At 45.6% G+C, this 125,949-nt stretch overlaps 2 protein-coding genes and 1 pseudogene across 2 annotated transcripts; 1 reads left to right on the forward strand and 2 right to left on the reverse strand.

Annotated features, from left to right (window-relative positions):
- Positions 1-35,210: 35,210 nt before the first annotated feature.
- On the forward strand, positions 35,211-63,222 carry smpdl3b (sphingomyelin phosphodiesterase acid like 3B). The gene is made up of 8 exons (XM_072591161.1): positions 35,211-35,344; positions 38,189-38,399; positions 40,108-40,205; positions 43,207-43,350; positions 47,998-48,167; positions 50,994-51,174; positions 55,967-56,100; positions 61,348-63,222. Exons 1-8 carry the CDS (start codon positions 35,284-35,286, stop codon positions 61,654-61,656), a joined length of 1,308 nt encoding a protein of 435 aa, XP_072447262.1. The 5' UTR covers positions 35,211-35,283; the 3' UTR covers positions 61,657-63,222.
- A 3,525-nt stretch (positions 63,223-66,747) lies between these two features.
- LOC140492246 (transmembrane emp24 domain-containing protein 9-like) lies at positions 66,748-89,582 on the reverse strand. Its single transcript, XM_072591163.1, has 5 exons — positions 89,100-89,582; positions 75,862-75,962; positions 73,937-74,062; positions 72,185-72,331; positions 66,748-71,324 (listed from the first exon to the last, which is right to left on the reverse strand). Exons 1-5 carry the CDS (start codon positions 89,236-89,238, stop codon positions 71,175-71,177), a joined length of 663 nt encoding a protein of 220 aa, XP_072447264.1. The 5' UTR covers positions 89,239-89,582; the 3' UTR covers positions 66,748-71,174.
- Positions 89,583-95,091: 5,509 nt separating this feature from the next.
- LOC140491832 (spondin-2-like) lies at positions 95,092-117,511 on the reverse strand (annotated as a pseudogene).
- Between the last annotated feature and the right edge of the window lie 8,438 nt (positions 117,512-125,949).

Genomic DNA, 125,949 nt, shown 5'->3' on the forward strand with positions numbered 1-125,949 from the left:
TCTTTGTCCTTGGGTTTTTTCCAGAGGGTAATAAAATGCACAGATTAAATGGAATTGAGAGGTCTTTTCGTTTACATGTAAACAAATGAGACTTCAGGCCAAAGTGGCCATGTTTTAGAAGTGACCTGTATAATTAAAGGGGAGTGGTCAGCTCTCTAGATTAGATTAGATTCCCTACAGTGTGGAAACAGGCCCTTCAGCCTAACCAGTCCACACCGACCCTCTGAAGGGTAACCCAACCAGACCCATTTCCCTCTGACTAATGCACCTAACACTATGGACAATTTAGCATGGCCGATTCACTTGGCCTGCACATCTTTGGACTGTGGGAGGAAACCGGAGTACCCGGAGGAAACCCACGCCACCCAGGGAGAATGTGCAAACTCCATACAGGTAGTCGCCCGAGACTGAAATCGAATCTGGGACCCAGCTCAGTTCAGAACTCTCTCGTTCTGCTCTTCTAACTTCAATCTGTAAGCATCAGTTCCATTTTCTAACTGTGTTTTTAAGGGAATTTGCTTATTGGGGCTATTGTGTATATTTGGAACACGGTAGTTAAGTCTAGTTTGGATAGACTGAGATACTCAGGAGTTCTGTATTCTGTTCTTTGTGTTCAATTACATAATTTTGTGAATATATTTCTGTCTGTTTTAAAAGCTAGTAGTGAACCTAGCTAACTTACTCTGGGTAATTTTCACTGAACACTTAATGAAACAAATTGCAAAGTTACGGTCTGGGCTGTGTGCTTAAGAATGTTTTGAGTGGTCTGGCCTAGTCCATAACAGATTAGGGGCTCTTTGCAGGATTTTAAACAGCGAGTGGTCGGTGCTAGTGTCTTTATTTCGGGTGTTGGTTTGATTGGGTAGACAAAGCTTGGGATAGTATTGGCTCTTTCAGTTGCCAAAGGTTTTCTGGAAGTGGATGTGGTGACTTTGGAACGTTTGCAAAAGGTGGAAAGGACCAAGCTGCAGGAATTAGCAAACAAGCTGGAATTGGAGCTGCCTGCTTCTGTGAGGAAAGGAGAGACAATGACAACAATAGCTCAGCATTGAAACTTGCTGGAGAAACCATCAAAATGTGTAGAGATGGCAAGAATTCGATTACAAATGAAGCAGCTTGAGTTAGAGGCAAGAGATACGGAAAGGGCAGCAGAAATGAAACAGTTTGAGTTATGATTAAAAGCAGAAGAGAGAGAAAAAGAGAGCTTTTGAACTTCAGAAACTGACACTTAAAAAGTAAAGTCAGCTTAAAAGGCTGGAGATAAAGGCTGAAGGTAACTTCAGTGAGGAAGTAGTGTGAAGTCATGTGGAAGAGCAGAGAGTTAAAACAGCAACGTTAGACCAAGGAATTCTGGGTAATCCAAGATGGAGGACGGGAAGAATTTCTGGCTGTAACAGGCTGCTCCTTTATTTGAGGTATTTTAGGTGCTGGAGGTGATTTCTTCAATTTCCAGGAGCAGCAATTGCTGTTTTGTATGCTGTTGCATTGTGTTGGAACTTTGGAGAAAAAAAAGTCAAAACAACAGCAGTTTTAAAAGGGACAGGAACAGACAAAGCAAGCACATGGTGAGGTCAGTGCAGGAGAGAGAGAGATAGAAACTGGCACCACAGTGAACCTGCACAGTTACTGCCTTTGCTATTTGAATTCATGTATCGCTGGACATCAGAGTGCAACTAGGAAAATCCACAAACAGTGAAATTCACAACTGATCTTAGAGGAACTGTTGGGTGAAGTTCACAGCACAGAAACAGATAAGTTAATCGTTGTTTTGAGTGTGGCCTACAGAGAATCTGCAGTAGTGAGTAGAATGAGTTCTTTCTTGATTATATGTTTTTTGAGATATGTCTCTTGATTAAACTTAAAATATAAGCCATAACTATTAATTTAACTTAGAGCAGCATTTGTAGAGGAATAAGACGGTATTATTTTCTGGGTCTGTAGATTGTGAAGGAGCAAAAATGGCCTTTAATACAGTGATGTGCACTTCTTGCCAGATGTGGGAGTTTAAGGAGAGTTTATGGTTACTGTGGATTATTATATCAGCAATTAATGTTGTTGTTTGTGAATCCTATCAGATCGAATGGATCGGTTAGAAAGACAGTTAGAAGCAATGAGGAATTTGCAACAGCAACGATATGTGATAGATGGCAGTTGTAGGAAGGGGGGAAAGTCACAGGTACAATCACATAGATGGGTTAACTCCAGGTAAGGTAAGAGAGGTAGCAGTTAGTGCAGGAGTCTTCTGTGGCTATCCCCATTTCAAACAAGAATGCTATTTTGGAAAATGTGGGGGTGTGATCGATTCATAGGGAACGTAGCACGAACAGCCAAGTTTCTGGTATTGAGACTGTCTCTAATGCAATGAGGGGTACGTCGGCTTCCAGGAGATCAATTGTGTTCGGGAACTCTCTAGTCTGAGGTACAGACAGATGTTTCTGTGGCCAGCAGCGAAAAAGCTGAATGGTGTGTTGTTTCCCTGGTGCCAGGATCAAGGATGTTTCCGAGAGGGTGCAGAATGTTCTCACGGGGAGAGGGGCCAGCAAGAGATCATTGTCCACATTGGAACCAACGACATAGGAAGGGAAAAGGTTGAGATTCTGAAGGGAGATTACACAGAGTTAGGCAGAAATTTAAAAAGGAGGTCCTTGAGAGTACTAATATCGGGATTACTCCTGGTGCTATGAGCTAGTGAGGGCAGGAATAGGAGGATAGAGCAGATGAATGCTTGGCTGAGGAGCTGGTGTATGGAAGAAGGATTCACATTTTCAGATCATTGGAATCTCTTTTGGGGTAGAAGTGACCTGTACAAGAAGGACAAATTTCACCTAAATTGGAAGGGAACTAATATACTGGCAGGGAGATTTGCAAGAGCTGCTCGGGAGGATTTAAACTAATAAGGTGGGGTGGGGGACCCAGGGAGATAGTGAGGAAAGAGATCGATCTGAGACTGGCACAGTTGAGAACAGAAGTGAGTCAAACAGTCAGGGCAGGCAGGGACAAGGTAGGACTAATAAATTAAACTGCATTTATTTCAATGCAAGGGGCCTAACAGGGAAGGCAGATGAACTCAGGGCATGGTTAGGAACATGGAACTGGGATATCATAGCAATTACAGAAACATGGCAGCTTAATGTTCCAGGATACAAATGCTACAGGAAGGATAGAAAGGGAGGCAAGAGAGGAGGGGGAGTGGCATTTTTGATAAGGGATAGCACTACAGCTGTGCTGAGGGACGATTTTCCTGGAAATACATCCAGGGAAGTTATTTGGGTGGAACTGAGAAATAAGAAAGGGATGATCACTTTATTGGGATTGTATTATAGACCCCCTAATAGTCAGAGGGAAATTGAGAAACAAACTTCTAAGGAGATCTCAGCTATCTGTAAGAATAATAGGGTGGTTATGGTAGAGGATTTTAACTTTCCAAACATCGACTGGGACTGACATAGTGTTAAAGGTTTAGATGGTGAGGAATTTGTTAAAAGTTTCTGATTCAGTATGTGAATGTACCTACTAGAGAAGGTGCAAGACCTGATCTACTCTTGGGAAATAAGGCAGGGCAGGTGTCAGTGGGGGAGCACTTTGGGGCCAGCGACCATAATTCTATTAGATTTAAAATAGTGATGGAAAAGGATAGACCAGGTTGGAGAAAGGTCAGTTTTGACGGTAATAGGCACGAACTTTCAAAAGCTGATTGGAGGCAGATGTTCGCAGGTAAAGGGACGGCTGGAAAATGGGAAGCCTTCAGAAATGAGATAACAAGAATCCAGAGAAAGTATATTCCTGTCAGGGTGAAAGGGAAGGCTGGTAGGTATAGGGAATGCTGGATGACTAAAAAAATTGAAGGTTTGGTTAAGAAAAAGAAGGAAGCATATGTCAGTTATAGACAGGATAGATCGAGTGAATCCTTAAAAGGGTATAAAGGCAGTAGGAGTACACTTAAGAGGGAAATCAGGGCAAAACGGGGACATGAGATAGCGTTGGCAAATAGAATTAAGGAGAATCCAAAGGGTTTTTACAAATACATTAAGGACTAAAGGGTAACTAGGAAGAGAATAGGGCCCCTCAAAGATCAGCAAGGCGGCCTTTGTGTGGAGCAGCAGAAATTTGGGGAGATACTAAAGGAGTATTTTGCATCAGTATTTACAGTGGAAAAGGATATGGAAGATATAGACTGTAGGGAAATAGATGGTGACATCTTGCAAAATGTTCAGATTACAGAGGAGGAAGTGCTGGATGTCTTGAAATGCATAAAGGTGGATAAATCTCCAGAACCTGATCAGGTGTACCCGAGAACTCTGTGGGAAGCTAGAGAAGTAATTGATGGGCCACTTGCTGAGATATTTGTATCATCCATAGTCACAGGTGAGGTGCTGGAAGACTGGAAGTTGGTTAACGTGGTGTCACTGTTTAAGAAGGGCGGTAAAGACAAGCCAGGGAACTATAGACCAGTGAGCCTGACCTCGGTGGTGGGCAAGGTATTAGAGGGAATCTTGAGGGGTAGGATGCACATGCATTTGGAAAGGCAGGGACTGATTTTGGATAGTCAACATGGCTTTGTGCGTGGGAAATCATGTCTCACAAACTTGATTGAGTTTTTTGAAGAAGTAACAAAGAGGATTGATGAGGGCAGAGCGGTAGATGTGATCTATATGGACTTCAGTAAGGCGTTGACAAGGTTCCCCATGGGAGACTGGTTAGCAAGATTAGATCTCACAGAATACAGGGAGAACTAGCCATTTGGATACAGAACTGGCTCAAAGGTAGAAGACAGAGAGTGGTGGTGGAGGGTTGTTTTTCAGACTGGAGGCCTGTGACCAGTGGAGTGCCACAAGGATCGGTGCTGGGTCCACTACTTTTCAAGATTTATATAAATGATTTGGATGAGAGCATAAGAGGTACAGTTAGTAAGTTTGCAGATGACACCAAAATTGGAGGTGTAGTGGACAGTGAAGGGGGTTACCTCAGATTACAACAGGATCTGGACCAGATGGGCCAATGGGCTGAGAAGTGGCAGATGGAGTTTAATTCAGATAAGTGCAAGGTGCTGCATTTTGGGAAAGCAAATCTTAGCAGGACTTATACACTTAATGGTAAGGTCTTAGGGAGTGTTGCTAAGCAAAGAGATCTTGGAGTGCAGGTTCCTAGCTCCTTGTAAGTGGAGTCGCAGGTAGATAGGATAGTGAAGAAGGCGTTTGGTATGCTTTCCTTTATTGGTCAGAGCATTGAGTACAGGACATTGGTTAGGCCACTGTTGGAATATTGCGTGTAATTCTGGTCTCCTTCCTATTGGAAAGATGTTGTGAAACTTGAAAGGGTTCAGAAAAGATTTACAAGGATGTTGCCAGGGTTGGAGGATCTGAGCTACAGGGAGAGGCTGAACAGGCTGGGGCTGTTTTCCCTGGAGCGTCGGAGGCTGAGGGGTGACCTTATTGAGGTTTACAAAATTATGACGGGCATGGATAGGGTAAATAGACAAAGTCTTTTCCCTGGGGTTGGGTAGTCCAGAACTAGAGGGCATAGGTTTAGGGGGAGAGGGAAAAGATATAAAAGAGACCTAAGGGGCAACTTTTCCACATGGAGGATGGTGCATGTATGGAATGAGCTGCCAGAGGATGTGGTGGAGGCTGGTACAATTACAACATTTAAGAGGCATCTGGATGGGTATATGAATAGGAAGGGTTTGGAGGGATATGGGCCGGGTGCTGGCAGGTGGGACTAGATTGGTTGGGATATCAGATCCGTATGGACGGGTTGGACCGAAGGGTCTGTTTCCATGCTGTACATTTCTATGGCTGTATGACTCTATGAGCAGCTGAAGTGGCTGATGATTATGAGCTGGTCCATAAAACACGGTTTGGCTTCTCGAATCAATTTCAGTCCATGAGGGATAGAAATTAGGGCAAAGAGAAATCATCACATGGAAAGGAAAAGGTAGATCTCAGTGAAGATCATAAGGAAAACTTACCACAGGGTAAAAAAGAAATCCTTGAGGGGGACAAATAAATTACAAAGCTCCAGTGTTTTCATTGTAATAAAGTGGGCCAACGAAATCACAGTGTTGGTGGGCTAGGAGAAAGCGAGATGTTGGAAAACTGGGACAAGCCTAGACATTTTGTTGGACTAGTAACAAAAAGCACGAGGGAAGTTAGACAACTGCCTCAGAGTGTACAAGATGATCAGAGTTTGGTTAAGGAGGAAGTGCCAGATCTGCTTAAAAATATACATGCAAGGGTAAAGTTTATTCACATAGGCCAGGAGCAGGAGGTAAGGAGGTTACAATATTAAGCGACACAGGATCCTCCCAGTCTGTAATGCTAAAGGATGAGGAGATATGTACTCCTGAGGGATTATTGCCAGAGAAGGTACTGGTAACAGGAATTCATGGTGAGACAAAAAGTGCTCAATGATGTGAAGTGAGGCTAGGGAGTCCAGAGAACAGTGGAGAATCTGTGGTAGGAGTATTGGACAAACTCTCAGTTCCAGGAATACAATTTGTCCTTGCAAATGAAACAGCTGATTCACCGATAGGTGTGCTGCTTACTCTAGTTGAAAAGCCAATTAAGACACAGACAACTGAAGAAATGAAGGGTGTTTATCCAGGAATTTTCCCAGATTGTGTGATCACAAGATCACAGAGGCACAAGTTGAAGCAGGGGAGATCAAGAGGCACAGATAAGGAAGCTGACATAGCTTTATCCAAGACTTTTATGATCAGATAAGTGGGACAGAGCAGGAGCAACTAGGTAAACGTGCAAGTTTCTTTAGCTCTGCTACGCTTATTGAGTTACAGCAGAAAGATGAGAACTTAAAACAGTTATACCAAAAGGCATATACAGAGAAGGAGAGTGAATGCCTTCCTGTGTGTTATGATTTAACAAATGATGTCTTAATGAGGAAATGGAGACTATCACACATTCAAGTAGATGAGAAATGGGCAGAAATTCATCAAATTGTTTTGCTAGTACGATATAGAAAGGAGGTGCTGCAAGTGGCGCATTATCTACCACTTGGAGGTCATTTAGGGGTGAGGAAAACACAGGCTAAAATACAAAGACATTTTTACTGGCCTGGACTACACAAAGATGTCATTGAATTTTACCAGGCGTGTCATACATGTCAGCTAATCAGAAAACCCACAGGCAGGAATAAAACCTGCTCCTTTAATACCTATTCCAGCATTTGAGGAACCTTTCACAAGAGTCTTGATTGATTGCGTAGGTCCCCTACCTCAAACAAAAAGTGGGAGTAAGTATTTATTAAAAATAATGGATGGGTCGACCAGATTTCCAGAGGCAATCCCATTACGCAACATCACAGCTAAAAGAGTTGGAGAAGAATTACTTAAAATGTTTACTCAAATTTTAGAGAATGATTAAATAGAGCTGGAGAGTTGGGTAGACAGCATTTAAACGTATCAGAGTATACAATGAAACAGGAAGCAGGTAAGAAATCACAAATTCACAATTTTGCAATTGGGGGTAAGGTATTGGTGTTATTGTTGTGGTTGTGTTCGCCGAGCTGGGAATTTGTGTTGCAGATGTTTCATCCCCTGTGTAGGTGTTACTTCCAGTAACAGGTGAGCCTTTAAAAGCAAGGTTTAGGAACCTTATCGAATTGAGAGGAAATTGATCAGGACTCCAGATCGGAAGAAGTCTCACAGAGTGTGTCATGTGAACCTGCTCAAAAGATAATTTGATCGGGAAGGAAAGCAAGAGGAGAAGGTGTTAATGATTACAGCACAGAAGGAGGAACCAAGTGCAGAGGATTCTGAATTGGACATTCCTCAAGTCAAATTAGACAATGAGGAAGTTGTCAAAAATTGGGATAAATTATTGAGTTACCTTCCACGAGAAAATCGAAATGACCTGAAAGAGTTATTACTGTCACATGGGGAGATGTGCGGAAATAAACTGGGAAGTACTAACCTCATTGTGCATAATGTAGATTTGGAGATGGTGTTCTGATTAAGCAACATCCTTATAGGCATAACCTTCTAAAGTTGGCGCAGGTTCAGAAGGAGATAGAGCGCATGCTCCAAGATGGCATGATCGAAGGTGAGTTACAGTGACTGGAGCTCACCCAGAGTCATGGTGCCAAAACCAAATGGTACCCAATGGTTAAGTGTGGACTATCGCAAAGTCAACACCGTTACAAAGACTAATGCATATCCAATTCCACTGTTGGAGGACTGTGTCAAAAATGTGGGACAAACAACTTACATTTCTAAGTTGGACTTGCTCAGACGTTACTGGAAAGTACCTCGGTCAGACAGAGCAAAGGCAATTTCAGCTTTCGTAACGCCAAATGGACTATATCAGTTCAAAGTCATGCCATTTGGTATGAAAAACACTCCAGCCACATTTCAGAGACTGACTAATAAGGTCATTGCCGGATTACCCAACTGTGTGGTGTATATTGATGACCTGGTGATTTTTAGTCACTCATGGAAGGAACATTTAGTTCATTTATCGGACTTGTTCAATCGACTTCGGAAGGCAGGCTTGGTGGTAAACCCAGCTAAAAGCGAATTTACCAAAGCCCGAGTCACCTTCCTGGGCCATGTTATTAGACATGGATAAATGGCCCCATGGGATATGAAAATGAAAGCAATTGGGGAATTTCCCACACCATTGACGAAAAAAGCAGTGCTACAGTTCCTGGGATTGAGTGGATTTTACCGAAAGTTTGTGCTGAACTTTAGGCCTGTGACTGCTCCACTCACTGAATTGTTTAAAAAAGGCAAGTAGTTTCAGTAGTCAATGGACTGTTAAAAGACTTAAGACCTAAAAACTGTTCATCACTGCCCCAGTATTAGCCACACTGGATTACATGAAGCGTTTCAAGGTGGCTATCGATGCCAGTGATGTGGGTGTCGGTGCGGTGCGGTGCTCCTGCAGGAGGATGACGAAGGGATCGAAAGACCCATCGGGTATTTTTCCAGGAAGTTGAGCGTTCATCAACAGAAATATTCAACAGTGGAGAAAGAGACTTTAAGTTTGGTGCTGGCATTCCAACATTTCCGTGTTTATATTACCAGCAATGCATCTGAGACAAGCGTCTACACTGATCATAACCCACTGATATTTGTGGAAAAATTTAAAGACAAAAACGCCAGACTGTTTAGATGGAGCTTGTTGCTGCAGCCGTTCAATTTGACAATTGCGCATGTGGCAGGTCGGGAAAACGTGATTGCCGATCTGTTATCGAGACTCGAATGAGATACGGAGGCATTCGGTAGAGGGTGTACCATGGCCTGAATTTGCATGTGGTTGTGCGTGTATAGTCAGTGTCGTGTATATGTGTGTTTTAGAGTACTAACAGTTTGTTTTTGAAGACTTTTAAAAATGAAGCCATCTTTTGGTATTGATAGTTCATTTTTTTTAAAGGGGGGAGGTGTCACAAAGCTGGTCCCTTTTTTTCTAAAAGCTGTTCCTTTCCTCAAGGATATTGTATCCTTGATTATTTTCAGAGGGGTATTAAAACACTTCCAGCACCAATCAGACTGGTTTGGTACAGAGATTACAGAGAGGCCTTTTTGTTTATATATAAACAGATGAGACTTCAGCCCAATGTTTTAGAAGTGACCTGTATAATGAAAGGGAAGTGGTCTGCTCTCTAGCTGAGCAGTTCAGTCCAGAACCAGTTAGGAGCTCAGCTGCGTGGAAACAGGCTCTCTCTCTCTTTCTGCCCTTCTAACTTCAACCTGTGAGCATCAGTTCCATTTTATAACTGTTCTTTTAAGGTGGTTTGCTTATTGGGACTATTGTGTAATTTGGAACAGCATAATTAAGTCTAGCTTGGATAGGCTGAGTTTTGTAGAGGTTCTCTATTCTGTTCTTTATGTTCCATTGTGTAATTTTGTGAATAAATTTCCATCTGTTTTAAAAGCTAGTAGTCAACCTAGCTAACTTACTCTGGGTAATTTTCACTGTACACTTAGATTAGATTCCTTACAGTATGGAAAAAGGCCCTTTGGCCCAACAAGTCCACGCTGTCCGAAGATTAACCCACCCAGACCCATTCCCCTACCCTGTATTTACCCCTGACTAAAGCACCTAACACTTTGGGCAATTTAGTCTGGCCAATCCACTCTAACCTGCACATCTTTGGACTGTGGGAGGAAACGGGAGCGCCCAGAGGAAACCCACACAGACATGGGGAGAATGTGCAAACTTCACACAGACAGTCACCCGAGGCTGGAATCAAACCCGGGTCCTTGGAGCCGTGAGGCAGCAGTGCTGACCACCGAGCCACTGTGCTGCCCCTACTGAAACAAATTGCAAAGTTATGGTCTGGAATGCCTGATCAAGAAGGTTTTGAGTGGTCTGGCCTAGTCCATAACAAAATGACCACCTAATCTGTTGTTAGTGGCAGATTTAAGCATAGGACATCTGGAGAATTCTCCTACATTCGGATTGGATGTAAGGTTAACTCTTACACAACAAAGAATGCAGCAAAGCTTCACTATGATGATCCAAGACACCAGGACTGTTGTAGGAGGAGAGATAGATCAACTGGGCCTGTATTCACTAAGGTTTGGAAGAATGGAAGGGGATTGGATATATAACACTCCAACAGGACTGGACAGACTCAATGCAGGACAATGTTTCCCTGGATGAAGGTGTACAGAACCAGTAGACCAGTCTCAGGATACAGGCTCAGCCACATAGGGCTAAGATGAGGAAACATTTCTTCACTCAGAGGATGGTCAGCCCATGGATTCTCTGCCACAGAAGGCACTGGAGGTCATGTCACCGAGTATATTCAAAAAAGAGATTGATAACTTGTTCTGTCTTAAAGGCAATATGGAGGGCTCTGGAGAGAAAGTTGGAACACAAATGATAAAGTGAGGATCTCTTACAATCACAGAGTCACAAAGCTGGACAGCATAGAAACAGACCCTTCAGTCCAACTTATCCATGCCGACCAGATATCCTAACCTAATCAAGTCCTACTTGCCAGCATTTGGCCCATATCCCTCTAAGCCCTTCCTATTCATATACCCATCCAGGTGCCTTTACAAAGTTGTCATTATACCAGCCTCCACCACTTCCTCTGGCAGCTCATTCCATACACGTACCACCCTCTGCGTGAAAAAGTTGCCCCTTAAGTCTCTTTTATATCTTTCCCCTCTCACCTTAAACCTACGCCCCGTAGTTCTGGACTCCCCAACCCCAGGGAAACGACTTTGTCTATTTACCCTATCCATGCCCTTCATGATTGTGTAAACCTCTATAAGGTCACCCCTTAGCATCCGACGCTCCAGGGAAAACAGCCCCAGCCTGTTCAGACTCTCCCTGTAGCCCAAATCCTCCAACCCTGGCAACATCCTTGTAAATCTTTTCTGAACCCTTTCAAGTTTCTTTTAGCAGGGAGACCAGAACGGAATGCAGTATTCCAAAAATGGCCTGACCGATGTCCTGTACAGCCGCGACATGACCTCCCAACGTCATTGAATGGTGGAGCAGGCTCTAAGGGCCGAACAGCCTCGTCTCTAAAATTGTATCATGTGACCTATTTAGCCTATCAAACTGGGGTGTGGACTCAAGTGGTTGGAACCAGCTCTTCCCACTTAGAGACAGTAACAAAGCCATCTCTGTCCTCGGGCTGACTGCCCACGTGGCTTCGATTCCAGAGAGCAGCTGCAGACCCCTGGAGAAGGCCCCCAGGCTGACCCAGGGGTTTCAGGCAGGAAGGAGTGGGAGATCTGAAGCTGCCCAATAACGGAATGTCGACTCAGTTAAACAAAGAGGGGAGGCTCTCGCAAATACACAGCTGTTGTGGACTACATTACCAAAACCCTTGCACCTTTACTCACCCCTCCCTGGGCTTTATTATCCAATCCCAGCCTCTGAGAGTTCCCACTTTGAGAGTGGATTCAGTACCTTGGCTGACTCGAGCCCAGGATTTTGGAGTCCCTGAATATGTTTCCTTTCTGGTGTCTCTCCCTATCAGACTAGTGGCTTCACCTTCTCCCCCCACCCATCTTTGATGTGCCAAGACAGGGAAGGACTCTGTCAGAATTCCAAAACTTTCTCACATCGTCTGGCAGCAGCAGAGATAAAAGGTGACCTCCGACAAAAGTCACAAGCCTTTAATCATACGGAATTGACACAACATGTGACAAAGGTATTGCCTTCAGGCTATTGTTAGTGATGAAGACATGACCGGATAAATGGTTGAGCTGTGTTTCCATACGGACAATCCCCACAGCTTACTGATTTGATGGGGAAATGCATAATGTGGAACAAACTGCCTGGTTCACCTTACCTTAACAGAACATAAGCAGGCTAAGAGCAGTCAAAGAAGGTTCACTTGACTCATTCATGAAATGAAGGGTTTATCTCTTCAGCAAGTGTTAAACACGTTGCAATTCTGGTCTCCTTCCTATCGGAAAGATGTTGTGAAACTTGAAAGGGTTCAGAAAAGATTTACAAGGATGTTGCCAGGGTTGGAGGATTTGAGCTATAGGGAGAGGCTGAACAGGCTGGGGCTGTTTTCCCTGGTGTGTCGGAGGCTGAGGGGTGACCTTATAGAAGTTTACAAAATTATCAGAGGAATGGATAGGATAAATAGACAAAGTCTTTCCCCTGGGGTCAGGGAGTCCAGAAATAGAGGGCATAGATTTAGGGTGAGAGGGGAGAGATATAAAAGGGACCTAAGGAGCAACTTTTTCACACAGAGGGTGGTACGTGTATGGAATGAGCTGCCAGAGGAAGTGGTGGAGGCTGGTACAATTACAACATTTAAGAGGCATTTGGATGGGTATATGAATAGGAAGGGTTTGGAGGGATATGGGCCGGGTGCTGGCAGGTGGGACTAGATTGGGTTGGGATATCTGGTCGGCATGGATGGGTTGGACCGAAGGGTCTGTTTCCATGTTGTACATCTCTATGACTCTATGACTCTAGGTTGGATGTGTACCTCATGAGGTGTTACTTTAGCTCAGTTGCCTGGATGGCAGTACAGAGTGATGCCAACAGTGTGGGCTCAATCTCATGAGCTGAGGTTAACATGAAGGACTCTCGTTCTCAACCTTTCCCCTCAGGAGAGGGGTATGGTGACCCTCAGGTTAAACCCCCACCAGTCATCTCTCTCATGAGAGAGTATCCTTCTGGTCTGATAACACTGTGGTGACTTTACTTTTATACCCAATGGAATTGGGAAGAATGATAGGTGATCTTACCGAGACATATACACTCATGGTTTAACATGGAGAGGATTGAAACGGAGATTAAAACTATTGATCAGAACATTGAGTACAGGAGTTGGGAGGTCATGTTGTGGCTGTACAGGATGTTAGTTAGGCAACTTTTGGAATATTGCTTGCAATTTTGGTCTCCTTCCAATCCGAAGGATGTTGTGAAACTTGAAAGGGTTCAGAAAAGATTTACAAGGATGTTGCCAGGGTTGGAGGATCTGAGCTCAGGGAGAGGCTGCACAGGCTGGGGCTGTTTTCCCTGGTGTGTCGGAGGCTGAGGGGGGACCTTATAGAGGTTTATAAAATCATGAGGGGCATGGATAGGATAACTAGAGAAAGTCTTTTCCCTGGAATGGGAGAGTCCAGAACTAGAGGGCATAGGTTTAGGGTGAGAGGGGAAAAATATAAGAGGGACCTAAGGGGCAACGTTTTCACACAGAGGGTGGTACGTGTATGGAATGAGCTGCCAGAGGCAGTGGTGGAGGCTGGTACAATTACAACATTTAAAAGGCATCTGGATAGGTATATGAATAGGAAGGGTTTAGAGGGATATGGGCTAAATGCTGGCAAATGGGACTGGATTAGGTTAGGATATCTGGTTGGCATGGACTAGTTGGACTGAAGGATCAGTTTCCGCACTGTACATCTCTATGACTTTAGAGGATAAATAGACAAAGTTTAAAAAGGAACAGTGTTTAAGACTGAGACAAGAGATTTCCTTTCACTGTTGGGGTGGTTAGTCTGTGGAATGCATTTCTCCAGAAAATAATGGAGTCTTGGTCATTGAAATTATTCAAGGCAGGGATAGATGGATTTGGGATGGTGAAGGTGATCAAGGAGACAGACAGGGAAGTGAGGTTGAGACCATAATCAGATTGGTCATGACATTCCTGAATGGTGGGATAGGTCATGCTCTTCCTTCAAAGTCTGATGTTTTCATGTTGTCTTTGCCTATCGCAGTTATTTGATCTCAGTCAGGGAGTGCTGGAGAGCAGCTATGATGGGCTATAATGAGGGCAGCTATAATGAGCTCCTGGGTCTATATAGAGTGTATCTACAGTCAAGCAGTGTCCCCTTGTTTAGTGCCCTAGCGATTCTCCTCACTGTGGGTTTGGTACGGGCACTGACCCGCTGAATCTATGCTGGGCAGTTTCAAGACATTGCCCGGGTGGTTCTCCCCAAGGGTTGCCATGGCGATTACTGCCCCTCGGAATTTTCTCTGCTGCCCAGGAAAGAATGTTGCTGGCTCCCAATGCCAAGGGTCTGCGCTTTGATTCAGTGTCTGAGAAGAACACTGCCTCTCGGTCTTCCTTCTCAGCCACACTGTCGGAAATGTACTGGTCCAATTCTCACCACACAAAGGGTGACATTTTCTCCCGCCTCCTGGCTTAAAGCAGAATATAATCTCTCCTGTTCCACCCTTTAGTTTCTCCTTGTTCTGCTCCTTATCTGAATTAATAATCTCCCAATGAACTCCGTTCAACAGGGCATGGTCTTTTGACCAAATGTCAATTGTCTCTGTGTGACTCTACACGACTGTTACAATTAGGTTCTACTTTCATATGTGCTCAAGTGCACAAGGACAGGGAAAAGTGTTCAGAGCCACCATTCTCCGGCACCATCTTAGACTCATAAAAAAAACAGAATTTTAAAAAAACAAGAGCAGAAGTACAAGGATTCCTCTACACAGACGCTGCCAGACCTGCTGAGCTTTTCCAGCAACTTCTGTTTTTGTTCCAGGAATATAAGGAACAGAGCTAAGAAGAAAGGCAAATTACTGTATCACAAAGTCTTATCTCCGTGAGGTAAGTGCTTCTCAATCCTCGAAGCCAGGAATCCCTGCTAAACTGCTGTCAGCCCCCTGAATTTGCTTGTCATTATTGCTGGGCTGTTTAATTGCCTTATCTTCCTTGGCATCCATCCAGCCAGAATGGGGATTCACTGGAGAGCCATCAGGAGTCAGAACTCATCTCTCTTCGGAAGAAAGTGAGGACCGCAGATGCTGGAGAGTCAGAGTCGAAAAGTGTGGCACAGCCGGTCAGGCAGCGTCCGAGGGGCAAGAGACTCGACGTTTTGAGCATAAGCTCATCATCAGGAATGTTCAGAACGTTGACTCTCCTGCTCCTTGGAAGCTGCCTGGGCTGGCTCTGCTTTTCCAGAACCACACTGTCTGACCCCCTTCCCGCGTCAGTCTTATTCAGGCACATAGAGCCTAACGCTGGGGAGGTCAATCTGGTAACTCTCCAGCTTGTAGACCCACTCTGCACTCAGAAATTCATCAATCCACACAGCACAGAAAAGGCCCTTTGGCCCATCGAATCTGCTCCAACATTGATACCACTTAAGGTCCATTAACCCCAATTCCCTGCACTTGTCCCACATCCTGGAACGTTATGATATTTGAAGTAGTCATGCACGGTGGCTCAGTGCTCAGCACTGCAGACTCATGGGACCCGGGTTCAATTCCAGCCTCAAGCGTTTGTCATAGAGTCATAGAGATGTACAGCATGGAAACAGACCCTTCGGTCCAACCCGTCCATGCTGACCAGATATCCCAACCCAATCTAGTCCCACCTGCCAGCACCCGGCCCATATCCCTCCAAACCCTTCCTATTCATATACCTATCCTAATGCCTCTTAAATGTTGCAATTGTACCAGCCTCTAGCAGCTCATTCCATACACATACATACTCTGCGTGAAAAAGTTGCCCCTTAGGTCTCTTTTATATCTTTCCCCTCTCACCATAAACCTATGCCCTCTAGTTCTGGACTCCCCTGACCCCAGGGAAAAGACTTTGTCTATTTATCCTATTCATGCCCTTCATAATTTTGTAAACCTCTATAAGGTTGTCTGCTTGGAGTTTGGACATTCTCCCCGTGGGTTTCCTCCGAGCGCTCCAGGTTCCTCCCGCAGCCCAAGAATGTGCAGAGTAGGTGGACTGGCCATGGGAAATTATCCCATAGTGTTTCGGGATGTGCATTGGTGTGAGGGATGTGTCAAGATGGAACGGTCTTTGGAGGTTCAGGATGGACTCAATGGGCTGACTGGCCCGTTTCCACACTGTAGGGATCCAATGTTGATTTTTTTTTGAGGAGAGGGGCTTTCCCACCTCCACTACCTTCCCAGGCAGTGCATTCCAGATTCCCACCACCCACTGAGTGGAAACGTTTTCTCCCAAATCCCCTTGGAATCTTCTGCCTCAAGCACTTGAAGATCTACAGTCTCTATTGCAGACTCCTCATTGGAATAAAGACTGGTTGTATTGTACAAGAAGATGAAGTTCAGGTTTAACATTACCACTTTAACATCACCATGCTGGGTGGCACGGTGGCTCAGTGGTTAGCACTGCTGCCTCACAGCACCAGGGACCCGGGTTTGATTCCAGTTTTGGGCGACTGCCTGTGTGGAGTTTGCTCATTGTTTGCATGGGTTTCCTCCAAAGGTTAGGTGAATTGGCTGTACTAGATTGCCCAGAGTGTTCAGGGATGTGTAGCTTAGGTGCATTAGTCAGGGGTAAATCTAGAGCAATAGGGAATGGGTCTGGGTGGGTTACTCTTTGGAGGGTCAGTGTGGTCTTGCTGGGCTGAAGGGACTGTTTCTGCACTGTACGGATTCCAACTGACCTCAGTATCCTTTTGGGGAAAGAGATGAGATTGGATTAAGTTTTCCTCAATTTCACCTCTGGAAGAGCCTGGTTCTAATTTTAGCAATGGTCTGGAGTCCCCCAACAGAGGAACTATTTTCCCAGCAATAGCCTGCAAATCATGTGAAACTCCTCCGCAATGCTCACTGACTTTGCGTGGAATGACAGGAACTGAAGTTAGCTGGGGAAGTGCCTATACTTAATATCCTCCTTCACAAATAGCTCAGCTGCAATACTCCAGCTTTCAGACAGGGCGAGAAGGTTGAGTTATGCTCACAGCTGAATCCCCACGGGGGTGGGGAATAGAGATACATTTTGTCCGGGCTCTCAATCCTGGGGGTCCCTTCAAACTGAGAGGGCTTTCTGCTGCTGAAGAGTGAATAGGACTAAGCAAGTCCTACAGATGCTAGAAATCTGAAATAATGTTAAAGAGAAACACAGGGAGTGGCTGGAGAAACCCAGCTGGCATTTGTGGGAGAGAAACAGCGTTCCATATCATTTCACCTTTGGAAGAAGGATCACGCTCAGCTCAGTGCTGGATCACAGTTCGGTTCACTATTAATCCTGGCTGGGGCAGTCTGCATCATAGAACATAGAACATAGAACAATACAGCGCAGAACAGGCCCTTCAGCCCTCGATGTTGCGCTGACCTGTGAACTATTCTCAGCTCGTTATCCCAAAATCATCCATGCGCTTATTCAAGGATTGTTTAAATCTCCCTAATGTGGCTGAGTTGACTACCTTAGCAGGTAGGACATTCCATGCCCTTACCACTCTCTGCTTAAAGGAATTGCCTCTGACATCTCTCTTAAATCTATCACCTGTCAATTTGTAGTTATGCCCCCTCATACAAGCTGTTGCCATCATCCTAGGAAAAAGTCTTTCACTGTCTACCCTATCTAATCCTCTGATCATCTCATATGTTTCTATCAAATCCCCTCTTAGCCGCCTTCTTTCCAATGAGAACAGACCCAAGTCCCTCAGCCTTTCCTCATAAGACCTTCCCTCCAGACCAGGCAACATCCTGGTAAATCTCTTCTGTACCTTTTCCAATGCTTCCACATCCTTTCTGTAATGGGGCAACCATCCATGGTGGTTCCTGTGCTCAGACCCAGGCCTGGCCTGTCTGTCTCCTTTGGCCCTCGCAGATGCCAGGATGAAGAGAATCAAACTCCATCAGTGATGCCCCATGCAGTCGAACAGACTAACAATACCTGATGAAGGGTCCCAACCTTAAACAATGACTCTCCTGCTCCCTGGATGCTGCCTGGCCTGCTGTGCTTTCTCCAGCTCCTCTCTGACTCTCCAGCATCTGCAGTCCTCACTATCTCCAGACTGACAAAGCCCCTGGTCTGGGCTCCATGAGCCATTAGTTGTATTGGCTGAGGGTCAGTGTGATCCTGCAGTGTTTGTGGACCTGTCCTCAACAGGCAGCTTTGGGAAGACTGAGAGAGAACATCCATATTGCTGTTTTCGTAGACATGGGGGGGAGTGCAGTCTTTACAGTCATAAAGATATACAGATGTACAGCACAGAAACAGACCCTTCAGTCCAACTCATCCATGCCGACCAGATATCCCAACCCAATCTAGTCCCCCCCTGCCAGCACCCGGCCCATATCCCTCCAAACCCTTCCTATTCATATACCCATCCAAATGCCTCTTAAATGTTGCAATTGTACCAGCCTCCACCACATCCTCTGGCAGCTCATTCCATGCACATACCACCCTCTGCGTGAAAAAGTTGCCCCTTAGGTCTCTTTTATATCTTTCCCCTCTCACTCTAAACCCAAGTCCTCTAATTCTGGACTCCCCTACTCCAGAGAAAAGACCTTGCCTATTCACCCTATCCATGCCCCTCATGATTTTGTAAACCTCTATAAGGTCACCCCTCAGCCTCAGACGCTCCAGGGAAAACAGCCCCAGCCCATTCAGCCTCTCCAGTTTGTTTTTAACCATTCAAAAGGGGACAATTCTCAACAGAAAGAAGGAGGTGTGCGGGGAGGGGAGGGTTTACTGTGGGAGGGAGGGAGCAGTAAGAAATTAATTAATCAATGCTGACAGAACCCAGTTAGTTTGTTGCCACTTGGTGGGAAGCAGTTTGGTGAATGTTAACCCAACAGATGCAGTGGGACTAGACGATGAGATAGGGACTCATTAGGTCCGGGGCCTTCCTTGTTACTTAGTCCTTTCTATGGCCTTTCTTTTTGTGAAGCTCAATCGAGGATGGCCTTCCCCAATCACTCCCCCTCAGGGTTTAAATAAAAAGTCAAATTCTGCGTGCAATCTGGTTCAGGGACTTCAGCGAGATATTCGGAGGCTGCTGGTAAGGTCAGAGGCGGCAATTATTTTGGCAGATGTGGAAACTAGGAGTCTCGACCAACTACACTGCTCAGAGAACAGCCAGGCATATGTTTCACGGCTTGTGTTTGACAGACTAGCAGATGGATACTGCAGGAAATGGAGTCTATTAATAATAGCAGAGTACACAGACTCCATTGTACCCAATAAAGTCATTCAGAAGGTGCTCAGCACAGGAAAGAGTGAAATAACTGAATTTCCTGCTCCCCGCTAGCTGGAAAGTGAGCTTTTATGTATAAAAATAAAACCATCCGTGTGATTGGCACTTGAGCCCTGTCAGGAGAAAGCTCCCACAGTCATGTGATTAGTACCGACTCTCAGTTTGCCACCTATCTGCATCTGTTTCTAAAAATCCCCCAGTAAGTCAGTCAGCTAAGTGGCTTTACCCAGCAGCCACTGAAGCGCTGACAGAGTTAAATTTGCATTCCTCCCTGTGTTTAAACAGTGAAGTCCTGCATTGTTAATGTGTTTTACACTATATTCTCAAACCACTTTACAGCCAGATGACATATTTTCGAAGCGTAGGAGACCACCATTGCTGAATCACTGACCATCAACGTGTTGAGGGTTACCACTGACAGCCCTTGGACCAGCCACGTAAATACCAGCGTGGGTTAGAAGGTCGAGATTTTATGGTCACCAACTCACCTCTTGAGTCCCCAAAGCCTATCCATCATCTGCATGGCACCAGTCGGGAGTGTGATGGAATACTCCCCAGTTGCCCTGGATGGGGGCAGCTCCAACCACACTCAAGAAGCTTGACACCATTCAGGACAAAGCAACCCGCTTGATGGGCACCACATCCACAAGCATCCACTCCCTCCTCTACCAACACACTGTTACAGCGCTGTGCACCATCTACCCAAGATGCACTGCAGAAATCCACCAAGACACCAGCAATAGCATCTTCTAAAGCTGCAAGGTCTACCATCGAGGAGGGCATGGGCAGCAGATGCACAGCAACATCACCTCCTCCAATCCCCTCTCCAATATACGATCCTATAGCACTGCTCCTTCAGTGTCACTGGCTCCAAATCCTGGAACTCTCTCCCTCCCTACACTGTGGGTGTGTATGTACACCATGTAGACTGTGGTAGTTCAAGAAGACGATTAGAAATTGGCAATAAGTACTGACATTGCCAACAGATCCTACGATCATGTGAATGGATATGAAAATACTCCCACATAGAGCAAAAAGCTGGGTTCCAGATAATCAGTTTGAGTGAAGTATTGGCTAACAGAGGGGAGCTCTCCTGTTGTTCACCACATACTGCCATGGGATCCACTCAAGAGGGAAAATGGGATCTTGGTTGAACACCTCATTCCCACTTCATTCATAAGATGTCACCTCTGACAGTTCAGCACTCCTTCAATAGTGCACTGCAGTACTAACCTGCCCCAGCTGAGGGAAAATTTAACAACTGACCTACCGTCAATTGACATTTGTGGAAGAGAGTTCCAAAGTTGTACAACTACTTCCTTGTGAAGCTATATGTTTTTTAACTTCAATCCTGGTGTGAGGTGACATATGTGCTCTGCTGAGTCAACAGCAGCAGGTTTTAGTGAATGTAACGATGTAAACAGCATGGGAAAAGAGGAAATCTAATTTTTGGAGCCCTTACAGACCCAGCGTCCAGTTCCACCTGACACCCAGAGTAAAATACAATTTCTCCCTACACAACAACTTCTTTTACGGGTTCCTCTTTTTACTATTAACATGTAACCGTCATCATTTTCCTCCACTTCCTCCCCTCACTTTCAGAGAACAAGTTAAACCAAGACCTCAATACCCTCCTAGCTGGATGTAAGAACATCTGATGCTATTATTGGAAAGAAAAGCAGGAGAGTTTACCTCAGTTTCTGACCAATGTTTATCTTTGACTCAAAGTCACTTTCCTGTTACTTTCTCCTCTTACCCCTGAGGGACTAATTTCAGATGGTACTCTCTGGTCTATTGAAGAAATGGAAGACAAATGCACTCTCTCACAGAACCCCTACAATGTGGAAGCAGGCCATTCAGCCCACTCCAACCCTCCACAGACCATCCCACCCTGACCCACACCCTGACCCTAACCCTGCATTTCCCATGGCTGACCCATCCTGACCTCCACATCCCTGATGCTATGGGCCAATTTAGCACGGCCAATCCACCCTAACCTGCATAAACAATCAGTCAGCATGGAAACAGACCCTTCGGCCCAACCAGTCCATGCCGACCATAATCCCACATAAACTAGTCCCACCTGCCTGCTCCTGGCCCATATCCCTCCAACCCTTTCCTATTCATGTACTTATCCAAATGTCTTTTAAATATTGTAACTGTACTCACACCCACCACTTCCTCAGGAAGTTCATTCCACACATGAATCACCTTCTATTCCTGATGAAGGGTTTATGCCCGAAACGTCGATCTTCCTGCTCTTCGGATGCTGCCTGACCTGCTGTGCTTTTCCAGCACCACTCTAATCCAGAATCTGTTTTCCAGCATCTGCAGACATTGTTTTTACCTAAAACATTTAACTCCATGACTTTTTAAATCTTTCTCCTCTCACCTTAAAAATGTGCTCCCTGGTCTTGAAATGTCCCATCCTAGGAAAAAGACAACTGCTATTAACTCTATCTAATCCCCTCATAATTTTATAGACTTCTATCAGGTCACCTCTCAAATTCCTACACTCCAGTGAAACAAATCCCCAGCCTTCCTTTATAACCTAAACCTTCCATTCCCAGCAACATCCTGGTAAACCTCTTCTGAACCCTCTCCAGCTTAATAATATCCTTCCTATAACTGGGCAACCAGAACTGGACACAATATTCCAGAACAGGCCTCACCAATGTTGTTTGAAGTGTGGGAGGAAACCCATTGCAGACCCAGGGAGAACGTGCACACTCCACACAGTCACCTGAGAGTGGAACCGAACCCAGGTCCCGGGTACTGTGAGGCACCACTGCCAACCACTGAGCCACCGTGCCACCCAACTGAGCTAAGTTTCGAAAGGCTAACACGTTCGTGAAGCTTCCAATGACGGCTGGTCTTTGGGCTGTGACCTCACAAGACAACCCGAACGTCACAACAGTAAGGACCCGCTGAAGAAATGTGGACGCACAGGAGGAGATTCTGACAATTGAGTGATCATAGCCTCCTGGAGATGAGGACACAGCAGAGAAATCCCCACCCTCCTTCTGACCCGCTGTGTTCGCTGATCATCGGGAGGGTGGGATAATCCAAAGATTACACTGGAGGCAAGCAGATAAAAATCGAGGGTGGGAGTTTCTCTTTCTCTGGGTAGTGATGTCGTCGCTGTGGGGTGAGGCAGCTGAGGTCGAGAGAATAATCTAAAAACCTGCTGAGCTTTTCCAGCACCTCCTGTTTTTGTTTCTGATTTACAGCACCCGCAATTCTTCCGGTTTTTATAATCTACAGAGATGGACTGACAATCACAGAGCACGTGAGATCGAATCCCATGAGGGGATTTTCAGAATTTAGACTCAATTTTTTGATAACATCACGGCAAGCAATATAGTAAATGTGACCCAGAAAGCTGTTAGATTGTTGTAAAACTCACACCCCCTCTTTAATGAAGGAAGCAGACCGTGCATGCCCACTCTGGCCTATATGTGACTCTTGTCCCACACAAACAGTGAGGCCTCTGAACTGGCCTTCCATTTTTGCAAGTGACCAGAAAAAGTGACATTAGATTGAAGGGGTTCAAGAAAGCAAATCACCAGGAGCTCCTCAAGGGCAATTAATGGTGGGTAATAATTGCTAGTCTTCCCTGTGATACCACATTCTGACGTTGTACAATATATGATGGGAGATAATCCAGTCCCAGGTAACTTCTTAATCCTTAGGAGGATTCACTTACTTCGCTTTAATGTATATCATAAAATCCCTACAGGTAAGCAGGCCATTCAGCCCATTATGACCCTCTGAAGATAATCCCACACCTCATCACTGTAACTGCATTTCCCATGACTAAATCCACCTAACCTGTACACACCTAGTCACTATGAGCAATTTCCCATGGCCAATTCACCCTAACCCGCACACCTTTGGACTGTGGGAGGAAACCGGAGCACACCCACACAGACGCGGGGAGAATGTGCAAACTCCACACAGACGGTCACCCGAGGCTGGAACTGAACCTGGGTCCCTGGCACTGTGAGGCAGCAGTGCTAACGAGTGAGCCACCATGCCACCCCCTGCCTGTCCGCACAAGCTTTCTCGTTGGGCAGATATGAGAACTCAGTAACATTCAAAGACAATGTCCTCTCCAGTAGTTGGTTTACTTTGGGAATCCCTATACCAATAGAAAAAAAAACTGCTGGCAATGATACAGACAGAATTTTCAGAATGTGGTAAAAAGGCCTGGGGAGAAGGAAATAATCAGGGAGAGAAACTTGATCTCAGCAATTCAGCGCTGGGCAAGGGAGTTCTTGGGGTGACTTTCTTGAACTGCCAGGCATCAACTAACGGCTACTTAATGGCCTCACCTCAGCACCTCTCCAGTCACCTACATCCCTGACCAGGGAAAGGTGGTTGGCTGCCCAACTGGGAAACTATGGGGAAAGTGAGGATTGCGGATGCTGAAGAGTCAGAGTCGAGAATGTTGTGCTGGAAAAGCACAGCAGTTCGGGCAACGTCCTCAGGAATGCGGAAGGGCTTATGCCCAAAACGTCGATTCTCCTGCTCCTCAGATGCTGCCTGACTTGCTGTGGTTTTCCAGGGCCACACTTTTCGACTCCAACTGGGAAACCATGGAAACGTACCTGCTGAATTTCAGGAAGGTGCCTCCAATTGCCCGATCAAGCCATTCATAATGAATACAATTTAAAAGATTTCAAAACATGTGGCAAAACAAAATCCTATCTATCGCAACTTTAAAATACTTAAATAAGAGCTTCCTTCTGTATTACAGATTTGACTTCACTACTTTTGCCCACTGAGGAGGTGATACCTTCTGGTATTATCACTGGGCTGTTAATTCACGGACCCAGTTAATGCTCTGAGACCCAGGTTCAAATCCTACCACAGCAGATGGTGGAATCCGAGTCCAATAAGAATCAGGAATTAAGAGGCTAATGATGACTGTGAATCAATTACCAGAAAACCCCTCTGGTTCACTAATGCCCTTTAGGGAAAGCTAACTATCATCCTTACCTGGTCTAAGCCTATACATGTCTCCAGACACACAGCAATGTGGTTGTTCTTAACGGCCTCCTGGGGAATAAATGCTGGCCTGGCCAGTGACACCCTCATCCCATGAATGAATGGTTTTGAGAGTTTAATAGTCTTTTCCTTGGTTATTCAAGTAACTGAGCTTAAACGTTCTTAGCTTCAAGCTGGTGAAAAATCATGGCTCTAGAAATACAGACAAGTTAATTATTAAACCCCTTCATTCACAAAGCTGCGAGTTCAAAATCCAAAATCTCAAATAAAATATATTAATGTATATAAATCACACACCATACATCATGGTTTGCTCTGTTCTGGATGAGAGAGATGACCTTCCAAAGAGCAAAAACTTAAGAAGTGTCAGACTGGGCTATATGGTGATGTTCTGCTCAGCTGTGGGCTGTTCTTTAAAATAAACATTGCCACAGCATTCAACCACCCAGATTTATAATGTATACGCAATACGTTCAGCCCTGAATGCTCTGCCAAGGTAGCACTCTGTCCTCTGAGTGAAAAGGCCCGTGAGTTCCAGTCCCACTCCAAAGAGCTGAGCACCACGTTGAGCCTGACGCAGTAGTGAGGGAGTGCAGCGCTGCCAGGGGTTCCATCCTGGCAGGTCATGGCCCAGGCTGCCCTCTCAGGTAGATGTTAAAGATCCAATGGTGCTATTTTTGAAGAGGAATAGGGAACCTTGGTTGGACAAATGAGTTAGCCAGTGGCACGAAATCATATTGGGCCATTATTGCCCAGTGACCCAACTTTAGAACGAGAAGTCAACTTGAACAGTTAACTGTGCTTCTTCTCTCCTCAGAGATGCCGCCAAATCTGATGACTTTCTCCAGCAAGTTTTGTTTCCATGTGTCTCAAATCTCCAGCATCCAAGGTTCTTTGTTTTTCTTTCTTCGTTGGGATGTGGATGTCGCTGGCTGGGCCCAGCATTTATTGCCCGTCCCTAGTTGCCCCTTGAGAAGATGGGGGTGAGCTGCCTTCTTGAACCACTGCAGTCCATGTGCTGTAGGTTGACCCACAATGCCCCAGGGGGAGGGAATTCCAGGATTCTGACCCAGCAACACTGAAGGATATGACTATTATCATATTGCTCTTTGGTGTCTTTGCGATGCATATATTGGCTGCTGCATTCCTTACACTACAAATAGTTGACTTCAAAAGTAATTTGTTGACTTTGGGAAGTCCAGATGTCATGCAAGTTGCTAATAAAACTCTTTCTTTCAATGTGAGAAATTACAGGATTTAACAATATTGTCCAGTAGGTGGCAGAATACATCCACCATGTGAAAAACCCCTGATCTCAGTGTGATTTAAGCTACTGTACTAACCCATTCCACTGTAAATAACACCATTTAAAAACAGCTTTAAAACCTAATGAACTTGAAAGTGCTGCCTGCGTGCAAATTCATAAATTATAAAATATTGATTCCAAGTTGAATTGATTGTCACGTGTACTGAGGTACAGTGAAAAGCTTTGTTTTGTGAGCAATACAGGCAGATCACAGAGTTAAGTAGCATCGATAAGTAATTATAGGTAAACAGCAGCAAAAATAAAAACACAGGGACAGGCGAATGTTAAGAGTTTGTGAGTCCATTTAGTATTCTAACAACAGTCGGGTAGAAACTGTTTTGAAACCGGCTGGTGAGTGTGTTCAGGTTTCTGTACCTTCTCCCCGATGGTAGTGGTTGTAGAAAAACATTGCCAGGGTGGGATGGATCTTTGAGAATGTTGGCGGCCTTTCCTTGACAGCGGGCCTGGTAGATGGATTCTATAGATGGGAGGTTGGCCTTTATGATTGTCTGGGCCGAGTTCACCACTCTCTGTAACCGACTCCGATCTTGAATGGTACAGTTGCCATACCAGGGTGGTGATACATCCAGCCAAATGCTCTCGATGGCGCACCTATAAAAGTTGGCGAGGGTATTCGCCGTCATGCCAAATTTCCTCAGCTGTGTGAGGAAGAAGAGACATTGTTGGGCCTACGTATCCCAGTGCGTCCACATGAAGAGTCCAAGAAAGCTTGTTGGGGATGACTACTCCCAGGAGCTTAACACTCTCCACTCATCCCACCTCTGTGCTGTTAATGTGTAGGGGGGACATGTGTAATGTGTAGACGTAAGTCAATAATGAGTTCCTTGGTTTTGCCGGCTTTGAGAGCTAGGTTGTTCTCAGTGCACCATTTTTCCAGGTCTTCCACCTCCCGTCTGTAGTCTGGTTTATCGCCATCCGAGATTGGACCAACTATGGTGGTGTCATCAGCCGACTTGTAAATGGCATGAGGCTAGTATTTGGTGACACAGTCATGGGTATACAGTGAGTACAGTCGGGGGCTGAGTATCCACCCCTGGGGGGCTCTAGCATTGAGTGTGAGTGAGGATAAGATATTGTCTCCAATCTTCACTGATCGTGGTCTGTGGGTCAGGAAACTAAGGGTCCAGTTGCAGAGAGTGGGGCTTAGTCCGAGATCACTTAGTTTAGCAATATAAAGTTTAGTAATATCACTAAGTTTATAATAAGGTAGGATCCATTCCACCTTTGTTATTCCTCTGTCAGCCTGAAACGTACTCAAGATATGGCTCCATTATAAAACATGTTGATAGCTCTAGAACAGAGTGAACCTGGAGTAACCTAGAAACATAGAAAATAGGAGCAGACCGAGGCCATTCAGCCCTTTGAGCCTGCCCCACCATTCAATACAATCATGGCTGACCATGCAATCTCAGTCTCCCATTCCCACCCTCTCCCCATCCCCTTTGATCCCTTTAGCTGCAACTGCCCTTTAGCAGTTCCCTCTTGAATCTATCTAATGAACTGGCCCCAACAGCTTCCTGTGTGGGAGAGAATTCCACAGGTTCACAACTCTCTGAGGGAAGACATTCTTCATCTCAGTCCTGAATGATTACCCCTTATTCTTACACTCTGACCCCTAGTTCTGGACTTCCCCAACATCGGGAACATTCTTCCCACATCTAGCCTGTCCAGTCCCGTCAGGATTTTATATGTTTCTGTGAGATCTCCCCTCATTCTTCTCAATTCCAATCAGTACACGCTGAGTTGATCCAGCCTTTCCTCATGTGTCAGTCCCACCATCCCGGGAATCAGTCTGGTGAACCTTCACTGGACTCCCTCAATAACAGGAATATATGTGGTCCCCTTGTTCAAGAAGGGGAGCAGGGATAGCCCGAGTAACTATAGGCCAGTCAGTCTCACTTCTGTTGTGGGTAAAGTCTTAGAGAGAATTGTAAGGGATAGGATTTTTGAACATCTGGATAGGAATAATGTGATCAAGGATAGTCAGCATGGTTTTGTGAAGGGCAGGTCGTGCCTCACAAACCTTATTTAATTCTTTGAGAAGGTGACCAAGGAAGTGGACGAGGGTAAAGCAGTAGATGTGGTGTATATGGATTTTAGCAAGGCGTTCGATAAGGTACCCCATGGCAGGCTAATGCAAAAACTATGGAGGTATGGCATTGAGGGTGCATTAGAGGTTTGGATTAGGAATTGGCTGGCTGGAAGGAGACAGAGGGTAGTAGTTGATGGTATAGGTTCATCTTGGAGCGCAGTTACTAGCGGTGTTCCACAAGGATCTGTTTTGGGACCATTGCTGTTTGTCATTTTTATAAATGACCTGGAGGAGGGGCTTGAAGGCTGGGTGAGCAAGTTTGCGGATGACACGAAAGTCGGTGGAGTTGTGGACAGCGAAGAAGGATGTGGCAGGTTACAGCACGATATAGGTAAGTTGCAGAGCTGGGCAGTAAGGTGGCAAATGGAATTCAATGTAGCTAAGTGTGAAGTCATTCACTTTGGTAGGAGTAACAAGAAGATGGATTACTGGGCTAATGGTAGACTACTTGGTAGTGTGGATGAGCAGAGGGATCTTGGTGTCCATATACACAGATTTTTGAAAGTTGCCACCCAGGTAAATAGTGCTGTGAAGAAGGCATATGGTGTACAGGGCTTTATTGGTAGAGGAGTTGAGTTCCGGAGTCCTGAGGTCATGTTGCAGTTGTATAAGACTCTGTGCGGCCTCATCTGGAGTATTGTGTGCAGTTTTGGTCGCCATACTACAGGAAGGATGTGGAGGCATTGGAACGAGTGCAGAGGAGGTTTACCAGGATGTTGCCTGGCATGGTAGGAAGATCGTATGAGGAAAGGCTGAGGCACTTGGGACTTTTCTCATTGGAGAAAAGGAGGTTTAGGGGAGATTTGATAGAGGTGTACAAGATGATTAGGGGTTTAGATAGGGTTGACAGTGAGAACCTTTTTCCGCGTATGGAGTCAGCTGTTACTAGGGGACACAGCTTTAAATTAAGGGGTGGTAGGTATAGGACAGATGTTAGGGGTAGATTTTTTACTCAGCGGGTTGTGAGTTCATGGAATGCCCTGCCAGTATCAGTGGTGGACTCTCCCTCTTTATGGTCATTTAAGCAGGCATTGGACAAGCATATGGAGGTTATTGGGCTAGTGTAGGTTAGGTCGGCTTTGGTCGGCGCAACATCGAGGGCTGAAGGGCCTGTACTGCGCTGTATTTTTCTATGTTCTATGTTCTATGTTCTATGTTCTATGTTCTATCCTCCCTCAGACTGGGAGACCAAAACTGTTCACAATACTCAATGTGTGGCCTCACCAAGACCCTGTATAATTGCAGCAAGCCATCCTTACTCCAATCCTCTCACGATGAAGGCCAGCATGCCGTTAGCTTTCCTCACCGCCTGCTGCAGCTGCATGCCAACCTTCAGAGACTGTTCCACCATGACACCCAGGTCTCATTGCACCTCACTTTTCCCCAAACTGTCACCGTTCAGATAATAATCTGCCTTCCTGCTTGTGTGACCGATGTGGATAACCTCATATTTATCCACATCCTATTGCGTTTGCCAAGTATCTCAGCCAGTCTGCCCAAGCCACAATGCAGCCTCCTAGCATCTTCCTCACAGCACACACTGCCACCCAGCTCCGTGTCAGGTGCAAATTTGGAGATATTGCATTCCACACCTTTGTCCAAATTGTAAATGCATATTGAGAACAGCAGGGGTCCCAGCACTGAACTCAGTGGTACCCCACTTGGCACTGCCTACCACTCTGAAAAGGACCTGTTTATTCCAACCCTCTGCTTCCCAGATCTGTCAGCCAGGTCTCTATCTGGGTGCAGAGGTCGATCACTTGGCAACTCGATGCTGCTCTAACCCTTAATAAGATCTTGGCTGATTTAGTTGTGGCCTGATCTGCATAGTCCCATCCAGCCCAGATGGACTCTCACTCCCTTGCAGATCAAGACTTTATCTGCCTGTGCCTTACAAAATATTCAGTGCCCCAGCTTCTGTCACCGTCTAGAGAAGCGACTGCCAAAGACTCGTGACTCTCCGTGAGAGAAGTTTCCAATTCCATTTCAATTTGGAGACCTCCCTTACTTTTAAACTGTGTCCGGGTCTCCAAAACCAAGGGGGGGGATTCATAACGTTCCCTTCAGCAACAGTATCAGCTCTGGTTCAATACTCTCACCTCTCAGTCAGAAGGTCAAGACCCCTCCACAAACCTAAGCACAAGATCTAAGCTGATACTGAATTCTGAGGAACTGTCACATTGTCATAGACAGCGTCAATGTTAGATCAAAGTCTATTCGCCCCTTGTGGGGTAGTTAAAAGAGTTCCCAGCACATTGGCGAACAGGAGCTAACAGAACGATGAATTAAAGTTGAAACCAAGGAATAAAAATTGGGAAAGAGAGAGTGGATTAATGGAGGGTAATAGAGACCAAATTGAAAAGTAAGAACGATTTATTTAAAATTGAACATTTTTAAAATTCAAAGCCTGAAGAAATTAGACTGCACAGGTGTGGCACAGTGGCTCAGTGGTTAGCACTGCTGCCTCATAGTACTAGGGTCCCAGGTTCAATTCCAGTCTTGGGTGACTGTCTGTGTGGAGTTTGCACATTCTCCTTGCGTCTGTGTAGGTTTGCTCCCACAGCACACAAAGATGTGCTGATCAGGGTGAATTGGCCATGTTAAGTTGCCCATACTGCTAGGTGCATTAGCCAGAAGTCTGGGTGGATTACTCTTTAGAGGATCGGTGTTGGGTGGAAGGGCCTGTTTCTGCACTGTAGGGAATGTAATCTAATTTAGACTGGCTCATTTTCAGTGCTAAAGAGTTGGATTGGCAATTATTAACACATGGTTAAAAATGTACTTAGCTGGTTCGTGCAACTGCTTAATACTTGCCATTTGAATTAACTGCTGGTCCTCCTCCTGCACCATTACCTCTCCTGTCCCTCAACGGATTCACCTTCTATTTGTCATTTACTTACTCCAACTGAGAGTTAGTTTTTATGTGGGCCACACACTGAGGACACTCAGCTCTACCTCACCACCTCCTCTTTTCATTGAATCACGACAGTGCAGACAGAGGGAGTTCGGCCCATCAAGTCTACACCGACACTCCAAAGAATATCCCACCAGACCCAGCACCCCCACCCTATCCCTGTCATTCTGCATCTCCCATGGCTAATGCACCTCGCCTGCACATCCCGAGACACCACGGTACGATTTAGCATGGCCAATCCACCCTAACCTGCACATCCCTGAGCACTATGGGTAATTTAGCATGGCCAATCCACCCGAACCTGCACATCCCTGAGCACTATGGGTAATTTAGCATGGACAATCCACCCGAACCTGCACATTCTTGAGCACTATGGGTAATTTAGCATGGACAATCCACCCGAACCTGCACATCACTAAGCACTATGGGTAATTTAGCATGGACAATCCACCTGAACCTGCACATCCCTGAGCACAATGGGTAATTTAGCATGGACAATCCACCCTAACCTGCACACCCCTGAGCACTATGGGTAATTTAGCATGGACAATCCACCCGAACCTGCACATCCCTGAGCACTATGGGTAATTTAGCATGGACAATCCACCCTAACCTGCACATCCCTGAGCACTATGGGTAATTTAGCATGGACAATCCACCCGAACCTGCACATTCTTGAGCACTATGGGTAATTTAGCATGGACAGTCCACCCTAACCTGCACATACCTGAGCACTATGGGTAATTTAGCATGGACAATCCACCCGAACCTGCACATTCTTGAGCACTATGGGTAATTTAGCATGGACAATCCACCCTAACCTGCACATACCTGAGCACTATGGGTAATTTAGCATGGACAATCCACCCGAACCTGCACATTCTTGAGCACTATGGGTAATTTAGCATGGACAATCCACCCTAACCTGCACATCCCTGAGCACTATGGGTAATTTAGCATGGACAATCCACCCGAACCTGCACATTCTTGAGCACTATGGGTAATTTAGCACGGCCAATCCACCCTAAACTGTACATCCCTGAGCACTATGGGTAATTTAGCATGGACAATCCACCTGAACCTGCACATCCCTGAGCACTATGGGTAATTTAGCATGGACAATCCACCCTAACCTGCACATCCCTGAGCACTATGGGTAATTTAGCATGGACAATCCACCCTAACCTGCACATCCCTGAGCACTATGGGTAATTTAGCATGGACAATCCACCCGAACCTGCACACCCCTGAGCACTATGGGTAATTTAGCATGGACAATCCACCCGAACCTGCACACCCCTGAGCACTATGGGTAATTTAGCATGGACAATCCACCTGAACCTGCACACCCCTGAGCACTATGGGTAATTTAGAATGGCCAATCCACCCGAACCTGCACACCTTTTCCACTGTTGGTAAATTATGACATTACTTATCTGACATGTGTTTAATATTGTGAAGCCCAAAACTTTTGCTTTTTGACCCTTTGCTCTTAATTCCCGGTTCCTTAATGACTGACTCCACCCCCTCTTGAAACATTCTGAGGTTAAATTAATTTGCAGGCAATCTTGGTGTTAGACTTAATCCTGACACATTTCCAACCTCATATTCTTGCCATGACAAAGACTATTTCCACCTCCATAATACTGTCCAACATCATCCCTCTCTTAGCTCATTGGCTGCTGAAACCCGCACCATAATCTACAATATGAACGGCCTCACAATTCTCCCAGAGACCTGAGTTCCTCCAATACTGGCCTTTCGAATATCCCCCAGCTCCCCACCCCCTCCACCCCATAACCCCCCAATTTTAATCACTCCACCATTGGTGACTGTGCCTTGAGTTGCCAAGGTATCCAAGTAAAGTCGCCATAGTCCCAGACAGCTACTCTGTCATTAGAGAGAGACAACTGGTGGTGGTTTAACCTGAGGGTGACTGGGCAAGACTGGGACTAATGACTCGGGTGGGGGTGGGGATAGTATTTGTGAAAATTACCTTTTTTTTAATTCATTCACGGGATAAGGGTGTCACTGGCCAGGCCAGCATTTATTGCCCATCCCTAATTGCTCAGAGGGCAGTTGAGAGTCAACCACGTTGCTGTGGGTCTGGAGTCACATGTAGGCCGAGACCAGATAAGGATTGCAGTTTCCTTCCCCAAAGGGCATTTGGGGATCAGATGGGCTTTTCCAACAATAGATGCTTGGTCATCATTAGATTCTTAATTTCAGATTCTTTATTGAAAACAAATTGAACCATCTGCCATTGCGGGATTCGAACCTGGAGCCCCAGAACATTAGTTGGGACCCCTCCTACTCTGCCGAGGACATGCAGGTCCTGGGCCTCCTCCATCACCACTCCCTAACTACCTGCCCCCTGGAGGAAGAACGCCTCATCTTCCACCTCAGGACTCTCCAACCCCAGGGCATCAATGTGGATTTCACCAGTTTCCTTATTTCCCCTCCCCCCCACCTCACCCCAGCTCCAACCTTCCAACTCGGCACCGCCCTCATGACCTGTCCATCTTCCTTCCCACCAATCCGCTCCACCCCCCTCTCCGACCAATCACCATTACCCCCACCTCCATCCACCTATTGCACTTTCAGCTGCCTTCCCCCCAGCCCCACCCCCTCCCATTTAATCTCACCACGCACCCCTCCCCTCCCTTCCACCCCCTCGGCTCACAGCCTCATTCCTGATGAAGGGCTTTTGCCCGAAACGTCGATTCTCCTGCTCCTCTGATGCTGCCTGACCTGCTGTGCTTTTCCAGCACCACATTCTTGACTCTGATCTCCAGCATCTGCAGTCCTCACTGTCTCCTCTGTGGACTGACAGGCCAGTGATAATCCTACTAGACCATCACCTCCCCTCTCTAGGGAGGGATTAAACTAGATTGGTGGGGGGAATAGGGACCTGTGCAAGGAGTCAGAGGATGGGAAGTCAAGAGCAAGAACACAAGGCAGAAAGGGGAATATGAGAAGTGATAGAGGAATCAAAGACCAGACTCAAACAAGGCCACAATAAAAACAAAGGACATGGAATATTAAAAAGACAAGCCTTTATGGTTTTGAGCCTGAACACATGGAAAATTTGAAATAAAGTGGATGAATTAATTATGCAAATGGTTGTCAAAGGACATGATATAGCTGGGCCTATGAAGATAGGCTGCAGGGTGACCAGAGATGGGAATTCAATATTCAAACCTTTCAGGATGTAGTAAGGACAGACAAAAGGTGGTAGGGCATTATTGAGGAAAGATATTAGCTCAGACAATGTCGAATCTGTGAATTGAGAAATAACAAGGGGCAGAAAACATTCGTGGGGTAGTATAGAGACCACCAAACTGTAGTAGTGAAGTTGGAAAAGGCATTAAACAGGAAATCAGAGATGTACGAGGTAATTATGGGTGACTTTATTCTACATATAGATTGGTCCAATTAAATTAGTCAAAATACTGAAGCGGAGGAATTTCTAGAGTGTACACAGGGTGGCTTTCTTGATTGATACGTTGAGAAACAAACAGAGAACAGGCCATGTGAGACTGGCTATTGATTAATGAGAAAGGATTAACCCAGATCATGGAATGTGTGTGTGTGTGTGTGTGTGTGAAGCCAAAACATTGAATGCTTTTAAGAAGGCGTTAGGTATAGTTAAAGGGCATGGGGGGGAAAGTGGGAACAGGGGACAGAGTTGAGTAGTCAGCCAGGACCATACTGAATGCAGGCTCGAGGGGCCAGATGGCCTATTCCTGTTCCTACCTCCTGTGTCTCCCTGCCTCAGGTAAGGGGCAAGGTTGTGAAGATACATCGAAGATAGTTTGCTAAGTGGGTAACCTGATCACTTCCTGACTTGCATACAGCATAGCATTATCACATTGACAGCAAATTCTGGCCTGATGGATCAATAATTAGGATGTTTATATCTGACAGTATCTGTTTTGTACACACTAACCTCCACGGTCAAACTCCAAATACACGCCTCACTTAAATTTAAACTGACTGTCAGTACATCCTGGTAACTGCACCTCCCTCTCTGTCAGAGCCTCTCCCTGACCTAATGTATTGTCAGTATGTTTTCCCCTGCAGTGTAGAGATTTCCCTAGATTTGTGTATTTCATACCTTTCTGGTTTGTTTCAGCCTTTCCAATCCCACTGTCTCTCTCTTCCTTCCAGTGTGTTAGTATCTATCCCAGTGTTCCCGTGTGTGTGTGTGTTTTGATGACCAGCTGGGGATTGTCCCGGATTCAATCCCACGACAACCCACAAACAGAAATTTCATTTCCTTAAAAATCACGTCCTTTGCAACCCCTGAACCTGGATGGAGACTGGTGCTGGGGAGTGATGAAAACTACCCCTCAGAAAGCTCAGATCCACCCAGACTTGTACACACCCCTCTGGGTTTAACAGACTCTCGGGGTGGGAAGACGAGGTGGGGAAACCTTGCTGTACATTTCAGCTGCTCTCTCTCTCTCTCTCTCTCTCGCTCTCTGTACAACGTCAGACTCCCCTTTCAGCCGCAGGGCAGAGTCCAGGGAGTAAGGGTGAACTTCAGAAATCCCTGGCTGCTGTCTGCCATGCCTGTCTTCAGTTTGTTGCTGTTGTTGGTGAATTCTGCCGTCGCTCTGTCTTCCACAGGTGAGAATGGAACCTGAGAGAAGGTGTGTCACTCCCTGGGCAACTTGGAGTGTGGGCAACCAGTAGCATTGAGAAGGACCAGAGGAATAGTCTTTCAGGGAGGGAATCTGCCTGGTTTGGCCTACACCTGGCTCCTGACCCACAGCAATGTGGTTGGCTCTTAACTACCTTCTGAAGTGAACTAGGAGACAGTGAGGTCTGCAGATGCTAGAGGTCAGAGTTAAGAGTGTGCTGCTGGAAAAGCACAGCAGGTCCGGAGCATCCGAGGAGCAGGAATTCCTGATGAAGGGCTCCGGCCTGATTCCCCTGCTCCTCGGATGCTGCCTGACCTGCTGTGCTTTTCCAGCACCACACTCGCAACATTGTCCTCTGAAATGGCCCATTTGAGGAGCAATTGCAGGAACAGGCCATTCAGCCCACCAATGACTGCACAGACCCTCTGAAGGGTATGGCACCCAGACTCCTTTACCCTAAAACCCTGCATTTCCCATGGACTAATCCACCAAGCCTACCCAACCCTGGGCACTATGGGGTAATTCAGCACGGGCCATTCCACCCTCACGTGCACATCCTTGGACTGCGGGAGGAAACCCACACAGACACGGGGAGAATGTGCAAACTCCACACAGACAGCCACCCGAGGCTGGAATCAAACCCGGGTCCCTGGAGCTGTGAGGCAGCAGTGCTAACCACTGCGCCACCGTGCCGCCCCGATTATAATGCAAAATGAGGTCATTTGGCCCATTGTGCCCAGTGCTGTATCAATTGTCAAACCCCATCTCCATTACCCCGTGCCAATCTCCTGCCTTTCCTCCATCTCTCTGCACACTGTTATTACCCAAAAACATCATCCAATACCCCTCTTGAATGGCTCAGTTGACTCACCCTCGACCACATTTCCAGGCAATGCTTAACTTTTTGCAGTAGTGAGCCCAGTACACGGTGGATTGTGTCCACCTCCTGGGTTCACCATGAAGTGTAAATGTGTGCATTTGTTTTAAAGGGAACTTAAGTTATGAGGGGTTGAGTTGTGAAGAGAGGTGATACAAATTTGGCCTGCTTTCTCTCGAGTTGAGAAAGTTAAGGGGTGATCTGATCAAAGTCTTCAAGATAATAACAGGAAAAGACAGAGTAGATGAAGATAAACTATTCCCACCAGGTTAGAGAGTGTGGTACTGGAAAAGCACGGCAGGTCAGGCAGCATCCGAGGAGCAGGACAGTCAACATTTCCTGATGAAGGGCTTATGCCCAAAACGTCAATTCGCCCGCTCCTCGGAGTGCTACACTCCCTTAGTACAGCACCATGCCAGTGCTACACTCCCTCAGTACTGCACTGTGCCAGTGCTACACTCGCTCAGTACAGCACCGTGCCAGTGCTACACTCCCTTAGTACAGCACCATGCCAGTGCTACACTCCCTCAGTACTGCACTGTGCCAGTGCTACACTCGCTCAGTACAGCACTGTGCCAGTGCTACACTCCCTTAGTACAGCACCGTGCCAGTGCTACACTCCCTCAGTACTGCACCGTGCCAGTGCTACACTCCCTCAGTACAGCACCGTGCCAGTGCTACACTCCCTCAGTACTGCACCGTGCCAGTGCTACACTCCCTCAGTACTGCACCGTGCCAGTGCTACACTCCCTCAGTACTGCACTGTGCCAGTGCTATACTCCCTCAGTACTGCACTGTGCCAGTGCTATACTCCCTCAGTACTGCACCGTGCCAGTGCTACACTCCCTCAGTACAGCACCGTGCCAGTGCTACACTCCTCAGTACTGCACTGTGCCAGTGCTATACTCCCTCAGTACTGCACCATGCCAGTGCTACACTCCCTCAGTACTGCACTGTGCCAGTGCTATACTCCCTCAGTACTGCACCGTGCCAGTGCTACACTCCCTCAGTACTGCACTGTGCCAGTGCTACACTCCCTCAGTACTGCACTGTGCCAGTGCTACACTCACTCAGTACAGCATCGTGCCAGTGCTACACTCTCTCAGTACTGCACTGTGCCAGTGCTACACTCCCTCATTACTGCACTGTGCCAGGGCTAGACTCCCTCAGTACTGCACCGTGCCAGTGCTACACTCCCTCAGTACTGCACCGTGCCAGTGCTATACTCCCTCAGTACTGCACCGTGCCAGTGCTACACTCCCTCAGTACTGCACCGTGCCAGTGCTACACTCCCTCAGTACTGCACCGTGCCAGTGCTACACTCCCTCAGTACTGCACCGTGCCAGTGCTACACTCCCTCAGTACTGCACTGTGCCAGTGCTACACTCCCTCAGTACTGCACCGTGCCAGTGCTACACTCCCTCAGTACAGCACCGTGCCAGTGCTACACTCCCTCAGTACAGCATCGTGCCAGTGCTACACTCCCTCAGTACTGCACCGTGCCAGTGCTACACTCCCTCAGTACAGCACCGTGCCAGTGCTACACTCCCTCAGTACAGCACCGTGCCAGTGCTACACTCCCTCAGTACTGCACCGTGCCAGTGCTACACTCCCTCAGTACTGCATCGTGCCAGTGCTACACTCCCTCAGTACTGCACCGTGCCAGTGCTACACTCCCTCAGTACTGCATCGTGCCAGTGCTACACTCCCTCAGTACTGCACCGTGCCAGTGCTACACTCCCTCAGTACTGCAGTGGGAGTGTCAGGCTTTTGATTGCCTTCAAGTTTCTGCCTCAGAATGCGACCGTCATGTTGGTCGGAGACTGCGAGCGAATTGAATTCATGTAACTGTATTCATTACTTTAAACTGGGCTCAAACATCAGGTACTGGGCCAGCAACTCAGAGGAGCATTGGTCCCTTTATTGACGAGATGTTCATTTGTTTGCTTTCAGGTTATTTCTGGCACATCACCGATGTGCACTGGGATCCGGATTACCGTGTTACTGACAACCCATCGGCTGTGTGTCCTTCTTCATCAGAGCCCGTGAACAATCCGGGGATTTGGGGGGATTATCTTTGTGACTCTCCCTGGACTCTGATCAATTCGTCGATCCATTCCATGAAGGCTATCTTCCCACGTCCTAACTTCATCATTTGGACAGGGTAAATACACAGGGATGACTGTGTGTGAGTATGTGACCCTTGTAGGAAGAGAGGAGTTCCTGAATTAATAGAGAATAAGGTGGATACGGCTCACCTTGTACCATTCTCGAAGCTTTATCTGCTGTTGCTTCTTGAGTTGTATTTCTGATGCCACGTCTAATCCACTGCACCATGACCGCCACCATTGAAATGCCAAGGAGGCACCACAACCAGAGTGGGCGTCAAATCCCATTGTTGACACCAATCTGTTCCACATTCATCAGCTGCCCTTCCCCCACACTGAGTGCAAGTCACCAACAGTGACAATGATTTCCTGTCCAGGTTTCTTGAAGTTCAGGGCTAGGAATAGCTTCTCACAGATTCCCTCCAGTGCACAAGCATAATATGGGATAACCTTCTAAATCTTTCCACTACAAGCCAATGCTAATACTAAGAGGCATTCTTGGAGATGGAAGGAAAATTGAGACTTTGACCACGTTGGCACAGTGGTTAGCACTGCTGCCTCACAGCGCCAGGGACCCAGGTTCAATCCCAGCCTCAAGTGACTGTCTGTGTGGAGTTTGCACATTCTCCTGGTATGGGTTTCCTCCGGGTGCTCCGGTTTCCTCCCACAGTCCAAAGATGTGCAGGTTAGGGTGGATTAGCCATGCTAAATTGCCCCATAGTGCTCAGGGATGTGCAGGTTGGGTGGTTAACCATGGGAAATGCTGTTGTGGTTGTGATCGCCGAGCTGGGAATTTGTGTTGCAGACGTTTCGTCCCCTGTCTAGGTGACATCCTCAGTGCTTGGGAGCCTCCTGTGAAGCGCTTCTGTGATCTTTCCTCCGGCATTTATAGTGATTTGACCTGCCACTTCCGGTTGTCAGTTCCAGCTGTCCGCTGCAGTGGCCGGAATATTGGGTCCAGGTCGATGTGCTTATTGATTGAATCTGTGGATGAGTGCCATGCCTCTAGGAATTCCCTGGCTGTTCTCTGTTTGGCTTGTCCTATAATAGTAGTGTTGTCCCAGTCGAAATGCTGGGTTACAGGGATGGGGATTGGAGGCTCTGGGTGGGCTGCTCTTCAGAGGGATGGTGTGGACTTGTTGGGCCAAATGGCCTGCTTCTACATGATTCTATACAATGGTGACAACATCTAATTATCTCCTCCAGTCTGGTGTAGTGAAATGACTCACCCTTCCTGGCAAATTGTGGCAGCTGTAGATCTCTGGAGAAGACTACCTCCTGGTACCTGTCCTCGGCTGGTCCTTTATAACCCTGAGAGTGTCTCACTGCCTAGGGCCCTATGACAGTATTGTTCTGGGTTTACCTTCTCCATCCTGATTGGTTGTATTGTAAGAAATACAGCAGGACCATAGAGCCAGAGTCATAGGGCACGGAAACAGACCCTTTGGTCCAACACATCTATGTTGACCAGGTTTCCTAAATTAATCTAATCCCATTTGCCAGTATTTGCTGCACATCCCTCTAAGCCCTTTCTATTTATACACCCATCCAGATGCCTTTTAAATGTTGTAATTGTACCAGCTTCCACCACTTTCTCATTCCATACATGCACCACTCTCTGTGTGAAAAGGTTGTCGTGTTAACTTTCCAAAATGGGGACGCACTCTGTCCAGATTAGAATGTTTATTTAATTAGAAGACTAACTGAATCTTCCTTCGATCCAGTGTGTGATTAATGTCCAAGATCTATTCCCTTCTTGTGCAGAGATGACACTCCACACATCCCTAATGAACAACTCAGTGAGGAAGCAGTGCTGAGGATAATTGGGAATGTCTCACAGCTCATACAGCAAGTCTTCCCAGGTGAGTGCTCACGTTGTCAAGGTCTCTGATGGACAGGAGCTGAAATGACAGGCAATGTCCCAAAGTTCTGCTCCTCTGCTAGCCACCAACAGGCAGGAGAGATCATTGCTCAGAAAGTACACAAATGAACCCAGCAAAAAAAGCAATGGACAACAAAATGCCAAGGGCTCCCAAGTGTTAATGCCAACAAATAGAAAGCACAATGTCAATGGGGCCACAATTATTGACAATGAGGAAAGTGAGTATATGTCAGAGGTTGAGAGGTGACCTTATAGAGGTTTACTGGTGGTTTTTCTTTAGCGCGATGGTTGTGTTCTTGTGCAACCTCACATTATTGAAAATGCCCGCTTTAGAAACAGTGCTTTAAATGTTACAACCAACACACGTTTTAACACGCGTTAGAAACAGTGTCCCCAATTCATCAATCGCATTCCAGCGATTATACCTGCATAAAATAATGCGAGGTATAGATGAGGTGAATGGCAGGTGTCATTTCCCCAGGGTGGGGTTTTTTCAGGACTGGGGGGGCACATTTTTAAAGTGAGAGGAGAAAGATTAAAATAAAGACATGAGGGGCAATTTTTTTTTACACAGAGGGTGGTTTGTGGGTGGAATGAACTAAAAACTAGTGAAAAACCGTGGGTGAAAAAAACTAGTGGACAAATGCAGTAGGAAACAGGAATGGCAAATGGAATGGTGGTCTTTATTTCAAAGAGAATGGAGTATAAAAATAGGGAGGTTTTGCTGAAATTATTGAAGCCGCTATTCAGACCACAGCTGGAATATTATGAATATTACCCCTTATCTCAAGAAAATCATACTGACATTGGAGGCTGTTATTAGGCTGGTCCGAGGTATGGAGAGGCTGCCTTACGAGGAGAGATTGGGTCTGCAGTCATTGGAGTTTAGGAGAATCATAGATCATAGAATCCCTGCAGTGTGGAAACAGGCCCTTCGTCCCAACAAGTCCACACTGGCCCTCCGAAGAGTTTCCCACCCAAACCCATTCCCTTATTCTATTACTCTACATTTACCCCTAACACATTGGGCAATTTAGCATGGCTAATGCACCTAACCTGCACATCTTTGGACAGTGGGAGGAAACTGAAGCACCCAGAGGAAACCCACGCAGACAAGGGGAGAATGTGCAAACTCCACACAGACAGTCGCCCGAGGCTGGAATTGAACCCAGCTCCCTGTGAGGCAGCAGTGCTAACCACCATGCTGCCTGAGAATAAGAGGAGGCTTTATTAAAGCATACAAGGGGACTTGACAGCGGAGATGGAGAAAGTTGATTCCTCTTGTGGGAGATTTTCAGACCTGAGGGCATGACCTCAGAGTAAGGGATTGCCTATTTAAAACAGAGATAAGAAAGATTCTTTTTCTTTGAGGTTAGAAAATCTGTGGAAATCTTTGCCAGCGAGGGCTGTAGAGGCTGGGACATTAAGTGTACTCAAGGCTAAGAAAGACAGATCTTAAATCTCCAAGGAAATGCAGAGTTTTGTGAATAGGACAACGAATTGGAGTTGAGGATTATCAGATCAGCTGTCATCTCGTTGAATGGTGAAGTTGACTTGATGGGCGGAATGGCCTACATCTGCTCCTATGTCTGACTACAACAGGGAGAGAGGTTCCCAATGCTGGCCAAAGCAAACTGTGGTGGATATCGCAAAGAAAGCCTGATTTTACTTTGACTTGAAGAGTGTAAAATCCCAGAGAACAATAAAGAGTAAAACCGCTGAATCCATTTCTTGCTCTTTGGGGCAGGCCCAGGGAAATTACGGTCAACTCTACTGTCACCGTGTGAGTCTGCTTGGTGTTCCTGGCTCAGCTACTCACTGTACAGGACACAAGAGTGAAGGGCAAATCTCCATTCTATATTCCGTCTAATGACTTTTTAAAAATGGAGACCAAACAAAACGCTGGAGAGAGTGGTAGAAATTTCCTTGCTGTCGCCAATTGGACTAACATCCCCACTGCTACCATGTGGCTTGTGCAGTGTGCATTCCTGTAGGTGTTGAAACGAAGCCAGAACAAGGCTTAAGGGTGACTGTCCCATCCCAATCATAGAAACCCTACAGCAGGCCATTCAGCCCACACCAACCCTCTGATGAATACCTCACACAGACCCACCTCCCCTATAACCCTGCATTCCCTCATGGCTAACCCCACTAGCCTGCTATCCCTGGACACTACGAGCAATTTAGCATAGCCAATTCCCCCTAACCTGCACATAGAACATAGAACAGTACAGGCCCTTTGGCCCTCAATGTTGTACTGGCCTTTTATCCTACTCTAAGGTCAGACTAATCTACATACCCTTCATTGTACTATCTTCCATGTTCCAATCCAAGAATCGCTTAAATGTCTCTAATGTATCTGACTCTACTACCACCGCTGGCAGTGCATTCCACACACACACACACACACCCCCCTCCCCCCACTCACTGTGTAAAGAACCTACCTCTGACATCTCCCCTAAACCTCCCTCCAATCACTTTAAAATTATGCTCCCTCATGATAGCCATTTCCGCCATGGGAAAAAAAAATCTGACTATCCACGTCATATCTTTGGACTGTGGAAGGAGACCCACACAGACACAGGGAGAACATGCAAACTCCACACAGGCAGTCACCTGAGGCTAGAATGAACCTGGGTGCGGTGAGGCAGCAGTGCTAACCACTGAGCCATCCATGCCCTTTGTTTGCTTTTACCATTGTGCTGTCTGGGCCTATTCATAAAGACAACCACCTGGATGAGGGATTGAAGGGCACACCTCCCTATGATGCTGCATGCTATAATAGACAGTAATAAACGCTTCGGCGGGGCGGTGTGGACTTGTTGGGCCGAAGGGCCTGTTTCCACACTGTAAGTAATCTAAAAAAAAAAATTGTAATATATTAGAACTCGGTCAAGAGAAATCAGTCCAAATCTGGAAATCGGTTTGGCTGATTGTCCAAATTAGAGATGTTCATGATTTATTTATTATTCCTCACTCAGACACCAAGGTTTATGCGGCAATGGGGAACCATGATATTCATCCAAAGAGCCAGTTTCCTGCGAATGGCCATGTGCTCTACAATCAAACTGCAGAGCTGTGGACCCAGTGGTTGGAAGCAGCATCAGTCCCCACTTTCCAGAAAGGTATCGGGTTTTCACGTCTGGAGTTCTGACGTGAATGCTTTCAATTTTAACCTCTGCATAAAACATCCCAGGTGTTACGCCCCTGCCCCGACACCCTGACAAACAAGCCAAGACGTCACGTTGGTTAAGCTACTTGTGAAGCATTTTGCCTCAAGTGCTGCATCTTCTCCCTGCCCCCTACCTTGAAAAGGTTCAGAAAAGATTTACAAGGATATTGCCAGGGTTGGAGGTTTGACCTATAGGGAGAGGCTGAACAGGCTGGGGCTGTTTTCCCTGGAGCGTCAGAGGCTGAGGGGCGACTTTATAGAGGTTTAGGAGAAAGTGAGGACTGCAGATGCTGGAGATCAGAGCTGAAAATGTGTTGCTGGAAAAGCGCAGCAGGTCAGGCAGCATCCAAGGAGCAGGAGAATCGACGTTTCGGGCATAAGCCCTTCTTCAGGAATGAGGAAGATGTGCCAAGCAGGCTTAGATAAAAAGGAGGGAGAAGGGACACTGGGAATGCGATAGGTGGAAGGAGGTTAGGGTGAGAGTGATAGGCCGGTGAGGGGTTGGGGGTGGAGAGGTCAGGAAGAAGATTGCAGGTCAAGAAGGCGGTGCTGAGTCTGAGGGTTGGGACTGAGATAAGGTGGGGGGAGGGGAAATGAGGAAGGTGAAGAAATCTGCATTCATCCCTTGTGGTTTGAGGGTTCCTAGGTGGAAGATGAGGCGCTCTTCCTCCAGGCGTCATGTTGCCATGGTCTGGCGATGAAGGAGGCCAAGGACCAGTATGTCGTTGGTGGAGTGGGAGGGGACGATGCGGTGGAGAGCATCGTCGACCACATCGGAGGAGAATTTGTGGAGGCCTTTTGGGTTAGATTAGATTAGATTACAGTGTGGAAACAGGCCCTTCGGCCCAACAAGTCCACACCGACCCGCCGAAGCGCAACCCACCCATAACCCTACATTTACCACTTACCTAACACTATGGGGAATTTAGAATGGGCAATTCACCTAACGTGCACATCTTTGGACTGTGGGAGGAAACCGGAGCACCCGGAGGAAACCCACGCAGACACGGGAGAACGTGCAAACTCCACACAGTCAGTCACCTGAGGCGGGAATTGAACCCAGGTTACCGGCGCTGTAAGGCAGCAGTGCTAACCACTGTGCCACCGTGCCGCCCAAATTCCATACACACCGGTTGTTCGGTGTGTATGGAATGAGCTGCCAGAGGAAGTGATGGAGGCTGGTACAATTACAACATTTAAAAGGCATCTGGATGGGTTTTTAATAGAAAGGGTTGAGAGGGATAAGGGCCAAGTGCTGGCAAATGGGACTAGATTAATTTAGGATATCTGGTCAGCATGGACGAGTTGGACTGAAGGGTCTGTTTCCGTGCTGTACAACTCTATTTCTCTATCCACAGGTTACAACCACCCAATGAAGGAGCAGCACTCCAAAAGCTGGTGCTATGATGGTGTGGCCATAACTGAGACAGGGGTTTCTCAGGGGCAGGAATGGTTGCTGGATGTTCCAGGGTTTAGAGCATTTAAAAAGAATAGGGAGGGGGGGGGAAAGAGGAGGGGGTGTAGCACTACTAATCAGAGAGGGTATCACAGCTACAGAAGCTTCCATTGTCGAGGAAGATCTGCCTACTGAGTCAGTATGGGTGGAAATTAGGAACAGCAAGGGAGCAGTCACCTCGTTAGGGGTTTACTACAGGCCCCACAATAGCAGCAGGGAGATGGAAGAAAGGATAGGTCGGCAGATTTTGGAAAAGTGTGGACGTAGTAGGATTGTTGTAATGGGTGACTTTAACTTTCCCAATATTGATTGGAACCTCCTTCAAGCAGAAGATTTGAATGGAGCCGTTTTTGTAAGGTATGTTCAGGAGGGTTTCCTAACTCAGTACGTTGACAGGCCAACGAGGGGAGAGGCCATTCTAGACTTGGTGCTCGGAAACGAGCCGGGACAGATATCAGATCTTGTGGTGGGAGAGCATTTTGGTGATAGTGACCACAACTGCCTCACATTCTACATAGCTATGGAGAAGGAGAGGATTAGGCAAAATGGGAGGATATTTAATTGGGGAAGAGGAAACTATGATGCGGTTAGACATGAGTTAGGAAGCATGGATTGGGAGCAATTGTTCCATGGTAAAGGTATTATAGACATGTGGAGACTGTTTAAGGAACAGTTGTTGTGAGTGATGAATAACTATGCCCCTCTGAGACAGGCAAGAAGGGGTAAGATAAAGGAACCTTGGATGACGGGAGTGGTGGAGCTTCTCGTCAAAAGGAAGAAGGTAGCTTACATAAGGTGGAGGAAGCTAGGGTCAAGCCCAGCTCTACAGGATTACAGACAGGCGAGGAAGGAGCTTAAAAATGGTCTGAGGAGAGCCAGGAAGGGGCACGAGAAAGGTTTGGCAGAATGGATTAGGGAGAACACAAAGGCATTTTACACTTATGTGAGGAATAAGAGAATGGTCAAAGAGAGAGTAGGGCCGATCAGGGATAGCATAGGGAATTTGTGTGTGGAGTCTGAGGAGGTAGGGGAAGCCCTAAATGAGTTTTTTGCTTCTGTCTTTACGAAAGAAATAACTTTGTAGTGAATGAAACCTTTGAAGAGCAGGTGTGCATGCTGGAATGGATAGAGATAGAGGAAGCTGACGTGCTGAAAATTTTGTCAAACATTAAGATTGAGAAATCGCCAGGCCCGGACCAGATTTCACCTCGGCTGCTTTGGGAAACTAGAAAATCAATTGCTTCGCCACTTGCGAAGATCTTTGCATCCTCACTCTCCACTGGAGTCGTACCTGAGGACTGGAGAGAGGCAAATGCAATTCCTCTCTTCAAGAAAGGAAATAGGGAAATCCCCGGCAATTACAGACCAGTAAGTCTCACATCTGTCGTCTGCAAGGTGTTAGAAAGGATTCTGAGGAATAGGATTTATGACCATCTGGAAGAGCATGGCTTGATTAAATGCAGTCAGCACAGCTTTGTGAGGCACAGGTCATGCCTCACAAACCTTATCGAGTTCTTTGAGGATGTGACTAGAAAAGTTGATGAGGGTCGAGCTGTGGATGTGGTGTATATGGACTTCAGCAAGGCATTTGATAAGGTTCCCCATGGTAGGCTCATTCAGAAGGTCAGGAGGAATGGGATACAGGGGAACTTAGGTGTTTGGATACAGAATTGGCTGGCCAACAGAAGAGAACGAGTGGTAGTAGAAGGAAAGTATTCTGCCTGGAAGTCAGTGGTGAATGGTGTTCCACAGGGCTCTGTCCTTGGGCCTCTACTGATTGTAATTTTTATTAATGACTTGGATGAGGAGATTGAAGGATGGGTCAGCAAATTTGCAGACGACACAAAGGTTGGAGGTGTCATTGACAGTATAGAAGGCTGTTGTAGGCTGCAGCAGGACATTGACAGGATGCAGAGATGGGCTGAGAGGTGGCAGATGGAGTCCAACCTGGATAAATGCAAGGTGATGCATCTTGGAAGGTCGAATTTGAAAGTTGAGTACAGAATTAAGGATAGGATTCTTGGCAGTGTGGAGGAACAGAGGGATCTTGGTGTGCAGGTACATAGTTCCCTTAAAATGGCCACCCAAGTGGACAGGGTTGTTAAGAAAGCATATGGTATTTTCGCTTTCATTAACAGGGGGATTGAGTTTAAGAGTCGTGAGATCTTGTTGCAGCTCTATAAAACTTTGGTTAGACCACACTTGGAATACTGCATCCAGTTCTGGTCGCCCTATTATAGGAAAGATGTGGATGCTTTGGAAAGGGTTCAGAGGAGGTTTACCAGGATGCTGCCTGGACTGGAGGGCTTATCTTATGAAGAGAGGTTGACTGAGCTCGGACTTTTTTCATTGGAGAAAAGGAGCAGGAGAGGGGACCTGATTGAGGTATACAAGATAATGAGAGGCATAGATAGAGTCGATAGCTAGAGACTATTTCCCAGGGCAGAAATGGCTAACACGAGGGGTCATAGTTTTAAGCTGGTTGGAGGAAAGTATAGAGGAGATGTCAGAGGCGGGTTCTTTACACAGAGAGTTGTGAGAGCATGGAATGCATTGCCAGCAGCAGTTGTGGAAGTGAGGTCATTGGGGACATTTAAGAGTCTGCTGGACATGCATATGGTCACAGAAATTTGAGGGTGCATACATGAGGATCAGTGGTCGGCACAACATCGTGGGCTGAAGGGCCTATTCTGTGCTGTACTGTTCTCTGTTCTAGGTTCTATAAACCTGGTGTTGTGTGATTTTTAACTTTATAGGTTAATGAATAGATAACCCCATTGTCCAGGTGAGATGGCAGAGTTCAAAATACAACTTCCAGAGAGAAGAACCTGATGAGAAACAGCCATTTCTAAATCTTAGGTTTTAAAAAGGTCTCCTCTCATTTGTTGAAATTCCGTTGGGAAGGTGGCTATGCAGTGAACGAAACCTGCTGAAGGAAATTTAGGGATGGGCAAATGCCAGCAACGCTCAAATCCCAATAACAAATAAAAGGAAAAAAAGGTGGCAATTTACTGCCCACTGTCTTCCAGTGTTTATCACCTATCCATCTGAAGCCTTGCCTGCCCTCATGCCAAACCTTGCCTGGTCTTTTCCCACCGTACGTGCATGCTGATTGCAATCACCTCCTGCCGCATTCACTTGCAGGTGCTTTCTACACGGAGAAGCTGCTCAATCAGGAAGGACAGCGAATGATCGTCCTGAACACAAACTTCTACTACAACAAGAATGCACTGACGGTGGATCTCAGTGACCCTGCTGGGCAGCTCCAGTGGTTTGATGAAAACCTTACAAGAGCCTCCAAAGCGGGAGAGAAAGTAAGAGATGATGTTTGATGCTTGATTTAGAGATTTAGAGTCATAGAGATGGACAGCACGGAAACAGACTCCTTCGATCTAACTCATCCCTGCTGACTAGATATCCTAAACTAATCTAAGCCCATTTGCCAGCACTTGGCCCATATCCGTCTAAACCCTTCCTATTCATGTACCCATCCAGATGCCTTTTAATCCCAGAACTAGAGGGCATAGCTTTAGGGTGAGAGGGGAAAGATATAAAAGAGACCTAAGGAGCAACATTTTCACGCAGAGGGTGGTACGTGTATGGAATGAGCTGTCAGAGGACGTGATGGAGGCTGGTACAATTACAACATTGAAAAGGCATCTGGATGGGTGTATGAATAGGAAGGGTTTGGAGAGATATGGGCCAGGTGCTGGCAAGTGGGACTAGCTGGGTTGGGATATCAACAGTTCAACACCCCCTCCTCCATCGCCGCTTCCTCACCACCAGACGCCTGGAGGAAGAACGCTTCATCTTCTGCCTCGGAACACTTCAACCCCAGGGCATCAATGTGGACTTCACCAGTTTCATCATTTCCCCTCCCCCCACCTTACCCCAGTTCCAAACTTCCAGCTCAGCACTGTCCCCATGACTTGTCCTACCTGCCTATCTTCCTTCCCACCTATCCACTCCACCCTCCTCTCTGACCTATCACCTCCATCCCCACCCCCATTCACCTATTGTACTCTTTGCTACCTTCTCCCCAGCCCCAACCACCAACCCCTCCCCCCTCCTCCCCACCCACATTTTTCTCTCCACCCTGGAGGCACCCTGCATCTATTCCTGATGAAGGGCTTTTGCCTGAAACATCGATTTTCCTGCTCCTCGGATGCTGCCTGATCTGTTGTGCTTTTCCAGCACCACTCTGATCTAAACGCTGGTTTAGGATATTTGGTCGGTATGGACGAGTTGGACCGAAGGGTCTGTTTCTTTGCTGTACATCTCTATGACTCTATGACTCGATAAATGTCCCACCTGCCAGCACCCGGCCCATATCCCTCCAAACCCTTCCTATTCATATACCCATTCAAATGCCTCTTAAATGTTGCAATTGTACCAGCCTCACCACTTCCTCTGGCAGCTCATTCCATACACGCACCACCCTCTGTGTGAAAAAGTTGGCCCTTTTATATCTTTCCCCTCTCACCTTAAACCTTTGCCCTCTAGTTCTGGACTCCCCCACCCCAGAGAAAAGAACTTGTCTGCTCACCCTATTCATGCCCCCTCATAATTTTGTAAACCTCTATAAGGTCACCCCTCAGCCTCTGACGCTCCAGGGAAAACAGCCCCGGCCTATTCAGCCTCTCCCTATTGGAAGCTCAGATCCTCCAACCCCAGCAACATCCTTGTTAACCTTTTCTGAACCCTTTCAAGTTTCACAATATCCTTCTGAAAGCAAGGAGTACTCTATGACCAGAATTGAACGCAATATTCTAAAAATGGCCAAACCAATATATTGTGCAGCTGCAACATGACCTCCCAACTCCTGTATTCAATGCCTGATAAATAAAGGCAAGCGTACCAAACACCTTCTTCACTACCCTCTCCACATAGTAATACATGGAAGCCAGCACTGTTTAAAATAAAAAGAAACACACATTTAAATGGTGCTAAGCATAACATTATCAAGTCCCACACTGCTTTATAGATAGCGGAATATTTCTTGAAGTGTCATCTGTGTGCTAATGTAGGAAATGCAGCAGCCAGTTAAATGCACCACACACCCACACGTAGTAATGCGAACAGACATTCCCCAGAGTTCACATTTGCCATTTTCTAGCATCTGCAGATTCTGCAGAATGACCCAAACATTGGAAGGCAGATTTTGTTAAAATGGCATTCTGTACAGTCAGATTGCCAAGATACAAACCACTGTCCTGCAGCTCTGTGCACAGTAGATGTGACAACAGTGTGAGTTCCATACAGTCGACAGACTAATACAACATTCCAACTGGGACAATACCATGACTTTAAGAGGCATATTTTGTCTTTTGTTTATAAGGAAAGGTTGTGAGAGAGGTGCTGATCAGTCTACACATGGCCCATAAACAGTCCTTGAGGCCTTGGGGTTATTTTTAAAGTTGGAACAATAGAAGCAGCCTGAATGGGTGGGGGTAAGCTCCCAGAGAAACAGGAGTTTTAGTTTTATTCTTTTCAGTAGCAGTTGCTGGGGTCTTGAAGCTGGGTTTGGGAGCTGCAGTACATCCCTCCCTGCTACACTCTCTCTCTCTGAGTTTTCTCTTGATGTTCTTCCTCCTGGACTGGAGAATTACCTTTGAGACAACCTATGTTACAGAATTTGCCTTTGCCAAGGGTGTGTTTATGGGATGTTACTATATTTGAACACTTACTATTTAGTCATTAAATAATGTATTATTCTGTTAAGTTTTTCAATCGAGTTAAGTTATTCCAATTTCTTCTTTATTTTGTTGCATTTTAACCATAGGGTATGAATAAAGTGTGTTTTGCTTCAAATCTGGGAGTTTGACCAATCAAAATGCAGCACCTGGCACTTATCTTTAAAATAAGAAAGGACTAGGGACTGGGCTGTCTTCTGAATATATCTTGAGGGGGTTCAATCTGGTCCATAACAAACTCACGGTCACTATCGAGTGAAAATGTTTGCAAAAGGTTATAGGTCAGGAATGTCGAGTGATGGTCCTGTCATTAAATCATTAATCAACAGTTAGCAACACTAGGCTGGTGCATATGGGTTGCCACTGGAGCGAGTTAGGTGAGATCTATGGGAATGTTCTGAACCTTTGAGAATGGATGAGAATTAATATTTGAAACCCTATTGTCAGGTTTACATCATTGGGCATGTACCTCCTGGATTCTTTGAGAAGAAAAGGGGAACACACTGGTTCCAGGAAAAATTCAACAAAAGGTATATCGAAATCATTCAAAAACACAGCCAAGTGATAGCAGGACAGTTTTTTGGACATCAACACCGTGACAGCTTTAAAATCTTCTACTCCAATGACGGTACAGTATGGACAGTTCTCTTCCTATTAAGTTCTGATTACTACAGAATTCAATCATTGTATGGATCAAGTTAAAGAGACATGGCAAGTGTATAATCTTAAGCAGGGAGTGTCAAGTGAGCTCAGGTGAAACGGCCCTGTCTGTGTGATTCTCCCACTTAGCTTTCAGGATCAACAATTCACCTCATTGATTTGATTTGATTTGATTCATTTATTTTCGAATGTACCTAAGTACAGTGAAAACCGGTGTTTTGCGAGCAGTACAGGCAGATCGTAGCAAACAAGTTCAGATAGATCATAGGGCCTTAGACAGAGCGAGGTACACAAGGTTACACTGCACAGGAGGGGCACAAAGTAAGATCAACAGCGTTTGAAGTTAGAAAGTCCATTCATCAGCCTAACAATGACAGGGAACATGCTGTTCTTGAGCTTCAATCTTGAAGCAACAACCACAAATCACATAAAGGATGCAACACTTCACTGTTATAAGTGTAGTACTGACTTAAAGACCTTGCAGAGGGGCTGCTAGATTTCTTGTATAGTTCAAGGCTTCCCAGTACACATCACGATACTGCTTTGCCATGGTTTTGTGCTATTAAGGAGAACACAATGTGAATACACAGAAGCAGAACACATCCATCTTTATTAAAACCGAAAGAACTGCGGATGCTGTAAATCAGAAGTAAAGACAGAAGTTGCTGGAAAAGCTCAGCAGGTCTGGCAGCAACTGTGGAGAGAAGTCAGAGTTAATGTTTTGGATCCAGGGACCCTTCCTCAGAACTGCTCTGAGGAAGGGTCACTGTGAAGATCTAGACCCCGGGAGAGGCCTCTCGGTTCTGCAATCGGTCAACTAAACACTTGGTCTGATTTCAGCAAGATTTAACAATTTATTACGACGCCAGGCATGGGTTATCCAGCAACACAGGGGTTAAGCACCTCTGTGTACTCAGGAAAAGCTGCTGTGCTTTAGCTTAAACACAGGCACCTTTTATAGGTCTCTTAACAAACAGAACTGCCTTAATTGCAAAATTAATCCAATAAAATGTAATAAAACGACAAATAGACATAAAACTAAACCAATGATATTTCCTGGGAACTGACTTGTTTTGCGCTTCTTTATGTCCGGGACACCTGGTTTCCAAGGTCAATTTAGGATACTTTAATAATGTCATATCTTACTTAGTTAATTCATACTATGAACAGGGCATTGTTTACTGATCTCTTTCAATTAGTTCAGGAATGTAGTTTTCAGCTGTTAGATGCCATTACAAACAAAATTGTTAATTTGCTTCTAGAAGCCATTTTGTTATGTTATTTTATGTTACTTGCATTAAGAAGCCATTTTGTAGTTAGTAAAAACATACATTAAATGGTTGCTCCTGACAACAGCCTAAACCTAGACTTTAGATCAACTGGACCAAAACAGTGACATCCATTATTATTGCCCAATGTCAGCAGCAAGCTCTCTCAAATATGCTCAGAGGATGCAGAGTGAAGTCCCCATCCACGTTATACCATCATCACATTCGCATTTAATATTGCCCTCTCTCAGCTAAGATTGATGAGTGAATGACAACTTAGAGTTATGAAATCTAGTTATGAGTTAGTATTTGATTTGATATATTGTTGTTAAATGTACCAAGGTACAGTGAGAAGTATTGTTTTGCATGCTAGTGAGACAAATCATACCTTACATAAGTACATCAGGGTAACAACAGAATGCAGAATATAGTGTTACAGCTACAGAGAACGGGCAGAGAAAGATCAACTCTGATATATGAGAGTCAAAAAGTGTAGTGCTGGAAACGCATAGCTGGTCAGGCAGCATCCGTGGAGCGGGAGAGTTGATGTTTTGAGCTTATTCTTCTCAGATGCTGCCTGACCTGCTGTGTGTTTCCAGAGCCACACTTTCTGACTCTGATCTCCAGCATCTGCCGTCCTCCATTTCTCCTAGTCTAGTATATGAGAGGTCCGTTAGGGGAGAGGCTGAATTAAATCTGTTATCAAATTTACTTTTTTATCGTCTGCCCATTGGAAGAGATTTTAAATCGGCATGGGAGGGGTCTTTGATTATGTTGGCTACTTTCCCAAGGCAGCAAGAAGTGTGGATGGAGTCAGTGAATGGGGGGGCTGGTTTGTATAATGAACTGGGCTGCGTTCACAGCTGTCTGTAATTTCTTGCAGTCTTGGGCAGAGCAGTGCCATACCAAGCCGTGGAGCATCCAGATGGGATGCTTTCTATTGTGCACCTATAAAAATTGGTAAGAATCATTGTGGGCATGCCGAATTTCCTCAGTAAGTAGAGGTATTGGGGTGCTTTCTTGACTGTAGCCTTCACGTGGATGGACCAGGATGGATTGTTGGAGATAATTACTCCCAGGACCATGAAACTCGCAACCACCTCCACCTCAGCCTCATTGATACAGACAGGGGGTGTGTCCTCCACTCTGCTTCCTGACGTCCATGACCAGTTCCTTCATTTTTCTGACATTGAGGGAGAGATTGTTAAGTTTACACCACGCCACTAAGCTGCCTATCTCTTTCCTGTATTCTGTCTTGTTATTTTTTTTAAACCTGACCCCTCAGGTGGCATCATCAGCAAGTTTGTAACTAAGAGTTGGAGCTGAATTTGGCCACACAGTGGTGAGTGTATAAGGAGGATAATAAAGGGCTGAGTTCACAACCTTGCAGGGCACCAGTGCTGAGGATTATTGTGGAGGAGGTGTTGATGCCTATCCTTACTGATAATGCATCAGGAAGACAAGGATCCAGTTGCAGAGGGGAGGGGCAGAGTCCTAGGTCTTAGAGTTTGGAGATGGATTTTTTGGAATTGTGATGTTGAAGGCAGAGTTAAAGTCAATGAATAGGAGCCTGATGTAGGTATCCAGATGTTCCAGGGATGAGTGTAGGGCCAGGGAGTTGGCATCTGCCAACGACCTATTGCAATGGCAGGCAAATTGTGGGTTTCCTCCCACAGTCCAAAAATGTGCAGGTTAGGGTGGACTCAATTGTCCACAGTGACCAGGATGTGCAGGCTAGGTGGGTTAGCCATGATGAAGGGCTTATTTCCAAAACATCAACTTTCCCGCTCCTCGGATGCTGCCTGACCGCCTGTGCTTTTCCAGCGCCACACCTTTTCATCTCTGATCTCCAGTATCTGCAGTACTGAGTTTCTCCTAGCCATGGGAAACACAGAGTTACAGAGATGTGATTGGAACTTTGGCGGATCCGTGAGAACTCGATGGGCCGAAGGGCCTGCTTCCACACTACAGGGATTCTATGATTAACAGCAGTGAGAGATATCTGAGGTTTGTACCATCTGTGAAGCTCAGGTTGTTCATAGAGTGCCAATATCCTTGGCATAATTATCCACATATCAACTTTGGTTCAGGAGAAGTAAGTCTGGGAAGAAAGTCCCCAACAGGGTCAAAGACATAATCTATTTGATCATTATTCTGCATCTTAATCAGGGGTTTGACCTCTGAAGTATGTAGTAGAGGACATCAATTCTAATTGTAGGTCATTTATATTAGCCTCACTTTCACACCTTAGTGCACCATTCCTGATTTATAAAACAGGCTTGTGACAATAGTGTAGCTTCAACAGGTATATTTTTGTCCTTTTTTTTAAAAGAAGAAAGAAGTTTTAAGACAGAGGTGATGAACTGTCTACTTGATAAACCAGTAAACAGCTGGTGAAACCTTTGGTATTTTTTAAAAGTTAGAACAATAGAAGCAGCCTGGCTGGATGTCATCAGTTCCCACAGACCAGGATTTCTAGTTTTTCTTTAGTTTGTAGGTTTAGCATTAAGTAGTTGTTGTTGGCGACTCAATAGGGCAGAAGATGTTGAGGCTTGAAGAAGTATAAGTTAACTTTTCCCTCTCTCAGTTACAGCTAGAAGTTGAGATTTCTCTTTGCTGCTGCGTTACCTGGGAGACCAATCTATTTCTCGTAATTTGCTTTTTTGCCAAGGGGTGTGTTTATGGGATGTTGCTATATTGGAAGTTAGTTAGTAATAGTTACTGTATCTATTCTGTTACGTTTTCCAAAGAGTTGTTCTTCTTTCTATTGTTGTATTTTAACTACAGTATTTTGCATAAAGTTGAGTAGATTGACCAATCAAATTGCTTCTGGAACACATTACCTTTGCCTTTAAAATAAGAAAACGTTAGGGTTCAGGCTATCTTCTTAACATATATTGATGGGGTCTGGTCTGGTCTGATCCATAACAAGCTCCATCTTTGTTTCTTGAATCCCTACAATGTGGAAAAAGGCCATTTGGCCCAACAAGTCCACACTGACCTACCTAAGAGCATCCCATATAGAGGTTTATAAAATCATGAGGGGCACGGATAGGGTGAATAGACAAGGTCTTTTCCCCAGGGTAGGGGAGTTCAGAATTAGAGGGCACAGATTTAAGGTGAGAGGGGAAAAATTTAAAAGAGACTTAAGGGGCAACTCTTTCACGCAAAGGATGGTATGTGTGTGTATGCAATGAGTTGCCAGAGAATGTGGTGGAGGCTGGTACAATAACAACATTTAAAAGGTATCTGGATGGGTATATGAATAGGAAGTGCTGAAAGGGATATAGGCCAAATGCTGGTAAGTGGGACTAGATTAGGGATATCTGGTCAGCATGGACGGTTGGACAGAAGGGTCCGTTTGATGCTGTACAGCTCTCTGACTCTATTGCCTCTTTATTTTTCTCCCGTCGATCTCCATACTAAATTGCTTTTGAGTGAAGTTGATGATTGGCATTCGAACTAAAAAATGACAGAAGTATTTCATTGCAGGTTCTCCCGTCAGTGCCATGTTTATTGCTCCGGCAGTAACCCCTTGGAAAACCACATTACCCGGCTTACAGAAGGGATCACAAAACCCCGGGATTCGCCTCTTTCAATATGATGTAGACACTCTGCAGATCTTGGTAAGAATCCATACACACCACACTGGCTGACTTAGCATATGTAATCTTGATGTTTGTTGAAACGATGCTATCTGGAAATTGATCTCCTCACCTCTGCCTGGAATGTATAGACGAGGGAGAGTTCCTCTTAACTCCTGCCATAACTTTAATAGTTCAGAAGAATTCACAGTGGCTACTTCTACTGTTTTATAAGTGCATCAACTGAACCCTGTGACAATTCCTTCCCCATAATCGCTGGTTCCCAAGTTGCATCGTTTTATTTCTTCTAAGATATACCCCGCTCTTTGTTCCTGACCTGGTGCTTTACGTTAGGTTGGCATCAAGGCACAATCATTGTCCTGTAAGGAATTTAATGTGACTGGGTAGGTTCAGATTAAGAGGCAGCTCCCTATAAATTCAGCATAACGTTGCTGTTTTCATGCAGCTAATGTCTACTAAAAGAAAATTCGAGAACAATCACTGGTACTATTGGGTGGCACTTGTAACCTGTAAGCCCTTGGTTTTCTTTGTGCACTGATCTTCTGCCCTGAGCCAAGAACAGGAAAAGTTTGGCTGTGTTTTCACTCTTTAATGGATGTTCCTGGCTACACCAACATTTGATGCCCATCCCTAATTGTCTCTGAAAACATGGAGGTAAGTAGGATATTCTTGCCTCTCTCTGCCCTTTACCACTATCCCAGTCAAGTTCAGATCATTAAAGTCCTCCATAACTACTCTCTAACTGCTGCAATTTTTCAAACTTGTCCCTCTGATCCTTCCCACTGGTTGCTGACCTACAGAATACAGCAAGCACCCTGCTCCTTACTCCCAGCCAAATAATTCCATCCTTGAGCCTTCTGGGACATCCAATTTCTCCATTACTGCAATACTCCTTAATTAACACCACCAGCCCTCCCCACTTTTGTCTTTTTCTATCTTTGTTGAACACCTTGTATCCTGGAATATTTAACACCCAGTCCTGCCCACATCATATTTTCACTTGACTAACCAATCTTATTTAGCACAATCTATGCATTCACAAATGTACACAACGATGCTAATTTAGATCTCTAAGGCTAATTACCTCTCCCAGTATTTGCTAGAATCATAGAATCCCTGCAGCATGGAAGCAGGCCATTCAGCCCATCAAGATTACACCTCCCCTCTGAACAGCATCATTGGAGATATTGAGGTGGCTCAGTGGTTCGCACTGCCGCATCACAGCACCAGGATCCCAGGTTTGATTTCAGCCTCAGGCGACTGCCTGTGTGGAGTTTGCACATTCTCCCCGTATCTGTGCGGGTTTCCTCCAGGTGCTCCGGTTTCCTCCCACAGTCCAAAGATGTGTAGGTCAGGTCAATTGGCCATGCTAAATTGCCCATAGTGTTAGATGCGTTAGTCACAGGGAAATGGATCTGGGAGGGTTACTCTTCGGAGGGACGGTGTGGACTGGTTGGGCCGAAGGGTCTGTTTCCACACTGTAGGGAATCTAATCTAACCTAATCATAGACCTACCTGCTACCCTATCCCTGTAACCCCTGCATTTCCCATGGCTAGCCCACCCACCTAGCCTGCACATCCTTGGACGCTACGAGCAATTCCCCACAGCCAATCCACCCACCCGCACATCCTTGGACTTTGGAAGGAAACTGGAGCAAACCCATGCAGACATGGGGAGAACATGCAATCTAGTCACCTGAGGACTAGAATTGTACCTGGGGTCCCTAGTGCTGGGAGGCATTGGTTCTAATCACTGAACCACCACAATATCTCCGATACCTCTGGGTTCCCACATCCCTGCTAAATTACTCAAAATCCTTTCCAGGAATAATAACACAACGCCCACAAGGAACACAGCCCTGACTCTGACCAGGGCAATCATCTGCATGGTCCCACCAACCCAGTCCCAGCGTGCCAAAAATCAAAAACTCTCCATCATCAACTTTTCAGCTGCACATTTACATGTCTTATCCCATTATTTCCATGCTTGTTTACACGTCACGAGGAATAGACCAAAGATAACTCCTCAGTTCCTGATCTTCTACCTACCTCCTGAAATTCTGCCTGCAGGATTGCATCCATTATTCCACATATGTTGTCAGAGTCAACATGGACGTTGCCGCTGGATATCCACCCACCCTCCCTTCTCTCAACTGCTGAGTGACGTCCTTGATCCTGCCCCCAGAGAGGCAACCTACCATTCTGGTTTCACATAACAGTCACAGAAATATGTATATGTTCCCTGACTGAACCATCTATCACTATGTCTTTTCCAAGCTTCCTTGTACCTTGAATTGAATTAGCTTTACTGTCACATGTACCCACCTGAGTACAGTGAAAAGTTAGGAGAAAGTGAGGACTGCAGATGCTGGAGATCAGAGCTGAAAAATGTGTTGCTGGAAAAGCGCAGCAGGTCAGGCAGCATCCAAGGAACAGGAGAATCGACGTTTCGGGCATAAGCCTTTGCCCGAAACGTCGATTCTCCTGCTGCTTGGATGCTGCCTGACCTGCTGCGCTTTTCCAGCAACACATTTTTCAGCTACAGTGGAAAGTTTACAATCTTAGGTACAAGGTACCTAGGCACAGATTAAGTACAAATTCTTAGGGCAAAAAAATTAGAAAAATAAAGAAATAAAGTTCAAAATGACAGTCGTTCCAGAATATAATAAAGAAAAAAATAAGAGAATTTAAGACAGCTGATTTCATGGCCCTGGATTCAAGGACTCGACTCCCACCCTATCCCCCACTGGAATTGCGGGCCAGATGCTACACGTGCTGGTAAAAATGCTGCATTGAGTCACAGACTGACAGAAGCCATCGCAAGGAGACCCAGACCGACGGCATCAAAAACAGGCCACCGAGAAAGGTGCCAGGTGCTCACAACTCAACCAGCCACAGACTTTGGCTCTGACTGCACTCCCCAGATGAACTATCAATACTGAGAAGCCGAATACAGACTGGGACGATAATCGTGGGGGACCCATGCACTGCCTGTCAGGTGGTCTCCCATTCTTCCTCTCCAGCATGCTCTTTAAGCTGTGGACTGATCGCAAACAGAACCATGCAGTCCAGACAACAAAAGGTGATTGCAACTACAAACAAAAGGATATGTCTAGTTGAGCTGCAAATGCGATTAGCAGATTCAACAAGTCAACAATTCGATATCACAACGTCTGCCTCTCTTTTTATTGGACAGCAACTATTGGTGCTAATTCTTCTCCCTGATCTTGCACTACCTCTAGACCTATATTATTTCTTCACATACTTCGTTACTGTTTCCTTTAGAAATCGGAAATTAGTCCCATTTATTCCATAATAGCATTGAACATTGTTAGTTTCACCATTATTATGAATGGAAGATCAGGAGCATTGTGTTCGGATGTGTTTGTCATGACAGACATTGCTATTCCTTCCACAAGAAAGGGTCAGAAGTCACATGACACCAGGTTATAGTCCAATAGGTTTATGTGAAATCACAAGCATTTGGAGCACTGTTCCTCCATCAGCTGAAGTGATTTTAAATAAACCTGTTGGACCATAACCCAGTGTTGTGTGACTTCTGACTCTGCCCACCCCAGTCCAACACTGGCACCTCCACATCATGAATACCACAAGAAAAGGCAGGGGAAGAAGAGAGAGATCAATAAATCAACTTCCAGATAAAAAATGAGTTTAACATTTCCAAAGCATTCTCACAAATGTTTTCCTGACGCTGTCGGATGTCTTTGGATGGAAGGAATCGCCTGGTAATTTAAAAACGCTTGATTCACACAGTGACAATTGCATAACATCAGAGCAGCGACCAAAGAAAATAATGAACTTCATTATACAACTTATTCAAAATACATATGAAAAATGTATGGCACTTGGTCAGGTTTCATTCGCTCAGGGACAAGAGAAACATTAAAACCTCCTGGGAAATTTGGGATGCTGATTGGTTGAGACACAGCCATGGAGAATGCAGCATGCTTTGGGCATTCTGAGAGTCTGTGGTGTTTTCTCCACAGTAATACTTTTTTAAATTCACTCCCAGGATGGGGGAGTTGTTGGCTGGCATTTATTACCCATTCCCAACCACCCAGTTAATGGTGAATCACATTGCTATGGCTATGAAGTCACACGTAGACCAGACACGACTTTCTTCAGCTCTTGATAGAGAGTCATCTAGATTCTAAACATTAGCTTGCTTTCTCTTCATGGATACTGCTGACCCACTGTGGTCTCCAGCATCTTTCTTCGTTTTTACTAGATTTTCCTAATGATCAAGAATGGTCTCTTGGTCATCATCAGACTTTTCATCCCAGATTTTTTTTATTGAATTCAAATTCCATCATTTGCCATGACAGGATTCAAGCTAGAGTTCCCAGAACAGGATATTCTTACTACATTATTAGGCTGGTGAGGGTTCAGAAGAGATTTACCAAAATGTTGCCAGGAATGAGGGGTTTGAGTTATAAGGAGAGGCTGGGACTTTTTTCACTGGAGCACAGGAGGTTGCAGGGTGACCTTATAGAGGTTTATAAAATCATGAGGGACATAGATAACGATTGGCAGATGTATTTTGCCTAGGGGTTGGAATTTCAAAACCAGGGGGCATATTTTTTAAGGTTGAGAGGAGAAACATTTAAAAAATGAATGAGAGGCAATTTTATTTACAAAGAGCATTTGTGTGTGAAATAAACTTCCAGAGGAAGTGGCGGATGCAGGTACAATTACAAGACATTTGGGTAAGTACATGAATAAGAAATGATTGGAGATATGGGTTAAGCACAGGCAGATGGGGCTAGCTTAGTTTGGGATTATGGACTGGTTGGACCGAAGGGTCTGTCCCCATGCTGCATGACTCTGTAAGCTTACTGGATGTCTGGGTTACTAATCCAATTACAATACCACTAGACCATCACCTCCCCAAAAACCAGTTATATAAATCAATATGAACTGCCAAGCTGTCAACACCCAAATTTCCACACATTACAAAATGTCGCCTTATTTGAAATTTGGTATGCTTACCGTTGTCCCAATGAGTGCAAGATGGCAAGCTTCAACAGTACGTCTCTTTCTTCAGCACTATTGAAGTAATTTTAACCTTACAGTGGCTGTCTCAAGTAGGCACAGAAAAGGGAATGGAAACCTGCAGCTTCACTGAACACAGCACATTTTGCATTGACACATTACAGCAGCTGTAGCGTATCCGTGCTACAAATGGAACATATTTTTCCACACTCAAAATTTACAGACAACTTGTTTCTCTGCTTTTTCCCATCTTAGGATATGGTGACCTATTATTTGAATTTAACTTTGGCCAATACCCAGGCTCTACTTTGGGAAAAAGAATACCGTTTAACAGAAGCCTTCCAAGTACACGATGGAACAGCTGGATCCATGCAAGCTGTGCTGGATAAATTGAGCCAGGACAAAGATTATTTGCAGAAATATTACGAATACAATTCAGTTAGTTACGACTTGGGTGATTGTGATGACTGGTGCCGGACTGATCACATTTGCGCAATTCGAAATGTCGATTACGCAAGGTACCAAAATTGTATCAAATCTGAAGGATCATCCACAATTAATTAAATGCATTTGCTGTTATGACTTTTTGTGCTGTTATGCAGCATGTTCTTTCCTTGCAACTTCACTTAAATGGTATTTTACCTCCTAGCATGCAAATTACTTCTTTTGATTTTACTGTTGATTTAATGGCAAAATAGTGGGATAAAGGTCACATGGAGCTTTAACACAGGATAGACCTTTTGGGTCAAAAGTCTTCTTTAACTGGTTCAAATTCTGTACTCACATACAAGCTCCCCATACGCAGTGCATTAAGGCATCGCCAACTTTAATATTCGAACAGAGACGGTTTTCAGCCTCAGCTCTTGAACCGATGGATGTTTTGTCCACCTCAAACATCAAGTGAAAACTGAAGATTATCTTCTCAAAAGATGCAACTGCAGGATTCCAAATATAAGCAGTGAGCTTCATTTTAACACCTAGAACTCAAGTCATTTTCCATTTATAGATCTACACATAGATTCAGCCACTGCTCTTGATGATATAAAATGTACCTGCAAATGTTCAAGTATTTCTCTCAGGGGAGCTGTTGACTCAGTATTGTACATCAGCTATTTTAATCCAGACTAAGCCAGATGGCAGCTGTCACTTTGTCAAACATTACGGGACTAATGCTCAATTTTCTTGATGATTTGAACTAGAATTAAAGCCTTTTTTTTGCAAAGAACCACAATTCCAGTTGGCATCTTCTTTGAAGAACATTCTCAGATGCTGAAGGTGGTGGACTCAACTCCACCCAAATCCAATGAATAATCAAGTGATAGAGAGCTATTAAAAAACTCCAATCTTATGCAGAACACATCTGTTAAGATTCTCAGAAGATACGGGGGTGGCCCCAACAGACCCAGCGCTATATTATGAGCACTACCAGGTTAAAACCACTTTGATTTGTGCAATTCATCCAGCAATATAACCATTGCTCCAGGCTGAAGTCAAACCCCACCATCAGAGTTTGTCAATTGAATTCAATAAATAGTACACATCCTTCATAAGCTATGATCAGTATTGATGACCATGAACCAATAGCATTGTAATATCCTGTCATGTTCACAAAATACTTTCAGGGAAGGAAATTTTCCATCCACATTCAGTCTGTGTGCAATCTCAGACTCATGTTGCTGCTTCTCAAATGTCCTGTGGAGTATCTGGTGAGCTACCAAGGCAGTCTGGTGGTGGTTGAGGGGGTGCATGGGGGAGAAGAAATTAGGGATGGCTCCGACAGTGATGTCTATACTCCAAAAAATGCTCAATATTTTTAACCCTCTTTTGATTCCAAGGTGCTGAGGAATGAAAGCAATTCCAGTTTCAGTCCCAGTGCTAGCACCGGTCACACATCGATTATTTATGCTTACATTTATGGTCAGTTGTATGTATGTCATACAGGCTTAAGGATATACCATGACGACTGCTCTGATTTGTAAATGACAAACGTGACAAGTGACTCCCTCGCCTGAGGCTTGGGTTAAATTTCAGCTCAATCATGGCAATCATGTAGAAATCAAGAAAAAATATTCCACCAGCATGACAAACAAAAAGACTCGGAGAAAGTGAGGACTGCAGATGCTGGAGATCAGAGCTGAAAAATGTGTTACTGGAAAAGCACAGCAGGTCAGGCAGCATCCAAGGAACAGGAGAATCGACGTTTCGGCATAAGCCCTTCTTCAGGAATGAGGAGGGTGTGCCAAGCAGGTTAAGATAAAAGGCAGGGAGGAGGGACATGGAGGAGGGGCGTTGGGAATGCGATAGGTGGAAGGAGGTTAAGGTGAGGGTGATAGGCCGGAGAGGGGGTGGGGGCGGAGAGATCGGATTGCAGGTCAGGAAGGTGGTGCCGAGTCCGAGGGTTGGGACTGAGATAAGGTAGGGGAGAGGAAATGAGGAAGCTAGAGAAATCTGCATTCATCCCTTGTGGTTAGAGGGTTCCTAGGCAGAAGATGAGGCGCTCTTCCTCCAACCGTCGTGTTGCCATGGTCTGGTGATGGAGGAGGGCAAGGACCTGCATGTCCTTGGCGGAGTGGGAGGGGGAGTTAAAGTGTTCAGCCACAGGGCGGTTGGGTTGGTTGGTGCAGGTGTCCCTGAGGTGTTCTCTGAAACATTCCGCAAGTAGGCGGCCTGTCTCCCCAATATAGAGGCCACATCGGGTGCAGTGGATGCAGTAAATGATGTGTGGGGAGGTGCAGGTGAATTTGTGATGGATATGGAAGGATCCCTTGGGGCCTTGGAGGGAAGTGAGGGCGCAAGTTTTGCATTTCTTGCAGTTGCAGGGGAAGGTGCCAGGAGTGGAGGTTGAGTTGGTGGGGGGTGTGGACCTGACGAGGGAGTCACGGAGGGAGTGGTCTTTCTGGAACGCTGATAGGGGAGGGGAGGGAAATATACCCCTGGTGGTGGGGTCCGTTTGGAGGTGGCGGAAACGACGAAGGATGATACGATGTATCTGGAGGTTGGTGGGGTGGTAGGTGAGGACAAGTGGGGTTCTGTCCTGGTGGTGATTGGAGGGGCGGGGCTCAAGGGCGGAGGAGCGGGAAGTGGAGGAGATGCGGTGGAGAGCATCGTCAACCACGTCTGGGGGGAAATTGTGGTCTTTGAAGAAGGAGGCCATCTGGGTTGTTCGGTATTGGAATTGGTCCTCCTGGGAGCAGATGTGGCGGAGGCAAAGGAATTGGGAATATGGGATGGCGTTTTTACAGGGGGCAGGGTGGGAGGATGTGTAATCTAGGTAGCTGTGGGAGTCGGTCGGTTTATAGTAAATGTCCGTGTTGAGTCCAACCTCAGTCCCACAACCCCGCACCGCCCGTTTCTACCTCCTACCCAAAATCCACAAACCTGACTGCCCCGGCCGACCCATTGTCTCAGCCTGCTCCTGCCCCATCGAACTCATCTCTGCATACCTCGACACGGTCCTGTCCCCCTTAGTCCAAGAACTCTCCACCTATGTTCGGGACACCACCCACGCCCTCCACCTCCTCCATGATTTTCGCTTCGCCAGCCCCCGCCTTATCTTCACCATGGACATCCAGTCCCTGTACACCTCCATCCCCCATCACGAAGGATTCAAAGCCCTCTGCTTCTTCCTTTCCCGCCGAACCAACCAGTACCTTTCCACTGACACCCTCCTTCAACTGACTGAACTGGTCCTCACCCTGAACAACTTCTCTTTCCAATCCTCCCACTTCCTCCAAACCAAAGGAGTAGCCATGGGCACCTGCATGGGCCCCAGCTATGCCTGCCTCTTCGTCGGTCCATCTTCCGCAGCTACACTGGCACCAGCCCCCACCTTTTCCTCCGCTACATCGATGACTGTATCGGCGCTGCCTCGTGCCCCCACAAGGAGGTTGAACAGTTCATCCACTTTACTAACACCTTCCACCCCGACCTCAAATTTACCTGGCCTGTCTCAGACTCCTCCCTCCCCTTCCTAGACCTCTCCATTTCTATCTCAGGCGACCGAATCAACATGGACTTTTACTATAAACTGACCGACTCCCACACCTTCCTGGATTACACCTCCTCCCACCCTGCCCCCTGTAAAAACACCATCCCATATTCCCAATTACTTTGCCTCCGCCACATCTGCTCCCAGGAGGACCAATTCCAATACCGAACAACCCAGATGGCCTCCTTCTTCAAAGACCGCAATTTCCCCTCAGACATGGTTGACGATGTTCTCCACCGCATCTCCTCCACTTCCTGCTCCTCCGCCCTTGAACCCCGCCCCTCCAATCGGCACCAGGACAGAACCCCTCTGGTCCTCACCTACCACCCCACTAACCTCCAGATACATCATATCATCCTTTGTCATTTCCGCCACCTCCAAACAGATCCCACCACCAAGGATATATTTCCCTCCCCTCCCCTACCAGCATTCCAGAAAGACCACTCCTTCCACGACTCCGTCAGGTCCACACCCCCCACCAACCCAATCTCCACTCCCAGCACCTTCCCCTGCAACCGCAAGAAATGCAAAGCTTGCGCCCACACCTCCCCCCTCACTTCCCTCAAGGCCCCCAGGGATCCTTCCATATCCGCCACAATTCACTGCACCTCCACACACATCATTTACTGCATCCACTGCACCCGATGAGGCCTTCTCTACATTGGGGAGACAGGCCGCCTACTTGCTGAAAGTTTCAGAGAACACCTCTGGGATACCCGCACCAACCAACCCAACCGCCCCATGGCTGAACACTTTAACTCCCCCTCCCACTCTGCCAAGGACATGCAGGTCCTTGGCCGCCTCCATCACCAAACAATGGTAACATGACGGTTGGAGGAAGAGCGCCTCATCTTCCGCCTCGGAACCCTCTAACCACAAGGGATGAATGCAGATTTCTCCTGCTTCCTCATTTCCCCTCCCCCCACCTTATCTCAGTCCCAAACCTCTGACTCAACACCACCTTCCTGACCTGCAATCCGACCTCTCCGGCCTATCACCCTCACCCTAACCTCCTTCCACCTATCGCATTCCCAACGCCCCTCCCCCAAGTCCCTCCTCCCTACCTTTTATCTTAGCCTGCTTGGCATACCCTCCTCATTCCTGAAGAAGGGCTTATGCCCGAAACGTCGATTCTCCTGCTCCTTGGATGCTGCCTGACCTGCTGCGCTTTTCCAGCAACACATTTTTCAGCTCAAACAAAAAGACTCAGCAACAACAAGATAACGGGTGGCACGGCGGCACAGTGGTCAGCACTGCTGCTTCACAGCGCCAGAGACCCGGGTTCAATTCCAGCCTCAGGTGACTGACTGTGTGGAGTTTGCACATTCTCCCCGTCTACGTGGGTTTCCTCCGGATGATCCCAGTTTCATCCCACAGTCCAAAAATGTGCAGGTTACGTGAATTGGCCATGCTAAATTGTCCGTAGTGTTAGGTGTAGGAGAATGGGTCTGGGTGGGTTGCAGGTCGGTGTGGACTTGTTGGGCCGAAGGGCCTGTTTCCACACTGTAAGTAATCTAATCGTTTCCTAATGGGAACAATGTTGATGCTAAAATTAATGCATCTTGCATTAATTTTTGAACACCGTTCTAGACTGCTCTAGTAAGCTAACATGCTGGATCACAGTAAAAAAAAACTGGACTCAACAGGAACAAAGAGAACAATAAAGAATGGTTATATGAACACGTTTATTAAAGCTTTGAAGTGAAAAATAAAACCAATTTAAAAATGATTTACAAATCCATCTTCTTGCTTTTTTTTTAAAGAGAAAATAATCAGATACAGCAATTCAGACTATGGAATTTAAATACTGAACAGACATCTAAATCAAGAGTTCAGTCAGCTCCAGAAGTCCTGACAATTTTCACACGTTCATCTAGGTCTGACTGTTGTAGAAAATCTCTCAGCCAAACATAAATGAAAGCAGAACATTATCCACATCGAACCAAATTGTTCAAATCCAGTGTATTGAAATCAAATAATTTATTGCTTTAAATTAGACAGTCACAGCTTTTCATTCCTCCCAGTTTTCTACTCAGCACCGCCCCAAGGTTCCACAGGTCCTCAATGCTCCCCACAACATCAAATGAATTGACTTTCCTCATGAATCAATTGGAACAGCAAATCTTAGAAAGCTATTTACTTGAGAAGCTTAAGGCTGACACAAATCCTGTCGCAACATCCAGCTGCAGAGATCGATTGCTGGCCAAGTTGAAAATTGTAATGTTCCCTCCTTTCCTCTCCTGCACATTTACCCCCACTTCCTTGTCCAAAGCCTCACTCCACATCCCAGTTTGGTCAGTGAGCTCCCCTCAGATGAGAGCTCTGATCTAGAGTGCATGGTTCATATGATTCGGTATCTCAGCATTTTTATGCAGAGTGTGCTGAGGGGATGCTGCCTGTGTATGCAAGCTTTGAGTTAGGAAGGAAGACTGGATAGAACTGGGATATTTTTCACTGGAGCATAGGGGGTTGATAGGCAATCTTGCAGAAGTTTAGAAAATCATGAGAGGTATAGATAGAGTTAATGGTAATTGTCGTTTCCCCAGGATGGGGGATTTCAAAGACCAGGGGGCACATTTTTAAGGTGAGGAGAAGAAAGATTCCCGCCTCAGGCGACTGACTGTGTGGAGTATGCACATTCTCCCCGTGTCTGTGTGGGTTTCCTCCCACAGTCCAAAGATGTGCAGGTCAGGTGAATTGGCCACGCTAAATTGCCCGTAGTGTAAGGTAAGGGGTAAATGTAGGGGTATGGGTGGGTTGCGCTTCGGCGGGGCAGTGGACTTGTTGGGCCGAAGGGCCTGTTTCCACACTGTAAGTAATCTAATCTAATTTAATTTAATTTAATAATGATATAAAAGACACATTTTTATGCAGAGGTTGGAATGAACTTCCTGAGGAAGTGGTAGATGCAAGCACAATGGCAAAATTTAAAAGACATTTGGATAGATACATGAATAAGGGTTTGGAGGGATATGGGCCAGGAGCAGGCAGGAGGGGCTAGTTTAGTTTGGGATTATGTTGGGCATGGATTGCTGTATGATGCTATAACAACTGACAGTGTAGTTTAACCGAATCATTCAGCTACAATGTAATTTTGATTTACCACACGTAAATATTTATCAAACCAAACACTTTGTTTTCTGAAATGCAAATCATGCCTATTTCAGAGGCAGCCAGCATGAGAAATAAGAAACTTTTTTTTAAAAAAAGGTGGAAATAGTTTATTTCAAAAATGAGAACTTCTGAAAAATGGTCCAGGAACTTGTACATGACAATTACTGCAAAATACAAGAAAACAAATCTCATTAAGCAACATAATCTCTACATAAAATGCACCAAGATCCAAAAGAAAGAAATTAAGAGGATGGAAGAAAAGAAGGGAGAATGTTAATGTGAAGAAAACAGGCAGAAATTTACATTGAGGCACTATTTATTTTTTCAACAATGATAGAAATCAGTGAATTGGTTCTGGGGCAATCATACAACATATACAAGTCTTCACCTTCGTATCCAAGGCCAATTACCTATTTGCAACAGTTATCTTCAACCACATTCAAAAATGGACAGATTAACATACTCAACAGTTTAAACTGATGGGTTAGTGAGCATCACACACTCACTCCCCGTGCACTTCAGCTTTGTGTGCACTATGTCCAGAACAGCACAAAATGTGTGCTGTTATTTTTAAGGAAATCTCTCACAAAAAACGGTATCAGTGGTACAGGTAATGGATTAAAGAACCTTTGTCCTTGTCCTTTAGTGTAACAGTGCCCATTTAGTATGCACTCCACAATCCACACAACTCCTCTACACATCCTTTCGAAAAGAACATGTGTGAAATGTCAAAGCACAAAAACATCTTCTCTGGGAGATTAGTTAGCATAAAGACTGCTACATAACAACCCACTTTCCAATCAGATGGCTTGGTCAAAGTCGTCAGTAAACCAATCAGGTTTTCAGACCGAGCCAGATATCTGAAATGAAGCCTTTTCATCACGCAACTCTGATTCCTGCCTCACGTTGAGAAAACTAGGACTGTTAATCTTAACAACATGAACTGGAGAAGTGTAGAGAAATGGTGCCTCTGAATTGGTGCATATCGACACAGTAGGAGGCATAAAAATCCCGGGGAGAGTAGGCCTTAGTTGACTGAATTAATAGGAATCAATTTGCCCAGCTTGTGTGTTATTTTTACAGAAAGAGGGATTCCCAAACAAGGTAATTGACTTCCAGGGGAAAGAATGTGTGACAGGTTATTGCCTTGAAAGAGAAGGAATCACATCTAATTATCATTCAAGCTTTTCCAACATCAGTACTCTTGATGACAAGGTTCAAACAGTGGGGAACAGTTCAATCAAAAGCAGAGAGCAGAAGTAGTCAGCTGTAATTAGATTAGCATGATTTAGCACACAATAAGCATAGCATGTGTTTTGGAAGCAGCAAATGGAGAAACTGCCTGTTGAAGACGGGACAATGGCCTCAGCTTTTACAGCAGTTTCCACATGGAGAGCCATTATTCTGCCTTGAACAACCCACCGACAAGTCACCAAGTTGCTGGCAGCAGTGAATCATAAATGTCCAAACTTCCAATATCGATGACTGAACAGACAAGGCAGGATCTCTGAATAAAGCAATCAACTTGGCTCTCCCTTCCAGCAGTTCAAGAATGAGGTGTCCTAAAGTTTATAACTCTCAAACTCAGAAGGATGGCCTACATTATAAGTAGTACTTTGGTCTACTAGATTAATATGAACAGACCTGGACTCTGGTATCACAGCAGTTTCTTCAACTGCAAAACTTAGTGAATGCAACCCTATCGGGTCAAGCTCAAACTGTACTGTTGCCAACAGTGGAACATAGCAATGGTCACACTCATTTTCCTACGCGAATAGAAATGAGGAGAGAGAGAAACAGAAAGCCCTGATTAATGTAATTAAATTTCCACCCAGTATCTGTCCATCCACAAAAAGCAGCAAAGTTCAAAACTTTAAAAATAATAACAATTCGGATGTAGTCAATGCGCCAGTCAAGAACAAGAGACAGAATCATGGTACAAATATTTACAACTGCCTCCAAACATTCAAGGATCAGGAGCAGCTGCACAAATGGAACACCAACCTTTTTATAACCAAATCAAAACAGGACACCATCCTGGCCCAAACCCTACAGTAACATGTAAATCTCATCCTGCTCCTGCAATGACTGATATGACCAAACCCAATGCTTCTGATCACAACAAATGGTGGCCAATAAATTATAGTGCCGAGAACATTACAAGAAAATCAGAGCACTTAGTTGCTCTGCAGTGTTGCCCTCCCAGAGTCAGAGTCACTCAGTTACAACCAGAGATGTATAAATAATTAACTCTTGCTTCGCCCATCCTTACGACCAAGTCTGAAAACACAGTAAAGCATTACTCATACCTCCATGATCACAGCCAGCCATGTCAAGGCTGCCCTGCACACTTAAGGATGGCTCAAATCAAAAAGGTCACACAAAAGCTGGACTAATTAAACCTTGGAGAGAAGTTCACAGGACATTGTTGGGTACTTCGTTTCAAAAACATCAATATTAGAGAATGGATTTTTAAACAGCTCAACTACAGATCAGGCAAGGAATACAGACCTTAGCGTGCTTAAATACTGCCTAACTCCACTTTGAATACTCTAGTACTGAAGCTTTCAGAGCTTTGGTGTGATGAAAAGAGAATTGATTGACAATGGCTTTAACAAGATACTGGGGTCAAAGAGGCAACAAAGCAGTCAACTCAAATTGGAAAGAGTTGCCTTTTTATCAGTCAGGGCACCTTTCCAAAAACACACCTGGCAAACAGACTATCCATTACTTTATAATCTCCATTTGGAAAGAAAAACTTGCATTCATATAGGATCTTTCAAAATCTCAGGATACCCGAAAGCACTTTACAGCCACTGTTTTGTAGGAAGCACTGCAGATCACAGAAGTTGGGGAAGGGGAAGAAATTGGATAAAATCCGACGAGCCAGGGCTTGAAATGCGGAATTGAAAACGTGCTTTTGGCTAATCAGCCTCCTCTGTTTTTAAACCAATTGAACCCAGGTCATTGTGATCACGGCCTATACCAGTTTCTTGGCCTCAAAGAAGCTTTTCAGGTGCCTCATCTGCCAGATGCCAGTCAGAATGAGGATCAGTGTTTGCACGATGGACCACCACAGGACTCGCTGATTGGTGCTCTCACTGGTTACTCGGAAGCGCTCCTCACGATACTGGAACAGAAAAAATGTTGAGGATACTCATGTACCTTGCAGCAGTCTTGCATTGTACCAAGTTGCATAATTGACTTGCTCTGCTTTCTTTCCACAGACCCTGCCAGACCTGCTGAGTTTGTTTTTGTTAGATATTTTGATTATTTTGTTAAACAAAACAGCACGGTGGCTCAGTGGTTAGCACCATGCCAGGGGCCTGGGTTCAATTCCACCCTCTGACGACTGTCTGCGTGGAGTTTGCACATTCTCCCCAGGTCCGCATGGGTTTCCTCCATGTGCTCCGGTTTCTTCCCACAGTCCAAAAATGGGCACGTTAGCTGGACTGACCATGCTCAGTGTCCGTTGATGTGTATGCTAGGTGGATTAGCCAGGGGAAATTCAGGGTTACTGGGATAGGGTAGAGGGGTTGGGTCTGGGTGGGATGCTCTTCAGTGGGCTCAATTATGGCCTGCTTCCACACCTTAGGGATTCTATGATGATCAAAAGCAGTTAATAGTAATCAAATGCTTCTGAGCCCCGTATGAACAATTTCTTGGCCTCAAAGAAGCTTTTCAGGTGCCTCATCTGCCAAATGCCAGATAGTGTAGTACTAGGCTAAACCTATTGACACTCTACTTTTCCAATGAGTTTTACTGCTGCATTTAACCCACGTACACCTGCTTGGTTTCTTACTTACTTACTAACCCTTATGTTCCCACCCTCTTCCTCACAGTAATTTATCTCACTTTCTATTTTGGTCATTCCTTTCCTTCCCTTCAGTAATTACATTCCCACCATCATTTATCCAAAAAGCTATGTCCTTACCACCCACCTAAACAAACAGGTAAGCCCTAGTCATCCTCCTCTCTCTCCTCACTCACCCGCTGGTAGTTCTGCTCTTTCTGGATTTGTTCCACCTGTTCAATGAGTTGTCTGACACGAAGTTGGAGCTCTGACAGTTTGTCCTTCGCTGCAATCTCAACGTAATCATTGGCATGTTCACCAACTTGGATGTCCAAGTGAACCCGCTGCAGAGAGAAAATTAATTACTCGGTGCGCAATAACTTATGTACTCAACTAAAACTGGCAGCATCCTGATTAACTTGAGTTAACATCATTAAAATAAAGGTATTAAGACAGACATTTAGGACCACAAGGCTACATTTCAATGCTCCTTTACTTACTAAACAATGGATTGGGATTAAAAAGGGGTGTGCTAGAAGGCTAGAGTTACACTGACAAAAAAAAAGGACGGGCTCTTAAACCTACAGCTGAAATATAACATAAAAAGACTTAGAAACATTCAATACTAATATGAAGTTCTGGTCAAACAAACCCAGGTCCATTTAAGATCATCAGCCTGATTTATTTTCCTTTTCCTTTCTCCTCTCACTTTAAGTTAAAAACAAAACCATAAGAAACATTTCATATCTTGGGCAAACATCTTAAAACAAAGAACTTTAATTTTTTTTCAATAGCTAAATTGTGAATTGCAGGAAGCATGGAGCTGTTGGACAACATTTCAAAGTAGCTTATCTGGCAATCAAATATGGTCACCAAAATACTTCCATATTTTCATACCCAGAGGGTTCAACAGCCTCTCTATCCTCCCTGTGGAAGACTTTTGAATGCAATGCATCTGAAGTAAAAACATATTATCCAACCCCAGCCCACTTCAGGAAATCCAAATATTGAGGATGAGGTGAATGACACAGAACTAAAATTAAAGTTAGCAGTAACATATTCGTTGGATCTTAGAAATAAGAACTAGGAGCAGGAGTAGGCGATCTGGCCCCTCGAGCCTGCTTCCCCATTCAATAAGGTCATGGCTGAACTTTTCGTGGCCGCAGCTCCATTCACCTGCCCTCTCACTGTAGCCTTGAATTCCTTCTTTGTTCTAGCATAGCTTTAAAAACATTTACTGAAGTAGGGTCAACTACTTCACTGAGCAAAGAATTCCGCAGATTCACAACCTTCTGGGTGAATAAATTCCTTCTCAATTCAGTCCTAAATCTGTTCCCCCTGATTTTGAGGCTATTCCCTCTTGCCCTAGTTTCAACTGCCAGTAGAAACATCCTCTCTACATCTATCTTATCGATTCCCTTCATAATTTTATATGTTTCCATAAAATCCTCCCTCAATCTTCTAAGTTACAATGAATATAATCCCAGTTTACTCAGTCTCTCTTCATAAACCAACCCCCTCATCTCCAGAATCAACCTAGTGAACCTCCTGTCCACCCCCCTCCAGTGCCAGTACATCCTTTCTCAGGTAAGGAGATCAAAACTGCACACAGTACTCCAGGTGTAGCCTCACCAGCACCCTACACAACCTCCCTCCTTTTAAACTCAACCCCTTTGGCAATGAAGGATAAAATTCCCAAGCATGCTGCAACTTTTTACCATTCAAGTAATACTCCTTATCACTGTATTTCCTACCAAAATGGATGACTTCACATTTATTAACATCTTCTCAAAACTCATGAGAGGGAGGCTCAGCATAGACCAGTTGGGTCAAAATGAGTACCTGCTGCATTGTAAATTCAATGCAAAGTTTTCACAATCAATAGTCATGACTAATTTTATGCTTCGTTCGCAAAGATACTGCTTTACACTAATAAATTATTTCCTTACCAGCATTCCTGATGCAAAGAGTGAGAGTTTGGTGGAATTGGAGTGTAGGCAAATCTGATGCTCTCCAGGAATATGGGAGGTAAATGTAAATCTTCCCTCAGAAGCATACTGCCTTGATAGAATGACCTACACAACAAAAGGGAGACATGAAAGCATTAGTTATGTATTTGATGTTACCTATACTCTTCTCTTTTTATATCTCTAATCCGTACATTATTCTAATCTTGACATATCTACAAACTTTTGACGGCTTGCAGAATAATTTCTGGGCAAATGCATTATAATTGCAAAATGTTCTGAGAACTCCAGACAGTCAGGTTTATAGAAACAGTTTCACAACCCTATCATTAAAAGGCAGTGCTGAGGAGGGCTTGCAGATTGAGTGGCCCATTTCGGAGGGTTGCTATGAGACCAGCTCTTATTGCCCTTGAGGTGACGGTTAGATCAATTTCTTTAATTGCTGCCATCCATGCATTTTTGGTGTAGTCCTAGTGCATTTAGAAGAGGGAGTCCCAGGGGTTTACCCTAGCAGGGAAGGAACAACTATACAAAGCTAAGTCAGGATGGTGTGCAATTTGAAAGGCAGCGTTCTTCCCATGAGCTTTCTGCCCTTGTTCTTCTAGATAGTAGCATTTGCAGGTTTGGAATGTGCTAAGGGATCATTAAAAAAAAGTAGGCCACTACCCTTTCAAGTCTGTTACACCATTCAGTAAGGTCATAGAGTACTCCACATTCTTGCCTATCCATGATAACCTGTCACCTTCCTTATCAAGGATTAATCTAGTGCTATCTTAAAAACATTCAAAGACACACATCCTTGGAGAAAGCATGCTCCAAAGACTCGCGACAGAGACACAGCTTCATCTCATCTATGTTTAGATTAGATTAGATTACTTACAGTATGGAAACGGCCCTTCTGCCCAACAAGTCCATACCGACCTGCCGAAGCGCAACCCACCCAGACCCATACCCCTACATTTTATCCCTTCACCTAACACTACGGGCAATTTAGCATGGCCAATTCACCTAACCTGCACATTTTTGGACTGTGGGAGGAAACCGGAGCACCCAGAGGAAACCCACGCAGACACGGGGAGAGTGTGCAAACTCCACACAGTCAGTTGCCTGAGGCGGGAACTGAACCCGGGTCTCTGGCGCTGTGAGGCAACAGTGCTAACCACTGTGCCGCTCATGTTTTAAACGGACATGTTATTTTTTAAGCTGCGACCATGACTGCCAGCTCTGGGACTTAAGGCATTGATGAATTGCTACAAGGCCTTTCCTATATGCTGCACATGGCTGCCATTGTGGTAATGGAATGTTTATAAAGTGGTGGATCAAGTACCAAAACAGCCTTGGATAGCGTTGAACTTGTGTTGCTGAAGTTGCACATGTATGGGCAAGTGAGGAGCATTCCATCTCTCTTCCGTTTTCTGCCTTTAGTTAGTGGACACGCTCTGCAGAGCTCCCAGACTCTGTCCTTCTCTTATAAAGCGTTTACGCATTGAATGCGGTTACATTTCTGATCACTGGTATGATATTGACATTTGGGAGTTCAGTAAAGGTAATGCTCACACAGGTATTCTTTTCAACAATTTCACCTGTAGTATGCCAGTATGAAAATTATACCATACTATCCATAGGAACAATAACCATCACGGGGATATTAAGGCAGTTGGTTATGCTTCTACTTACAGAAGTAATATAGCAAACAGAAACCTTCCTCCAGTTTTATGCTGAATCAAACATAACTTTGAATTAAATTAGGTACAAAATACATAATTTCCCAACATTATTGTTTACACAAGCAAAATATTAATTTAAAAAGTGACTTAGCTTAGAAATAAAGTCTTAAAATAATTAGATAGTGCACTTGAAGCAAGCAAATAAACAGGCTTGGTTTTCTGATCTTGAATATGTCATACCTTTTCATCAGGATCCTTCACCTCTACAAACATTCCTAGTCCTGGAGGAGAAGGCAGGTACTCCTCCCTCTGTTTGTCATACATCAGAGTTTTATAATTACCTACAAACAACAGAAACTGATTAGTTCCATTCACTTCTAGGTTACCATTGGTCAATGGGCAGCAGCTTGTCAGATAGAACAGGAGAAGAAACCAAGATCCAAAACAGTGTACCTTGCTTAAACAAGCCCTGACTCAAACAGAAATGGCAAGTGCAGGAGAAACTCAGCAGGTCTGGTAGCACTATGAAGTGAGAAACAGAGTTTCAAGTCATGACCTTACTGGCGTGGGGCCTGATGAAGGGTTTATGGCCGAAACGCCGATTCTCCTGCTCCTCGGATGCTGCCTGACCTGCTGTGCTTTCCCAGCATCACACTCTGGACTCTGATCTCCAGCATCTGCAGTCCTCACTTTCTCTTTACTGGTGTAAACAGTTAAAAAGCTGGAGTAACAGCAAAATAGATTATTACTTGAATGGTAAAAAGTTGCAGCATGCTGCTGTGCAGAGGGACCTTGGAGCCCTTGTGCATGAATCACAGACGGTTGGTCTGCAGGTACAACAGGTAATTAGGAAGGCAAATGGAATTTTGCCCTTCATTGCCAAAGAGATTGAATTTAAACGCAGAGAGGTTATGTTAGAGCAGTCCAAGGTGCTGGTGAGGCCACACCTGGAGTACTGTGTACAGATTTGGTCTCCTTACTTAAGAAAGGACATAAAGGTATACAATCATTTATCCAAAATGCTCGAGACCAGCTGGCTTTCGGAATTCAGAATTTCGGAATTAGTGACAGCTCAACGGTGAAATTTTTTTAAAAATCTTACCGAACAGTAGACTCACTGAGTAACAGGCCTTGAGACAGAATTGAGGCCTGCCAGTGCTGGGCCACACCCTCCTCCACATCCCATCTGAGTGACATGCATCGTGTGGGTGTGGAGTTGGGTGCCAAACAACCTTGTTAAGGAGATATAAACTTCACAAAAAAACCTCTGGATTTTGGAGCTTTTCGGATTTCAGATGAAGGATTGTCTACCTGTACTGGCACTGGAGGGGGTGCAGAGGAGGTTCACTAGGTTGATTCCTGAGTTGAGGGAGTTGGCTTATGAGGAGAGGCTGAATAGATTGGGATTATATTCTTTGAAATTTAGAAGAATGAGGGGGGATCTTATAGAAACATATAAAACGATGAAGGGATTAGATAAAATAGAAATAGAGACGATGTTTCCACTGCTAGGTGAGACTAGGACAAGAGGGCATGGCCTCAAGATTAGAGGAAGCAGGTTTAGAACTGAACTAAGAAGGTTGTTAAATCTGTGGAATTCCTTCCACAGGGAAGTAGTTGATACTACTTCAGTAATCGCTTTAAAGCCAAGATACGTACTTTTTTAGAAAAATAAAGGAATTAAGCAATATGGTGAAAACGTGGGTAAGTGGAGCTGAGTCCACAAAAAGATCTTATTCAGTAGCAGACGGCCTACCCCTGCTCCTAGTTCTTATGATTGGGGGAGGCTGTTTGCAGGTAAAGGGACATCTGGCAAGTGGACGCTTTCAAAAGCAAGATAACGAGTGTTCAGGAACAATATGTTCTTTACTAGTGTGAAGAGCAAGGCTGGCAGGAGTAGAAAACACTAAATGACTGGAGGCATTGAGGCTCTGGTGAACAGAAAGAAGGAAACATACGTCAGATATAGATAACTGGGATTGAGTAAATCCTTTGAGTTTAGAGGGTGTAGGAGCACACTTAAAAGAGAATTCAAGGGGGCAAAGTGGATGGAGGTGTAAGATAGCTTTGGCAGATAAGGTTAAGGAGAATCCAAAGAGCTGTGCATATATTAAGGGAAAAAGAGTAAGTTGTTATGAAGATCTGGGTATACTTTAACAGAAGTTAAAGCAGCAGAACTACCGGACACAGCACCAAGTGCTCTCAATGAGGCAACAATGTAACACTTGGTCAAACAACTCGATTAGCTCGTTGCCTGCAGACAAAAACAAATTCGAATTCGGCCAATCAGTTTAAATTATACCCCAAAAATATCAAACTCCAATCCAGTTTGAATTGAGCATGTTGACAATCTTAAAAGCCAATGACACAATCCGATGCTCTGTGGTAAAAGACCGGGAAAATTGGAATATTGCGTGCAATTCTGGTCTCCTTCCTATCGGAAAGATGTTGTGAAACTTGAAAGGGTTCAGAAAAGACTTACAAGGATGTTGCCAGGGTTGGACGATCTGAGCTATAGGGAGAGGCTGAACAGGCTGGGGCTGTTTTCCTTGGGACGTCGGAGGCTGAGGGGTGACCTTATAGAGGTTTACAAAATCATGAGGGGCATGGATAAAATAAATAGACAAAGTCTTTTCCCTGGGGTGGGAGTCCAGAACTAGAGGGCATAGGTTTAGGGTGAAAGATATAAGAGACACCTCAGGGGCAACTTTTCACGCAGAGGGTAGCGTGTGTATGGAATGAGCTGCCAGAGGAAGTGGTGGAGGCTGGTACAATTACAACATTTAAAAGTCATTTGGATGGGTATATGAATAGGAAGGGTTTGGAGGGATATGGGCCAGGTGCTGGCAGGTGGGACTAGATTGGGTTGGGATATCTGGTCGGTATGGACAGGCTGGACTGAATGTTTTGTTTCCGTGCTGTACATCTCTATGACTGTAACAGTGAGGAGGAGAACTGCCAAGCTCAGCATGTAAACAGGCCACCTAAAAAATAGCTCTCTTAAAAAGGTACCTTTTCGATCAGTAACCTGTGACTCAGAAATTCCTAAGGAAAAGAAAAGACAACATAGGAAGATCCGAACAGAAGAACAAAAACTGCCTGGTTTTGAGATAAGAAGGGTGGTTTTGTAAATCTTAATTGGAAGTTTTATCAGACTAGTATCATAGAAGGGAAAGTAAAAGTTGGGTAAGAGGAAGAAATTGTAAATAGTGGTTAGTTAATTATTCTCTGTTATACTTTAAGAAATAAAGTTATTAATTTTTACTTTAAATTGTTCTTGGCCACTCGCATTTTTACAGATTACTGCGCGGGATAAATCTTTTTAGTGTTGCTGGTTTTAAATGAAGCAGGAGAATTTATCCCATGTCGTAACAAACGAGAGAGAGGGTCCCTTGAAGGCTAACGAGATTATTTATGTGTGGAAATACAGGAGATGTGTGAGATCCTAAATGAATATTTCGTGTCAGTGTCTCTTAATGGTAGATAAATCTCTGGGACCTGATTGATCAAGGGCTGAAGGGCCTGTACTGCACTGTTATGTTCTATGATGAAGTGTATCCAGGACACTGTGGGAAGCTAGGGAAGAAACTGTAGGGCCCCAAGTGGAGATATTGGTATCATTAACAGCCACTGGTGAGGTGCTGGAAAACTGGGGTGTGGCATTATTTAAGAAAAGCTGCAGAGAAAAGCAGGGAAATACAGACAGATGAACCTGACATCAGTCGTGGGTAAATTGGAGGGATTCTGAAAGAGGAGGCAAGGACTGATTAGGGATAGTTAACATGGCCTTGTGCAAGGGAAATTATGTCTCACTAACTTGATTGAGTTTTTTTTTGAAGAGATGACCAAGATGTTTGATGAAGGCAGAGTGGTAGACATGGTCTACATGGATTTTAGCAAGGCCTTTAACAAGGTTCCACATGGTAGGCTGGTCATTAAGATTAGGTTACATGGGATCCAAAAAGAGCTAGCCAATTGGATACAAAATTGACTGGATGGTAGGAGACAAAGTGGTAGAACAGGGTTATTGTTCAGACTGGAGGCCTGTGACACAAAGATTGATGCTGGGTCCACTGCTGTTTGTCATTCGTATAAGCAGTTAGTGTGAGAATATAGGAGGTATGGTTAGTAAGTTTGCAGATGACACTAAAATTGGTATTTTAGTGGATAATGAAGAAGGTGATCTAAGAGTACAATGGGATCTTGATGAATGGGGCCAGTGGGCTGAGGAATGGCAGATGGAGTTTAATTTATTTAAAAGCGAAGTGTTGCATTTTGGTAAGACAAACCAAGGCAGGACTTACACAGTTAATGGTAAGGTCCTGGGAAATATTGTCAAACAGGGAGACCCAGGGTACAGATACATAGTTCTTTAAAAGTGGAGTCACTGGTGTACAGTGTAGTGAAGCTGGTGTTTGGCATGCTTGCCTCTGTCAGTCAGAGCACTAAGTACAGGAGTTGAGTTGTCATGTTACGACTGTGAGACATTGGTAAGGCCACATTTGGGGTACTGTGTACAATTCTGGTTGCCCTGCTATAGGAAGGGTGTTACTAAACTGGAAAGGATAAAAAAAAGATTTACAAGGATGTTACCAAGACTGGAGGGTTTGAGTAATAAGGAGAGGCTGGGACATTTTGTCCCTGGAGCATAGAAGACTGAGGAGTGACCTAATAGAGATTTAGAAACTTATGAGGGGCACAGATAACTCCCTGTATAACTCTGCAGGACCTTATCCATTTTTTTAACCTATGTCATTGGTACCAATGTGTTACTTGGTCCTTTATTCATTCAAAGGATGAGGGTGCCCCTGGCGAGGCAATTTATTGCCTAGCCCTAATTGCCTGGGAGGTGGTTAAGAGTCAGTCACATTTAGAGTTACATGCAGGCAGTGGTTAGGATGGCAGTTTCCTTCCCTAAAGGACATTAGTGAATCAGATGTTTTTTTTTCCCAACAATCAACAATGGATTCATGATCATGATTAGACTCTTAGTTCCAGAATTTTTAAAACTGAATTCAAATCCCACTATTCGAGCTGGGGTGCCCAGAACATTATCTGGGTCTCTGGGTTAACAGCCCAGGGATGCTATCACTAGGCTATCACCTCCTCCAGTGTTTTGAAAATTTGCTGCAACTGTTCAGAAACATCCTTGACCCTGGCACCAGGGAGGCAACATGCCATCTTGGAAACTCGCTCATAGCTACAGAAATGTCTGTCTGTGTTCCCGCGTAGAAAGCCCCCTATCACAACTGCTCACTTGGACTTTGCCATACCCTGCTTTACAACAGAGCCAGTCGTGTCTAAGACCTGGCTGCTGCTGCCTATTCACGTGTTATTCACCTAGACTCACTCAGATCTAACCAGCAGCACCTTGATCACAAAGTAGCCCCTTGCAGAAGTGGCCAGAACAAGACACAGCACCGCCTCCTCCCACACTTAGCTCAACTCCCAGCATTTGCACTCTCTTGCCTATTGCACTTTTTCACAGCCCATAAACCGGATATCCATAAGACAGAATGGGTCATCAGCAGAAGGGCAGCAGATGCACGTGAGCACCAACACCTTCAAGTTTATTTATAAGCAATGCATCATCCAAACTTGGAACTGCAGTACCGTCTTCACCAAAATAAGACCAAAATCCTGGCACTCACTTACCAGCAGCATTGTCAATGTACCTGCACCTGATGGACTGCAGCGATTAAAGGCAGCCCACCACCACTTTCACAAGGGCAGTTCATTGTTCAGGAGATCACTACGCACAGACATGAAACAAAACCGAAAACTTCCTGTTCTGGATACAGCAGGCGGTGGTTTCATCTGCCACAAACCTGAAGAGCTGAGTATCTGATTTTTCCTTCTGATAAGTCCTGCATCTCTGCTGAGGGGTGTGCGGAGGTCTTCTACAAGCATAACTACTTTCTTTAGTACTGGGCTAAAAGAGCACAATGCTTTTAGAAATACTGTATGCAAAAATGGGATGTGCACCCAGAGTTGATAAGGAGCCAGAAAGGAATTCATTTATAATTTTGATGCAGTTACTGCAAACTATAACACTTTGCAAGACTTAGTGCCAAACATGCTGTTTATCGAGGAGATCTACAACTCTCACAAACAGCACAACCTAAAGATGTTTTTTTTAGAAAAGAGTTCTACAAACATTGGAAATTCTTACCCTTGCGAGAAGATTTCCCCACACTTGCAAGATTTCATCGACTGCATTGAGAACAAATGTACTCTCAGGAACATTCAGCCTGCACAGCACAGAAGTGCCAAATCAACAAATTACAGAACCATGATAGAAGTGATGAAAGGAAGTGGCTCACTGAAAGAGAAAAGTAGATGGCCACCCCTAGTAACAGATGTATCACCTGGTTGAGATTCTCACTAAACCAAAATAAATATCTGACTAAAGGATTTGGTTGTTATCACACTATGGGTGCTTGCTGCTCTCCCCTGGAAAACTACATTGATTACACTTTAATATCTCACACTGAGGATTTTTATTGAAGAGTTAATTTACTCCGCTGACCTGCAGGAAATTGGATGTCCGGAGGCTAGAGTGGGATGCCTCTGACTTACAGGTAGATTGTAAGGAAATCACATTCCCATCTCTTTGGCATTAAAAGCCATCTCCTAGTTATTCAGAAGCCATTTACATTGTCATCTCTTACTATTTACATTTTCATCCCCTATTCAGAAATCAATAAGAAATCAATAATCAATAGGAATTTGACTACTCCCCTATAGTTACAAAAAAAAAAACGAGTTGCAATAGATTTGACCATGAAGGGATGATGTGCATTACACTGTTTGAGGATGAAGTGGACACTGCACTGTGCCTTGAGTGGCATGTGACTGTGGGTTGTCTTGTAGGCATCACTAACTGTGATGTAAAGATTTTATATAAAGGAAGTACCGGGTTTCCTTTGTTCAGAGAGAGCTTTGACACAACTCCGCAAGTCCTGCGAGGTGTATGTTAAAAGTTCCTCCAGAAAGTTTGTACCGTACTGTGCTTAATAAAATTTTGCTTGTTCACAGAAGTTGGTGTGTAAGTGTTGCTTCAAGTGTGTAAGGACCTCAGGAAATGAGAACTTAACAAATGGATGAAAGCCTACTTGTTCCAAGATGCCAAGAAAATTTACCAGTCTCTCTTTTTAATGCATTGTAAATTTGCAAAATGCAAAGTGATGTGCAAAATGAAGCACCATCAGCACTACCACACAAGTATGTTTCATACACACAATGTAATCTCCAGGTGACCAATAAAATGGCTGGTTAAAGGAGTGCCAAAACTCATGGTAAAGACTTCCATTCCCCTCTTACAAATGCTTTTTTCAAGAGTTTTGATTTTTCCCTTCACCATCTTACAAAGAGAATTTTATCGATAAAACATTAAAGCAAACTTTAAAGCTTTGCTGAGGTATCTTTTTGTCCACCTAACTCTAATGAATATTTGAAAGCAAAACAAACCCCAGAGTCGATATTTTCAATGCAAACAGGATAAAAGGGTTATTTTTTCCAGTTTATCCAAACTCAAACACTGAAGATTGATAAAGTCAATTTACAGCTCTAAAATATGGAAAAAGAGGCACATTGACCAATGGATGAGTAATATGGTCTTATTCATATCTCCCAATGCAAGTGCCATGGACAAATCTACAGCAGGGGTTAAGGTAGCTTATTAATGAACATCTAACAGTGCAGCTTTGCTAAATGGCACAGGGTGAAGTACCCATCAATGAATTTCACTATCCTTAAAAATTATTTCTTAGGATGTAGACATCAGTGACAAGCTCAGAATCTGCTGCTCATTCCGAGCTGAGTGGTTGGACAGGCCATCTGTCAAAAGCCAACCACGATGCAGGTTCCGAAAACACATATGGGCCAGACCTGATAAGAATGGCAGATTTCCATCCCTAAAAGGACATCAGTGAACCAGATAAATTTTAACAGAAGGAAAATTGGAGCAGCCAGCCATAAACAGGCTTCAAACTGTGAATTCTGAAGCTTTTCAGAGCAAGGTGGAGAGGCAAAAGGCAAAATTGTCATAAAAAAGAACCTTGATGGGTAGAAGTTCAGGTCAATAGTCGAGTAAGGAGAGGGACAAAAAAACGACAGAGTTTGAGTAACATAGGTTAGAACTAATGGTACAAGTACAGTGAGATTTCAAAACAGGGACAAACTTAACCCTGCCACTCTGCAGAAACAAATCTTGGTATTTTAAAATAAGAGTATATAGTAGGGTTATGGATGAGTTAAGAGCAAACGGGGGAAGAGGGCAGAAGTTTAGCAAAGACAGTACTGGAGTCATGTCTGCAGTTGACAAAACCATGTGGGTGATGGGAATGAGGTACAGAAAAGGGTAGGCAGTACAACACAGATAAATGCAGGCAGTCCTTGAGGTGGAAAGGATACATTCTGAAAGATCAGCTTAAATGCAAAATGTACATAATTTCTGGAAGTATTCTGGTTAGGTTTGTGTCATACCATGATTGGCTTGGAAACAGTTTGTGGCAGAAGCTAAAGTGTACAGCTACAAAGGACTAGGCAGGAAGAAACCACAGACAAGATTCTGAACAATTAGCAACACAAAGGCAATCAAAGGATCAAGAGAACTGGGGAAAAAAAAGAGAGTTGGCTGCCATCACAGGACTTTTGGAAGCGGAGGTAAAAATAATGACTGCAGATGCTGGAAACCAGATTCTGGATTAGTGGCGCTGGAAGAGCACAACAGGTCAGGCAGCATCCGAGAAGCAGTAAAATAGACGTTTCGGGGAAAAGCCCTTCATCAGGAATAAAGGCAGAGAGCCTGAAGCGTGGAGAGATAAGCTAGAGGAGGATTGACCATGCTAAATTGCCCACAGCATTCAGGGATGTGTAACGCTAGGTGCAGGGGTTTTGGAAGCTGATCCCATTTAAAGTGGATGTCATCAAGGGTCATCACACAAACAAACACAAAAGGGTCAAGACAACTGAACTGTATTCAATACATCAAGGTCCTCAGGAGACCTCAAATGACAATGGAGGGGATGGAAGCAGTATTTGCTGCAGATGTTTAAAGTGATTCATGCAAGGCAGGCCAGCTGAATCAGAGGATGATGCCAAGCTGAACAAATAAAAAGTAGTTGGTGGCGGGGGGGGGGGATATCAGATTTGTTATAGGACTTCATTCAAATCTATTTAAGTGGTGCAAGGTGAGCAGAAGGTGGACTGGAATGACAGAGATACAAGCAAAGTTACATATTCAAGTCCTTAAATTGAAAAGGGTTATGATTAACACATTTGAGTCAATGGAGTAAAATGAGAAGTTTTGATGCAAAGAGGGAAAAACATTTGCAACGTTAATAGCATGAAAACCTACAAGGAGAGTCAGAATTGTGGAGGAAGGAAGCAAGGGGGGGGGAAAAAACATACAGACAAGAGAGAGGAGGAGGAGGAGTTAGTTCTGAAGTTGATGACTCAAATAGATGAGCCATCACTTCAAGATTTTCCTGGAGTCTGCAAAAATTAAATATTGATCTCTGTGATCAACCAAGGGAAAATTAAATCAAAAGTTTTCTCTCTCATTTCTTCTGTTCGATTCAATTTACTTGTCAGAGAATTACTGAAGATGGGGGACCTGGCTCTTTTATCGAGCATGGCAGTTGGAGACAAGAAATCACAGAAGGAAACTTGCAGGGAAACATCCAGAGTTAGCAATCCCAGACTGGAGTAGGTAGGAGATTAGAGGTACCCAAGTTACCCTAAATACCCAAGTTACTGTCCTTTGAATCTGAGTACTTTTCCCCTCATTCTAGTTCTCATATGACAGCAATAAAACGCACGATTTTTCCCTTTCAACTCCAGGAGTCAATCCTTTATGATTTGGAGACCAAAGCTGATTTTGCACTCTTTCCCATAGTTTAAAGGATAACCATAATTACACGGTGATACTTCATAAGATTAACCTTCACCAAAGAACTGGAGGACTGTGACCAGTGGTGTGCCACAAGGATCGGTGCTGGATCCACTGCTTTTCATCATTTATATAAATGATTTGGATGTGAGCATAGGAGGTGTAGTTAATAAGTTTGCAGATGACACCAAAATTGGAGATGCAGTGGATAGCAAAGAAGGTTACCTCATGGTACAATGGGATCTTGACCATATGGGCCAATGGGCTTAGGAGTGGTAGATGAGAGTTTAATTTAGATAAATGGGAGGTGCTGCATTTTGCAAAGGCAAATCAGGGCAGGACTTATACACTTAATGGTAAGGTCCTAGGGGTGTTGCTGAACAAAGAGACCTTGGAGTGCAGATTCACAGCTCCTTAAAAGTGGAGTTGCAGGTAGATAGGATAGTAAAGGCGACATTTGGTATGCTTTCCTTTACTGCACACAGTATTGAGGAAAGGAGTTGGGAGGTCACATTATGGCTGTATAGGACATTGGTTGGGCCACTTTTCGAATATTGCATGCAATTCTGGTCTCCCTCCTATCGGAAAAATGTTGTGAAGCTTGAATGGGTTCAGAAAATATCTACAAGAATGTTGCCAGAGTTGGGAGGATTTTAGTTACAGGGAGAGACTGAATAGGCTAGAACTGTTTTGCCTGGAGTGTCAAAGGCTGAGAGGTTTATAAAATCATGAGGAGCATAGGTAGGGTAAATAGGCAAAGTCTTTTTCCTGGGGTGGGGGAAATCCAGAAGTAGAGGGCATAAGTTTCGGATGAGAGAGACTTAAAAGATTTAAAAAGGACTTAAGGGACAACACTTTCATGCACTGGGTGGCGTGTGTATGGAATGAGGTGCAAGAGGAAGTGGTGGAGGCTGGTACAATTACAGCATTTAAAAGGCATCTGGATAGGTATATGAATATGATGGGTTTAAAGGGATATGGGCCAAGTGCTGGCAAATGGGACTAGATTAAGTTAGGATATCTGGTCGGAATGGACAAATTAAACCGAAAGGTCTGTTTCAGTGCTGTACATCTCAGTGACTCTACGACTGTGTAGGAGTTTTAGTGAATGATTTGAGCGGACCTCAAAGACTCAGTGTCACCCAGCAGAGAAAGGATAGTGACTCCCCAATAAAAAGGTTTCAGTGGTGAGCACTGCTGCCTCACAGAACCAGGGACCTGGTTCTATTTCAACTTCTGACAACTGTTGTTGTAGAGTTTGCACATTCACCCCGTGTCTGTGTGGGTTTCCTCCCACCATCCAAAGATGTTCAGGTTAGGTGAATTGACCATGCTAAATTGCCCATAGCATTCAGGGATGTGTAACACTAGGTGCATTAGTCAGGGGTAAATATAGGACAATAAGGTAGGGGAACAGTCTGGGCAGGTTACTCTTCAGAGGGTCGGTGTGGACTTGTTGAGCCAACGGGCCTGTTCCCACTCTGTAGCGATTCAATAAAAAAACTGTACATTTTGATTGCTGTAAACAAACCCATTCCACTCCTTTGGTTACCAGAACCACACCAGAACCTCCTCTCACGTTGACTTGCCCAATTGCTTCCTCCCATGACAATTCCACAATTCAAAAACACTCCCAGCCAGCATCCCAGGCCCACGCAAAGTGTCTTGTTTTATTTAAGAGTGGTTTACTTTTCCCAAAACATTCATGCATTTAAAAAAAGGGAACAACGCAGATACTGTCAATATAATACCAGTCCCTCAAAGTACAAACTGAACTATTACAGGAAACTTATTTTAAAAATATTAATACACTGCAACTCATTCAGGGAAGTTCAATGCAGAAACCTAATGACCTCACCAATCCTTATGATCAAATTACAGAAAGAACTGCAGATGCTCGAAATCAGAATCTTGTCTGAACCAGGGGCAATGGATTCGAAACATTAACTCTGCTGTCAGACCTGCTGAGTATTCCCCTCCCTGATTACAGATCCTGGTTTGGTTCAGAACATCACTGTACAATGAATAAAAGCTAATCTCCCCCTTCCTCAACCTGACCTGGAAAGCTCAACCTGTCACCTGGCATTAACAAGCATCCACTGTTCCATGCAAGTGGAGTCAGGGCAGGAACAGGAGTCATAGAGAGGCACAGGAGGGTAACAGACCCTTCGGTCGAGCTCGCCCATGCCAACCAGATATTCTAAATTAATTTAGTCCCATTTGCCATATCTCTCTATCCTTTCCTATTCATGTACCCATTTGGATGCCTTTTAGATGCTGTAATGTACCAGCTGCCACCACATCCTCTGACAGCTCATTCCATACACCCACCAACCTCTGCATGAAAAAGTTCCCCCATAGGTCTCTTTTAATTCTTTGCCCTCTCACCTTAAAGCTATGGCCTTTAATTTTGACTCCCTTACCTGGGAAAAATAAACAAAAAGAACTGCAAATATTGTACATCAGAAACAGAAATTGCTGGAAAAGCTCAGCACATCTGTGGAGAGAACTCAGAGTTAATGTTTCAGGTCCTTCCTCAGAACCACAGGAAGAAATCTTGACTACTCACCCTACACATGCCCCTCATGATTTTATAAATATCTCCAAGGTCACCCCTCAGGCTCTGACGCTTCAGGAAAAACAGCCCATGTCTATTCAGGCTCTCCCTGTAGCTCAAACCCTCCAACCCTGGCAACATCCTTGTACAAAGTCAAAATTCACACGACACTAGGTTACAGTCCAACAGGATTTATTTGAAACCGCAAGCTTTCACAGCCCCCTCAGGCAGATAGTGAATGATAATACATGGGGACACAGAATTTATAAGAAGATCAAAGAGTCATACAACAGAACGCCAGGGTCTCCATAAAGCTTGCAGTTTCAAAGAAAGCTCTGGGAGCATAGCCCTGTATCATAGAGATGTACAGCATGGAAACAGACTCATCGGTCCAACCCGTCCATGCCGACCAGATATCCCAACCCAATCTAGTCCCACCTGCTAGCGCCTGGCCCATATCCCTCCAAACCCTTCCTATTCATATACCCATCCAAATGGCTTTTAAATGCTACAATTGTACCAGCCTCCACCACTTCCACTGACAGCTCACTCCATACACGTACCACCCTCTGCGTGAAAAAGTTGCCCCTTAGGTCTCTTTTATATCTTTCCCCTCTCACCCTAAACCTACGCCCCTCTAGTTCTGGACTCCCCCACCTCAGGAAAAAGACCCTATCCATGCCCCTCGATTTCTGACTCTGTCCACCCCAGTCCAACACATTCTGGTAAATCTCTCCTGAACACTTTCTTTGGAAAGCTGGCAGAATCAGAAACTGCTGGGAAATTTAAAAAAAACTCAGCATCTGTGCGGAGAGGAGAGAGAGACTGCAGATTTAATGAATCGGGGGCTTTCCTTCAGAACGAAACCCGGATTTGCAGAAGCTGCAGATTGTTTCCCTGCAGTTGGATCTGAGGGACTGCTGACAGGGTTAGGCCCCTAGGCCCCCAGGCCAGGCCAGGCCCTGACTGACTGGTAACGTGTCAATCTGACTCAGTGTGAGAGCACAGTCTCTCCTTTCCGCTTACCGATGACCATGGTCTCGTCGGGTATCTCCTCGATGAAGCATTTCTTCTCGGTCTCGCCTATGTGGAAGTAAAGGCCGGAACATAACGTGGCCGCCAACTGCAGCACCGTCAAACCCCGCACCCACTCTGCCGCCGCCATCTTGCACCTGACCGCCACCTCCTTCCCTCAAGCACACACCTCACCACGCCTGCGCACAACCGGCCGCGGCTGGCCAGGTGGAGGATGTGCGCGTGCGTCCAACCGGCCGCACGCCCCCTCGCACACCAGTACGCAAGCGTGCAGCCGGCAGCCGGTGAGGGAGACTGTGCGCATGCGTCTGACCGGTTAACTCTCCCCGCGCCTTGGAGGCTATTGCGCAAGCGTACAGCCAGCAACCGGTGGCTCATGCGCTTGACCGGCCACTTTCCTCCACCTCGGACGCTATTGCGCAAGCGTATGGCTGGCTGCCCGAGGTGAGAGGCCGTGCTCATGCGCCTGACCGGCTGCTCCGGCGAACCTGACAACGCTGCGCCCGCGCGTAGCCTGGGCCACCCGGAGTCACTGAGCATGCGGCAGCCTCTGTGCCACGTCCTCCTTACACCGACGCCTCTGATTGGACGGCTGCGCAAGACCCTCGTGCCGGTTGGTCGACGGCACGTCCTTCGTTGTGATTGGTTATTAGTGCCAGGCGGTTTGTCTCCCCCCTCCGGGGGGATGGGGTAAGTTCAGGCACCTGGTCCATCCCCAAATTAACTTTAATTGTCAGAGGCTGAACTGGGCTTGCCCTTGCTAGCAATCACATAAATAAAAGATAGACCTGGCGAGAAAAGAAACTAAAGATGCTGGAAACCTGAAACAAAAAGTAGGAATTGCTGGGCAAACTCTCAACAGGTCCAGCAGCATCTGTGGAGACAATCAGAGAGTCCAACCACCCCATTCCAACCATAATGGGTGGCAGACTTACTCAGCAGTTAGCATTGCTTCCTCACAGTACCAGGGACCTGGGTTCAATTCCACCCTCAGGTGGCTGTCTGTAGGGAGTATCCTCTGGGTTTCCTCCCACAGTCCAAAGATACGCAGGTTAGGTGGATTGGCTATGGCATACAGGGTTACAGGTGGATCTGGGTGGTATGCTCTTCGTTCAGTGTGAACTTGAAGGACCGAAAAGCCTGGTTCCATACATGGTAGGGATTCTATCATAAATTCAAACTGAACAAGTCCCACCTGTCTGCGCTCATATCCCTCCAAACCTCAACATGACATCCCAACTCCTGTACTTTTGAGCAATGAAGGCGAACATGCTAAATACCTTCTTAGACCCCCCACCTCTCTCTTGAGAGGGAAGCAGAGTTAACCTTTCAGGGCTAGAGACCCGTCTTCAGAACAGTTCTAAAGAAGGGACACCAGCCTGGACACATTAACTCTGCTTTCTCTCCACAGATGCTCTTAGACCTGCATTACTTTTTCCAGCAGTGTCTGGAGATCTGAAACAGATAAAAACAAATTGCTGGAGAAACTCAGCCAATCTGGCAGCATCTGTGGGGAGAAAATGGAGTTAATGTTTCCAGTCCAGTGAATTGTCTTCAAGGCTGGAAACATTAACTTCACTTTCTCACAACAGATGCTGTCAGACCCGATAAGTTTCTCCAGCAATTTATGTTTTTGTCTGGTGGCCATGAAGGGTGTTTCAAATATTCTGCTAACCGTATCTAGTTTAGAAACAAATGATTCCATTTAAGTGGCTATTCTGAATGCACAGCAAATGCCTTCTCTTTGAATATGCCACAAAGTCTTTGATATCCATCAGAACTCTCACCTGACAACAGTATCTTCAACAATGTAGCAACCTGTCCATTTCACACTGAGCTAAGAGCCTATATTATAGAATGCATTTGAACAAGAGATGCCATGCCATTTTGGTGGCACGGTGGCTCAGTGGTTAGCACTGCTGCCTCACAGCACCAGGGACCCAGGTTCGATTCCAGCCTCGGGCGACTGTCTACGTGGAGTTTACACATTCTCCCCGTGTCTGTGTGGGTTTCCTCCGAGTTCTCTGGTTTCCTCCTAGGGATGTCCAAGGATGTGCAGGTCAAGTGAATTAGCCATGCTAAATTGCCCATAGTGTTAGGTGCATTAGTCAGGGGTAAATATAGGGTAAGGGAATGGGTCTGAGTGTGCTACTCTTCGGAGGGTCGGTGTGGAATTGTTGGGCCAAGGGGCCTATTTCCATACTGTAGGGAATCTAATCATCTGTCCTATTTTTGGGAGTCTCACAATACCACTCAGATTTAGGAACATAGCAAAGCCAATACAGAAAGGCCAAGGAAATGGATAACTGTGAGGATGATGAGTGAGTAAGACTTAGTGCGGCTCCTGGAATTTTGCAGAAGTTGGAGTTGGTGATAATTGGAACAGGAGAGGACAGGAAGGAGAATGTCGATTTTGTTTTAATCAACACGTTCAGAAATATGATGACACACCCTGGAGCAGGCCTTCCAGCTCAGAAGTACACCACAATCGCCTTTTTCAAGAGTCAGCCACATTGCTGTCGGCCTGGGGTTAGGGTTTCTCTTTGCAGTAATCAATGTTGGTTTTCACGGCCACGGTTACTGAGACTAACTTTTAATTCCAGTCTTGTCAATTGAATTTGAATTCCATTAGCTCCCCTGGTGGGATTTGAACCTGTGTCCCTAGAGCCCATTGATATTCTCACTCCTTCACCACCTTTCCCCAAGGAGAATGTATGTTTCCCCTCATTAACTCTGCCAAGTGTCAAATTTGACCAACTGGAGCATCAATACCAAAGCGAGCGAGTGACAAGAGAAAATTTTACAGCTGCCATTCCTCCACAGCCTGCATTGCTCTTCAATTCAATTTTTGTCCCTCACCCTTAATGCACAACACCAAAATTGCTGGTTTAATATCCTTCCTTTTTCCTGTTTTGAGATCAGAAACCATGACACAGCCTCTTGATTAACTTCTTCTTTATTAGCACACCATTCCCCCTCCTCTCCAACCCCATGGGACTCAATCCCTCCATCTGTCAGACCTTCCTTCCTTACAGAATTTGTGCTAAAAAGAGTGTAGTGCTGAACTTTTTAACATTTCTTTATTTCTCTATTTCAGTTACTAAGATTTTGTGAAGCAGTTGAGGCTACCTTGTTGAATGTTTTTTTAAGGCAAAGCTGGATAAATGTTTGAACAGTAACGGGATTAAGGCTGATGGTGAGCGGGTGGATAGGTGGAGCTGAGGTCATGAAAAGATTAGGGGCAAGAGTGTGGTGCTGGAAAAGCACAGCAGGCGAGGCAGCATCCGAGGAGCAGGAGAGTCGATGCTTCAGGCAAAAGCCCTTCATCAGGAATGAGGCGGTCCTCACTTTCACCATGAAAAGGTCAGCCATGATCTTATTGAATGGGGGAGCAGGCTTGTGGGGGCAGATGACCTACTCCTGCTCCTAGTTCTTATGTTCTTATGTTTGTACCTAGGTACTTTGTACCCAAGATAATGTCATGTATGGCAGTATTGTACACTTTTCACTGTACTCTTGTACACAATACTTGAATACCCGTGACAATAAAACCTAAATCTAAAATCTAATCTCATTTACAAATGATTTACTTCCCAACTTGGTTTGGATCAATGATTGATCACATTTTGCCCCCACTATTTGTCAGTACTTCTTTTTTAATTCACTCATGGGACAACATTTTGGATTCATTTACAAGACTCAGGCCAGAAATGGTTGCCTACCCTTAACTCTCCTTCAGAGTTGGTGAGCCATTTTTCTGAGCCATCACAGATCCTATGGTGGAGGTACATCCATATTGCTGTTTGGATATTTGACCCAGCAGCAATGAAGGAACTACAATACGCTTCCAAGTTGGGGTCGTGAGTTACTTGGAAGAGAACTTGCAGATGCCGGTGTTCCCACGCATTGTCCGTCCTTGTTCCTCGAGGTGACTGTGGTCATGAGGTTTGAAAGGTGCTGTCAGAAGAGCCTTAGAAGATGCATTTTGCAAATCAAATTGACTATTGTTAACATCCTGATGAAGGCTCCGGCCTGAAACGTCAAATTTCCTGCTCCTCGGATGCCGCCTAACCTGCTGTGCTTTTCCACACTCAACTATTATTAACATCACTGACTGTGGAGCCAGTGAATGTTTAAGGGTTTACATAAGCTGCCAATCAAGCGATGGCAGCCTTGCTGTGGAAGTGGCCATTGCCTGACATTTGTCTGGTGTAAATGTTGTTTGCCACCTGCCAGCCCAGGCCTAAACGTTGCTGCCTGACCTGAAGAAGAGTTTGATTTGATTTGATTCCCTACAGTGTGGAAACAGGCCCTTCGGCCCAACAAGTCCACACTGACCCTCCGAAGTGCAACACACCCAGACCCATTTCCCTCTGACTGATGCATCTAATGCTATGGGCAATTTAGCACGGCCAATGCTGTGAGGTAACAGTGCTAACCACTGAGCCACCGTGCCTCCCATTTGCACCCAAAACATCAACTTCTCCACCTTCTGATGCTGCCTGGCTTGCTGTGTTCTTCCAGCCTCCTGCCTGTCAGCCGTAAATGTTGCTGCATGCTAGTACAGACCACTTCAAGTTCTGAGGAGCTGTAACTTGTACTGAACCATCTGGCAAACATCCCCATGCTGAAATGACGATACAGCAAAGGTCAATTGATGAAGCAGCTGATGATGGCTGTGCACAGGATGTTGTAAGGCCCGCAGCAGTGCACTTTGACTGAGAAACTGGTCACAAACAATCATAATCATTTTCCCACGCACGAGTGATGTTGGGGCCTGAGCTCGTTAACTATGTTTCATAATATGTTGAACTGACATTTCCTGATCCTCCATTTTAGCAATCTGAAATAATTATTCTGTGAGTATCATCTAACTGTCTGCTCATCCTTTTTTTTTATAATTGTTTGAAGTTTTATTGCATTTTCAAAGCAGGTACATAGTAAGCTCACCATATGATAAGTTATCTTCCTATAAAAAAAGCAAAACCATTCTCAAAATCTTTTTAACAAAGACAGGGAAGAAATCAAACTTAAAAGCACTAACTCCTGAACTTGGCCCCTTCTCCATTTGACTATGAGATTATAAGAGGTAGGAGTAAAATTTATATCATTGTCCCATCAATTCACTGAGATCAAGGCTGAAATGGTAATCCTCATTTTCATTTTCATTGAGGGTTACCCTATAACCCTCAATTTCCTCACTACTTAAAATCTGTCTATCTCAGCATTGAATGTACTTAATGACCGAGCCTCTATAGCCCTCTGTGGTAACAAATTCTGCTGATTTACTACCTTCTTAGAGACGAAATTCCTCATCATCTCTGTCCTAACTAGGTGAACTCTTATTCTGAGATGATGCCCTCTGGTCCTAACTCTCCCAGAAGGGGCAAGAGCCTCTCCATATCTACCCTGCCAAACCCTCTAAGAATCTTTCATGTTGCAATAAATGCTTGTCATTCTTCTAAACTCCAATGAGTACAGGTCCATCTCACTCAACACCTCGTCATAAAGTATATCCCTCGATGCCCAGGATCAAACTAGTGATCTCTCTCGGGAGTATCTCCAATGCCAGTATATGTGAGATAAAGGGACCAAAACTGTTCACGGTAACCTAGGTACGGTCTAAATAATGGAAGGAGGAAGCGAGGACTGCAGATGCTGGGGGACAGGATCGAGAGTGTGCCGCTGGAAAAGCACCACTGAAAACTTGTTATCCTGCAGTTACATGGAATAAATTATCAGAGAAGGCCAATGAAGCCTACTATATATATCTAGTTTCAAAAGATATTTAATTGCGTTTTTAAAGAGGGAAGGTTTTGAGAGCTCTGATGGGTGAGAAACCATTGAGAACAATCAAAAAGCAATGGATTTGTTGGCTTCAATGAACATTTTCCATTTCTAAATATTCTTAAGCATGCATCAGTGACTCTTAACTGTGACTTCGAAGACCAAAGCTTTTATCACTCAACAGCAATTCTGCCAGTCACACATCTAACAATATCATCCAAAGCGGTTCCTGGGAATACGTTTCCTCTTCCGGGCATGGAATCCCACTGCTGGAAGGCTGTGTGTAGATAAATCGTGTCCTACTCTTGGTGCCAAGCCGACTACAATCTCCATTGCACAAACCCCAAGAAGACCAGTTGGAAACCCTTGCAATCCAGAGGCATTTCTGTAACTCAAAGCAAGACCAAGTCGGTATCAGCGTGAGGCTGTTATTGGGAGGTGTTTAACTCCAACCAGCAACCCACTAACATCAGGCCAGCAACGCAACTTGTGTACAGTTCTGGCCACCACGCTACCAGAAGGATGTTAGATGCTTTGGAGAGTTTATAGAAATGTTTACCAGGATGTTACCTGGTATGTGGGATCTTAGCTATGAAGTGAGGTTGGGTTTGTTTTTCACTGGAACGCAGGAAGTTGAGAAACGACCTGATAGAAGGTTATAAGATTGTGAATGGCACGAATAGAGTGGAAAGTATGAAGCTTTTTCCCAGGGTTGAGAGGTCAATCACTAAGGGACACAGGTTCACTGTGCAAGGGAGGAAGTTTAAAAGAGATGTGTGAGGTAGGTGTTTCACACAGAGGGTGGTGAGTGCCTGGAACATGCTGCCAGAGGGGGTGGTGGAAGCAGACACAATAACAGCATTCAAGAAACACCTGGACGAATACATGAATTGTTTCATAGTTTCATAATAATAGAAGCAGGAGTAGGCCATTTGGCCCATCAAGCCTGCTCCAACATTCATTAAGATCATGGCTGATCTATCCATCGTCTCAGCTGTTCCTATCTGTATTATCCCATAACCCTCAATTCCCCTACCATGCAAAAATCCGTCCAACTGTGTCTTGAATATAAATAACAAAGCTGCCTCTGCTGCTTCCTTAGGCAGAGAATTCCATAAATTCACGACTCTCTGGGAAAAGCAGTTCCTCCTCATCTCTGTCCTAAATCTACTCCCCGTAATCTTGAGGCCATGTCCTCTAGTCTCTCCCATCAATGGAAACAACTTGCCTGCCTCTATCGTATCCATCCCTTTCATAATTTTAAATGTTTCTATAAGATCCTCTCTCATTCTTCTAAATTCTAGCAAGTGCAGTCCCAGGCGGCTCAACCTCTCCTCACAGGGTAACCCCCTCATCTCCGAAAACATCCCGGTCACCCTCCTCTACACCACCTCCAAAGCCGGTATATCCTTCCTCGGGTAAGGAGACCAGAACTGCACACAATGCTCCAGAATGATACGGATCATGTAAGGGAAGACAGTTTTAGGAGAGAAGGGTAAAATATGTTGGCACAGGCTTGGAGGGCCGAAGGGCCTGTTCCTGTGCTGTATTGTTCTTTGTACAACTAGTATTCAGTGCAATGGATTGCTCTCCTGAGAACTAAGGGCACAAAAGGGCATTTAATCAAGGTGTTCAATACTATAAAGTGTTTTGATTGAGTGCATGGGTTGTTGTTCAGAAGATGCAGACTCGATTCAGTTTGCAAGAGAATTGGTTGGGGGGGATGATGCAATTTTTAAATGATCTAGTATGTGTTGTTTAAAGGGTGATGGAGGGAAGATTCAATAGAAACATTCAGAAGAGAATTGAATGGATAGTTTTCAAGGAAAAGCAAGACAGATGAGCAACCAATCAGATTTCCAATTGAAATAGCTTCAGCAGCCATGTTGGCCTGAGTAACTTATTCAAAATGTGTGGCGCTGGAAACGCACAGCAGGTCAGGCAGCATCCGAGGAGCAGGAAAATCGACCTTTCGGGTGTTAGCTCGTCATCAGGAATGTGCGGTGTGCTGAAGGGGGCTGCAAATGCACTTGCTCCTGAATAACTTATTGCCATGCGGAAAAATCCTCTGTTTCTGTGAATGCTGCGATGTCTGGACTCTAAGACTGCCTAGAGTATGTGCAATGCAATTGCATTGACCTGCGTTCCCCCATCATACAACTGAGAAAAGAGTTCAAGCCAAATGCTGGGCTTATGACATTGTCCTGTATTTTACTTTGAGTTTGTTCTTTGTCTGCAGGGGATAAACACCATCAACATCAAGATTTGGGCAATGCTACCAGCTGAATGTTAGCACCGTGCTGACGTTCTGGCGATATCAAGTATGTTGAGGGGCAGAGAAAAATATTGTCACCCATTCAACTTTAGAACCATGTGAGCATGTGCAAATCCATCCTATGATAGAGGCAGGTCACATTTGGAGCCCAGGTGTCTGGAAGCTATAACAGGACAGCTTCCACTGTAAATGTCACTGTATGAATGTCACCATATGGCTGGCCAACAGAAGACAGCGAGTGGTAGTAGAAGGAAAATATTCTGCCTGGAAGTCTGTGGTGAGTGGTGTTCCACAGGGCTCTGTCCTTGGGCCTCTACTGTTTGTAATTATTATTAATGACTTGGATGAGGGGATTGAACGATGGGTCTGCAAATTTGCAGACAACACAAAGGTTGGAGTATAGGTTGACAGTTGTAGGCTGCAGCGGGACATTGACAGGATGCAGAGATGGGCTGAGAGGTGGCAGATGGAGTTCAACCTGGATAAATGCGAAGTGATGCATTTTGGAAGGTCAAACTTGAAAGTTGAGTACAGGGTTAAAGACAGGATTCGTGGCAGTGTGGAGGAACAGAGGGATCTTGGTGTGCAGGTACATAGATCCCTTAAAATGGCCACCCAAGTGGACAGGGTTGTTAAGAACGCATATGGTGTTTTGGCTTTCTTTAACAGGGGGATTGAGTTTAAGAGTCATGAGATCTTGTTGCAGCTCTATAAAACTTTGGTTAGACCGCACTTGGAATACTGTGTCCAGTTCTGGTCGCCCTATTATCGGAAAGATGTGGATGCTTTGGAGAGGGTTCAGAGGAGGTTTACCAGGATGCTGCCTGGACTGGAGGGCTTATCTTATGAAGAGAGGTTGACTGAGCTCAGACTTTTCTCATTGGAGAAAAGGAGCAGGAGAGGGGACCTAATTGAGGTATACAAGATAATGAGAGGCATAGATAGAGTCGATAGCTAGAGACTATTTCCCAGGGCAGAAATGACTAACATGAGAGGTCATAGTTTTAAGCTGGTTGGAGGAAAGTATAGAGGGGATGTCAGAGGCGGGTTCTTTACACAGAGAGTTGTGCGAGCATGGAATGCATTGCCAGCAGCAGTTGTGGAAGCAGGGTCACTGGGGTCATTTAAGAGACTACTGGACATGCATATGGTCACAGAAATTTGAGGGTGCATACATGAGGATCAATGGTCGGCACAACATCGTGGGCTGAAGGGCCTGTTCTATGTTCTATGTTCTATGAATAGAATCCCCACAGTGTGGAAACAGGCCCTTCAGCCCAATAAGTCCACACCGACCCTCCGAAGAGTAACCCACTCAGAACCATTCTCCTACATTAACCCCTGACTAATGAACCTAACCTACACATCCATGAACACTACGGGCAACTTAGCACAGCCAATTCACCCTGACCTGCACATCTTCGGCTATGGGGGGGAAACCGGACTACTCGGAGGAAACCCACGCAGACACGGGGAGAATGTGCAACTTCCACACAGACAGTCACTCGAGGCTGGAATCAAACCCAGTTCCCTGGTGCTGTGAAGCAGCAATGCTAACCACTGATCCACCCTACATAACTGCATATAAACTGTTACAGTGTGACCTATCATGTCTGCACTGGCTCAATATTGACAATTCATCTGTGTCTTTGATTCCGTATAAAATGTAATCAGGTTTAATTCGCCTACTCCCCAGATGCTGCCTGACCTGTCATGTTTTCCCAGGACCGCACTCTCGACTCTGATCTCCAGCATCTGCAGTCCTCACTTTGTCCTACTTAATTTCTGGCCAACACTAGGTTAGCTGAGGGACCCGAAATGCTAACTCTGATTTCTCTCCACGGATGCTGCCTGAACTGCTGAGCTTTTCCAGCAATCTCTGTTTTTGTGACTGGGCTGGCTGATCCGTATAGTAACAATTGGCTTTAACACACCATGGAGGAGAAAGTGAGGACTGCAGATGCTGGAGATCAGAGCTGAAAATGTGTTGCTGGAAAAGCGCAGCAGGTTAGGCAGCATCCAAGGAGCAGGAGAATCGACGTTTCGGGCATGAGCCCTTCTTCAGGAAAGAAGGGCTCATGCCCAAAATGTCGATTCCCCTTTAACACACCATGCCTGGGTTAGAAAGGGGTTAATAAATCAGGATTTACTATTAGTTAGTGACCTCTGCCAGAAGGTGCTTGTGTACCTGAGGCCAGGTCTGGTAACAGCTTTTGCAAAGCTTTTGATGATCTGTCTTAATTTCCCTACGTGTCTAATTGTCATATTTCATCTCATAACATTCCTGTGAAGTGCCTTCCAATGTCTGACTACATTAAAGGGGCTATGTAAATGAAGTTGTTGGATGGCCTGTGATGCTCTCAATGCTATAGAACATAGAACATAGAACATAGAAAAATACAGCGCAGTACAGGCCCTTTGGCCCTCGATGTTGCGCCAATCCAAGCCCACCTAACCTACACTAACCCACTATCCTCCATATGTCTATCCAATGCCCGTTTAAATGCCCATAAAGAGGGAGAGTCCACCACTGCTACTGGCAGGGCATTCCATGAACTCACGACTCGCTGAGTAAAGAATCTACCCCTAACATCTGTCCTATACCTACCACCCCTTAATTTAAAGCTATGCCCCCTCGTAATAACTGACTCCATACGTGGAAAAAGGTTCTCATGGTCAACCCTATCTAAACCCCTAATCATCTTGTACACCTCTATCAAATCTCCCCTAAACCTTCTTTTCTCCAATGAGAACAGCCCCAAGTGCCTCAGCCTTTCCTCATACGATCTTCCTACCATACCAGGCAACATCCTGGTAAGCCTCCTCTGCACCCGTTCCATTACCCCCACATCCTTCCTATAGTATGGCGACCAAAACTGTACACAATACTCCAGATGTGGCCGCACCAGAGTCTTATACAACTGCAACATGACAGTCTCCATTTCTCATTGTCAAGCAGTGGTGCTGGAAAAGCACAGCCAGTCAGGCAGCCTCCGAGGAGCAGGAGAATAGACGTTTCCAGCATAAGTTCTTTCCTGATGAAGGGCTTATGCCCGAAACGTTGATTCTCCTGCTTCCTGGATGCTGCCTGACCGGCTGTGCTTTTCCAGCGCCACACTCTCGACTCTGATCCCCAGCATCCGCAGTCTGCACTTTCTCCTGGCTCAGTGGTTAGCACTGCTGCCTAACAGTGCCAGGGACCTGGGTTCAATTCCAGCCTCGGGCGACTGTCTGTGTGGAGTTTGCACGTTCTCCCCAGGTCTGCGTGGGTTTCCTCCCACAGTCCAAAATTGTGCAGGTCAGGGTGGATTGGCATACTACCTATAGTGTTCAGGGATGTGTAGGCTAGGTGGGTTAGCCATGGGGAATGCAGGGTTAGAGGGATGGGGTGAGTCTGGGTGGGATGCCCTTCGAAGGATCAGTATGGACTGGATGGGCCAAATGACCTGCTTCAGCACTCTCTACAATAGAATGGGATTATGGAGCAGTTGTTATAGAAGGCACATGGAATTGTGCTTCAACAAGGAGGTGACAAAACCCACTGGGTGTTGGCAACCAGAGAGACAGAAGTTGCTGGAAAAGCTCAGCAGGTCTGGCAACATCTGTAGAGAGAAATCAGAGTTAACGTTTTGGGTCACGCGATCCTTCCTCATAACCTTCTTTCGGTTTTTTTATTCAGAAGTAGATATCTGATAGCAACAAGGAATTGCTCAGCAAATGTCACTACAAAATGTTTCAAGACCAAGATTAATTTATTAAAGGATATGTTAGGTACAAGTTATTACAGGAGACCTTGTAGTTACAGCTGTATCAGATTAATCACAAGTAGACATCCACGTCCACCGATTCTGGTTTCAAATTGATAACAGAAGTGGAAATCCCGGAAGCGGATGTGCTGAAGCATTAAACATCCACGGGACACCTGGGCCAGATGGGATACACTCAAATAACCACAAAGGAAATAAGAGAAGGGTCAAACCAGGTTCAGACCAAGTGTTTTTAACGTTTGAAAAATGGATGGAGCGAGTATGAGGACTTTAGAGAACATTATTGGTAGCTGTAAAAGGAGTGCATGGATCAGAAATGTACTCTGAAACATGATGCTGAAATTAAGAGCCATTACTGAGTTGTCTGTCTGCTAATAACTAAAAAGGACTTTGCCTTGAATTGATTTCCATGGTGTCGATGCTCTGCGCTTTGTATAACTAGACACCCTCTGACAGCATAGCTGGGCTGATACACTTTATTCAACAAAAGCAGCACTGTATAATTCCAAACAATCATTCTCAGGATCTGGGCAGCTCTAGCAAAGCTGACATTTATTGCTTATTTCTAGGTGACCTTGAAAAGGTTGGGATGGTATTCTTAGAGTCATAGAGTCATAAAGATGTAACAACTCATCCATGCTGACCACACACTCGAAATTCATCGAGTCCCACCTGCCAGCACCTGGCCCATGGCCCTCCAAACCCTTCCTATTCATATTCCCATCCAGATGCCTTTTAAATGTTGCAATTGTACCGTCCTCCACCACTTCCTCTGGCAGCTCGTTCCATACATGCACCACCCTCTGGGTGAAAAAGTTGCCCCTTAGGTCTCTTTTATATCTTTCCCCTCTCACCCTAAACCTATGCCCTCTAGTTCTGGACTCCCCGACCCCAGGGAAAAGATCTTGTCTATTTATCCTATCCATGCTCCTCATAATTTTGTAAACCTCTATAAGGTCACCCCTCAGCCTCCGACGCTCCAGGGAAAACAGCCCCAGCCTGTTCAGCCTCTCCCTGTAGCTCAAATCCTCCAACCCTGGCAACATCCTCGTAAATCTTTTCTGAACCCTTTCAAGTTTCACATCCTTCCTGTTGCAGGGAGACCAAATTCTTCTTGCACTGTTGCAGTGTGCACGGTGACAGCACTCGCAGTGGGAGGTTCACTTGGATCTTCAGAGACTTTGACCGAACGGTGATGAGGGAACAGCAATGTCTGACCAGGTGAAGGCCAATGTCTGGGTAAGTTGTCGGGGAATTCGGAGGTGAGAGCTCTCTCTATGCTCACTGCTTTTGTCCATTAGCACTTGGTAACTTGGCTACCCTGAAATTTAACAGATATATACCAGATAGGAGACGGAGAATTTTAGCAACGTGCTCCCAATCACCCGCTAGCATTTCAGGGAGTGCGTGGAGGAGAGGAAACAGCAGGAAAGAAACAGGATGAATTTAGAGTTTATTTAAGATGCCTGCAATATTCTTCGACAATAATGAAACCAAAATAAAAACCTTTCAATTTAACTTTAGATTTGGGGTTGGTAGGGGTAAGGAGAATAAATTAAAGACTGGGACAAAATGGTGAGAATCTGTGTCTCAGAATTAGCCCAGAAAATTTGAAGGGGGTGGTTGTGGTGGGTTAGAGGGGTGGTTTGGCGTAGAAAGTGGTAGAACATTCGGCTGTGGTTAAAATGCTATTTATTACGGTGGCTCAGTGGTTAGCACTGCTGCCTCACAGTACCAGGGCCCTGGGGTTCAATTCCAGCCTTGGGCAGCTCTCTGTGTGGAGTTTGCACATTCTCCCCGTGTCTGCGGGGGTTTCCTGCAGGTGCTCCGGTTTCCTCCCACAGTCCAAAGATTTGTCGGTTAAGGTGGGCTGACTGGCCTGCTTCTACATGTAGGGATTCTATGAAAAAAAAATTAAGATTATACCAAAACAAATAATGGCAGATGCTGGAGATCTAAAAACCAAAGCATTATACCAATGTTGGTAGATTTATTGATTAAGTTCATTTACAGATCACTTGACTTGAACTAGGCAAATTCATGATGTAACTTGGTGCCAGTACAGAAGTGAAGCGAGGTTTATCTGTTTGCTAAAGATTAGAGCGATTGCAAGTTGGTTCTGTTTCTCAGCTCTCCACCCTTCTGAATGAGCCACTCGTTATTCGTGAGGCTTGGATACAATCAGAAAGGGAAAGGATGACAGTGCCATTAGCCATCCCTCACCATGCTTAACGCCATTCCTCACTGCTGAGCCTAGGCTGAAAAGGTAGACCAATCCGCTGTGGTAGGCATCACCATTGTTCCTGTGGAGGGGGCGTAGCTTTAAATTAAGGGGTGGTAGATATAGGACAGATGTTAGGGGTAGATTCTTTACTCAGCGAGTCGTGAGTTCATGGAATGCCCTGCCAGTAGCAGTGGTGGACTCTCCCTCTTTATGGGCATTTAAACGGGCATTGGATAGGAATATGGAGGTTAGGTGGGCTTGGATCGGCGCAACATCGAGGGCCAAAGGGCCTGTACTGCGCTGTATTTTTCTATGTTCTGTGTTCCATTAGCTCCTTGTGGGTAGGTAGACATTGTTTGATGATGCCAACACTCCATGCCCCGGACCACCCTCTCAGGGACAAAGGCTAATTTTGTCATCTCTGTTCCTTCGTTGAATGAAATCAAATACTGACCAGAAATTGATTCTGTTGGTTGCTTGGAGTAACACCACTTACTTTGTCAATGTGGTTCCTGACTGTGGGATGCAGTACAGTAATTATAAACCAGCTGCAGCTCCTCACTTCAGACAGGACACATTGTTGACTTCCACCCCCCTCCCCACCCCCACTCCACACCACCCCCACCCCCCCCCACCCCACCCCCACGCCCAGTTCGCTGGACAGAGAAGAACCACTGATCTTCTTGATAAATAGAGAATACCTTTCCAGTTGCTCAATTTTACAGAAAGTACTTAAACAAGGGAAGGTCTGCATTTATGTAGTACCTTTCACAACCTCAGGATGTCCATAACCCATTTTACAGCCCTAAAAGATTTTGAAATTGCTATAACGTAGGAAACACAGCAACAAATCAGTGCCCAGCAAGGTCTCAGAAATTGTGATCTAGCCAGTGATACGTTTACAAGTGTTTTCATGCATCTGTGATCTCTACTCTCCTTAAAACCACACACACATACTGACTTGGAACTAAGTCCATCATTGTCGCTGGATTAAATCCTAGCACCATCGCTGGGAACGTACATGGACTGCAGCGGCTCATCAGCACCTCCTGCAGGACAGTTATGTTGAGCTTATAGGTTTGGAAAATACTGCTGAAGGAGCATCAGGTGAGTTGTCGTCCATTTTGGGGAAAATGCCACAGAGAACCAGTGATGGAAGGAATGAATGTTCAAGATGGTGGTGATTAAGTGGGCAGTTTAATAGTCCTGCCAACACCACCTTCCAACAATGGGCCTTTGAATGAGGATAAATTGATGGGATTGTAAGTGGATTTGTCCTGCTTTTACAGACAGGACATATCCCAGCTATTTCTCACCTGCTGGGGAATTGCTAATATTGTATTCATTTCCCTTTAATCATTCATAGATGAGGGTGTCACTCACCAGTATTTATTGCCCATCCCTAATTGCCCAGAGAGCATGTAGGCCCAAGATGGCAGTTTCCTTCCCTAAAGGGCATGAGAGAACCAGATGGGGTTTTTCCAACAATTGATGATTCATTGTCATCATTAGAGTCACAATTCCAAAAGTTTTGTTCTCCCGGAATTCAAATTTGACCATCTGCCCTGGCGAGATTTGAACCCAGGTCCCCAGAACATTATCTGCGTCTCTGGATTAATAATACCCCAAGGCTATCACCACCCTGAAACAGTTTGGCCCAGGGTGAGTATAATTCTGGAGTAGAATAGCCGGTCAGGCAGCATCCGAGGAGCAGGAGAGTCGATGTTTTGAGCATAAGCTCTTCACCAGGTCTTATGCCTGAAGCGTCGATTTTCCTGATCTGCTGTGCTTTTCCAGCACCACACTTTTCAACTCTGACTCTCCAGCATCTGCAGTCCTCACTTTCTCCTAATTCTGGACTACCACTGCTGGGATATTGTCAGGGCCCATAGCCTTTGCAAACAGCTACGTTTTTCAAGTGATGTTGATCTCAGTAAACGTCGGCACTAGGACATTTTGTTGATTCATTCATGGGATTTGGGCATGACTGGTTGTGCCAGCATTTATTGCCCATCCTGGATTGCCCTTAAACTGAACACCTTCCAAGGTCATTTCAAAGGGCAGTTAGGAGTCAACCACATTGCTCTGGGTCTGGAGTCACACACAGGCCAGACCAGGTAAGGATGGCAGTTTTGTTCCTCCAGTGAACCTTGTAGGTTTTATTGAAAATGGACAGTTGGTACATGGCTAACATTAAGTTTTTATTCCAAATTCAAATTTCATTTTCAAATCCACGTCTCAAGAATATTAGCCTAAGGGTTGAGGATTGCTCTCTCGATCATCCCCCGCTTCCTGCTCTCCCCATTTTCCCTCTCCCTGCTCTCCCCATTTTCCCTCTCCCTGCTCTCCCCATTGTCCCTCTCCCTGCTCTCCCCATCATCCCTCTCCCTGCTCTCCCCATCGTCCCTCTCCCTGCTCTCCCCATCATCCCTCTCTCCCTGCTCTCCCCATCGTCCCTCTCCCTACTCTCCCCATCGTCCCTCTCCCTGCTCTCCCTATCGTCCCTCTCCCTGCTCTCCCTATCGTCCCTCTCCCTGCTCTCCCTATCGTCCCTCTCCCTGCTCTCCCCATCGTCCCCCTCTCCCTGCTCTCCCCATCGATCCTCTCCCTACTCTCCCCCTTGTCCCTCTCCCTGCTCTCCCCATTGTCCCTCTCTCCCTGCTCGCCCCATCATCCCTCTCCCTGCTCTCCCCATCGTCCCTCGCCCTTCTCTCCCCATCGTACCTCTCCCTACTCTCCCCATCGTACCTCTCCCTGCTCTCCCCATCATCCCCCTCTCCCTGCTCTCCCCATCGATCCTCTCCCTACTCTCCCCCTCGTCCCTCTCCCTGCTCTCCCCATCGTCCCTCTCTCCCTGCTCTCCCCATCATCCCCCTCTCCCTGCTCTCCCCATCGATCCTCTCCCTACTCTCCCCCTCGTCCCTCTCCCTGCTCTCCCCATCGTCCCTCTCCCTGCTCTCCCCATCGTCCCTCTCTCCCTGCTCTCCCCATCGGCCCTCTCCCTGCTCTCCCCATCGATCCTCTCCCTGCTCTCCCCATCGTCCCCCTCTCCCTGCTCTCCCCATCGATCCTCTCCCTACTCTCCCCCTTGTCCCTCTCCCTGGTCTCCCCATCGTCCCTCTCTCCCTGCTCTCCCCATCGTCCCCCTCTCCCTGCTCTCCCCATCAATCCTCTCCCTACTCTCCCCCTTGTCCCTCTCCCTGCTCTCCCCATCGTCCCTCTCTCCCTGCTCTCCCCATCGTCCCTCTCTCCCTGCTCTCCCCATCGTCCCTCTCCCTGCTCTCCCCATCGTCCCTCTCTCCCTGCTCTCCCCATCGGCCCTCTCCCTGCTCTCCCCATCGATCCTCTCCCTGCTCTCCCCATCGTCCCTCTCTCCCTGCTCTCCCCATCATCCCTCTCCCTACTCTCCCCCTTGTCCCTCTCCCTGCTCTCCCCATCGTCCCTCTCTCCCTGCTCTCCCCATCGTCCCTCTCTCCCTGCTCTCCCCATCGGCCCTCTCCCTGCTCTCGCCATCATACCTCTCCCTGCTCTCCCCATCGTCCCTCTCTCCCTGCTCTCCCCATCGTCCCTCTCTCCCTGCTCTCCCCATCGTCCCTCTCTCCCTGCTCTCCCCATCGTCCCTCTCCCTGCTCTCCCCATCATACCTCTCCCTGCTCTCCCCATCGTCCCTCTCTCCCTGCTCTCCCCATCATCCCTCTCCCTACTCTCCCCATCGTACCTCTCCCTGCTCTCCCCATCGTCCCTCTCTCCCTGCTCTCCCCATCATCCCTCTCCCTACTCTCCCCATCGTCCCTCTCCCTGCTCTCCCCATCGTCCCCCTCTCCCTGCTCTCCCCATCGTGCCACTGCACTCAGGATTGTACATGAGCAGAGAGGCAGCCATCTCTGAGTGAGCAGTACATGCAGAGGGCAGGAAGCGTTACGAATTATGAAGATTGAGCAAGGCAAAAGTGAGGACTGCAGATGCTGGAAACCAGAGTTTAGATCAGAGTGGTGCTGGGAAAGCACAGCAGGTCAGGCAGCATCCGAGGAGCAGGAAAATCAACGTTTCGGGCAAAAGCCCTTCATCAGGAATAGACGTTATGGAGATTGAGTTGATTGGAAACTCTCGAGTGAAAGTGACGCTGAGGTTGGAGGCCTTGGTGAGCGGCCTGTGCACTGGCTGGGTGAGAGCGAGTAATGACCCAGTGGGTGTGAGGTGGCAGAGAGAAGACGGTGTTGGTGCCCCCCTGGGGAGATCATTGGTCTTCCTGCAGCACGGCTGCCTTTCCTGGTTGGAAGGGACCTATCTGATGGTTGATATCTTGTTGCACTCAGACCTTCTCTCCATCAACCCATCCACCAGCATCACGAGATCTTCCCCCGGAAAGTGGAGAGCCAGATTATTTTGTGTCTGTGTCATCTTGTCAGAGTTTCAGGGTGGGCACCACAGGCTGCAGTGTCTGAAGTGGAGTCCTGGGCACCAGAATCGCATCTCAACTTTCTACATTGCTCCCCACACGAGTTGCTAAATAATACACCCAGCCTCTGGCTTGCCGAAATGATAGGATGAGAAACGTATGAGTGTATGAGATAACTTACCCCAGGCCACGGTTCTGACAGCACCAGGAAACCGCCAATCTTTCAATTCTAATGGGAAATGCCAGCTGTGGATTTTGTTGTGCCCCGACCAACAATTATTTTCCAGGGATTCTTGGCAAATAAATCCGAAGTCATGGAAAATAAGGTTGGCTCCTTCTAGTTTGCCCCAAGTGATGATCAATAAGTTTGGATTTGATGATAAGATAACAGGGCTGGATCTGAGGTAGTCTTTGAACAGGTTAGAGCAATGAGAACCGTCTTTGCTGAGAGTGAGTTTTAACAAATCTTGGCCAATATATCCAGTGAGATAATGTTTTCTGTCATGTTGTTTTTATATTCATGTTCTTTTTAATATTAATTCATACGATGAGGACATTGCTGGCTAGACCAGCACTTATTGCCCATCCTTAGTTGCCCAGAGGGCAGTTAAGAGTCAGCCATATTTCTGTGGGTCTGGAGTCACATGTAGGCCAGACCAGGTAAGGATGGCAGTTTTCTTCCCTGAGGGACATTAGTGAACCACATGGGTTTTTACAACAATCAATTCACGGTCATTGTTCGACCCTGAATTCCAGATTTTGCTGAGTTCAAAAGACACCATCTGCCATAGTGGGATTTGAACCCAGGAACATAACATGAGTAAGTGAAGACTGCAGATGCTGGAGGCCAGAGTTGAAAAATGTGGTGCTGGAAAAACACAGCAGGCCAGGCAGCATCCGAGGAGCAGGAGAGTCGATGTTTCGGGCATAAGCCCTTCTTCAGGAATGAGGCTGGTGTGCCAAGCGGGCTGAGATAAAGGGTAGGGGGGACGGAATTTGGGGGAGGGGCGCTGGGAATACGATGGGTGGAAGGAGGTGAGGGTGATAGGCCGGAGAGGGGGTGGGGTCGGAGAGGTCGGGAAGAAGATTGCAGGTCAAGAGGGCAGTGCTGAGTCCAAGGGTTGGGACTGAGATAAGGTGGGGGGAGGGGAAATGAGGAAGCTGGAGAAATCTGCATTCATCCCTTGTGGTTGGAGGGTTCCTAGGCGGAAGATGAGGCGCTCTTCCTCCAGGCGTCGTGTGGTCAAGGTCTGGCAATGGAGGAGGCCAAGGACCTGCATGTCCTTGGTGGAGTGGGAGGGGACGATGCGGTGGAGAGCATCGTCGACCACGTCGGAGGGTAAATTGCGGTCTTTTGAAGAAGGAGGCCATTTGGGTTGTTCGGTATTAGAATTGGTCCTCCGCTACATTGATGACTGTATCGGCGCTACCTCATCCTCCCACGAGGAGGTTGAACAGTTCATCCACTTTACTTACACCTTCCACCCCGACCTCAAATTTATCTGGACCGTCTCAGACTCCTCCCTCCCCTTCCTAGACCTCTCCATTTCTATCTTGGGCGACCAACTCAACACGGACGTTTACTATAAACCGACCAACTCCCAGAGCTACCTAGACTACACCTCCTCCCCCCCTGCCCCCTGTAAAAACGCCATCCCATATTCCCAATTCCTTCGCCTCCGCCGCATCTGCTCCCAGGAGGACCAATTCCAATACCGAACAACCCAGATGGCCGCCTCCTTCAAAGACCGCAATTTCCCCCCAGACGTGATCGACGATGCTCTCCACCGCATCTCCTCCACTTCCCGCTCCGCCGCCCTTGAGCCCCGCCCCTCCAATCACCACCGGGACAGAACCCCACTGGTCCTCACCTACCACCCCACCAACCTCCATATCATCCTTCGTCATTTCCGCCACCTCCAAACAGACCCCACCACCAGGGGTATATTTCCCTCCCCTCCCCTATCAGCGTTCCGGAGAGACCACTCCCTCCGCGACTCTCTCTTCAGATCCACACTCCCCACCAACCCAACCTCCACTCCCGGCACCTTCCCCTGCAACCGCAAGAAATGCAAAACTTGCGCCCTCACCTCCCTCCAAGGCCCCTAGGGATCCTTCCATATCCATCTCAAATTCACCTGCACCTCCCCACACATCATTTACTGCATCCGCTGCACCCGATGTGGCCTCCTCTACATTGGGGAGACAGGCCGCCTACTTGCGGAACGTTTCAGAGAACACCTCTGGGACACCCGGACCAACGAACCCAACCACCCCGTGGCTGAACACTTTAACTCCCCCTCCCACTCCGCCAAGGACATGCAGGTCCTTGGCCTCCTCCATCGCCAGACCCTGGCCACACGACGCCTGGAGGAAGAGCGCCTCACCTTCCGCCTAGGAACCCTCCAACCACAAGGGATAAATGCAGATTTCTCCAGCTTCCTCATTTCCCCTCCCCCCACCTTATTTCAGTCCCAACCCCCGGATTCAGCACTGCCCTCTTGACCTGCAATCTTCTTCCCGACCTCTCCGCCCCCACCCCCTCTCCGGCCTATCACCCTCACCCTCACCTCCTTCCACCTATCGTATTCCCAGCACCCCTCCCCCAAATTCCATCGCCCCCTACCCTTTATCACAGCCCACTTGGCACACCAGCCTCATTCCTGAAGAAGGGATTATGCCCGAAATGTCGATTCTCCTGCTCCTCGGATGCTGCCTGGCCTGCTGTGTTTTTCCATCACCACATTTTTCAACATAACTTGAGTCTCTGGATTAATAGTGCAGTGATAATTCCACTAGGCCATTGCCATCCCAGCTATAGAACAACTTCTACTGTTAGCATTTTGTGATTAATAAGTTGCAATTGATCTATTTCACATTGGACTTTTTTTAGAGATAGGAGAAAGTGCTTCCTGAGGCTAATTAACGTTCAGATCGATGTTTAAATGCCTTTCCCTGATGCTTCTATTATACTTTGGTTATATGTGTATCTATACTTATGATGAAATCTATCCCTGTGATTTTCTGAACCCTATTTAACTCGACCCTATTTGTTAATATTGTGAGGAACCTCAAAGAAACTACTATTTACTACAAAATGATTTCAGCTGTTGTCTTTGCAGCTACTGTGGGAGTCAATCTAGATGAGGCAGGAGGCTGGGACAACAGAGTGAGACAGGCAGGAGACTGGAACAACACAGTGAGACAGGCAGGAGGCTGGAACAACACAGTGAGACAGGCAGGAGGCTGGAACAACACAGTGAGACAGGCAGGAGGCTGGAACAACACAGTGAGACAGGCAGGAGGTTGGAACAACACAGGGAGACAGACAGGAGGCTAGAACAACACAGTGAGACAGGCAGGGGGCTGGAACAACACAGTGAGACAGGCAGGGGGCTGGAACAACACAGTGAGACAGGCAGGAGGCTGGAACAACACAGTGAGACAGGCAGGAGGCTAGAACAACACAGGGAGACAGGCAGGAGGCTGGAACAACACAGGGAGACAGTCTGGAGGCTGGAACAACACAGGGAGACAGGCAGCATCAGGAGGTGGGGAAGTCGACGTTTCGGATGTGACCCTTCTTCAGGACTGGCGGTGGGTGTGGAGGGGAGCTGCAGGTAAAGGGGGGGCCGGGGGTCAATCTATCTGGTCCATGGGCTGAGACTCACTCCTGGTGTTATTTGTTTACTGGGACAATGATCCTTTCATTAATCAGGCTGGGATCAATCACTTGTCTGTCTTCAGGCATCCTCTTGTGAAACTGTCTTGGATGGTTTCTTGTTAGGGCCCTCCCAACTGACCTTGAAGTAGTCCTGTTCAAAGGTCCCATTATGTTTCACTATTGTAACAGGCTGTTTGCTTATTTTTTTGCTCGTTCTCTCTGACACCTCGCGCCCCACCCCCCTGCCGCCCCGCCCCCCCCAACCCTCTGCTGCTGTACCCACCTCCCACGAAGGCTCATGCTCCATCACCTCTCATTATTACTCCCTTCACTTACTGCCATCCAGCCCAACCCCTGACATCGCTAACCCTGCGTGCCCTCTGCACTTTCTAATCCCTCCCAGGGAACGCCTCACCAGTTGCACTGAAACTACTTCTGTCTCCTGTATAATCTGCCCTCCATCTCCCCCCTTCTCAATCCAGTGGTAAACAGCCCACATTTGGGCAAAATGAGTCAAGGTGGATGGTGTGCTAACTATTATTTAGCTCCTCACCTGTAATGAGGAGAGAGTCCTGCCTCTGCCCATCCTGAACAGGCCCTAGACTAGTATTGATTTGATTTGATTTGATTTATTATTGTCACATGTACTGAGGTACAGTGAAAAGTTTTGTTTTGTGTGCAGTACAGGCAGTTCATACCATACAGAGTGCATTTGGGTAATAGAACAGAGCGAGGAATACAATGTTACCGCCGCAGAGACGCACAGAGAGCGAGATCAACATTAAATTTGAAATTTGAGAGGTCCATTCAGAAGTCTAATAACAGTGGGGAGGAAGCTGTTCTTGAACCTGTTGCTACAAAAGTTATTGTATCTCCTGCCTGATGGAAGAGATTAGAACCGGGGTGGGAGGAGTCTTTGATGATACTGGCTGCCTTTGTGAGTTGGCAAGAAATGTAGATGGAGTCAGTGGGTGGACAGTTGGGTTTGTGTGATGGACTGTGCTGTGTTCACCACTCTGTAGTTTCTTATGGTCCTGGGCAGAGCAGTTGCTGTACCAAGTTGCGGTGGATCCAGATAGAATACTTTCTGTAAAAGTTGGTAAGAGTCCTTGTAAAGATGCCTCTGAAGAGAGACCTTGCCTTATTCTTGTGGATCTCTGAAGTGAAGGTTATCCCCCGATTTGCCTGAGGACAATTATGTCCTGCTGACCACCAGGATGAGTTTTCTAGTGCTAAATGCTAAACAGTGTTGACTGTAATGCGATTACATCACCAACACTTGAGGCACTGTTTCTAAAGAGTGATGTTTCTATAATGAAGGGTTGCACAAGAACACAACTATCGTGTTATGGAGGAACTACCTGGATTGTTGAAAGTGATCTTTTAATAAACTCCAGAGGCCATTATCCATATATTGGGTTCCTTCCGTGTGGACACCAACGCATATATTTCTTTTGCCCCATACACCTTGCCCCTCAAACCTAATGCCAAGTGTGCACTCAGAAGTTGCAACTAATTACCTTAGTTATTGGGGAGCTGTCACAAAATTGGTTGAGGAGAAAGTGAAGTCGCTGTCTGTCCCAGCATCATAAGGGTAAAGGTCAAGGGTCACTTGCTCCTTCCAGTGATCCCCCTCACATGGAATAATGCTGTCACTGCCAACAAACCAATCAGAACTGGACACTATATGAACCATGAAGGTCAGCAGAGGAACAATCAAACCAGTGAAAGGATGCAATTCTTCATGTAAAACATCACCCACATCACCCCGCAACTCCAAATCTCTTCCTTTTAATTCCCAATAAAATTCCACCAAGAAAGCAATGGAAAAGAAAACTCCTGCTTGCTTGAGAGAAAGACAGTCAGAGAGAGAGAGAGAGAGAGAGAGAGATTTCACCCTCGGGCAACTGTCTGTGTGGAGTTAGCACATTCTCCCTGTGTCTGCGTGGGTTTCCTCCGGGTGCTCCGGTTTCCTCCCAGGGATGTCCAAGTTAGGTGGACTGGCCATGCTAAATTGCCCATTGTGTTAAGGGATCTGCAGACCAGGTGGGTTAGCCATGGGGAATATAGAATGATAGGGTGGGTCTGGGTGAGATGCTCTTCGGAGGGGCAGTGTGGACACAATGGGGCAAATGGTCTGCTTCCACACTGGAGGAATTCTCTGAATCTATGACCCTGCACATCCCTGCACACTATGGGGTAATTTAGCACGGCCATTCCACCCTAGCCCTGCACATTTCAGGGTAATTTAGCACAACCATTCCACCCTAACCCTGCACATTACAGGGTAAATTAGCACAGCCATTCCACCCTAACCCTGCACATCATGGGGTAATATAGCACAGCCATTCCACCCTAACCTGCACATCATGGTGTTATTTATCACGACCATTCCACCCTAACCTGCACATTTCAGGGTAATTTAGCACGGCCATTCCACCCTAACTCTGCACATCACGGGGTAATTTAGCACGGCCATTCCACCCTCACCCTGCACATTACAGGGTATGTTAGCTTGGCCATTCCACACTAACCCTGCACATCACGGGGTAATTTAGCACGGCCATTCCACCCTCACCCTGCACATTACAGGGTATGTTAGCTTGGCCATTCCACACTAACCCTGCACATCACGGTGTAATTTAGCACGGCCATTCCACCCTAACCCTGCACATTCCAGGGTAATTTAGCACGGCCATTCCACCCTAACCTGAACATCTTTGGCCAATTGCAATGCTGTTTCTGGTTCAGTGTCTACATTGATTGGAGATGTTTTGGACCCGAAGCTATGCTGAGGTCGGGTTCAGGAATTACGCCCAATTTTGAACCTGTGGTGATCAGAATGAATTCACCAATACCGAAATTGACTGCATGTACTGTTATTCGGGCTGAGATTTACACCGCTGACCCAAAGGTTTGCAAAACTCTCCCACAAAGCTCAACCCATCCACTGGCTTGCCCTGCGCGAACTTTTTACAGACCTGGAGAGTGTTGGGATAGGTTTGTGAGCTCACAGGTCAGCACACCCTGGACGTGTTGGCACCAGCTGCTCACAGCTTCTGAAAATTAACTGTCATGTCAATTAACTTTCATCAGGAGGCCCAATCTCTGGAGCTAAAAGTTAGATGAATCAGCATCTCTGCACTGAGACTCGCAATGTTTCCATTGGCGCTTTGGTTGAACCCACCCACAGGTTCCACCAACACCAGCCTCAAATTACTGAGCTGCTTGTCTCTCTCATGTACAAGAGAGCCTTGTACCACCTGTTCTGTACCAGTGGGTGTGTTGGGTAGACTGTAAATTTCATTAAAGGTCTGCCCTACTCCACTTGGAATGGCTGGTGCCTGGAAGAATCCAGCGACACTGTGCATCTTGCGTTAGTTCTTTGCGTCTCCTGTGCAAGTGTAGCATGAGTTCATTTCTCGGTGTATTAGAGCATAGGACATAGGACATAGAACATAGAACAATACAGCGCAGAACAGGCCCTCAATGTTGCACCAACCTGTGAACTATTCTCAGCTCATCCCCCTACACTATCCCAAAATCATCCATGTGCTTATCCAAGGATTGTTTAAATCTCCCTAATGTGGCTGAGTTGACTACATTAGCAGGTAGGGCATTCCACACCCTTACCACGCTCTGCGTACAGAATCTGCCTCTGATATCTGTCTTAAATCTATCACTCCCTCAATTTGTGGTTATGCCCCCTCGTACACGCTGACGTCATCATCCTAGGAAAAAGTCTTTCTCCATCTACCCTATCTAATCCTCTGACCATCTTGTATGTCTCTATCAAATCCCCCCTTAGCCTTCTTCTTTCCAATGAGAACAGACCCAAGTCTCTCAGCCTTTCCTCATAAGACCTTCCCTCCAGACCAGGCAACATCCTGATAAATCTCCTCTGCACCTTTTCCAATGCTTCCACCTCCTTCCCGAAATATGGCGACCAGAACTGTACACAATATTCCAAGTGTGGCCGCACCAGCGTTTTGTATTCCCGTACCCCAGGGCTGGCCAGTGAATCCAACTGCCAGAGATGGTACTTATCACTGTGAGTGATGGCTGTATTGGAAGGTTAAGTGATTAACTCAGTGTAAAGCATTCGTTAAGTTATTGAGTGAGCTCCTTGAAACATAGAATCCCTACAGTGCAGAAGAGGCCATTCAGCCCATCGAGTCTGTAATCCAAAGAGCATCTCACACAAATCCACTCATGCACCCTATCCCCATAACCGTATATTTCCCAAGGATAACCCACCTAGTCTGCACATTCCTGAACACTATGGGTAATTTAGCACGGCCAATCCACCCTAACCTGTACATCCCTGGACACTTTGGGTAATTTAGCATGGCCAATCCACCCTAACCTGATATCTTTGGACTATGGGAGAATATCCACACAGATGCAGGGAGAATGTACAAACTCCAGTCGCCCGAGGGTGGAATCAAACCGGGGTCCCTGGCACTGTGAGACAGCAGTGCTAACCACTGAGCCACCGTGCTGCTGCCCTTATGGTGGTAGTTAAGTCAATTAAGCTGATGAACAACTACACCACTCAGGCTAGCAAAACTACTACAGATACAGATATTTTATGACCATGTGAGCAAGTAACAGTGTCTCAGGAGTCTGCTTTTATTCTTATCAACTGCAATCAAAGAGAGAGTGCCATGGACTGCTGACTCACCATCAACTATTTCACACAAAGTCAAATGCTACTTCTATTTTAACAGCATCATAAAGGAGCTTGTTATAACCATTTATCTAACACTGGATCATCTCACAGTAGAAGACTTCCCTTTGGGAATTGTGCCCACACTATAGGAATCTTTGCAGGATACCTACAGCGGAGGTGAGCTGAGCTGTTGGTACAGGTTCATTTCCTAAGCCTCTTAAATGCCCTGAGTGAGCTCAGGGCCAACCCTGGACATTGTGATTGAGCCGGAGAGATGCTCCTGGCTGGTGGTATCCGTGCCTCTGAGGTCAGCAGAGGAAACGCCCTGAGGGCTTTTGAACTCAGTCAGTTCAGTATGAAGAGACCAGCTACGATTGGGTTGCTGAGTTGTTCACCTTCCCCACTCCCCCCTCCCCCCCCCCCCCCCACCTTCCCCATTCTCTGGATCCCAGAGACACCAGGAGGAATTCTCATTTTACATTTCAGCTGATTTCCTCAAGTAATCCTTCCCCGTCAAACAGTGAGGCTGGAGTGTGACTGTGCACGTCCACCTTTTTCCCAATGCATCGTTGAGTTTGTGCTTAGCTTCTGGCCCATTGTTGTAATGCCAGGCCAGACTAGCAGGAGGCACAACTGAGGAGATGGGCTGGACCCCATCAGACTGAGCAATGAAGAAAGAGTCAAAATCACCGTCACTAGCATCACCCTCATATGCTAACGGAAGCCTTAACACACTCGTACCAGCTTAGAGTTATTGAGTCATACAGCACAGAAACAGATCCTTCTGCCCAACTCTCCATGCTGACCAGATTTCCTGAACTAGCCCCATTTACCTGCATTTGGCCCATATCCCTCTAAACCTTTACCGTTCACGTACCTGTCCAAATAAGAGCGAAGAAACTTGAAATCATTGTGACAACTAATTACTTGCAAACTAGTTTGAGCCACAGGGAGAGGTGAAATAGGCTGGGAGTACTTTCTCTGTGACTCTAAGTTGAAGCGTTAGTGCCATAGTAAGGTAATAGAACATTCCAGCGCAGTTCAGGCCCTTCGGCCCTCGATGTCGCGCCGACCTGAGGAACCAATCTGAAGCCCATCTATCCTACACTATTCCATTCTCATCCATATGCCTATCCAATGACCATTTAAATGCCCTTAAAGTTGGCAAGTAGTAGTACTGTCTGCAGGAAAGGTGTTCCATGCCCCTACTACTCTCTGAATAAAGAAACTACCTCTGATGTCTGTCCAATATCTATCACCCCTCAATTTAAAACTATGTCCCCTCATGCTAGCCATAAAATGGAGGAGAAATTTTAACTCTCTGTGAGCAATTAATGTTTTTACACTAAAAAGGGTTAAACCTCTTATATTAACTTATTTTCAGTTACCCATTACTTCCCCAAACTCTCCTTTCCCCTTTTACAATGTGCTTTTCTCTTGCTTACTGGAGGACAGTGGTTCTCTTACCTCTGAGAGGAGAGTACTGTGCGGGAGGTCTGTACATTGGGTATTGCTTGGGGAAAGCAGTAGGGCTCCATTTGCCTTCAAACGTCAGTGAGTATGAGGCAGCTCTGTGAGATAGGCAGGGCTGGAAAGGGTGGCCACCAGTGGGCATTGCGAGGAGCAACAGGTCCAGAACATTCCAAAGCCACAGACAAATGAGAGGCTCCATTGTGTACTCCTGTGCGTACAAGAGGGAAAGAAATGTTACCACACTGTATTACGCTGTTTCCATTCATTAACAGGTGCCGGTGAAATAAAACAATCACAACCTGTTATTAATTACAGGTTCGAACATGTAGAAATCAGAAAAGAGTCCATGGATTTGGCAGGGAGAGGAATAAGGCACAGGGCCTGGTTCAATTAGGAGGCAGTGTAATTTATTCTGAAATCTTTTAAAACTGTATCAAATCAAGAGATGAACAATGAAGCTGAAGGGGTGGCATGCTGGCTCAGTGGTTAGCACTGCTGCCTCAAAGCACCAAGGGTCCCAGGTTCGATTCCAGGCCTCGGGTGACTGTCTGTGTGGAGTTTGCACATTGTCTGCGTGGGTTTCCTCCCACAGTCCAAAGATGTGCGGGTCAGGTGAATTGGCCATGCTAAATTGCCCGTAGTGTTAGTTGCATTAGTCAGAGGGAGGTGGGTCTGGGTAGGATACTCTTCGGAGGGTCTGTGTGGACTTGTTGGGCTGAAGGGCCTGTTTCCACACTGTAGGGAATCTAATCTAGTCATTTAGGGGAGGAAAAAAAAGAGAGAAAGTATTCTGACAGGGTTATGGGAGATAGTACTGGGCTGAAGTTTGTCTCAGATGTAAAGTTTAAAATTGATTTCCATATTTCTCTGAGTTATCTTCATTAGTGCCCAGTGTCCAAACATCTCCCCTCCCCCATCATCCCAATTATGACTTAGAAAGGGTGGACGCTGGGAAATTGTTTCCGTTAGGCAGGGAGACTAGGACCCGTGGGCACAGTCTTGGGATTAGAGGGGGTCAATTTAGAACGGAAATGAAGAGACATTTCTTCAGCCAGAGAGTGGTGGGCCTGTGGAATTCATTGCCATGGAGCGCTGTGGAGGCTGGGACGTTAAATGTCTTCAAGGCAGAGATTGATAAACTCTTAATCTCACAAGGAATTAAGGGATACAGGGAGAGTGCAGGTAAGTGGAGTTGAAATGCCCAACAGCCATGATTGAATGGCGGAGTGGACTTGATGGGCCGAATGGCCTTACTTCCACTCTGATTTCTTATGGTTCTTATGGTTGACATTTTGAATTGGAGAGGTGTTTGTCTGACAGGAAATGTGTGATCAATCATTGAATGATGCTATTATTGGCGATAACATTTCCAAATAATTTGGACAATTAAAGTCCATTTTTAAGACTAATATTAAATCCTAGGACCCTTCCTCAGAAGTTCTGAGGAATGTTAACTCTGACTTCTCTCCACAGAAGCTGCCAGACCTGCTGAGCTTTTCCAGCAATTTTTCTGTTTTTGTTTCTGATTTACAGTGTCTGCAGTTCTTTCGGCTTTGGTTAAATTCTAAGGGTTTTATCCTCCCTCAGGTGCTTTTCAGATTCAGCTTCAAAACCTGGTGGAGATGAGAGAGACAGAGAGAAAACAACAGGGCCTCAAAGATCCTGCATAAAATATCAGCATTGGTCAGGAATATGGCAGGAATCCAAACGAGAACGTTTGGGGACTGATAACTGTGACCGCATTTAACTGACGTTGAGAAACCAAAACCGAAAGACATTTCCCCGGCGTATCGAGAAATCTTAAGATTTGTCATCTGCCTGTTCAATCGGGTTGTGCTGAAACTCACTGGGATTGAATTATCTTTAACCTTTCAGCGTATAAGTCTCGCCTGGGTGGTGCAGGGAAGGGAAAATCTGGCCCAGCCCTAACAGAATCCAATCCTTCCGTTCACTCGAAGTCACAACGCGAATTATCCTCAAGGACAGAAAGAAAAACATTGGTGTCACCTCTCGCAGGCTGGGAGAGGGGGTGGGGGGGGGGAGCTCGTGACCCCAGGAGGTTAGAGCAGGAGTGTGGTGCAGAATGAACACCAACAGCCAGGTTCCAGTCCCTGTGCTGGGTGAGAACGTTGCAGAAGCCTCCTCCCTCACCTCGCCTCAGTGATCTGGTGGCAAAAGATGACAATTAGATCCCCTCAGTTGATGGGGGCAAATGAAAGAGAAGTGTAAGCTGGACAGCAAACAGGCAGAGTAGAGGAAGCTGGAGGGTGAGCTTTGATATGAGATATAATAAGAGCAGAAATAAACCATTTTAAGAGAACTTCGCATTTCAGCATTATAGAGGAATCTTAATATATTCAAATTATAAATGAAAAGGCTTACTAAGCTGGAGAAGGTGGTCTAAGATGTCTCAGGATTTTTTTTCTCTGCAGCTTTTTCCTTGATATCTCTATCTTCCTCAATAGTTTCCTATCTCCTCTCTCTCTCTTTGTCCCTCTCTCTCTCTCTTTGTCCCTCTCTGCTTTCTCATTTTATACTGTACACATGCAGGTCCACTTACGTTAACTCATCAGCACAGATGTAGGACTTGGCTCAAAGGAGAGGGAGATCATTTCTTTTTCTGCTCTTGAGTGCTGAGATTTCTTTAGCCGCACCGTTAGCTGAGCGCAATCTATTTGAGTTACTTTAACTTGAAGGAAGAGCCTTGAAAAAAAAGTCGCATTTTGTTGTGTAAGACTTCTTCAAGCTAATCGGTGAAGGAGGAGGTTAAATGTCAACCTTCATTTAGTTTTCAGATTTATTCATTAAACAATGCATTACCAAAATATAACTGTGAAATCTACTTGTCTTCACCAGTGTCGGTAAGTGTCTCCTGATAGCAAGCAAAAAAAGTCTAAAATCGCACAGGGGTCCTGTGTGTTGAGGACAAAGGAAATTTGGGAGCTTAGTACCTGAACAGAGCAGGTTGTCTCTCGAGGAATGTGTAGATAGGTCAGACTTGTTTTCGCTAGAGATCAGTAGATTGAAAGATGATTTAATTAAAATTTATAATATCCTGAATGGCCTTCGTAAGGCAAATGTGGAAAAAAGATTTTCTCTTGTGGGTCAGTCTAGAGTCAGGGAACACCATTTTAAAATTAGGGATTCCCACTTTTCAGACAGAGATGAGGTAATTTTTTTTTCTCTCTCTCTCTCTCTCAGTGTGTTGTAGTAGGATCATTGAATTTTTGACCGTGAAGGTAGATACAGAGAATCAAAGATTATTGGGAATAGGTTTTTTCTATTCATTCACGAGGCATTGGTGGACATAAAACAGGAGTGTTGAGGTGAAATTTATTGAACTTTCAAAACAGCATTGAACGTAGCTAAGATGTCTGTGGGAATATAAAACATTACATGAACAAAGACATAACAATTTGAAATATTTGACTGTATAAACTGACAGAGTTAGCAGATAAACTGAAGGTTGAAATAATGGCAGAATCTTAACAGTGGGACACTGAGCCTAATGTCTCATACCTAGAATTAGCTTGGATTCAGCTGCAAATGAAGGCATGGAAAGGGAAAGAGAAAGGAAAAAACTCGAATTGGAAAAGAAAAGAGAAAGGAAGGAGATAGATAGGAAAAAGAATTGGAAATAAGAAAGGTTGAGCTGGAGAATGAGGAGAGAGAAAAGAAAGAAAATGGGAAGAAAGGTGGAGTTAAAAGCATGAACTCCCTGACCTGAAGAGAGAGAGAGAGAGAGAAGGAAGGAAGGATAAAAGAAGAAAGAAGAGGTAGTGACTCGAGGATGATTGCTCAAGGGATGAGGGATTTGATTTAAATAGAAACATACGTTTAGTTCCTAAACTTACTGAGGGTAGAGTGAAAGGAATTTTTCACCTCATTTGAAAAGGTGACTGGGCAGAGGAGTGGCCAAAAGATGAATTGGGCCTTAATTATGGAGGAGTACGTCACTTTGTCAGAAAAGCAATTTGTAGATCATGAAACTTTTAAAGAAAAAGCAATGCTCATTCCACAGAGCTTGTTCCTGTAATTTGTCAATTAAAATGTAGGACTTTAAGAGAGAGGCCCAATCAGGAAATTTACAGACTTTAATATTAACTATTACCTTATTTATTTACTTTTCCACTTATTCTACGAAGGTATGCTTAATGTTTTAACTCTGCTTTTCTTACTATTTTATACCTAATTATTTTGTACCTAGGTACCTTTGTACCTAAGGTGGTGCCGTGTATGGAGACATTATACGTGTTTCACTGTAGTTCTGTACTTGAGTGCACATGTCTATAAAATCTAAATCTAAATTTGCAAGAAAAAACAGAAATAATATAGAATGAAAAACAGAAATTGCTGGAAAAGCTTAGCAGGTCTGGCAGCATCTGTGGAGAGAAATCAGAGTGAATGTTTTAGGTGGAGTGAATCTTCCTGAGAACAGGTCTGTACTCCATGGTGTAGAATTAGTGGTTTTGATCACTAAAGTTGGAGAAAATGTTTAAGAGGCTAAGGGAAATCATGACAATGGAAAGATTGAAAAACAGCATTCCAGTAAATGTTAAACTTATTCAGCTGAGCTTCAAGTAACAAAAAAGGCAGCAGATGTGGCAGATACATTTGGAATATTGTGTTCAGTTCCGGTCGCCTCATTATAGGGAAGACGTGGAAGCTTTAGAGAGGGTGCAGAGGAGATTTACCAGGATGCTGCCTGGATTGGAGGGCATGTCTTATGGAGAAAGGTTGAGGGAGCTAGGGCTTTTCTCATTGGAGTGAAGAAGGTTGAGAGGTGACTTGATAGAGGTGTCCAAGATGTTGAGAGGCACAGATAGGGTGGATAGTCAGAGACTTTTTCCCAGGGTGGAAATGTTTGTTGCAAAGGGTCATAATTTTAAGGTGATTGGAGGAAGGTTTAGGGGAGATGTCAGGATAGAGAGTGGTGGGTGTGTGGAATGCACTGCCAGTGGTGGTAGTAGAGTCAGAGACATTTGGGACATTTAAGTGACTCTTGGATAGGCACATGGAAATTAGTACAATGAAGGGTATGTAGGTTAGTCTGATCATAGACTAGGATAAAAGGCCGGCACAACATTGAGGGCCGAAGGGCCTGTTTTCTGTTGTACTGTTCTTTGTTCTTTGTTCTATACCTGTGTTGGCTCAGACCGACAGTTACATGTCGGATAATAGTCGTGTGGAAATCTAAAAGAAAATTGGAGCATTAGAAAAACTGTAGATGGAAACATATTCTGCCAAAATAATGCAGGAGCAAGGCCAGAACTTACAAGTGAAAATAACAAGTCATAAGACTGGGTGTACCAAAGCCAATGGATTTAAGTCCAGTAGGGGACTGATTGCATTAATGGGAATGTCAAAGGTATCCTTGTAAGAGTAAGCATCTCGAAAGGGAATGAGTACAAAAGCATTCATGTGGTACAATGAAAACATGTTTCCTTAGGATTTATTAAAAAGGCCTCTTGACAGTCAAGAAATTTCTTCGTCAACAACTAAAGGATCAGACCATTGAAGGTTCTGAATATTTTATTTCAAACTGTGAGATATTTCCTTAGTATTCAAATCAAGGAAGTTGGCAGTAAAGGGGATGAGAGACACTGGATCAAATTGCTTGCTAATGCTGGCTAATGGTCCAATTTGTCCTCTCGGTCCTCTAGATGGAAAGGTACTCACAGACTCCTCCAGCACAGAAACAGACTCTTTGGTCCAACTTGTCCATGCCAACCAAACTAAACTAGTCCCACCTGCCAGCATTTGGCCCACATCCCTCTAAACCTTCCCCATTCATGTACCTGTCCAGATGCCTTTTAAACGTGGTAGTGGTACCTGCATCTACCTGTGGCAGTTCATTCCACATACAAACCATCCTCTGTGTGAAACAATTGCCCCTCAGGTCACTCTACAATCTTTCTCCTCTCACCTTCAACCTATGCCCCTCTAGTTTTGGACTCCCCTACCCTGGGGAAAAGGCTTTCATTATTCACCATCTTTATTGTCCCTCATGATTTTGAGTCAGAACCAATATCTGAGCATTATTATTTAAACGGCAAAGTGCTAATGAAGAATTGGAAACCAACTCAAATACCATTTGTTGAGTAATGGTGAACTATCAAGTTATGGTCGCATCTGAGTATCATAACAAAGTTGTCTAAGTGGCTCACAAAATTCCAATAGCAAGCCATTTGGGGATTAGGAAATTGTAGGATAAAATGCCATAACATTTTTTTATTAGCTCAGGATACTTAAGGATGTCGGGATCTTTTGCCAGATATACCTTACATATCAGGTATTGGGATTACCCCAACCATCAATTAAGTGCTCTCCTATAATTCTAATTCCAGCCCTCATTGAGCCACTTAACAGGGTCTTAATAGTTTGTGTTATAGAGTCATCGAGTCATACAGCACAAAAACAGACACCTCAGTCCATGTTCCCAAACTAAACTAGTCTCACTTGCCTGCTCCTGGCCTATATCCCTCCAACCCTTTCCTACTTAAGTATTTAATGGAAACAGACCCTTCAATCCAACTTGTCCATGCTGACCAGATATCCTAAATTAATCTAGTCCCATTTGCCAGCACTTGGCCCATATCTCTCTAAACCCTTCCTATTCTATACCCATCCAGATGCCTTTTAAATGCTGTAACTATACCAGCCTCCATCATTCCCTCTGGGAGCTCATTCCAACACTGGCACCTCCACATCATTGACCACAGGGGCACAACTTCAGAGCAACTGGCTCCAAAACATTGTACACTTACTTCTTTCACCCTCAAGAATAAGCCATTGGTCAAAAAGGTTTTTGTTTTCAGAAAGACAACATACACAGAGATGGTTGTGTGATTTTTTTTATCCTTTTATGAAGTGTGTGTATGCAAGCGTGTGCGTGTGCGCATGTGTGTGCGCATGTGTGTGTGCGTGTGTGTGTCTCTGTGTGTGTCTGTGTGTCTGTGTGTGCGCATGTGTGTGTCTGTGTGTGCGCATGTGTGTGTGCATGTGTGTGTGCGTGTGTGTGTCTCTGTGTGTGTCTGTGTGTGTGCGTGTGTGTGTGCATGTTTGTGCGCGTGTGTGTCTGTGTGTATGTGTGTGTGCGTGCGTGTGTATGTGTGTGTGCGCCTGTGTGTGTATGTGCGTGTGTGCATGTATGCGTGCATGTGTGTGCGTGAGTGTGTGTGTGAGTTCTCGTGTGTGTGTGTGTGTACGTCTGTGTGTGTGTCTGCATGTGCATGTGTGTGCGCGTGTGAGTGCGTGTGTCTGTGTGAGGCTTTGCGTGTGCGTGTGTGTGCGTGTCTGTGTGTGTGCGTGTCTGTGTGTGTGCGCGCGTGTGTGCATGTATGTGTGTGCGAGTGTGTCTGTGTGTGTCCAGGTGTGTGTCTGTATCTGTGTGTGTATGTGTGTGCATGTGCGTTCGTGTGTGTGTGTCTGTGTCTCTGTGTGTATGTGTGTGTCTGTGAGTGTCTGTGTGCGTGTGAGCATGTGTGCGTGTATGTGTCTGTGTGTGTGCATTTGTTTGTGCGCGTGTGTGTCTGTGTGTGCACGTATGTGTGTGCACGTGCGTGTGTGTCTGTGTGTATGTGTGTCTGTATGTGCGTGTGAGTGCATGTGTGTGTCTGTGTGTATCTGTGTGTGCGTGTATGTGTGTGTGAGTGTGTGTGTGTGCATGTGTGTGTGCATGTGAGTGTGTGTGTATGTGTGTATGTGTGTGTCTGTGAGTGTCTGTGTGTGTGTGAGCATGTGTGTGTGTGTGTTTGTGTCTATGTGTGTGCGCGTGTGTGTGTATCTGTGTGTGCGTGTATGTGTGTGTGAGTGTGTGTGTGTGCATGTGTGTGTGCATGTGAGTGTGTGTGTATGTGTGTATGTGTGTGTGTGTTTGTGTCTATGTGTGTGCGCGTGTGTGTGTTCATGTGCATATGTGTGCACGTCTGTGTGTGTGTCTGTGTCTGTCTGTGTGTGCATGTGAATGCATGTGTGTGTGTCTGTGTGAGTCTTTGTGTGTGTGTGTCTGTGTCTGTGTGTGTGTGCATGTGTGTGTCTGTTTGTGCATGTGTGTGTGTGCATGTGAGTGCATGTGCGTGCGTATGTGCGTGTATGTGAGTGCGTATGTGTGTGTGAGTGCGCGTCTGTTCGTGTGCGTGTGTGTGAGTGCATATGCGTATGTGTGTGCATGTGTGTGTGTGAGTGCTTGCAGGTGGGTGTGTGTGTGTGTGTGCAAGTGTGCGTGCTTGTGGATGTATGTGTGTCCGTGTGTGTGTCTGTATCTGTGTGTGTCTGTGTGTGCATGGAAGTGCGTGTGTCTGTGTCTGTATGTGTTTGTGTGTGTGTGTGCGTGTGTGCGTGTGTGAGAGTTCATGTGCGTATGTGTGCGCGTCTGTGTGTGTGTCTGTCTGTGTGTGTGTCTGTCTGTGTGTGCATATGTGTGCGTGTGAATGCATGTGTGTGTGTCTGTGTGAGTCTTTGTGTGTGTGTCTGTGTCTGTGTGTGTGTGTCTGTGTCTGTGTGTGTGTGCATGTGTGTGTGCGTGTCTGTTTGTGCATGTGTGTGTGCATGTGAGTGCGTGTGTCTGTGTGGGTGTGC

The sequence above is a fragment of the Chiloscyllium punctatum genome, chromosome 20 (assembly GCF_047496795.1).
Source record: "Chiloscyllium punctatum isolate Juve2018m chromosome 20, sChiPun1.3, whole genome shotgun sequence".
Lineage (NCBI taxonomy): Eukaryota > Metazoa > Chordata > Chondrichthyes > Orectolobiformes > Hemiscylliidae > Chiloscyllium > Chiloscyllium punctatum.

Excerpts from the sequence above, each read along its gene's own strand:
- smpdl3b (XM_072591161.1), top strand. The coding sequence starts at position 35,284 with ATGCCTGTCTTCAGTTTGTTGCTGTTGTTGGTGAATTCTGCCGTCGCT. Across the intron at positions 38,400-40,107 it reads AACTTCATCATTTGGACAGG|AGATGACACTCCACACATCC; the intron begins GTAAATACACAG and ends CTTCTTGTGCAG. Across the intron at positions 48,168-50,993 it reads CCTCCAAAGCGGGAGAGAAA|GTTTACATCATTGGGCATGT; the intron begins GTAAGAGATGAT and ends CCCTATTGTCAG.
- LOC140492246 (XM_072591163.1), bottom strand. The coding sequence starts at position 89,238 with ATGGCGGCGGCAGAGTGGGTGCGGGGTTTGACGGTGCTGCAGTTGGCG. Across the intron at positions 75,963-89,099 it reads CGACGAGACCATGGTCATCG|GTAATTATAAAACTCTGATG; the intron begins GTAAGCGGAAAG and ends TGTTGTTTGTAG. Across the intron at positions 74,063-75,861 it reads TGAAGGATCCTGATGAAAAG|GTCATTCTATCAAGGCAGTA; the intron begins GTATGACATATT and ends TTTGTTGTGTAG.